Source organism: Hoplias malabaricus, chromosome 9, assembly GCF_029633855.1.
Source record: "Hoplias malabaricus isolate fHopMal1 chromosome 9, fHopMal1.hap1, whole genome shotgun sequence".
Lineage (NCBI taxonomy): Eukaryota > Metazoa > Chordata > Actinopteri > Characiformes > Erythrinidae > Hoplias > Hoplias malabaricus.
The window spans coordinates 36,966,851-37,111,029 of NC_089808.1; the positions used below are offsets into that span (position 1 = coordinate 36,966,851).

Consider the following 144,179-nt stretch of genomic DNA (forward strand, 5'->3'; position numbering starts at 1 on the left):
TGAAGTCCTATATATATTGCATCAAATGTTCTAATAAATCAGAGATTGGAGAAAATTCTTGAATCTGTGTCTTTATTCCTCTGATTTCTCCTTGGGTCCAAGAATCATTTTGAGCATCGATCTTCATGCCTGGTGGTGCTTAGATAATTGCCATAAAAGACAATATTAATATTCAAGTATTTTCAAGGATTTCAAGCACCCTTACGAACCCTGTGGAGAAATGTGCTCTTTTAGTTGTTTTAATTTTTAACAACAAACCACCTGTCATGAAAACAAAAAAAGAATTACAAAGGCTGATTTACAAACTTGCTGCCCCATTCCACCTTAAATACTGTTTGTTTAACCTTTTAATAGTAAACAGTTGTTTCCAGCAGCCACAGAATGTTGATAAACTCTCAATATTAATAACAATCTTCTCCTATTTAAAATAATTTTCAGTTATGGATTATTCTTTTTGATTCCCAAAACTTTTGGCCCTATTTTGACACCATACTTTTTTCAAATTTCAGTGAAAATTAACAATTAAAAATGTGGTGTAGTGATGGACTAGGCTTAACCTCTGTCTGGAAATCCACCCCTATGAGTTCTGGATATTAATCATCTTCTTAATATATAATATAGCTGTATCTGCATTTTTGTAAAAATTAAGTATATAGAGCCATTACTGAATAAAACAATGTAAACGTATTGAATATATATTTTTTCATGGTATTGTTATTTGTTGTTTATAGGTTGTGTTGTTGCTGTCTTCATGCGCATGTTTGGGCTTGGTGTGTAGTGTGTTTGTTGGGGGTCTCACCATCATGCAGAAGCGAGTCTGCTGGCATGTTGTGTTCTGGGATCTTGATACACCCCAAGCCTAAAACTAACCAAGACTATAACTTTTCCTGCCTGTGTCCTGATAAACACTCTCCACTCTCCAAAAAGGGCTCCACTCAGCACACCTCATATTACTGTGCCACTTTTCAAGGATGAACTCTGCTATATTCTGCCTTCATTGTCTGGCCTTGTGGGTGGAAAGGACATCACTGCAGTCATGGACACATGTGCCTTGGTGTCGTTGATGAGACCCAGAGCAAAAGGGAGCTAGAAAAACATGACAGCCTAGTTCATTTCAGTTACCTAAGCTTGCGCAAACATAATGGGATCAAAGACCTGCGGCTGTCCATGCAAACAGACAAGTAACTCTGGCAGAAATCACAAACATTAAATATTGGAGGCCCCACACACATCTCCCAAAAAAATCAGTACAGTGTTCAGTGTTCAGATTTAGATGGAAGTATGAGACCCACAAGAGTGTCTGGGGGGTATCTATGGCTTTATGGTGCTTGCTCCATAAACAACCATTTCCGTCAGCCCAAAATGATTGGTACAGTGACTCACTGGACCAGGCCACATATTGTTAGTTCTCTAGGGCCTAGTTAGCACAGTGTAATTGCATTTAGCTTCATAAACAAGGTGGAACAGATTTTCATTTTAAATGATTAATTAATGATCATACATGCCACTCCAGTTAATCGCAAAGTATTGCATGGTGCTCTGTCACTCCAGAGAAGACAGCATTGCCGCTACATAGCTCATTCCTAGAAAGAACTTGTACCACTCTAGCCAAGAACTGGTACTGAACATGATGCATTTAGGTGCATGTGCTTGAGTTATGGTGCAAATTGTATATAAAAAAAGAAAAACCTGATTAAATTTATTTAGTAAAACTGATGGTTACCTTTCTGTAATTTATATAAATCCAAATACAATTTAAAGCCCCCTTGGCAGTATAAATGCCTACATTTATTTAAGACAACAAGACCCCAGATCACAAAAAACATTTAATACAGTTAAAATAATCAAAATATACATATACAAAAATGACAAAAGAGGGCTCTACTCGTTATTGTCCACTAAGAACTTGGAAGAACTCCTCTAACCAGGAAGATCCTGTAGCATAATAGAGTGGGTTCACAAGTGAGGGAAGGACAACAAGACGTTTTGAATTTCTGTTGTAGTGTAAGCCAGTCCAGCCAGCACTGATAGGACAACAATCACCACTACCACTGACATTGCAGCAGCGTTTGAACGTGGTAAATTAGGACCAACTGCAGGAAATGCTGAGAACACAGGAATTATACTTCAGTAAACCACAGTACAATACAGTAATAACTTCATTTTGAATCTCTTATGATGCATTTTGAAAATAATGTAAAATATTGCACTAAAACATTTGAATTTTTCAGAATATTACCTGTGCCGTTCACTGTATGACCTGTGTTCACTGGAGTGAAAACAGAAAGAGAAAAATGGTTTGGTACTTGGTACTTTGGCTGTTTATGGTATAATGTTTTATACATACAATTATTTTAAATGTCAGAATTAATTTGTTTTGTGTGTTTGATGTAATGTGTACTCCTTTGTAGATCACAAGAATCAATCCCACTCCTGTTTTAATCCTACAGTCTGAAGCAATGAAATATAACTACAACTCGATTTCTAAAAAGCTGTGCAAAAGGTAAATAATTACAACAATCAATGGCATGCAAATAATTTATATTAAATTTTTTGGTATGAAACTGGAATAGTTTGTTTTTTGAAAAATATTTTTGCCTGTTTTGATTTTGATGCCAGCAACATGTGCCAGACAGTTGAGATAGGTTCACCGTTGTGTTGCATCACCTCTTTTTTTAACACTTGCTTGTTAAATTACTTTCGCTGTTCCAAAGCTCGGCTTCTCTATAATAGTGTTTTTTGTTTCATAATGCACCATTGTTTTCAGTGGATGACAAGTTGGGCATACATTAGCTGCCAGACTCTTTTACTAAGGAGCCATGCTGTTGTAACCCATGCAGAATGTGGATTGGCCTTGACTTTCTTTAATAAACCAGGCCTTCCCTGAAAAAGATGTTGTCTGGATGGCAGCAGGGTGCTCCAAATCCTGTATATATGTATAATTCAACATTAACAGTGTTTTCAAAAACGTGTTAGTCACCTATTCCATGTGTTCTAATGCCTAGTAATACCATCACGGATGCTGGCTTTTGAGCCTCCCTCATCTTAAGTCTGGAGGACACATCATCCATGATTTCCAAAAAGAATTTCAAATTTTGTTTCATCAGACCGTAGGACACGTTTCCATCAGTCCATCTTAAATAAGCTTGGACCCAGAGAATATAGCAGAGTTTTTTATTCTCATTTATGTGTTTTTTACCTTGCATTTGAGACTTAATTCCGTTTGTTGATGCAGCAAAAAACTGTTCAGAAGCAGTGATTTTGGATTAGTGTTTCTGAGACTATGCAATCAAATTCCAGTCAATTATACATTTTATATATTTACATATAAAATATAACACCTTTGTTTGAGGGATCAAGCAATAACAAAACAAAACCTTACTGAAGTCAGCTGTACTGAACTTAATTTGCTGTACTACTCATGTTTATTATCTCATTTTACAGGAAGCTAATAAATGAAATGCTACCTTTGGCGATTTTGCAAATGAATTGCGCACGACTGTATCTGCAGTGTTGTTTTCCCCATTTTTTCGTTGTTGCAGAGATAAAAGCACAGTAATTTTCACGATAATCATAGTAATCATCATCATCACGACTGTCTCCAGATTGGTCCCAGTTAGTGTAATCCACCACACTGTTGTCCTTCCACAGCCAGTGTCCTGAATGAGGAAAGAGGAAACTCAATGTTAATTTATTTAAAATCAATGCAGTGTAAAAGTGTGTTTTAATCAAAATTCTATCATAAAGGGAAAAAAAGATCAGGCGTAATAGAAGCTCATTAAACACAAGCAGAGAATCCTTCAAAATTATCACCCTAACACTGCAGAGAAACTTTGCTGGGATCTATTAGTATATTTCATAAAAGGAATATGTTGTATTTACCTCCAAAGGTTTTGTAAAGACCTATCCAGAAACGGCCCTCGATATTCCCAAGGAAACTTATGTAATTCTCTAAGAATGCTGACTCTTTTGTGTCTTGAATGCTGACAAGGCTGGCTCCTGGAAAAGACACAATAAACAAATATAGACACAATAAATAAATAAAGACACAATAAATAAACATTACAGTACTTTACGACACACTCAGTAATCCTGGCAAATCATGGCACAGTACTACACACTACTTTGCGTATTCTTTACATTTGGCATGTAATCTGTTTCTTAATAAAATTGAATGGGATTCTATTCTATTTTGTAGATTTTAAGCTCATGTTGAATGTGAGGTGACTGCAATCAAACAGGGGCCTTTAAAAAACAAAAACTTTGCAAACAAAATCCTTGTCTTTTCATTAATTTGTTCACTTGTTTTTATTATTTATTTCTGAAACTCTTACTCACTCGTTTACTCTCATCTTTTCCTTTGCACTACTCTTTTCCCCCCTATACATTTTTTTCCCTGCTCTTTATTCTTGACCCTGATTCGATGTCGGGGGCAGGGTAATGCATGAGGCATTACCGGGTGTATTTTGTACAGGTCACGTCATTAGGAGTTACAAACTATACACCATATACACTACATGGCCAAATGTTTGTGGACACCGGCCCCATCCAACATTTCTTCGGAAACGAAGGGTATTAAATAAATAAATGAATAAAGGGTATTAAATTATTACATTTTAACACTGTATTTGGACTGGCGCCCCCTCCAGGGTGTATTCCCACCTTGCGCCCAATGATTCCAGGTAGGCTCTGGACCAACCGCGACCCTGAATTGGATAAGCGGTTACAGATAATGAATGAATGAATGAACACTGTATTTTTAACCCTGTATTTTTCTACATTCCCATGATAAAGATGAATGACACACTATTGCTTTATTAGAGTATAGGATTTAACTGGAAACAATAGGAATTATAAACAAAAGGAAAATTCTGCATTTTCAACATTATTTAGACTTTACCTTTTACACTCAGATTTAACAGTAAAATTAAGTCTGAAATAAATAACTGAAAGACAGTAATAAATGTAATTTTTTCTTGATAATTAATTATTTATTTATAAAATGAAGCATGCAGTGCTGGTTCATCAAAATATATGATTACAATATATGGATCAGGTTTATATCCAAACATTGTTTTTTGGTTGTTAGTTATAAACCATTAATAATAACTATATTTATTATTATTATTATTATTATTATTATTATTATTATTATTATTATTATTATTAATTGGAAAAAAAATCACTTTAATATTACTACATATTTAATGATTATATATTGAGAAATCTATCTAATTATTCCACATATAATTTTATGTCTAACACTCCTTCATATTTCTTGTTATTGTTGTTAATAAATAGCTTAAAAATGTACAGGATCAACCTACCATCAGAATCTGGAATATCTGGACCAGTTGCTATAGATTTTGATTTGATTAGATGCATTTTTTTCCGTTTTTTATGCATTTCAGGGTTTTTATGTAATCCATTCTCTCATGTCTCCGTCTCAGCATTACAATTGTCAGTGCTCTGTATATTTATTATTATACCAGAGTTAGTTCCAACCCTGCAATGTGATTGGCTGAGAAACCTTCCAGGAGTGCCAATATTACATGATAATGGCACTCTGAGAAAAGCTCTTCAGGTATCACTCCGCAAAACACATGTAACCTAGCAACAACGCGAGCGCTTTCAAGACAGAGCTATGCCTGGACTTTTTCACCTAGCAGGGAACAGGTTCATTTTCTGTTTGAACACCTTATTTTGAACAGAGTTCTCGCTGCTCTGGTTCACCAGTTCCCGCAGCACGACTTGTGATATTCTAAAATATTTTCTTTTAACATAAATAGAGAGAACTTGGCATCTTTTAGTGCATGGTATCACTACGATTTGAATCCACTGTAAACAATGGTTAAACATAACATTTTATTGACTTGATGCGTTTATCTCTGCCTCTGTCCTGATTTCGATTGGTTTAACATTACACAAGTTAAAGATCCAGAATTCGCGGAAAAGAGCAAAAGGGTATGTGTGACGGAATGGAACTATTTATAATAATAAACGGTGATAACAAACTGTAGTATAATAGCAATAATACACTCAAGGTCCATGCTATATATTGGCGCTGGTGTACTGATTTTCGGCACTAGCACTCCCTCTTGTGTATTATTGCAAAATTATTGTTGCATTTAGTAAATCAGAAACATTTGAATATTTAGCTATATATTTAGCTAAGTTTAAATTTAGCTGAGTTAAACTGTGGCCACATTGTCAAGATAATGACTGATGTGCAGGAATACTGGTAAAAATAGACCAGGTGTTTTTATATATGGTCAAAATGGCCGCTATAGTCTTATTTAGTCTTTTTAGATAAATTTACCCTGAATATATTTTATTCTTTGTAATATTAATTTCATGACAAAGTCAGACTAATATATGCTCTAATATAATAAAAGTCACATCTCTAAAGACATGAGTGATTTAACCCAAAGGAGTGGAAGCACTACTTTTTTATATATTATAATATTATTTTAGTGGTGTTCATTACATAACACTATTACATAATAATAATAATTTAAGGTACAGTATCTAAGCTCATTAAGATTTTGTTCTCACCTCTTCTGCTGCAGAATTTGGATGCTGAGACCCATGAATTTGAAGGAAATACAAATCCATAACAGTGTCCTCTGAAAGGCACCTATGTCATCCTGTATTCACCTTGCTCAGGGCACACTCCTGGATACTGTGTTGGTGGAGTTGGGGCAACGTCTGTAAAGATCACATTAAACAGAGTTCACAACAAGTATTTAAAGAGCATCATACATGTTAAGAGCATGTTACAGAGTTTAAGGGATACATTGTCATTGCTGGAGCAGAAAGAGGAAGGATCTGAAGAGATTAGATTGAAATTAAATATTGTCTCATAATTAACAGCCTCCCCAATTAATCCCCACTTCTATTTTCTAAATCTTACATTTTCTAACTCATAATTGCAACATAATGTAGTGTATGTTGCATATACAGTAATATATGAATATATGTTTTATATATATTTATATATTGTGTTTATAGCGTTGACCTTATTCAAACTCTTATGATTACCGATATTTGACTAATGATAGTAATTAAAGTTTTATAATTGGCTTAAGTAATTAAAACGTTAATAATTAATTTGAGAAATGAATAATGGCCAAGCTAAGTGAGTTCTTCAGGATCTTCAGACTTTTAATGAACAGACTCCACACACTGTGATTTCAAATAATGGAAATATTTATTAAAAAAGAAGAAGAATATTTACTTAACATAGCATAATCTTGAAATCTCATGAATTTAAAGATAAGCTAGGCACTAGGACTTGTGACTAATGTATTGCTAACTGAGGTTTTACTTAGTGTATAAATTTATCAAGCACCAGCATCATTTAATTAAGCACCAGCTTCTGGAGAGTGAATGAATTTTGGCTTGATTACTCTTTTTGCCGTTTTCACAGAGCCGTCGAGTCACGCTGTTTAACTTCTGTGCTTTAGGGGTTGCTTCTTGTCCTCCCCGCGTTGTTGAAGGTAGGCCCGTTGAGAAGGAGATTCCCTCCAGGTTGAGTAAGACACTCTTGGCCTTAGACGGGGCGACATCGATCTGGAGTTCCCCTTTTCGGAGAATTGCAGGCTTGGCTGGTCTTTCCCCTGAGTGGGGTGGCTTCTCAGAATGGTTAGCTCGTCAGTCGAATCTCCAGAAACTGTGCCCTCAGAAGTCGGTTTATAATGCTAATATATCCACTTTCAACTAAGCTAAAGAGGTGATATCTTATTCTGGCCATGAATAAGTTTCATCTGCTTTGATCACTCATGAGATTAAACTTAGATTGGGCGATAAAACGTAAACACAATTAAAAAGAAAAGAAGGTATTCAAATCACTTGACGTATTCGTAAATTTCTTTCACACTAGCTAACTCAAGACGTCTCCTGTGGTGCTTAGTGAGGTCCTTTTAAGGTCTTTGTTTGTTGGCGTGGAGAAGAGAAAACGTCTCCTTGGAGAGGTTGGAACTTAGAGAGATAGCTTAAGATAGAGTGCGTGGGAGCGCGTGAAGTAAGAGCAGAAGTAAGAGTAAGGCAGAAGCTTGAGAGAGGAAGTTTCAGCAGTAAGAGAGTTTCAGTAAGAGAGAGAGAAATGAGTCGGGCACTCTCTTTTCAAAGGTAGCGCGGTCACACCCTATTGGGGGGTGTCCTTCCTTTGATTGGATCCGGGGTCCAATGCTCACGTGACTGGCTTCACGAGAGAGGAAAGGGGGAAGAGAGGAATCAGAGAGATTCAAAAAGAATAAGAGAGAAAATTCGTGTATACCGAAATTACTTATACATGTTTGTGACATATCACGATGAGTGTCCTGGATTATTAATATCAAACATCTACATATAATTTTATTTTGGGTACGTCATGATTACGTCCCACTACAATATCATGTTAGAAGATATTAATTCGTTTTCTTAGTTAGAGACATAACTTTCTTTCATGATTGAAAACAGTAATACACATCACTTCATTGGTTGATAGATGTTCATCTGGAGACACAAAGAGTGACATTCATACATATCGCATACACATATTTATCAGAATTTGATTAATTTTTGTTATTGTTTAGGCGACCTCGGGTGAGACATAGTTTCGCCAATGTCCACTTGGGGTCGCTGTTGGTCCATGCTGTTCATCCTGAGCGGATGGTTACCGGGAGATCAACCCGAGTTCAGTCAGTTTTACCATCTGGGGCTGTCTGTTTAGTAGGCCTGAGATAACGTTTCCATCGTTTAGGCGCCACGGCCATAAAACGGGATTGTAACTCCCCACTTTGTTTGTTCTCCCTTTTGCCTAAAAGCATCATGGCGGGCCTGTTATCTTTCATCCTAAGGAGATGAGGGAGTTGCTGGAAAGTGTCCTGCTCAGTCTTTGATGTAGACTTTAAGTGAATTTCTGTGCGTGGGGGAAGAGTGCAGCGTTTTCACACACACGCAGTTCTGCGGAATGTGGGATTCTGTTGCAAACAAAAATCCTTTTTAGGGTGGAGAGTTTTTATGAAGAACTCTTATTCGGTCTATACTCCACTACATTCCCCCCTTTTTTCAGTTTTATGGTCCGGCAGGGAGCATGGAGCTGAAAAGAACTTTTGCTGTGGAGGAAGGTGAGATCAGCAAGCATATTCAAACACATTTCCAGAGCTGATGTATTCCTATTAGTGTGTGGGTGCATATGGAATGTGTATGTTTGCATGCTGAAGGGATTCTAATTATTTAGGGTTAGGTCTTGTTCAAACGCAACCTCAAGAGCTGATTCTTCGACATGGCCTTCGGCTTCATATCTAAAACTTGGGGGTTCACCTCTCTGGGCTCTTTTATGTCTAACGAATTTGACCATTTTATTAGACCAAGTTTCTAACCTGCTCTGGAGGGCTCGAGTGCGTTTGAAATAGAACCAGGCTATGCCAAAGGTCAGAAGATATCCTAATCCTACCAGGGTAACTAGTAAGGTGTCCGGAGTGGACCATGCATAGGTGACAGGCTGAACTGGCCATAGGGGTTGAGACGACAGCTCTCTAAGAGTGTTATCTATGGGGGTTAGATCAATGACTTGGGTTCCCTCATATTCTAGGCGAGTTAGTGTTTTAGTATCTAGCTCGATGGTGTGTTTGGAGAAGAACTCTGAGATTTCTATGTCGCTCTCATATTGGTCAGGGTTTAGGTGATACTGGGCCAGGTCTCCTACATGTAAGATTGCGTTTACGGGGACGTCTACCCAGAAGGTTTGGCTAGGAAGGAGTACCCTTTCTGAGGTGTCATATTGATCATAGGTTAGTAGGGCCTCTCTAAAGGGGGTGTTAACCAACCAACGATTTCCAACAATTTCAGCTTGAGTACTGGTTACCAAACGTCGGGGTGTGACGACTACCGGGCATTGAGTATTACTCATCATAGGCTTGAGGGCACAGATCCCATTTGCGCTGTCACGAATGAAAGGTTTGCTAGGGCACAAGTAGTGAATGTCTTTAGTGAGCGTGCACATAAGCAAATTGGGTACCAGATATAGGTCAGGGTTATCGTCTTGGTATGCTACAAGGGATGTTGTCTTTACTCGAACGTAGGCAGAATCTTGCCAGAAGCCAACGTTGACAACATCTTTTAAACGGTATATGTTTTCAGGCGCCATTATGGGAAGGTTAATGATGAATGCTAATTCTCGGTCTTGAGGATTAACGTAAATTGGGATAGCGCTACCTAAGGTATAGGCTAGGTGGGCCTGGAGATCAGTAACTACTTCTCGAGTTGCTGTAGATAAAATCTCCTGTACTAAGGATAGAGGCACCAGGTAGGGAGGAATCCTCCCCATGGCTAGGCTATCTACAGAGGAGCTGATTTCTTGTAGCATATCAGACAATAACATATTCACAAGCTGGATGTGGGCAAGGTCAAGTTGTACTACTGAAAGCATAGAGTTAACCGTCTGGAGCGTTTTGTTCAAAGCGACACTGTGAGCGTTGAGCACTACGACGATGCCACGTAGGGTTTGCCCAATTGTTTGCAGGTGCTGCTGCTGTTTGTCTAATTGGGTTTTAATGTTCGGAATTTCAGCTTGCAGTTCCCCTACTTGACGTTTGACAGTGGCTACATTAACGGCATTGACGGCGGACGTTCCGAGACTCAGTAGTGATCCCACAGTTGCAGCTGCCATTAGCAATCCGCCTATGAAGCGTTTAGGTCGTTTGTTAAAACCATTTAGTTCTGATTGCGTTACGGTGAACTTTTGTAGTTGGCGGAGCATATGAGTTACTTCGGCTTCAGCATGGCTGATAGCTTCCTCAGTCCATCTAACTCCATTCCGGCCAGTCTGCAGAGTGGTTATCGGTAGGTTTTTGCTACACGCTTCGGCGGGATTCAACCGTACAAATACTCTCTGGGTATGGAGGCGGCAATTAGTGATTAGCAGTCCCGGCTGGTCTTTCAGTATTATTCCTGAGTCAGGACCCGGTTCAATCACTTCAGGGAGCACGGCGGTTCCTAGGGAGCCGACGATCAGGAGAATGAGCAGCGGGGCCATCCTACCGGAAGAGATGCTCATGGTTAGATTTAGGGTATTTACGGTGAGTCGTTTAGACAAATTGCAAAATTTTTCACGATACCCCCCTTTTGATAAAAGTTTCCTAGGGTAAACTCTCTACAATAATTGACTATGAGGGACTAGGGTCTTGCACCCTGAGTGTCCTCAGTCTGGTTAGAAGCTCGTTGCCTGCTAAAGAGTGAGAGAAGAAGGGAAAAGGGATAGGAGAACTAAGGTGTGAGTAGAAGGTTGTAGTTGTTTGTTAACCAACACCCTTCCTGCCTTTGGTTCTGTCGTTTATGATCTAACACTAGCGTTAGTATCCCCTACAAGTCCCATGGGGGTTGTGTGCGGTCGGATTTGGTTGCGGTGGACCCATTTGAGTTGAGTTTGGCTCGCTCTACCTGACCTGAGCTTTGAGGATGGTAGCTAATGTGAAGGCTGGCTTTTACTCCTAAGAGTTGCCAGAGCTGCTGCATGACCTCAGCTGTGAAATGTGTCCCTCTGTCAGAGTCGACACAGCTGGGTAGGCCAAACCGTGAGAAGACATGGTTCATCAGTAAGTATGCAGTGGTTAGTGCTGTGTCATTCGAGTGAGTGGTCCAACCCAGTCTATCTGGAGGTTTGACCAAGGGAAGGATAATCCCTTCTTTTGCAAGGGGGCTCTATGAAGAGGATTCGAGGGTTGAAATTGGCAACATACCAGACAGCCTTTAATGTAGTCAGCCACATCTTTTACCATGTGGGGCCAATATGCAACTTGCCGGAGCGCATGGTGTGTTGCTTTGACCCCTTTGTGTCCCGCAGATGGGGAGTCATGGGCGTGCATCAGCATCACCCCCCTGTGGCACTGAGGAACCACGAACGTAGGTGAAGTGTGCGAGTCAGTGGCATGAACTAGCAAGCCTTTGATGACTTGGAGGGACGCTCTGGCGCCGTATAGGTCTTTAAGGCCTGGTATGGTGTTAAGATCTTGTGCTGTGATGGGATATGTAGATGGGTCAGAGACATGGCTAAGCATTTTGGAAATGGATGTGTCTCGAGCTTGGAGAGTAACTAAGTCAGTATCCGAAAAAGCAGGGTTAATAGAGACAATGGTAGGTTTAGCATTGTCAGGCGACGCCTTCGTTACAGTTCGAGACAGTGTGACAGCTAGGACTTCGATGTCGGGTGGGTTTGGATAAAGGGAGGGATCAAATGTCCACGATGTGCCTTCGCGGGCCCCTTGTTTGGCTAAGCTGTCTGCTTCATCATTGAATTCTTTGTCATCTCCCGGGACTCGGGAGTGACCCTTCACTTTCTTCCAGTAGATCTGCAGGTCATGTGTGTCTACCATGTGTTCACATGCCGCGAAAAGCTCTTTGTGTTTAACTGGCTTTTTGTTTGACGTGGTGTAGTTGTTGGTTTTCCATAGCCTCAAGTGGCATGTGAAGCTTAGGCGCGCGTAGTTGGAGTCTGTGCAGATCACCAATGTTTTTACGCTTTTCTGGACTGCGGACTGGATTGTGATGAGAATTCCTGCTATTTCAGCATATTGGGAGGACTGGGCACCCATTTTGAAACTTAGGGGTTCGTGAGGCCATCCGTTTATTCCGATAATACCCACCCCTGCCATCAGGGTGTGTTCTCGGCGGAACGAACAACCATCTACATACGCAGTGACAAGGTCCTTGCATGTGTTAGGATCGAAATAGTGGTGGTTAGCCATGGTAGGTAAGAGGGTTTCTGGAGCTTGTGGCACTTGGGAAGGAATGTTTCCTTCGCCTCGCCTGCAGGAAGCAAGGCCTGTGCCTAGGGGGCTCTTGTAGTTTTGCGCGTAACGTACCTCTAAGTCAAAGCTTTGGAGAGCCATTAGCCAGGATGCTACTCGAGCGTTAGTTACTATACCCTCTCGAATTCGTTGGCTGTTTAGGAAAGTGACTGGCTGATGATGAGTTTCAACAATCACCTTCTGACCACCTAGGTAGTTGGAGAAATGTTTGACTGCCCACACTGTTGCTAGTAGTGCTTTTTCGCAGTCACTGTATTTGTTTTCGGCAGCCAGCATAGTTTTACTAGCATAGGCTATGACACGTTTGTCTCTGTCGTGTAATTGATACAGACCGGAGCTGAGACAGTGGTCCGAGAACCCTACTTCTAGGTAGAATTCTTTACTACTGTCAGGATAGGCAAGGCATGGAGCCGTGCACAGTTTAGATTTCAGTGCCTGCATGGCGTGTTCCTGGGTTTCGCCCCAGGTGAATGGAGTATCCTTTTTCAGGAGGTCATAAAGTGGACGAGCTAGGTCCGCATAGTTCTCTATGAATTGTCGTGAGTAGTTGCATACTCCTAAGAAACTGCGGAGTTCCTTAAGATTGGTGGGTGCTGTGAGGTTTGTTACCCCTTGCACTCAACTCACTTGTGGTTCAACACCATCAGTGCTTAAGAGCAGACCGACGTAATTCACTTTTGTTCTGCACCACTGACATTTGGAGAGTGATATTTTCGCACCTGCTGTTGTAAGCTGGTCAAGAACATGATCAATCTCGTCAATGTGTGCCTGTAGGGAGTGGTTACGCATAAGTATGTCGTCCACATATATGAGGGTGCCTCGCTCGCGGGCATCAGGGCATGCTTTGTTTAAGAAAATGTTAAACTCCGCGGGTGAGTTGGCATATCCAAAAGGGCACCGAGTGAATGTGTACTGTCGGTTTGCGAAAGTGAAAGCGAGCTTGTGTTGGTCTTCTGCTTGCACCGGGATGGTCCAGAAGCCAGAGGCTACATCGATGGTGGAAAAGTATTTAGCGTTTCGGACCGAGGGAAGTTCTTGCTCCAATTGTGTCATCGGCCACCGAGACAAGGGAACCTGTTGATTTAGTTTCCGATAGTCGATGGTTAAGCACCATTTACCATTTGGTTTTATGACGGGCCATAGTGGTGCCGAATATGTGCTGTTGCAGGGTCAAATTATGCCCTTTTCCAGCAAGTCATCAATGATTTCTTGTACCGGTTCATAGGATGCCAACGGAATTTTGTATTGGCGGACAAACGTGGGTGGTGCTCTTGGACGAGTGGGAATGCGCACTGAATGAATGTCAGTGAGACCACAGTCCGTTGAATCTTTGGAAAAAGATTTTTGATACTTAAGGAGCACTTCACAGAGTTTCTCACATTCTTCTTTGCTTTGGAGGGCGTCGGCCTCCTTTAGAACTTGTTCGACTTGGATACGGAATTCTGAGTCAGATAGTTCTTTTGAAGTACGTGAATTTGAAGTGTTTGCTCCCGCTTCGGGAGGAGGAGGTGGTTCCTGGGAGGATTCCGGGAATGAATCTAAAGAAAGAACCATGATCGTCATTTGATTGTCGTCAGCGAGATCTATCCTGCAAATGGCGTCTTTACTCATGTCCAGAGCTGAGAAGAGAGCAACAGCTCGTGTCGGATGAGTGTAGAACACCTTTGATTCTGGATGATCAAGAAGCAGGGATTCAGGCATTGGTCCTATGATCGGGATTCGCAACTCGAAGTCATGGAATTTTGTACTGACAAACCAACCCAGAGGAGATGAGTGAGGGATTGTCAAGGGTTGAGTGGTTTCGTTTCGTACGAATAGATAGGTGGATCTTGCTCGTGTTTCCACCAAAGGTGTGGCTTCGAGGGTGAGGCCTAGTTCGAAGAACTGAGGTGACGGTTGGAAAAGTGCATGCGCGTGGCTTAAGGATGACCAAGAAATAATGGGTGAGTACCCTTTTGTTCCACTGGATAGTTAAAGCGCAAATTCCATCAGTGGGTGACATTACTTTCAATGTCGGGTTAAGAGGAAAACGACAAGGACTGCTCACCAAAGGAATATTTGGTTGAGTGAGGCGCAGAGTGTTAAAGAGGGTTTGGCTTATGGCGGATTTGTCAGTCCACAGAGCCAGAACTGCATTGTCCACATGATAGTCCTGCATTGTGAGACCATTCACGATGGGAAGGCCGGGAGCGTCTGTTGTGGACGGCTGTGTGAAAGTGCACAGGAATGTGTTCCGTTGTTCTAACATGGCACTAGGGGGCCAGGGAGAGACTGCTGTCTCTGGTGTGGCCGCCATGGGCTCAGTTTCCTCTTCCTCGAAGTGAGGGATCTGACTTGGTGGATCTCCTATTGATTCAGGGCGGATTTTGAGACGGCAACACTGAGCTTCCCGGTGGTGTGGAGTGCAGATGGGTAAAGGCTCATGCACTTGTGCCCAGATCTTTGACCTTTTGAAGTCAATCAGTGGCTCGAAGCGATTAAGGAGATCTTTGCCGATGAGGAAGGGAATTGTTTCGAGAGGAGACACATGGACTGGATGCACTAAAGTCATTGGTCCGATGGCTAAGTGTATTAGTGCCATAGATTGGATAGTGAGGCCTGCATGTGAATACGGCTGAATTTTAAGAGAACAGTTTTGGAGCTGTATCTCGCGATTTTCACGCCACGCAATGGCTCGAACCTGTTGGAACAGGGCGGAAGACATGAGCGTGACATCTGATGCAGTGTCCAACAGGGCCTCATGTACTAGCCTTCTCTCCACAATGGTGGACAGATAGAATTTGCGTGCAACCCCTTTCTCAGTTAAGTGTCCCATGAATTGTCGGACGGGTGTGTCGCCTTCAATGACCGAAGGGTCATTTGACGTTAAACCTTCTTTACCGTCTAACTGAACAACCAAAACAGCACTGGAGGGTGGTTGCGAGCCACCCCCCTGTATCATTGGGTCTTCAGTATTTGTTTGGGTCACGAGGAGATTGCACGGTGCGCTAGAAGACGGAGCTTCGCTTGTCACTTCTCCTACATAACTCTCTAACATTTCTGGGGTGTTAGAGGATGGCTTTGGGTTAGCCTGCACGGAGGTGATGGAAAGAACATCAGTTTTTTTCTTTTTCTCTTTGCAAATCATTGCAAGCATTCGGCGGATGTCCTCTAATTCCTTAGAGCTGAATTCCTTGCCTTTAAGCTTGTCTTTGGTGTGATTTTCTTTATTTTGATACCAGTATTTCTCTTTCTTTTCTCTATTAGAATCAGAAAGCTGGTTCTGAGCTGTCCGCTCATATCCCTTATGGGGATGTGATGGTTTTCCACGGCCCGCAACGCGGTTTTCTGCAGGGTAATAGTCACGACCATACCCAGCCCTGTCCCGAGGGTTCCAGAAATCTTTGTTGTGATTTCTGTCTGGCCTGCGAGGAGGGTAGCGCTTGTATTGGTGTGGGGGCGGATGAGGTTTCGGGCCCTCACTAGTCCACGGAGTGGAGGAAGGGTTCACGGCGGATCTTGGTGGATCGGCCTGGGTGGCACCTTCTAACTCTAAATGTGGGGAGCTGGAGTCGACATTGAAGACTTGGGGTGTTTCGGACCGCCTGTTGGGAATTTGTTGGGATTTTAGGAAACCTCTGAGTGCTAAATCACACAGCTGCCTGCTAGACAGGGTGCGAGGTCAAGCTGAGACTCCCAACTGATGACTGGTGTAGGGATGGAGGTTTTGGATAAATAGTGATTTGAAATTTAACTCTTCCTCCATTCCGGAGTCATTTCTAGGTCCGAAGTACGCCTGTCTGAGTCGGTTATAATATTGCTGAGGGGATTCCTGGCATTGCTGTTTTATGTTCAAAGCAGCGGCCAGTCCGGTCTGTGACAGGTGATTGGAGAATTCGTCCTCCAAGGCTTGGCACAGCACATCATATCGCGCTTTTACATAGTCTGGCTGACGTTCAATGAAGTTACTGACGTCTCGGTTGGAGGTCAGTTTAATCACATATAGTCTGTCATCTATGGTGATCCCGGGGAACCTTTGGAGGTAGAAGTCAATATCTTTTAGGTAGGAAAAGATATCATTAGAACCGTCAGGTTTGGGATCAAAGCGGGTTATATTACGTGTGATTTTATCTAGGTCCTTGTATGAGGGACCGTGAGAGGGTAAAGGTTGAGGGGACCAGACACTGGGTTGCAGTGCTCTGGGTCTAGCAGGGCGTTGTAAGGGACGGCTGACAGGAGACACAGGGGAAGGTGAAATACCCGTTGATACCAGAGGAGATGCTGCAGCAGCTCTAAAGGTTACGGTCCCTGAGTCTGGTTCCTGATCCTCACTATCTTCCTGCTGGCCTTGTCTTTCTGTAGCGGCACTAGGTGGCACATCAGGTGTGACCTGGGGCAGTGTGTTCCCTTCAGCTATTTCGCTTTGAAGTTGCCTTAACTCTGCCTCTACCTTTGCCTGCTGTCGCTGTGATACCTCAAGCTCACGTTCACTGGCCCTGAGCTGTACTACAGCGAGGAGGGCTATTTGACCTAATGCCTCAGTTCGGGGCTTGCCCTTGAGGATGTCGGTTAAGTGGTTCTCTACCCACTTAGCCACCATGTGGTCACAATGGGCCTGTGAGGCTTTCTGCACCGTCTCTGCGAGTCCAGGCATCACATCATTGGTGATGCTGGTCAGAACAGAGAGCGCCTCATCCCACAAACCTTCTACATATACTTCCGAGGGAAAGGTTCCTTCTGCCATGTTAGCTGTGTTTTAACTGCGAGGTGTAACTTACTTCTATTTAGTTCGGATTAATTCTGTTAATCCCTTTCCTAACTAAATCGATCTAACTTCACCTGTGCCGCGTGCTCTAAGAGTAACTGCTAGTCGGAGTGGTGCTGGAGTTCACTTGTGGATCTCTAAGGGAGGTCTGTTAGTAGTAGAGGGTGGAGTGGAGGTTGCTATACGCAAGTGAGTACAAGAAGAGAGAAAAAATAATTTTTATTAAAAATTTTTTTTTTCAATAATTAAAATTATTAAAAATTTTGAATTAAAGAATTGTCGACAATTTTGGATTAAAGAATTTTAAAATTAAGTAAGATTTATTACTAGATATAATTTCCAAATTAAGGAATTATGAAAGTAAAAGAATTTTCGAATTAAAGAATTATTAAGAATAGTTAAATTAAAAGACTCTCTCTTTTAACTGCGTTTGGGATTTGGTATCGAGTTAGAGTGTCAATCTCTAATTACTGCACACTGTCTGCTGTAGCTGTATCAGCTTACTATGCTTCCAAGCCTTTACTTGTAATTACTCAGATGTGCAGCCACTAGAGCTGTAATACCAGGTCTTATCAGTGTGAACTGGTTGACAATTTCAATTGCGATAGCAAGTTTCTCCACTAGAGGGTACTGAAGGTAAGTCTGAATGGCAACAGCAAGCTTCAGTATTTGAGTTGAACTTAAATTGTAATACCAGACTGGGACACCAGAGGGCGACAAGCAAGTTATAATGCAATAGCAGCAATGGACACCAGTCGGCGCTGGTGGGAATCCCAATAAACACGGCACGAGCAGACACAATATAACACAAATGGGAATTTCCACTGTAGCGGGAAGTTTCAACACTAGAGGGCGTTATCAGATTAAAATCTAAAATGGGATAAAGATTTTAAACGCTCAGATACTTTATCAAAAATAAAAATTTAAATTTAAAAGGGGAACAGAGATTTTACACTAAGGTACTTTAAAAGAATTTCATCTGTAATGACAACTTTTAAACACCAGAGGGCTACTAAACACTTATGTTGTCTCGGCAGACAACCTCCCAACCACTAGAGGGTGTACGGAAATCAAACGTCAAGGGTAGCACCACACTTGACCACAAGGAGGAGCACGGGAGGACACGCTTCAATAGACGCTAGTTATGAAGTATTTTTCCCTGCAATTACGCACTTATACCACAAGAGGGAATTAGTCTTCCTCTGTTTTGGGGGAGTTTTGAATTTCCCTCCTTAGTTTCAGCTCCGCCCCTTCAAAGGGGTTCTTCCTTTCCTGAATTCGCGTTCAGTTTAACAGGAAGAACTGATGAGAGAAGACCTCTCATAACACAAGCCGTATCTTCGGCTGATTCTTTTAATAACCTCCCAATCGCCTAGCGCGCGATCTCGTTATTAACGCTGGTAGCGACCCAGTTTAAAACGAACGGAGGTGTTCGGTTCGGTGGTCTTGCTTCGCCGGAATTTCGCGGCGGGAGGTCGAATCCGACGGCAAAGTCTTACAGCGGAATTTCGCGTCTTGTTTGATGGCGTCTTGTTTGATGGCGTCTTGTTTGATTTCGCGGTCTCGGAAGTTTCCAGGCTGAGTCAGCGTGGAGGTTTTCTTCGTCGGTTGAGTCGCCTCGGCGTACTCGGAGCGTGATGACGCCGGCGGCAGGATCCTCTGGCTCAGTGTCGTGAGTAGGAGGGTTCGACCATATGGACGTTTGGACGAAAGTTTCGCTGGTTACTGCGGATCCAGAACTGAAAATCGATTCAATAAACTTACTTATTCTATGACTTTCTGGTATCTCGGCGGTGTTTTCTTACTCTGGCCACGAATAAGTTCACCGGCTTTGATCAGTCGTGAGATTAAACTTAGATCGGGCGATAAAACATAAACACGGTTAAAAGAAAATAAAATATTCAAATCGCTCGACGCATTATTAAAGCTTCATACTTTCAGCTAATTCAAGACGTCTCTTGTGAGCTTTTGATGAAGTCTCTAAGATTTTTCTTTGTTTCGTCGTCGGCGTGAGGAAGAGAGCGTCTCGCTTTGGAGAGGTTTGGACTGGAAGCGATGTTTTCTGCTGATCTCTTTGTTGTTTCAAAGCTTCTCGGAGTTCCTCTTGAACTTCTCGAATTGTTGAACTCCTCCTTCTCCTTCTTCTGTGTGCTCTGCTTGAATTTTCTGTGTCCAGTTCGTCTTTTTGTGTCGAGAGCTCTGTGTTTTTCAAAGCCAGCGCGGTCACGCCCTAATGGGAGGCGTTCTTTTCTGATTGGACGCGAGTTCAGGCTCACGTGACTGACTTCTTGAGACAGGAAAGGGGGAGAGAGTAGGAGGGGGTTTGAATCAGTGATTCACAGAGACTGAACATAATTTTCGCGTATTGAAATTCCTCATACATTTTAGTAACATATAACAATGAGTATACTGGATTATTAATATCAAACATTTACATAAGATTTCATCTTGGGGTACGTTGTGTTTACATCCCATTTACAATAATATGTTAGAAAAACATTAATCCGTTTTCTCTAGTCAGAGACAGAACTTCTTTTCATGATAGAAACAATCAGCAATATACATCATTTCATTAGAAGGTGGACATTCATCTGAGGGCACAGAAAGTGACATTAATACATTTGTTTATACACATTTAATCATAATTTGACTTCATTCCAGTCATTTGTTTTAGACGACCCCGAGCGAGGCGTAGTTTCGCCAGTGTCCATTTGGGGTCGCTGTTGGTCCATGCTGTTGATCCAGTGCGGATGGATGATTCACGGGGGTTCAACCGAGGTCACTTTTGGTTTAACCATTTGCTGGTCCTGTTTAGTGGGCTCGAGATAAGGACGAGACATTTAGGTGCCATTGTCATAAAAGCGGGCCGTAAAAACTTTCTTCTTTGTTCTAGGTTACTGTTTCTCACAAGAGAGAAGGGGGTGTTGGGCCATGTGTCACTTGAAAGTGTTCTTCTCCAGTCTTTGATGTTAGATCTTATGTGTGTGCGGGCTGCGGTGTTGTTGCACCCCTGTGGTTCGTGGAATGTTGGATTCAGACGAAAGGTCCCCTTCAGACTGGAAAAGTTTTAATTCAAAACTTTTCATTTCTTCATCTTTCATTTTAATTTTTCATCCATTATTCATATTCGGTCCATACTCCACTACAATGAATATATAAACCAGAACGGCCATCTTTCACCACTACAATGTTTTACTTTGACGCCTTCTTTGAATGTCATATTACTATAGAATTTTCTGTAGGAACTTGTATGTCCTGACCATTAAACATCTTAGTAGTTCTGTTCTATTCCTGTAGTCAAGTCAGTGTCAATCCGCTTTAAAGCATTTGAAACCTTGTTGTGTAGTGATCTGGTTCTCTGCCCCTAAATTTACCAAGCCATTGAAGCTTGAGCCAGTGGGGTTGGATCTGTAAGAGTGCTAGCTTAATTAATTTATTTAAATAAGTTAAGGTGGCATGGTGGTGCAGCAGGTAGTGTTGCAGTCACACAGCTCCAGGGGCCTGGAGGTTGTGGGTTTGATTCCCGCTTCGGGTGAATGTCTGTGAGGAGTGTGGTGTGTTCTCCTTGTGTCTGCGTGGGTTTCCTCTGGGTGAATGTCTGTGAGGAGTGTGGTGCGTTCTCCCTGTGTTTTGTGTGGGTTTCCTCTGGGTGACTGTCTGTGAGGAGTTTGATGTGTTCTCCCCGTGTTTTGTGTGGGTTTCCTCCGGGTGCTCCGGTTTCCTCCCACAGTCCAAAAACACACATTGCTAGGTGGATTTGCAACACAAAAGTGTCTGTAGGTGTGAATGTGTGAGTGTGTATGTTGCCCTGTGAAGGACTAGCGCCCCCTCCAGGGTGTATTCCCACCTTGCACCCAGGTACCAGGTAGACACTGGATCCACTGAGACCATAAACTGGATAAGCGCTTACAGATAATGAATGAATGAATGAATGCTGAGGTATACCTAGGGTCTAGTATAAACTCGGTGATGGCATTTTTATTTTGCCTTGCTTTTTGTTATGTAAGTGTAAGTATCACAGTATGGCGTTGTTGATGGAAAATTTGTTCAGAAAAAACTTAGTGTCCATAATTTCACTGTTTTTATAGTGTGTTAAGATTACTTATACTAGTCTGGAAACACAACATGTGCATCTTTCAATATTGGCTGAAATTCAAGGCTGAAATATATTCTCGTTAAAAGTGGCAAAACCTATTGCCAAATTTAAGGAACCTCTTTTTTGTTATTTAATATAGCTATTGCAATTTTTTCCCCCTTTATAACTATGGCATTGCTTTGACAGTGAAATTGTTGTTTAAAAAGTTTTGTTTCCTTGTGTTAGTCTTGTTCTCTGTGTTTATATCATTCCATATTGGTTTTGCTGGTGTGTGACCCTCACCTTACTGTTTTTTAAAGCTATTTAAATGGCATAATGTACTTCCATACCATTACAAATGCTGGCTTTTGAACTGTGTGCTTAAAACAAGCTGGATTTTCACACTCCTTTTTACCGCATAACATTCACAACATTCATGATTTCTTGAATTTCCCATGGGGATCAATAAAGAATCTATCTATCTGATTTCTAAAGTTAATTATAAATTTGGATTCAACGGACCACAGGACACCTTTCCACTTTGGCTTGTTTCATTCAGGCCTAGACAAAATGCCCGGTGGCATTTTGGGACCCTGTTTCTACAGGTGCATCTCAATAAATTTGAATACCATCAAAAAGTTAATTTACTTCAGTAATTCAATTCAAAAGGTGAAACTCATATAGGTTCATTACAAACAGTGTCATCTATTTCAAGCATTTATTTCTTTTAATGTTGATAATTATGGCTTATAACCAATGAAAACCCAAAAGTCATTGTCTCAGAAAATTAGATTAATCAACACAAAACACCTGCAAAGGTTTCCTAAGCCTGATTTGACAGATGTCCAGAAGGCAGTCACTGACATCCTCCTGCTGTATCCAAGCATATTAATGGAAAGTTGAGTGGAAGGGAAAAGTGTGATAGAAGAAGTTGCACAAGCCACAGGGATCAACGCAGCTTTGAAAGTATTGTCTAGAAAAGGCCATTCAAAAATTTAGGGGAGATTCACTAAGAGTGGATTGCTGCTGAAGTCAGTGCTTGAAGAGCCACCACACACAGATGTATCCTGAACATCGGCCACAACTGTGGCATTCCTTGTATCAAGCCACTCCTGACCCAGAGACAACACCAGAAGCATCTCACCTGGGCCAAGAAGCAAAATAACTGGACTGTTGCTCAGTGGTACATTCCATTGGGAAGTCAAGGTCCCAGAGTCTGGAGAAAGAGTGGAGAGGCACATAATCCAAGCTGCTTGAGACTAGGGTGAAATTTACACAATCAGTGATGGTTTGGAGAGCCATGTCGTCTGCCTGTGTTAGTTCACTGTGTTAAATCAAGTCCAATGTCAGTGCAGCCGTCTACCAGGAAATTTTTAGAACACTTCATGCTTCACGCTTTGTCAACATGGCTTGCCAAGATGCTTGCATTTTTTTGATGTTTGAATGCACCGCTACCAGAGTTCTTAGCGATATGTTTAGAGTGCAGTCACTGTCACGGGCCACTGCTGCCTGAGGTGCTGTGCTGTGAAAAAAGTCCATTGAGAAAGAGAATGTTTAACTGGCAGTACCAGCACGAACTGCAGGAGAGTAGATTTTTGTTGGTGATGCAAGAAATGAGGTCATTGTACTCATCAATCCTGTGATCCAGGGCCATTGTTCTTTAGCTTCCATGGAATATGGAACCCTCTAGAGTGCCTGGATGGATCTATGATTTTGTGGAGTCTGTGCCACATGAACCCTATTCACCAGCCTGAAACTACTGGTCCCAAGACTCATTGGACAAGGCCATATATTTCTAGTCCTCTAGGATCCAGTTATCAACCTCAAAAGCACAGAGGAGCCACTGATTCAGGTGTTGTGGTGTTTACAGAGCACTTCTGTGAGGATATGGTTGAATAGAGCAAATATCAATTTTAATTCATCCCAAACATATTCAAGGAGCTCTCTCTCCAGAGAAAACAGATCTACTGTTCCACAGTACAATGTTAGTTAGGATTTATACCACTCTAGCCAATAGGTGGCACTAAGCATGATGAACTCAGTGACATGTGCTGTTGTTCTAGAGAGATATTTACATATATAAATCAACTGAACAAAATGTATTTAAAAGAAAGTCTGATGAACTTTATTTAGTAAGCACTAATGACACAATTACATTTATGTAGCTGTTAATCCAAATACAATTTCAAAACCCCTTGAGAGTTTGAATGTCTAAATGACCCAGCTTATTTTAACACAATCCCTGATTACAAAAAAAGCATTTAATTAATTACATATATAGAAATCAAAATGTACATACACACATTTACAAACAAGTAGGTCTATTCGTTATTTTCCACCAAGGTCTTGGTATCTTTCTCCTCTGATTGCGAGAATCTTGTAGCATAATACAGAGGGTTCACAAGTGAGGGAAGAACAACAGGTCGGTTTGAATTCCTGCGGTAGACATATGCCAGTCCAGCCAGCACTGACAGGACAACAATCACCACTACCACTGACACACCAGCAACGTATGAACGATGCACTTCGTAAGCAACTGCAGGAAAATCAGAGAATGAAATAAGAATATTTCAAGACAATTCTTCAAAAAATGCATTTTATTATAATGCAAAGTAATGCACTCCAACACTTGGATTTGTCAGAGACTGCTTGTTTGTGTGTCAGACTCTCACCTGTGCTGTTCACTGTAAGGGCTGGGTTTATAACTGTGGAGAAAACAGAAGGAGAACAATTAGTATTTTAGTTAACATTGTGTTGTGTAATGTTTAAGACAGGATAAGTTGACTTTAAGACAACAGGAGTGAAGGGTAATACATTGCAATTAGTCAATTATAGACTAAAACTAGATTTGAAAAAAAGGTAAAAATACATTTCAGAACTGTGGTTTTGGTTTTTAATGGCAAATTTGTCTGAATCAACTCATGCATGTTTTCTGTAGATAAAAATCAAATATGATAAATTTTTACATTACTCAAACAGTGCTAACAACAAAGTTGTGGGTCAGTGATAAATCACTTTTGTGGGATATTTTGTGTAAAGTAGGTGGATCTTCTGTCTAGAGCCCAAATTGAGTGAAATCATATTTACTAGTTAACCACCTGGTATATATAAACCTGTCAACAAACACCCAAACACAGCAAAAATAACCAGGAATGTGTTAAAGTACTGATATTGCTGCATGGTGTTTCAGAACCATGTTAAAATAACATTACACATATAGAACACCTACTTGTTTAAGCAAATATAACTCACCATTTGTATAAGAAATTAAACAAATACCTGAAAAACATTTCTGAACTCAACTGTACAGAAATCTGTTATACCACTCATGTTAATGTTCTCCACTTTCTTAAACCAGTCACCTTAAATGAATTTGACTTTACAGGAAGCTAAATCATGGCAAATTACCTTTGGCGGTTTTGCAGATAAAGTTTGCATTTTGGTATCTGCACAAGCTTTCACTCCATTTTTTAGTTTTGGCAGAAATAAAAGCACAGACATTTTCATAAGGATCATGGTAATCATCATCACGGCTGTCTCCAGGTTCGTCCCAGTTAATGTAATCCACAACATTGTTGTCCATCCACAACCAGTGCCTTGTATGATTCAAAAAGAAAACTGACCTTGTTAATTTACTTTAAAGTGGGATTTAATCACGATTGTGTCACAAAAGACATTGTTTTGAAACATGATTTGTTTTCACACTGCACAAAATTAGCAGCCAATGATCAGCCCAACCCTAAAAAATAATTTATTTTGGGATCCATTATTATATTTCATACTTTAAATACTTTTGTATTTACCTCCAAATGTTTTGTAAAGACCTATCCAGAATTTGTCCTCATTATTTCCAAGAAAACTAATGTACTTCTCTATGAATGATGACTCTTCCATGTCTTGAATGCTGGCAAGACTGGCTCCTGGGGAAAAAAAACAATCATTTAAAATAAATGATTATTCTTCCTTTATACAAAACATAAAACATTTAACTATCAGTATCTATGAAAATGTATTATTTAATAGTTGTAAAATATAAGAAATTGCTTTTCCATTGTTCTTGACTTATACTGTGACTTGTACTGTTTTCCATTTTCTATCTCTATAATAGTAAAACTAAACAATAAAACACCCAGATTTTCCACTGATAATGTTTTTCACATATTTACTGTCAAGCAAATTGCTTTGTTTTTACATTTTTACATATTTTCCACAATAAAATAGACATGTTTAAAAATAAATTAAAAAAATAAAGCAGATATTAAAGTGTCCATAGATGTGAATGTGAGAGTGTGTGTCGCCCTGTAAAGGATTAGCTTCACCCCCAGGGTGTGTTCCCTCCTTGTACCCAGTGATTCTGGGTAGGCTCCGGACCCACCGCGACCCTTACAATGACTTTGTATTCCATTTCCAAAACTCTGGGTAACAACTGTTAGTCCTTTTCCACCAACTTGAAATCAGTTTGCTTCCTATTCATGACCTTAATTTAGAACACTTCAGCACATTACCACCAACATAATTTCATTCCCTAAAAGAAACATTTTGCTCCCAACTTGAACCTATGACTAGTAGGTTTTTCAGGGTGAACCGCGATCTTGTCCTAGGGCAAGTTGAGTTAAAGGAACTTCAGAAAGAGTCATGGTACATTGGAGCTGGATGGTGTTATGTACAGTGTGTTGTATTGTCCTCAATGGTAAACAGCCAACAAGATGAATCTTTGTACAGTTTTGTATTTTAATTGAGAAATAAAAACAGGAAAATATCTGTGTGTTAATTGAATCTGTCAATGTGAAAAAGCACATTGTCTACTCCACTGCTCACAAGGACCCTACTCTGAAATGTTTTTTAACAGAAGACTGCCATTACTTCATGTGATTCTATCTGTTTATTCTTGGCCCTGGCACTGAATTCAGCCACAGCAAAACTGGAAGTGAACATTCTGCCTTTTTTATTGTCAATCACGTTCTATAAAGCCAATCAGCAACAGGAGTGTTTAGTTTTTATCATTACCCACTATAGCCACATTGCAGTTCTCCCAAATGAAAGCAGTAACAATTCTACTTTTTATTAGAGTCTAGTGGCTGAAATAAGACTTGCTACCATCAGATGTGATATCACAGTATTATAAATATGGCACAGAATGTAAGGAAATCTGTGTTTTGTAGATCATTTCTTTGTTGTAACAATGCTTGTTGGCAATAAATCTTACACAGTTGGAAAGCCTGTAAAGTTCCCCTTGAAATGGTGCCACATTCATAAGGAACATACATTTGTGGGATGAGCAGTAAAGCTGACTATGTGGACTGTGACCATGAAAAAAAAATAGCTAAATACTGTCATCATTTAATATGGAAATTAACAGGCTTTCCAACTTTATTAGATTTATTGCCAAAAAGCATTGTTACAACAAAGAAATAATCTACAAACACAAATTTCCTTACTACTGTGTCTGATCCACTCATACCAGCACAACACACAATAAAACACCACAACGTCGATGTCAGTGCAGTGCTTTGTGAGATCCACCGTCCACATCATACGTGTTCTGTGGGGTCCTGAACATTGAAGAACAGGGTGACCAGTGGCTAACAAATTGCTCAGACAAAACAGATGGACTACAGTCTGTAATTGTAGAAGTACAGAGTGCTCCTGTGCGGTCAGTGAAGTTGATAAAATAGGCATTGAGTGCAGAAACAAGGAGTTGATGTGTATAATGTTTTTGCTACAGTTTTTAAGATCATTATGATGTTGTTCTCACCTCTTTGGCTACAAATTTTAGCTGCTGAGCCCCATGAATTTGAATCTAAAACAAAGGAATAACAGTGCCCTTTGAAAGGCTGCCATGTCATCATTGGTTTCTCTTCAGTTAGCTCAGGGCACACTCCTGGATACTGAGCTGGTGGAGTTGGAGCAATTTCTGTAAAGTTTACAATGAAAGAATACATTCACATCACTTATTTAACACTTAAAATTGATACAATTATTAACTGTTACAGATTAGAAGGGATACAGTGATAACAGGAAGGGAAAAACCCAACATTTTTACAACAAGCGCACACATGAAATTAATTCAACTTTATCCCATAATTTACAGATTTCTCATTCAATCCTTTCTTCCTGTTTCTGAGTGAAAGACTAAATCATAACTCCAAATTAGCCACTAATCTTTTCTGCATTTCTGGGTTAAAAAGACAATAGATTTTTTTTTGTTTACATCATCCAGAGCTGTTAAACATAACTCACCTGTTGACTTCTTACACAGGCTGTAGAAGGTTTCATTGCATTTGGCAGTTTTCCACCCTCCATCTACATCCACATAGACACAGGGCTGGTCCTTCTTCGGTTCACTATTACTCCACCTCTCCATATTCAACAGCCAGTTATCAATCCACAGGAAATATCCATGTGTCTGTTCAATAACAAACATTGACCAGCATTGCTTTACACCAAAAAGTCAACTGTGAAATATAGCATAATTAATAGCAGCCTTGGTTAATTTTTGAAGGTCAATTAATTCAATGTCACATAGAAATTATGAACACAATCTAAATTCATCTATAAATGTTCAAATACAAAATTTTGTACTTGTAACTAAGCCATGTCAATGTTGTTAACACCCAAAACATTTTCATGCACACACAATATCAATGAAGTGTTTCCATTTCAATTAGACTTTTTGTTCATTTGTCAATGTTCATGAATATTTAAAGGGTTTATTTCACCTGTATCAGCTAGGTTATAAATATAAGCTGCTACAGAGGCCAAATATTTACTTTCATATGGATGACTAGAGAACATGTAAATGACATAAGAGAAAGGTGTTTTCACTCGTAGCTGGTATTAAAAATACCTACATTCCTGGAAGTGGACTTAAGCATATTTTGAATCCGGCTCCAGAATTACGTTTAGACACGACCTTTAGACACAATATGCAAGTGCATTTAACCTCAACTATAAGCCCCACATAGCACCTTTTATTCCCTTCCAGAAGCACTTTCTATGTTGGTATATTTTGAAGGCTACTGGAGCTTTAAATTGAATCAAATTCTCTCGTCAGGTGAGATGAAAATTAATAATAATAAAAAAAATTGTATAGAAAAAAAAATAACAAAGTTAAATTGTTGAAAACCTGTGGGTTGAAGCTGAAAAGAAGAGCAAGTGTACTCTGTTCTGTACTGTACTCTTTTGATTATTAATATAATTTTGTTACATCAGGAGTATGTCATACATTTTATGCTCAGTAATTTTAATTTAGTCCTACCTCCTGACTGTTAAGGCCGATCCACAGGGGTTGTCCAAGTTTATATACCTGCAGCTCAATGTAGTATTGAGCATAGAGGTCTCGAATGCTGGCCAGTTTTGCCTCCTGAGACTCACAGTGTTGTTTCGCTTCTCCCCAGGTCATGTTTGTTTGAACGATCAGGTAAGAAGCATTTCCAATTGTGATGAAGGTTTTGGGCAAATCTGTGGGGGATGGGATGCTTAAATCTGAATCTGAAAATGGAGAAAACACATAAATATTTAAATTTAATAATCCCATGCATTCAAATTTTCCAAATATATATACCAAGAGTGGTTATAGCTTCAGAGCAAAGGACAATGACTTTCTAAAATAATCTAAAATACACATGTCCTTTGGAGTCTATATAATTCCCCATATGTTCATAGGTTTGATGCCTTTATCAATAGTAAAATAAGGAGAAAATGTGTCCAGATTTTTGAATATCAGTGAACAAATTCCTGTTTATTTAAGAGTATGCCTGAGAAGCCAAATTGCTTTTTTGATCTTACTTAGAGGTTGACTGCAAATAAAGCCACTTGTATCATTGCAGTCTTTTTCCACCCATTGTCCAGGCTGTGATCTTTGCTGATTTCCCACAGCAACACATTTCTTATCCTTTTAAACACAGATAGGATCCTTATTCAAGAATACGTAGTTAAAAATCCTTTCACACACACATACAAACAAAGAATAAATCTTACTTAAGATAAAAAAGTATCAGCTAAAATAATGGTGAATATAAGAAACAATATAATCACCATGTATTGTTGACATGTTAAGTGTTCATGCTTATGAAATATACATGATAAACACATGCTTAAAGCCAAATATCTGTGAATGCGTTCAAAAATCAATGAGTGACATACCAAATTATAATAATAGCGTCTTGTTTCATTAAAGTTTGTGAATCTGAGTGGACTGCCATCTGTCCATTTATATATTATGGCTGCCAAATTACTGAAGCCAATCCAAAAATCCTGGGTGTCTTCTATCATATTCAAGGTCAGGAAAGCTAAATCAACAAAGGGAGAGAATAAAACCTGGTAAACGAGTGGTTAACCAGGCAATGCACAGCATACACAGAACACTCAGTTTTATTTTTGCACTAATGCAAAATGTCAAAGGGTACTGGGTGATTATTTGACATTGGGCATTGTCTGGGTTTTTACTTGGGGTAAGGAAACAGTGACAGAGCAGAATATGCCACACTAAGTTTACCAGAATGCAACCTGTATTTTAAAAACGATATACTACTCCCCTTTTTAACACAGTTCACTGGTGTCTCTTTAAAATATCTGTCACACTTTTGTCAAAACACCTCTGTGATCAAACATGATCTCTTTCAGGTATTCTCCTGTATACATGTATATATATATATATATATATATATATATATATATATATATATATATATATATATATATATATATATATATATATATTTAAACATATTAAACAAATATATATATAAGGCCTGTTTCCTTTTCGTGGAGATACCGGCACCCTCCATAACCCGAGGCCGTTAGAGCCAGTGGAAGCAGGTGAGGCTAACAAAGGTGCACATCATGAGGATCCTTGGTCAAAAACCTTATAGGATTTCCTCATGAATGCGCTCATTGGACCATCTGAACCCTCAACAGCTCCAGCATCTGTTTTTTGAGCAACACCTGCCCCTTGATCACCCACAGCACCTGCCCTAAAAGCAGCCCAAGCACCTGCCTCCATGGACATTATTGCAGGACCTCCTGCCTCTGTGGATGTCAACGCAGTGCTCCCTGTTCCCAAGGACATCACCGCAAGGCCCCCTGTTCCTGACGACCTAACTGCAGGGCTTGCTTGCTGCTCCTAGAGTTTAGTGTTTTGTCTCCTGTCCAGTCTCTTTTCCTAACCTTGTCCAACCTTGTCTAAGCTCCAGTCCAGTCACCTGTTGGTTCATTGATATGCTAGTCCCTTGTCTTTTGTATAACAAGAGGGCAGAGCAACAAAGGACACTAGACTGGGAGACTGGGAAAAAGACATGACATAAGCAGAAACAGGTGATGGGATTCAGGACAAGACAAGGGCACATACCAGAGACAAAACACTGGACTGGAAACAAGACAGGACAAGCAGACCGGACTGGGGACGGAACCAGAGCTGAAACAGGAGACGGGACTGGGGACTAGACAGGAGCAAAAACCGGAGACTGAACAGAAGATGAAACACTGGAATGGTGTGGACAGAAGCAGGAAAAGGAGACTGTACTGTGGACTGCACATTGCACAGATATGGGGACTGAACTGGGGACTGGAACAGTGATGGGACAGGACTGGGCATAGGAAAAGGGTACAGACACAAACAGGGACAGAGACTAAGGAGGAAACAGGCAGAGGGATGCAGACTGAAACAGGAACAAAAGAGGAGGAGGGGTCTGTGTCTTTATGCCCCGGGAGTTGCATGTTTTTTTTTTTTGGGGGGGGGGGGTGTTCTGTCACACATTTGCCCTGTTTTGTGTGTTCCTGCTCTGTTTGTGTCTGAGTTCCTTTGTTTTTCATTTGTTCTGTATTTGTTCTGTTCCTGTTTCCTCCCTTGTCTCCGCCCTAGCCCCACCTTGTCATTAGTGATTGCACCTGTGCCTCCTTTGTTGCCCTGCCTTCTAGTTATCTCTTATCTTGTGTAAGTATATATATATATATAGCTCTATTACTAAAATAAAACAAATAAGTAATTATTCATTTGGTCCAAGTTCAAGATAAGAATGGAATAACCTGTATATGTAATTCCAAGATGTAGTTTACATTTCATTGGTTTGTTTGGTAGCTTCAAAAATCAAGGGATTTACACAATAAGAAGTGATGCTGAATACTGAAGAGTGCTTGTGCCACGTTTGTGAAGATTTCCAAATGAGAATCTATTGGTTTATAGCTTAGCTAGTCTTGCTAAGGAGCTACGTGTGTGCTAGCCTGCTCTGTTTTTTTTTTTTAGTCATTATTTGCTCTCTCTCCACTGCTCGTAAATACTGTGGTGTTCGAAGAATGAGCATTGTTACACTCTTTTCATTACGCTGGACACAGAAACTTAGTAATTCTGACCCAGATAGCGCTATGTAATATTGTAAAACGTCACACGCTTGATTATTGTGGGGATCCGATTACATGATTAGTTTTGGTGCAACTGCATCCCTAGGTGGCACTAAAACAGAAAAAAGCCTCTTCAAACATTTATAGTAGCACCTCCTATATGTGCTTTGTTTGGACATGCTCCTTCACAGTAAGGCCTTTCATAAGTCAACCAAATACGTTCCCAGATGGGCTTGATTTGTTGGGTTTACTGCTAAATAAATATATTAAACTCTACCCACTTAGGGTTTTTTTTTGTAGATACTGGCCATTGACAATTACAATTTTGACATAATCGAAATGTCCTTAATTGTCTACTTATAGCCTTGTCCACAGAAGCACCATGTCAAATGTCAGAGCGATTGGCCTTGTGGCTGCTGATATGTTAACTTCTAGCTTTTATGGCACCCTGACATGAATCTTCACGCTAATATTTACATGCTACTCCAGAATCCCTAAGCTAATAACCTTCCAGCAAAAGAGTCCTTGCCTAGCCTTGTTTGTTCAATCTCCTGTATCTCACTGGGTGGTTAATTGAAGAGGAGTAATCAAATTAATAGGATATGACATGTTAGTTTTTGAACAGGAAAGGACTCTGACCTTGTTGAAGTTTATTAGTTATTGATGCCAGATTTCCTCCAAAGTCCTTACAGTAACTTCTGGCCTTAAGCCAGGTTTGCTTGTCCGTTTGTATTCTGTAACACTATAAAAAAAAAAAAAAAACATATAGATATGTTACATGCCACACCCAATTGTTTCAATAAAGAGACATTCTATCAAAAAAAAGGAAAATAACTGTAAAAAGTAACCAACACATTAAAGTGTCCACAAGAACACGCATACCCAACAAAACACTGCGCAGAACATCACAATCCAACATCCTTACAAATAAACCAGCTACAATAACTTTTTTAAGTGATGGCAAAGAAGATCCAGTTTTGCTAATGTTTAAATTGGTAAAGAACTTTAAGATCTAGTGATGGATTTGTAAACCTTTAAAAGATTCTTCACAATCAAATGAGACTAAAATCTGTTTTTAAATTTTGGTTATTAATTAGTTTGTAAACAACAAATTTATTTCATAATCACACAACTATTAATGAATTTTAATGTGTTTACAACCTAATTAATACCAATTTTATTCTAAAGGGTTATGAAACAAACATGGTTCTTTATGGAACTAAAGCATTTTTTTCTATGACATTGGACATTGGTACCAGCTGTAATGGAAAAATGCAGATTGTTGATGTTGTTGGCACCGACATTGGCTGGGTCATTTCCAGGTTCAGGCTATCCCAGTGGCACCATACGTTCAGGTACAAATCTTTGGTATCAAAAAGCTAAATACGCTGTCACAACAGCAACAAATTCATCATGTTATGTCTGTATGGGGGCACGGGACGTTCCAATTATCAAGGCCTTACATCCTTACAATGCTTTCACTTGTGCCAAATACATGAGAAAAATGCATCCAGATCCATTAAAGGTAGAATGCTTACTGCAGGGGAATAAAGGTAAAATGTGTAAGGATGAAGACATCCTACGTCAGTCAATAAAGGGGCGCTTTTTGTGTCCTAGAGATTGTGCTCTTGCAGCTGGCTCCAAAACTTTGAACTACTCAGCTATACATCGTGAATGTCCCACATGGCTTAAGTCCTTCTTAATGTTGTCCCCTAGAGGAATGATTGAAAACCCAGATGATTATGTTGACAATTTGAATGCTCCCTATGAGTGTTACACTTGAAACTTGTCAAAAGATGTAATGTGTGTTGTAGCGAACCGCTTGCGCCCCTGCGCGATAGAGGTGGGACATTTTCCAGGGCATTGTTCCATCATGTGGGTGGTTGATCAAAATCAAAGGGTGTTTCAACTGGGGTCTGATCACACAGCTACATTTCAGAACATGTATAGTCTCTATCCCCCACGCTACACGCTCCTGGTGACTCAACGGAGACCAAGGGCTGACATATTTTGGCGGTGTGGTAACGGAGGTCGTCTTAGATCGACCCTTCCTTCAAACTGGACAGGTACATGTGCTCTGGTTATGTTGGCAGAGCCAACACTTATTTTCCCTGGATCCAAATTGTCTAACCTTCCGACTAAAAAGGTGATTCACAGGGCGAAGAGAGATTTCTTGGGGGACCGTTTGATTTACTTAGATGCAATAGGCATTCCACGTGGCGTCCCCGATGAATTTAAAGCACGGAACCCTATAGCCGCAGGGTTTGAGTCTATTTTCATATGGGTAACGATGAACAAAAATGTGGATTGGATAAATTTCATATGGTATAATCAACAGCGTCTGGCTAATATGACTCGTGACACACTGAAAATTCTGGGGGAACAGTTGCATTACACTTCACAAATGACATCAGAATCAGAATCGAATTGCCCTAGATATGGTTTTGGCTGAAAAGGGAGGTGTATGTCATATGTTTGGTGATCGCTGCTGCACTTACATTCCTAATCACACAGCAGCAAACGGGTCATTCACTGAGGCAATGAAGGAGTTAACAACTTTTACTGAGGAGTTGTATGAATTTTCAGGTATAAATAATGACTGTATGGCTTGGTTTGATTCCTATTTTGGCAAATGGGGAGCATTGGGGCTGAAGCTGGCTGTCGCGGTAATCATTTCTCTATCAGTATTTGCACTAATCGGATGTTGTATTATTCCCTGTGCCAGAAGCCTAATCATCAAAATTATTGAACGAGCTGTTGGTATACAATTCAGTATGGTGAGTGCAGATGTGTACACGGAGCTTGACCCTGCAGCTGAGAAAAATCCACTGGATGAGATGCCTCTTGAAATGCCCCAGCCACTCCATGCCTCATTTGATGAGAAGTAAATTTTAATTTAATTTTCATAAATTTTTCATTTATTCACTTTTCATTCATTGATGCTGATTTCAGGTTGATTTTATACGTTTAAATAATCATTTGATATAATCATTCAACATGTAATCATATCACGTGTAATCATTTAATAGTTTTTTAAGTGCATGAGTTATGATGCCTAGACTGAAAGCTTAGCTAGTCTATGGTTGATGTTATCTTTTGCATTTTCTTTTTGCAATATTTTAAATCATAAAAAGGGAGGAATGTAATGGAAAAATGCAGATTAACACTAATGAGTAATGTTTTGTAATATCTAATCTAATCTAATGACAAAAGATATGGGGTTTTGATTAATCTTGGTTAATTCTTAGTCATATAGTAGGCCTTAGTGCTTGAAGTTGTGGTTACGGTGACCTGTGGAAAATTACAGGTCTGAGCTGTTATGTGTTGTCTGAATGTCTGAAGGACATTCTCACCATTTTTCCACCAATAAGGGAATGTTTGGGTTAAAACTTTGCTGGTGTACGTGACTGGGGCTCTATATGTATGACTTGATTTGTTCAATAAACTCGTGAGATAAGAGAGAATCTTTGACTTATTCCTCTGGTCTCCCCAAAGAATTCTTTGAGAATAGACCTCTCGATTTTCCTTCCTGGTTTCACATAGATTAATTAAAAATTTCCATAACACCAGCTTTATTTTTAAGAGTGAAACAGGTAAATGTGTGGATGTTGTGTGTTAGCATAATTGTTCTGACTGGTCTGTGGCTGCACTGATTTCGCTCTGTAATGTGGCTTAATGTGTTTGTTCATTGCAGCACATGCACACAAAAACCATGACATAGACCTAAATCATATGAGCTTGTGTGACATATGAAGGGAGCAAACATCATCTTTAACCTTTTTCTGAAATCTGACCCAGCCTTCATGACAGCCTCCTTGAGGCGGCTCAGTGGGGGCAGCAGTGGAGTTGACTGGGACAGTACCACTGCGTTTACAGACAATCTTGTTATAATCACCACAGTTCACACTTTGCCAAAGCCCTGGAGGAAATAATGATGTATTACTTGAACAAAATAATTTTCAAACATCTCGAAACGCAGTTAGTTAAAATGATCTGATTTATCATTTATACAATTAAATCCTATTCTCTATATTTCAAATGTTTTACTAATCTAGAATACAAATATCTGAAAGTGAAAGTTATCATTTCCATGTATAATTTTCTTTATGCATAAATGTAAACTATATGTAGCCCAGCAATTGAATTTTGTGAAGAGCCAAATGTAAACAGTTAAATATCTACAGAAATAATTGCTCAGATTTGTACTATTTAGGGCTCTGAGTCTACACAGCACGTGTTGGTGTTTATGTAATAGTAAATATGTGAGTTTAATAAGTTTAACTTCATGTTTATCTAGAATTTTCCACTGTCACAACTGACCTTGATAGAAAGTCATCTTCACACAGTTCTCGTCTTCATTCCCAAAAGCCGGCTGGTTTTTTTTCCATGCCTGGAATACTACTGGAGATCCATCCATCCACCTTAAACAGAAACACATGCTATGTTTATTTCTGTTTTAATCATACTTTAAATATGCTTTTAAATGCGAGAGTTCTGGCAGTAACTTACATTAATGACTTATCCAGATCAATTTTCATGCCAATAAAGACATCACTATAACTATAACTTAAATTTGACTAAAAGATACAAAAATATAAAACAGTAAATGACAAAACACAAAGTAGTTCACTATTTAAACATGCAGATATCAACAAGTCTTATTTTAAAATATTAAAATTCCACCACAAGGTTCACTTTACCTGATGCCAGACAAACAACCTTTCTTCTTCATCATTGATGACCACAAGCTCACCGTGTCTGTGCTTACAGAACCTCCGTCCTTCTTCCATAGAGTCATAACCACTTTTAAAATAATACTGACTCTCCTTGAATATAATCCATCCATCATCTGTTTTATTGTATGCTGCAGGAGGAATAAAAAAAAAACAGAATTATCTTTAAAATTCTTGGAAATCTCATGGAATTGAAGTGATAAACAACCGATTTCAGACTTACTTTGCTCCGTAATCTGCACTTCCTTTGGTGTAACTCCTAGAGGAAAACAAAAATTGTTTTAACATCAAATCCACTAATCAACATTCTCATGAAATTCTCTGTTTACACACAAGTAAAAAGCAATCCTATCCAAAATGATTAACATTCTTACAGGCCTCAAAACATCATGTGGCCTTTATATTAGCTCAAGAACCATGCGTAAAAAGAGCTTCATGAAATGGGTTTCCATGGCCAAGCAGCTGCATCCAAGTGGATACAGTGGGATAAATCATGCTGATTAGGATGTGGGGTTGTATTTCAGGAGTTGGGCTCTGCTCCTTAGTTCCAGTAAAAGGAACTCTTACAGCTTCAGCATACCAAGAGATTTTGGACAATTGATAATTTTGGCAAATAATGAAGCAAGGTCATTCGAGACATGTGTTTGATGTGGAAAGCCTTGAGTAGTCTGCACAGATTACAATCAATCAATCAATCAAATTTTATTTATGTAGAGCTTTTCACAACAGAACGTTGTCACAAAGCAGCTATACAGAGATCCGGGTCCAAGCCTCCTGTGCAAAAGTGACAAGGAAAAACTCCCTCAGCAGACAAAGAAACCTAGGAAGAAACCAAGACTCATAAGGGGAACCCATACTCCTCGGGTCGACACCAGAGACACAACAGACAACAGAACAAAAGTAAAAATGAACTAATGACAGATGAAGGGGTTATAGTAATGTGAATGTAGAATGTTAGTGATATATGAGTCTGAGGAAGGAAGAGGTGGTCAGTGATTCTGTGGGAGGTAAAAGTAGGTGCAGAGTTAATTTGAGATAAAACGGAATCCATGCATGGCCAAGCATGATACTGTAGTTCTGAGCTCCGCCCAATAGAACACTTTTGGGATGAATTAAAGTGAAGACTGTGAGCCAGGCCTTTTCCAACATCAGTATCTGATCTCACAAATGTGCTTCTGGGAGAATTGGACAGAAATTCACGTAAAAACACTCCTAAAGTTTGTGGAGCCTTCCCAGACAAGTTGAAGATGTTATAACAGCAAAGGTTGGGCCAATGACCCTATGGATTGAGAGTGGGATATCACTCATGTTCAAGTATGTGCAAAGGCAGGCAAGCTAAAACTTTTGACAATATATATATATATATATATATATATATATATATATATATATAGAGAGAGAGAGAGAGAGAGAGAGAGAGAGAGAGAGAAGAGGTTGTGAAGTTATAGCACCGCTGCATGGGGGCTCCATACACCAGCAGTGGAGGCTAGAGATGAGGAGAAGGTTCCTGTACTATAATTTTCTGCCATAATGACTTGGGTTTTCATTGGGTATAAGCCATAACCATCAACATTAAAAAATGTATGCTTGAAATTGACCACTCTGTTTGTAATGAATCTATATAATATATGAGTTTCTCTTTTTGAACTGAATTACTGACATTGATTAACTTTTTGATGATGTTCTAATTTATTGAGATGCACCTGTATTTCCAATGGCACATAGATCTGGTATGCAGGCAGGCCAATCAAGTACATGCAATCCAAGTGTGTGAAGCCATGCTATTGTGACTTGGGCAGAATCAGCCCTGGAATTGCCCTACATACATATGGAATTTCTAGGAAAATACACCATCTTAATAGCAAACACAAATAAAAACCTATGCATTATTGGGTCTTTGGTTTGCTATTAGGGACAAAGACTTTCCAAAGTAGGCCAGAGCCCATGTAGCCCTTATTCATCATGGTAGTTTGATGTTTTCCCATTGCGCTTACTAACAATTCTCTAACAAAGTTTATCACCAAGTGACCTATGACCTATCCTTGCTTGCAAAAGCTAATGTGGTGTAGTGTTTTCATGCCTGTAGTTAGTTTGCACTGGTCTGTATAAGTTAAGAACTTATGATGATCTGCTGCATACACCTAAATCCCTAGAAAATGCTTGAATGTGAAATGCAAAACAATAAGTGCCTCTATTGGAAGCAGCGTATAAATTGGGAGGATGGAAGAATCAAAGTGGAAGCAGGATGAACAAAACTAAACAACAGGAATTAAATAATGTATTTAAATAATTAATTAATGTATTGAAATATTAATGCATTCATTCATTTTCTGTAAGTGCTTCTCCAGTTCAGGGTCATTGTGTATCCGGAGCCTACCAAGAATCACTGTGCACAAGGCAGAAACACACCCTGGATGTGTCACCAGTCTTTCACAGTCCTTGTGAAATTATTGGTTAAATAATTTTTGGATTCTGAAAAAAATATTTTTATACCTGAAAGTAATTTCATGAATGTAAATGGAATAAACTAAATGACACTCAGGGTAGTGTATTAACAGTACTAGATAATACTTCTGTGCAATAATTGGGCTATAAAAATAACCTCTATGTGCTTTGTTAATTTCCATAAATCTGAAAAATATATATTATTGATGTTACCTTTTTGAATCTCACAAAACCAGTCAGTTCTGTGATCACATTGTAGATCCTCCCATTCTCTTCCCGAGTAATACCACGAGGACAAATACATTGTAGCACATTTTTCAATGTTTTTGTAGTTGTCTGGTTCGCCATAAAACCAGTTTTCATAGGATGACTTAAAGACAAAATATTACATTTATATTTTAGCATTCCCTATGAGGAATTATTTCATTTAAACCACACTCACAGCTGAGCCATCACTCCATGTGTAACCAACAGTGGGATCCTGGATGCTGTAACCAATCCATGGGTCCAGTGAACTGCAAACATAAATATCTGTATAAAGACTGTATGTCTAGGTCCATTTCCTTAAACACAAACGTAGTTTCTCAGAAAAAATCATCATTACCATGCTGAACGACTGATGAAGGTTTTAAAAATTGTTTTATCTATATTGTTATTAACATCCTATACTTACTGTTTCAAGTTCTCTGTCTCTATATTGATAGGACTGTGGATACTGAGCAAGTCACCTCCCAATTCTCGACAAAAGGCAAGAGCTTCAAACCATGTCTTCTTTTGGAGTGGGGACACTGCAAACAGCTTTAAGAAGCACATTAAATCACAAACTCAAATCAGTGCTGGGAAACTACAGAAAATGAAAAACAACAACAAACACAGCCTAAAACTATTTTATACTTTTAAGGAATTTACAGTTTACATTTACAATTATTTTTTACCCATAGAATAAGAAGGATAAACACCTCATACAGTAACCTGAGACAGGGATTGAACACAGGCTCAAATGTCACCTTAACTGTATGGTAGGTACACCTACTGCTGCACCACCATGGACAAACTCCCTAATAATGTGCTAAAGTTCAAAGAGCAGGTGTTCACAAATACCTAAAATTCATTCAGGCTCATCCTAATTGTTATTATTAGCTTCAATCATATGTATTGTACCTTAAAACACTGATCCCTGTTTATGAGTGGAAACCAGCCCTCACTGCAGTTGGCAGGAGGAGTCGTTGGATGGGCTGGCGTTGGGGTCACTCCCTCTGCTTTCTGCTTACAGATGTATTTCTCTGCATTAATGCAGCTTAACACATCCCATAATCCAGCCAGTACACCTGTGGTCATGGCAACGCAGCCTTGTTTCCCTCCTGTGTTTTAAAAATAGATTTGTACAAACTGTACAAAAAAAAATCTGCGGCATTTAAAATTTACTATGTTCATTCTTACAGCCAATCACTTAAAGCATGTGTTCCATTTCACACAGTGGCACAACTAAAATCTCATGGGTCCTGTACCAAAAACTGTATGCACCCCATTCAGTAGTACCCTGAATAAAATATAATTGAATCAATTATATTATAATTTGATTTTGTAGTATATGTAGTTTGTTCTGATCTCAAATGGTTCATTCCACTCCACTCAGACTATGTGAAGTGTCTCACATTATATCTGTAGATATCACCTGGCATTCCAGCATTGAAGTGTGTGAACAAAACTTTGCTAGTGTTTGTCCACTCAAAGATGTGTTTATTCTTTTGGTTGGACAGTCCGATCCAGAAGTGCTTCTCTGACCGTGCTCCAATCAGACTGACCAGGAATGCATTTTCAATCCTTCAAGGGAAAAAAACTAATCAAATATGATCTGTATTTCTGAAACAGGTTTTCTCAAAAATTGAAAACTGCAGGAACTGCAGTCTGCAGTGAGCAATACAGTATGTGAAGTACTATTTTCAAAAGCAACACTTGTCTTACAAAAGGTAAAAAAATCAGTGTTTTCAATGATGAACATAGTTCTGTTTGCTAAACAGTGACAGAACAGGAGAGGGAGTGTGTATCGTGAAATAACAGCACGGCTGTGCAACAGCACAAACATGAGCAGAAAGTGACTACTGGAGTCCATCTTATCCATGCTGTTATTTCACAATAATCCACAACCTGGAGTGTTCTATTGCTTTTATACAACACTCTGGGTAATAAATAAAGTAAGAATTAAATAGACTGAGCTCTGAAAATTGCACCAAACATGCTTACAAATTGTCAATTACTTCTTTCAAATTATAGACCTTCAACAAGTAGCTTGTTTCTATGTCACAGTGACAAAACCCACTTCACTCACTGCAGGGCATTGATCAAATCTCTTACCACCTCACTACACTATCAATAACCTGCTGACTAAACTACTCCAGATAAACGTCTGTCCAAAAGAGCTTTTAAAGGGAACATAAGACTGTAGCAAACTGTTCTTTCATTTGTTTACACTCAGAAGCTATGTGTCTTTTAAGGTGAAACAGTATGTTTGAGGAGAAAAAATATTGTTGTTTATATGGCTGAATTTTAACTTGTTTGTAAGTTTTTAATCACTGTTTGTATTACCACAGAAACTCATTTGTATCCTCAGTTGTAATATTTTTTTTTGAGAGACAGATCCATCTCCGGCAAAATAATTCAATATTACCTGCCTATGGAGCAGGGATAGAACAATATCCTCATCTTGGTTCATGTTTTTCAAATTTTGGAGGTCTGTTTGTTGTGTAAAAACCAATAGATGCTTTTCTCTGCTGTGAGCAGATAGAAAGAAAGACTAGCATACTGGACAGGGACACTTTTTTCCCTACACATTTACAAATGTGTAGCATTTTAAGCATTCGTAAACACTGGTTTCAAGCACATATGGATTGGAGAGCAGCAGGTGAGTAGGAAACATTTTCAGAATAATATAAAACATGTTTTATGAGTAATATGTGAACGTTATACTTATAATCTAAGTTAGAAACATTTAAATGAAATAGGATCCTACACCTACCCATTAAGCTTGCTGTGACCGTTTATGATCCGATTAGCAACCAGCTACCCTTAACAACTAAGGTTACTCATTGGTTCACCTACTTCATCATTAGCTCTACCCCACGGGTCATCAGGTTGGCACCTCTCCTCATTGGTGTTTTGATGAATTAAGCCCATGACACCTCTGGAAGGCTCAACAGTGAACTCTGACATCCCAGACCTACCCCCACCCCCACTCCATGCTAGGCATCTAAGCATCGTTTTCCTTAGGGATATGGATACTGCCTGCTCTCCTCCACTCTTTTGGAATACTCCCTTCATTCCATATTATAACCATCAACCGCAACAAACTTCATCATCTCAGGTGCACACTAGTACACCCAGTACAAGCCTTGGAGCAGAACACACTTTTGCATGATGCACCATTTCTTTAACCTCAATCAATAATAATAATAATAATAATAATAATAATAATAAGAAGAAGAAGAAGAAGAAGAAGAAGAAGAAGAAGAATTGTAGAAAAAAGAAGTTGACAGAATAATAAAAAAAGACACAAATTTAGTCCATGAATACCTGACCTCACTAAAGATCTTCTGGCTGAATGTTATTAAATCTATGCAGATTTTTCCAGCCCCAAATGGTGCGCTTATATTCCAGCAGTACACACAAGTATCACAAAGGTGTAGCATGTCCTATTCCTAATTTTATTGACAAACATATGCTCTGAAAAACTGTGTGGCCTTTTGGACACAAACCTATGTGTTAAATACACAATTCTGACCTGTCTGTAATGTCGACTAAATAAGATCCACTCTTCTCACACATCTGTTTGGCCTCTTGAAAGGTTTTAGTCTGTGCTCCAGTTTGATAGCAATAGTAGCCATACCTGACCCAACCCTTAAAAAGTCAAGAAACATGAGATATTGATTAGTGAAGCAAATATTGATGACTAACAAAATTCCTTACAACCACAGTTCAAAAGAAAGAAATAGTCCAAATAATAAAATCTGAAGCCAATACTCACAGGTTTGCAGCCTGGGCTCGTAACAGCTGTGTCGTTAGTGGATGGACTTAAATGGGTTTTTTTCTTACAGATGTATCCATACTTGTTCTGACAGACTTGGTCAGCCCACTTTCCCTCCTGAACCAGACACAGGTAAATTTACTGGAGGGAATGTGTCCCTTATTTGCTAGTAATGTGCATTAATTATGCTGTGATTTATTATTTATCTATATTACTGTCTGATCTCAAAATTAAGCAAAACATTAAGAATGAGTATTTCAGTCGTTATATTAATATTAGTTTAGTGGAAATGGATCTGTGTTACAATGTAAGTGATGATTTTGTTACCTCTCCTCTCATTGAAACACAGTCTTCTTTAAGGGTGGCATCGTGGCTCGGCTCATTCACATCCCACAGGACAAATGGGACGCTGGAGTGGTCACTCCAGTCAAAGAGCATCGCAGTCTTGAGGTCATTTAAACCAATCCACACTTCATCTGTCTTCACTGTGTACATTGGAAGAAATAATAAGAAAGGCATATCAGAGAGTTTAAATTATATATTCTTCACAGAACTGATAGTTGGAAAGGAATTCTACAGCTGGGGTCAGTTTTATCCAAACCCCTCGTTCCTTATAGTGTTCTCTTCTGATTCAAACCAAATTCAACAACCTTAACTTATGCTGAATGCATGCCACCCATTGTCAATTTTATCCTACGGAGTTATAGCTGATAGAACACACACAAACTCACAGTATCCGAGTTGTGAGATGACAAAGCTCTGCTCTTCTACACTGAGAATGCTCAGCAGATCTCCACCTTCACGTCGACATGTGTCTTTTGCCTCCAGCCACGTTTTCTTTGTTCGGAAGAGGTGGTAGCAGTGGCCTGAGTAAGGAATCCAGGGAGTGGTGCAAGAACCTGTGTGAACAGCTAGACAGAAGCAGACATAAAACATACAGGATGTCAAAGACCAGCATTATTTAATACTTCAATATTCAAGGAGACGCTGATTACCTGGTGGAACAGTGGGAGTGGAGAGGCCTCTTTGACAGATATATCCATGTCTATCAGAACAAAGAGCAGTGGACCATTCAGAACCATGAAGTTGACTTAACACCCCACAGCTATGGCCTGGTAGAGAAGATGGTTGACCTTTTCTCAGAAAATCACACACAAACATATGAGAAGAAAAGAATTAAATTACAGATTAAAGAGTTTTGATTAATAGTCAATTTAAATAAAAATAAATGATGAATTAAGACAAGAAAACTCACCACTGAGCCATTTCAGATAACGTAAAGGTTGTCCATTGACCCAATGCCATCCACTAGAGGCATCTAAACTGTTCAGTCCTGTCCACAACACTGCCCCTGTTTTCTGTGTCAGCCCTAAATAAATGAATCAACTTAATAACATCATTTATATTTCATTTAATTTGTTTTTTGTATTACATTTACTGTAATTAATCACTGTGTCTAGGAGTCATTAGAGCCTGTACCTGATATGAAAGTCTGTTCATGGGGCTCAGTGACACTCAGCAGATCTCCCCCCTGCTGCTGACAGCTCTTCCTGGCCTGATACCAGTTCAGTGCAGACTCTTCATTCAGCTGGTAATACACATCTGTCAGAGGGTTCTTCACCCAGAAGTTGTCATCTACAATCAGAAAAGAACCAGAAAACTAACAGTCAGATATCAATATAGGGTTAAGTTAAATGTTAATCATTACAATGTATGTATTAATATATCATTATTTTTAAAAATAATTAATTATTATGTTACTGAATAAACCCATAAAAATCTGTTCTAAGGCATTAGTAGCAGAAACCATGTACCTTTTTTACGTATTGGACAGTAACCCCAGAGCTGATCGGGTTCAAATTCCCGTTTAACAGCACACCACAGACGTTTGATGGAGGAGCCATCCGTTGTGCAGTCTGTGTACCATTTCTTTTCATAAAGGAATGGAAATTCACAAGGTTGTCCAAAAGTATTCCTTTAATTGTGTATATCTCTGTGATAACAAAAGGACAAAAGAGTTTTAAACATTGTTTGAACACAATATTGCAGTGTGATTCTCATTTCAGCAGGTATACAGACTATGCATTCATATATGGATTTAAATTCAGAAAAAATATTATTATTATAACCTTAAAACAATAGTAGTTTGTGGCCCCACCACCAGTTCCAGAAAAAAGTACAATATTACAAACATAATTATGGTTTAAACAAATGTTGTGATGCTGCTGTTTATTCTGAGAAACTAAATACCTTCATAGGGCCGAGAGCAAACACTGTCTGTCGTTCCATGAATTGTCCACTTGCCCTTGTCCCCTGGGTTTTTGGACAGTGTCAGTAAAGTAGTGTCTCCCTGAAGGGACAAGTAAAGAGACTCATTCTTCAGGCCAAACAGAGTGTTGTTGTGGCACTCCCACTTCTGAAGATCACTGCTGGAATCACAGATGAACCACTGCAGTTTATTGCCCTCAATCTTGACCCCTGTGCCAAGGCATTTCTTCTGTACAACGTTAAAGATGCGGTTCTCTGAAGTCCAGCGGAACTGCTGTTTGGGGTTCTGAGGGTTGCACAGAGTCAGCTCTTGCAGACTGTCTCCTAGACATCGGTTCTTATGGGCGTTGTAGATCAGAAATGTCCCATCTGTGGAGGAAGTGAAGAATTGTGAATGAACACAACAGCTGTTTACGCTACAACTCGAGTATTTTAAGCATTTACAATACATTGCTGCCATATCCCTGATGAGGAATTCAAACAGAAGAATAAGTGTGACCCTCACACAAAGCAAATCAACCTCAACCTAAAATGATGGATTCTCTGCAGGTAAAACCACTTTTGCAAATTAAATAATTAATAAATGCTTGAGATCAAATGTAGTTTAAATAAAAATGAAACAAACCTGACTGAGCAAAGCAGTCTGACAGTTTCAGTAAAAGCACAATGATGACAGTTATTTTCACCATCTTGTGTGAGCTCAATCCTATGTTGAACTCTGATGTTCAGACTCAGAATGACACTCTGGTCTCTGTGACCTGCGGTTAATAAGAGTGCTCACTGCTGACCACCCAATCCAAAATAACACACCACATGCATTTCTCTGGGAACACAGGCAAGCTGATTTCATCACAAAATTTCCTGTAAGCAAGTGTAAAATAACGTAGAATAGCTACACAACTGGCGGGCTGCAATGATGTCCTCAGCAGTTAGTAGTTTTTTTGTTACAGTGTGCCTATGTGTTTTTTGTGTGTCTGTGAGTATGACAGATGATACCATGTACAGCATTTTAACATTTTAAGCGTTTCAATCAGGTATTGCAAAATATTTAAATACTTAATTATTTATATATACTTATATACAGTCATGGGCAGCACGGTGGTGCAGCAGTCACACAGCTCCACGGATTGGAGGTTGTGGGTTCGATTCTCGCTCCGGGGGACTGTCTGTGAGGAGTTGGTGGTTCTCCCCGTGTCCGCGTGGGTTTCCTCCGGGTGCTCCGGTTTCCTCCCACAGTCCAAAAACACACGTTGGTAGGTGGATTAGTGTCTTAAAAAGTGGTTTGATTCCCGCTCCGCGTGACTGTCTGTAAGGAGTTTGGGGTGTTCTCCCTGTGTCTGCGTGGGTTTCCTCTGGGTGACTGTCTGTGAGGAGTTTGGTGTCTTCTCCCTGTGTCTGCATGGGTTTCCTCCAGGTGACTGTCTGTGAGGAGTTTCTCCCACATGGGTTTCCTCCAGGTGCTCCGTTTTCCTCCCACAGTCCAAAAACACACGTTGGTAGGTGCACTGATGACTCAAAAGTGTCCATAGGCGTAGGTGAGTGTGTGTCGCTCACCTACTCACCGTAGGTGAGTGTGAAGGACTGGTACCCCCTCAAGGGTGTGTTCCCACCTTGTGCCCCTATGATTCCCCACTGCGACCCTGAATTGTATAAGAGACAATGAATTCAGACAATGAATGAATAAATGAATGGTACCTAACAACGAGTCAAGTAGTTTTATTCCAGTTTTTGTTCAAAATGCTTCTGTTTACTATTGTTCAATGGAAAAAAAAGTTATGTTTGATTCAGATATGCGGTAAAAACTGAACAAATTTTACAAAATACTCAATTAACAAAAGTTTACACAGGTCATGAGAAAGAGGACACAATACCTCTCTGAAAATGATTTTATGGATTCTACAGTACATCGTGTTTTTATACTGTGTAAGTCCGTGACAGGGTGGACACAAATTGTGGTTGTCTCACAAAATGATAGCTTGTCATTGTAAAATGACAAGTGATTAAGCTTGACCATCATGTTTTCTGTGTAGTCTATAATCTTTTAAATATGATGAATTGTGAAAAGAATTAAAAATCTAGAGAAATTATTTTGAAAGTTACGAGAGCCTAAAGGCACATTATATTGACACTGACCCGTTTATGTTTTTAATTTTTGCAAGTTCTTTCTTGTCTTACACTTTAACGTGTCAGTAATGAAGCTGAAATAAATTTGTTTAAAAAAATGTAATTTATTTTTCCCAACTGATGCAAACGTGGCAAACTCCAAATAGCAACTAAACTGGTTTGACTTGCTTCATTAGACAAGACCTCTGAGCACAAAACACAGATCAGTTAATGTGCTAGGTGCTAACTGCAGTGTTTTCTTCAATTTGGTTTATGCTTGGCTTTCTCTCACTTGTAGGTGGTGCAGCCTCGGGATCTTTTCGTGTGAAAGACTCGGTTTTTAGCCATGTATCTATGGTGGGTAAAACTCACACAATAAGATAGAAATATTTTATTCCCTCTAGCTAACATTATGAGCTTTGTCAGACTTGTTAGTGTACTATGAAAGACAGCTCCCTTGCAGTACTAATGTGGCCCACTGGGTGGCTGCAGCCCACAGGTTCAAAACTATGGCTCTATGTCATTTAGTGCAGCACTCTACCTAAACTCCTCACTGGCCTGTCCAGTAGAGAAGGTATCAATCCTCCAGCCATCAAAAATAAATAAATAAAATAAATAAATAAAAATATATTCCCACACATGATGTCTGTAAATTTACATCTTCTTTGCATTAAAATGTTTTTGTATTCCTTAACTTATAATCATAGCATAGACAATAAGCATGTGTTTGTTGATAAAGCTAGTCAGTAGGAATCAGCATTGCAATATTTTGCAAGCTGGTGGCACAGATAACTTTAGCGGTAGGCCATGCTGAAAGAAAAAATGCTAAAACCAAATGCGTTTTTTTCTTTGTAATAGGAATTAGCTTACTACTAACCACTGGAGAACACTAGTTTCATAATGAGGAGTTAGAAATGCACATGGAATCAGTCATTTACATTGTGATATGAGCACATCAAGAAAGACCAAAAAACAACCAGAAACAAAAATAAACATAGGGAAATCTGATTATGAAGTTCTAAATACAGTGTACATCTCCAGTATAAAACATTTTTCTCTTGTGTAATGTCATTAGTTAAAGATGGAAAGGCTGATGATTGAGTATGACTTTGTCATAGCACAGGTAATGCTAAAAAAAATGCTAATAGGTACCATTAGGAATGATATGCACTGACTGCAGGTTCATGCAGTTACATGTATGTATATATGTGGAAAAATTGGCACTTCATTTTACATAATTAATTAGACATGTCTTGCTCATAACAGTGGTTTCATGATGCAGCAGTGCTAATTCAGAATGCATTTCTTTTAAAGGGTTTCCTTAGTGTCTTCAATTTTTATAGTTGCGAAAATGTAATTAAAGTCACCTTAAATTTAATCTCTTAACTTAGTTATATGGTATCTGATTTGTGTATCATTTACGTTTAAATGTTTTAGTTATTAACAGCTAAATTATTCTTTCTTTGCTAGAGATGTTACATTTGGGCATTTGGGTTCTTGATTCACTTTGCATTACATTAATTTATTTGACTCTTTTCAGATTTTGTGACCTATGTGCAATTTGGGGTGTAGGAGCAGTGACCATTTCCATTGAGGCAATGATGTGGGGGTGCCAACATCAATATCAATATGATATTGTCTCTAGACAAAAACAACTCACTACCCACCTCAAAACCTACCATAAAAATATAGCTTATTCTTTGGGCACAGAAACACAGACAACAGCAACTCAGCCTTCACATGCACAGATTTGTCATGAACAACCCCAATCTCAGATACATCGCTCTCAAATTACAAAAGTACAGTGCTCAATTTGTCATCTTGAGCTGAATAAAAGTAATTTAAATCAGCATAACAGAAGACGGCACACAAACGTCAAAAAAGACATAACAGCACCACACTTCTTGGCATGTGAATGTGTAGATCACAGCAATGGAATTTTTGCTGTCTTGAAATCATTTAACAGCAACAGTGTGCCAGTTCATGTGCAAAAAAATTGATCACAAGCATCACTTTGGATGTGACTTGGATGCGTGCATTAGGAATACAGAAGTTATGTAAAGAAGCGGTTTTATTTCATTTTATTGTGATCATTTACATTCACTAAACTACTGCACTCCTGTGTCCAGCACAGCCACGCTTTTGAAAGAGGATGGAAATTGGGAGAAACAAGTGATTTGGTGAGGAAAGAAAACACGGCTGTGTCAGGTTACAAAAAGATGCAAATTCTAAAGGCATTCCATTTAGTAAAGAGTAATCTATAGGAAGTTCTTCCAGAAGAAATTTATATCAGTCTATGAGCCAAATCTAACTTACCGGTTTAGAGGTAGAGGTTTGCAGGTTTGAGTGAGTGGTGGTCATGTATGATGCTGTTAATAACACATGGCACTGCCCATGCTCAAAATTCAGACACTTCTGCATTCACAAATGTGTTGGCAAATGGCATTTGTTTCAGACACACAAGGAACTTTTCACTGTTGATACTGAGAAAGGAGGTAGTGAGATGTCTGAAGAGGACGAGGGCGTAATTTCATGCAGATCTGAAGTAAGATTTTATGCACCACAAATTTATGATTTGCAGAGGACTATTAAGTACATATTTTTGAAGAAAAAGCTTACAGCAAACTTGCCTGCAGAATTTTACAGTCTAAACAGCGAAACTGCGAACTGACATCTGGGCAGAAGTAAGAACAGCTTATTGCATGGCTACCTTTATTTTAAAGCTCTAACCAATCACCATTACCAGTTCTCCTGTGTTCACTGTGGTGATCACCTCCCCAAATGTGGAGTATTCAATTTGGCAGGTGAAATCTAGCATAATTTTGCATTTTTCAGCATATTATTACTAATATTATTTTCAACATATATTTATCCAACATAAATATATGAAAACATAAAAATGAATGTCTTAATTCAACAAATTCTAAGCATTCAGTGTCAGAAATAATGCTTAATACATAAATAAATAAATAAATAAATAAATAAATTCAGAAATAATGTGGGTAAATTTTGAAATATTTGGACCAATGTCTTGTTCATATTCTTCATCATTATTATCATCATCATCATCGTCATCATCATCTTTGCCACTTATTCCATTCAGGGTCACGGCTTGTTCAGATTCCCAAACCTCAATATTAAGTTGATTTTATTTAAATGATTTGTGTCATTTTTTTAAATTTTACATTAGTCTGAAAGGAATAGTGTGTTTAAATACTAAACATCGAATGCTTTATTTGGTTAGAATATGAAAACAAGATGTTCTTTTATAAATATTAAGTATTCTTTGCCAATTGTAGTAATAAAATCACATTCATGAGTATGTTTGTGCCTACAATTACAACATTTTAGTTAGTCCTGCCTGTACTTTAATGCATTTATTGTTGTTTCTTGAACAAAGTCAGTGAACTTGAAACTCCACCATTTGACTATGATGGGAGGGTGGACATGTAGGAATTCTAGGACTCTGTCTGCTTGGAATTAATTGCCCAAGGACTTTTTCCGAGGAAGTGCTCTTCAGGTTCAATACAGTGTTGCTTGATATTTAGTGTAACCTTTTTATGCCTACTTACCTGTCTGATCTCAAGTTTCTCTTTTTTGTGTCACATTTGTTTTTGCTGTGTTATGAGATTTATACAAACCGGATTCCAAAATGGGACACTAAACAAATTATGAATAAAAACTGAATGCAATGATGTGGAGATGGAAATATTTTATTCGTAATAGAACATAGATGACAGATCAAAAGTTTAACCTGAGTAAATGTAACATTTTAAAGGAAACATATTTTGATTCAAAATTTTACAGTGTCAACAAATCCCAAAAAAGTTTGGACAAGTAGCAATAAGTGGCTGGAAAAAGGAGATTGAGCATATTACGAACAGCTGGAAGACCAATTAACACTAATTAGGTCGATTGACAACATGATTTGGTATAAAAAGAGCTTCTCAGAGTGTCAGTGTCTCTCTGAAGCCAAGATTGTAAGAGGATCACCAATTCCACCATTGTTGCGCAGAAAGATAGTGCAGCAATACCAGAATGGTGTTACCCAGCATAAAATAGCAAAGACTTTTAAGTTATCATCATCAACCGTGCATAACATCATCAAAAGATTCAGAGAATCTGGAACAATTGCTGTGTGTAAGGGTCAAGGCCGTGAAACTCTACTGGATGCTCGTGATCTCCGGGCCCTTAAACGTCACTGCACCTCAAACAGGAAAGCCACTGTCAAGGAAATAACAGAATGGGCTCAGGAATACTTCCAGAAAGCATTGTCAGTGAACACAATCCACCGTGCCATCCACCGTTGCCAGCTGAAACTCTACAGCGCAAAGAGGAAGCCACTTCTAAGCAAGCTCAACAAGCTCAGATGTTTGCACTGGGCCAGGGGTCTTTTAAAAGTGTGGCAAAATGGAAAACTGTTCTGTGGTCAGATGAGTCACGATTTTAAGTTCTTTATGGAACACTTGGATGCCATGTCATCTGGACCTGAGAGGACAAGGATAACCCAAGTTGTTATCAATGCTTCGTTCAGAAGCCTGCATCACTGATGGTATGGGTTTGCATGAGTGCTTGTGGTATGGGCAGCTTGCATGTCTGGAAAGGCACCATTAATGCAGAGAACTATGTTCAGGTTCTAGAACAACATGCGCTCCCATCTAGATGTCATCTCTTTCATGGAAGACCCTGCATTTTTCAACAAGATAATGCCAGACCACATTCTGCAGCAATCACAACATCATGGCTATATAGGAGAAGGATCTGTCAGGTACTGATATGGCCAGCCTGCAGTCCAGATCTTTCACCTATAGAGAACATTTGGCGCATCATAAAGAGGAAAGTGTGACAAAGAAGGCCCAAGACGATTGAACAGTTAGAAGCCTTTATTAGACATGAATGGGAGAGCATTCCTATTTCTAAACTTGAGAAACTGGTCTCCTCTGTCCCCAGACATCTAAATCTTGTAAGAAGAAGGGGGAATGCCACACAATGGTAAAAAATGGCCTTCTCCCAACTTTTTTTGGGATTTGTTGACACCATGAAATTTTGAAACAACATATTTTTCCCTTAAAATGATACATTCTCTCAGTTTAAACTTTTGATCTGTGATTTGTGTTCTATTCTGAATATAATATTGATGTTGGCACCCCCACATCATTGCATTCAGTTTTTATTCACAATTTGTTTAGTGTCCCAACTTTTTTGGAATCTGGTTTATATATAAGTTTCATAAGCTTAAAAAAATTTTGTACAAAAAAAATCTATTACGCTCTGCTAAAATGGGGGCATTTCCAGTCCTGGAGGTCTAGTGTCTAGCATAGTTATCTAGCTACTGAGTTGAAACAGCTGTGTTTTGAGCAGGGACCTACTTGTGATAGACTTCAGCCCTTCAGAATTGAAATTGTTACCTTGGCTCTAAAGCATATTTATTGTTTCAATATGGCATGCCAGCTGTCAGGCTATGTAAACAGGAGAGACGCTCGTGAGTTTTTAGCAGGAACAGTTTTACTTCAGAGAAGTTAAAGTGCAAAGCATACCGTAAAGGGAGAGCAGTCACAACCAAAAGGGCAATCTAAAGAATTGTGAGGTACAGGCTGAGGTCAAAAACAAAAAGTATCAAATACTAGCAGTCCGGATCCAAAAAACAGAGTCAAGAGAAACGTAAGAAATGGTCATACATGAGTTTGCTTTCATAAACAAGGTTCGCTCAGTAAGTAACAGAAGAATTTGCAATAATTCACAAGTGGCAGATGCAAAAGCCTGGGTTTATATACTGACTGAATGATTATGTCCAGATACAAAACAGCTGTGACTTAAAACTCAGGTGACCCGGAGCACACCAAAGAGTTCCCATTGGTTGATGGAGTCATGTGACCATTCGCTGAATCATGGGAACTGAAGTCCCCAGAGTAATTCACAGACTTAAGTGGCAATGCGGCGTGAAGTGAGGGAGGAAGCGAGGCACCACAGAGACAGGTGTGACACCAGCTTTCAAAATATGGTTGAGCATCTAGCCACTATAGAAGTTTCCTCTCATATATACACATGTAAATGTGTGTTTTATATATATATATATTACCACATTAAATGTAATATGTTCCTAACTCTGCTCCGGCCCAGGCCTTGACGATTACTTGTCCATCATCCTCGATCTTGCCGTCCAATTCAGGGATTCCGCATTTTATGATTGTCATCGGCAGTTCTCTGCACGGGCCACTGCCCACCTACAGAAATGGAACATCGCTTGCTACTGGGGTGCTCTGGATCTAAAACTCTACTGCCGTGTCTTTGCCGTTTGCATCGCTTCTATGTGATGTGTGTGGCAACCCATCCCATCCTGCCGCATCACGTTCGCTTCTCACACAAACTCCCACTTCTGCAACTGCTATTTTCCCCCATTTCATCCACAGCCACCATCGCACCATGTGTTACTACTTCCAGTTCTCGAGATAGTCGTAGACGCCTGTCCTACCTCAACGGCCAAATGATTTGTAACAACTTTAATTTAGGTGGATGTTTCGCACCCTCAGGTAGATTCCTCCACATCTGCACATACTGTGGCCAGGCTCCAGCCCAACACAGCTGTCACCTTAGACCACTTTGATTTGGCAGCAGCTGAATCTTGAATCCTTTCCACTCCCATCAACGTGCCGAATTTCACCAACTGCCTCTCCTGTCATCCCGACTGCACTTCTGCCTGTTTCCTTCTCATCCGTCCAGCCCAAACCTTCTAAGTTCGCCCCACCTCGCTGACACTTTTCTGGGTGTGGTCTATGCTAGTAAAGTGGGCGTTTGGGACTTTGCTGACATACTGGCCAATGAATGATAAGTGGGCGTTTCTGTTGTGGGCGTTCTTGGTTTCACAGAAACATCTTTACTTGGAGTTGTACTCTATTGGGGAGATGCAGATGGCAGGTCATAAGTGATTGACACCTCTGTAAACCAATAGTATGGACTTAAGGTGCATTTTCCCATCACATTCTCCATTTACCACACCAATGAGTAATGATGATAATGATAACCCAATATATTCCATAATCCATCCATCCATCCATTATCCACCGCTTATCCGGGTCCGGGTCGCTGGGGAAGCAGTCGGAGCAAAGAAACCCAGACCTCCCTCTCCCCAGCCACTGACTCTAGCTCCTCCGGGGGTATACCGAGGCGTTCCCAGGCCAGTCGAGACATATAGTCTCTCCAGCGTGTTCTTGGTCTGCCCCGGGGCCTCCTCCCCGTTGGACATGCCCGGAACTCTTCTCGACGTGGAGGAGCAGCGGCTCCACTCCGAGTCTCTCCCGGATGTCTGAGCTCCTAACCCTGTCTCTAAGGGAGAGTCCAGACATCCTGCGGAGAAAACTCATTTCAGCCGCTTGTACCCGTGATCTCGTTCTTTCGGTCACTACCCAAAGCTCGTGACCATAGGTGAGGGTTGGGACGTAGATTGAACGGTAAATCGAGAGCTTTGCTTTTTTTTGCTCAGCTCTCTCTTCACCACAACGGACCGGTACAGAGCCCGCATTACTGCTGACGCTGCACCGATCCGCCTGTCAATCTCACGCTCCATCTTTCCCTCACTCATGAACAAGACCCCGAGGTATTTAAACTCCTCCACTTGAGACAGGATCTTACTTCCAACCTGGAGAGAGCACTCCACCCTTTTCCGGCTGAGTACCATGGACTCGGACTTGGAGGTGCTAATCCTCATCCCTACCGCTTCACACTCGGCTGGAAACCAGTCGGACTTACTGCCAGCCATACGAACCAGACTCCTGCTCTGTTTGTACAGGGACTGGATAGCTCGTAACAAAGAGCCCAGTACCCCATACTCCCTGAGCACCCCCGCATAGACCTTACCGGGGAGGCTGAGGAGTGTGATCCCCCTATAGTTGGAACACACCCTCCGATCCCCCTTTTCACCACCCCAGTCTGCCAGTCCAGAGGCACTGCCCCGATGTCGACGCGATGTTGCAAAGACGTGTCAACCAGGACAGCCCCACAACATTCAGAGACTTGAGGAACCTGGGGTGAACCTCATCCACCCCCGGGGCCCTACCGCCAAGGAGTTTCCCTACCATCTTGGCCACTTCAGCCCCAGTGATAGACGAGCCCCCCCCGGGGTCCCCAAGCTCTGCTTCCTCTGCGGAAGACGTGCTGGTGGGATTGAGAAGATCCTCGAAGTATTCCTTCCACCGTCTAGTGACATCCCCAGTCTAGGTCAACAGTTCCCCACCCCCACCATATACAGTGTTGGTGGAAAACTGCTTTCCCCTCCTGAGTCGCCTGACGGTTTGCCAGAAACTTCTTGGAGCCAACTGAAAGTCGTTTTCCATGTTCTCACCGAGCTCCTCCCACACTCGAGTTTTTGCCTCGGCAACTGCCAAAGCCGCAAGCCGCTTGGCTCCTTGGTACCTGTCGGCTGCCTCCGGAGTCCCCTGAGCCAACCAGGCTTGACAGGACACTTTCTTCAGCTTGACAGCCCCCCTCACCCGGGGTGTCCACCACCGAGTGCGGGGATTGCCACCCCGACAGGCACCGACAACCTTGCAGCCACAGCTCCGTTCAGCCGCCTCAACAATGGAGGTCCGGAACATGGCCCACTCGGACTCAATGTCACCAGCCTCCCCCGGGATGCAGTCGAAGCTCTGCCGGATGTGGGAGTTGAAGATCTTTCTGACAGGTTCCTCTGCCAAACGTTCCCAGCAAACCCTCAGCACACGTTTGGGCCTGCCAGGTCTGTCCAGCATCCTCCCCCGCCATCTGATCCAACTCACCCCAAGGTGGTGATCAGTTGACAGCTCAGCGCCCCTCTTCACCCGAGTGTCCAGAACATATGGCCGCAGGTCAAATGATACGACTATAAAGTTGATCATCAAAATGCGGCCTAGGGTGTCCTGATGCCAGGTGTACTTGTGGACACCCTTATGTTCGAACATGGTGTTCGTAATGGACAAACTGTGACGAGCACAGAAATCCAGTAACTGAACACCACTCGGGTTTAGATCAGCGGGGCCGTTCCTCCCAATCACGCCCCTCCAGGTCTCACTGTCATTACCCACGTGAGCGTTGAAGTCCCCCAGCAGAACAATGGAGTCCCCAGAATGAGTGTTCTCCAGCACTCCCTCTAGGGTCCCCAAGAAGGCATGGTACTCTGAACTGCTGTTCGGTGCATAAGCACAAACAGCAGTCAGAGCCCTTTCCCCAACCCGAAGGCGCAGGGAAATTACCCTCTCGTCCACTGGGGTAAACCCCAACGTACAGGCGCTAAGCCGGGGGGCAATGAGTAAGCCCACACCTGCCTTACGCCTCTCACCCTGGGCAACTCCAGAGTGAAAGAGCATCCAGCCCCTCTCAAGTTTCAGTAACCGAGGATCAGAACGCCAGGGTCCCCGACCCCGACCGCCACCCAATACACAATGCACCAGACCCGGATTACTAGCTCTCCCACAGGTGGTGGGCCCATATTTTCATATTATTCCATAATGATTGTACTAAGTAGTTTTGATTAAATATTACTAATAAGGTTAATAGAGATGTAGAACATATTGTGCTTTTGACCATAAAAGACTTATTACATTGTGTCCTCAGGACATGACCCAGGGCATGACCCAGGAGAAACTGTTGCAGGAGGGAAAGTGCTGAACATTACACTTCTGGGTTTAGATTAGAGAAGTAAGGTCCCTAGATAGATTAGAGAAGTCCAATAAAAATCCTGAAGAACATCCTGAGTAGGAAACTTGACCTAACCATTTGCAAACATTTTGCTGACAAGAGGAAAAACTGAGATAACAGATATATTCATAGCATAAGATGCCAGTTTAGGAGTGTCTGGGTTTGTGCGATGAGACATGATGTAATAACACCCAAGGGTACACATGACACTTGGTGTACGTGCCGAAGGGGCACATGACAGTTGGGTGTATGTGACTGAAGTCCTATATATATTGCATCAAATGTTCCAATAAATCAGAGATTGGAGAAAATTCTTGAATCTGTGTCTTTATTCCTCTGATTTCTCCTTGGGTCCAAGAATCCTTTTGAGCATCGATCTTCATGCCTGGTGGTGCTTAGATAATTGCCATAAAAGACAATATTAATATTCAAGTATTTTCAAGAATTTCAAGCACCCGTACGAACCCTATGGAGAAATGTGCTCTTTTAGTTGTTTTAATTTTAACAACTAACCACCTGTCATGAAAACAAAAAAAGAATTACAAAGGCCGATTTACAAACTTGCTACCCCATTCCACCTTAAATACTGTTTGTTTAACCTTTTAATAGTTAACAGTTGTTTCCAGCAGCCACAGAATGTTGATAAACTCTCAATATTAATAACAATCTTCTCCTATTTAAAATAATTTTCAGTTATGGATTATTCTTTTTGATTCCCAAAACTTTTGGCCCTATTTTGACACCATGCTTTTTTCAAATTTCAGTGAAAACTAACAATTAAAAATGTGTAGTGATGGACTAGGCTTAACCTCTGTCTGGAAATGCACCCCTATGAGTTCTGGATATGAATCATCTTCTGAATATATAATATAGTTGTATCTGCATTTTTGTAAAAATTAAGTATATAGAGCCATTACTGGATAAAACAATGTAAACGTATTGAATATATATTTTTTTCATGGTATTGTTATTTGTTGTTTATAGGTTGTGTTGTTGCTGTCCTCATGCGCATGTTTGGGCTTGGTGTGTAGTGTGTTTGTTGGGGGTCTCACCATCATGCAGAAGCGAGTCTACTGGCATGTTGTGTTCTGGGATCTTGATACACCCCAAGCCTAAAGCTAACCAAGACTATAACTTTTCCTGCCTGTGTCCTGGTAAACACTCTCCACTCTCAAAAAAGGGCTCCACTCAGCACACCTCATATTACTGTGCCACTTTTCAAGGATGAACTCTGCTATATTCTTGTCTGGCCTTGTGGGTGGAAAGGACATCACTGCAGTCATGGACACAGGTGCCTTGGTGTCATTGATGAGACCCAGAGCAAAAGGGAGCTAGAAAAACATGACAGCCTAGTTCATTTCAGTTACCTAAGCTTGCGCAAACATAATGGGATCAAAGACCTGCGGCTGTCCATGCAAACAGACAAGTAACTCTGGCAGAAATCACAAACATTAAATATTGGAGGCCCCACACACATCTCCCACAAAAATCAGTACAGCGTTCAGTGTTCAGATGTAGATGGAAGTATGAGACCCACAAGAGTGTTTGGGGGGAATCAGCCCAAAATGATTGGTACAGTGATTCACTGGACCAGGCCACATATTGTTAGTCCTCTAGGGCCCAGTTAGCACAGTGTAATTGCATTTAGCTTCATAAACACAAGGTGGAACAGATTCTCATTTTAAATGATTAATTAATGATCATACATGCCACTCCAGTTAATCGCAAAGTATTGCCGCTACATAGCTCATTCCTAGAAAGAACTTGTACCACACTAGCCAAGAACTGGTACTGAACATGATGCATTTAGGTGCATGTGCTTGAGTTATGGTGCAAATTGTATATAAAAAAAGAAAAACCTGATTAAATTTATTTAGTAAAGACTGATGGTTACCTTTCTGTAATTTATATAAATCGAAATACAAATTAAAGCCCCCTTGGCAGTATAAATGTCTACATTTATTTAAGACAACAAGACCCCAGATCACAAAAAAACATTTAATACAGTTAAAATAATCAAAATACACATTTACAAAAATGACAAAAGAGGGCTCTACTCGTTATTGTCCACTAAGAACTTGGTATCTTTCTCCTCTAACCGGGAAGATCCTGTAGCATAATAGAGTGGGTTCACAAGTGAAGGAAGGACAACAAGACGTTTTGAATTTCTGTTGTAGATGTAAGCCAGTCCAGCCAGCACTGATAGGACAACAATCACCACTACCACTGACACTGCAGCAGCGTTTGAACGTGGTAAATTAGGACCAACTGCAGGAAATGCTGAGAACACAGGAATTATACTTCAGTAAAACACAGTACAATACAGTAATAACTTCATTTTGAATCTCTTATGATGCATTTTGAAAATAATGTAAAATATTGCACTAAAACATTTGAATGTTTCAGAATATTACCTGTGCCGTTCACTGTATGACCTGTGTTCACTGGATTGAAATCAGAAAGAGAAAAATGGTTTGGTACTTGGTACTTTGGCTGTTTATGGTATAATGTTTTATACATACAATTATTTTAAATGTCAGAATTAATTTGTATTGTGTGTTTGATGTAATGTATACTCCTTTGTAGATCACAAGAATCAATCCCACTCCTGTTTTATTCCTACAGTCTGAAGCAATGAAATATAACTACAACTCGATTTCTAAAAAGCTGTGCAAAAGGTAAATAATTACAACAATCAATGGCATGCAAATTATTTATATTTAATTTTTTTGGTATGAAACTGGAATAGTTTGTTTTTTGAAAAATATTTTTGCCTGTTTTGATTTTGATGCCAGCAACATGTGCCAGACAGTTGAGATAGGTTCACCATTGTGTTGCATCACCTCTTTTTTTAACACTTGCTTGTTAAATTACTTTCGCTGTTCCAAAGCTCGGCTTCTCTATAATAGTGTTTTTTGTTTCATAATGCACCATTGTTTTCAGTGGATGACAAGTTGGGCATACATTAGCTGCCAGACTCTTTTACTAAGGAGCCATGCTGTTGTAACCCATGCAGAATGTAAATTGGCCTTGTCTTTCTTTAATAAACCAGGCCTTCCCTGAAAAAGATGTTGTCTGGATGGCAGCATGGTGCTCTAAATCCTGTATATATGTATAATTCAACGTTAACAGTGTTTTCAAAAACGTGTAAGTCACCTATTCCATGTGTTCTAATGCCTAGTAATACCATCACGGATGCTGGCTTTTGAGCCACCCTCATCTTAAGCGTGGAGGACACATCATCCATGATTTCCAAAAAGAATTTCAAATTTTGTTTCATCAGACCGTAGGACACGTTTCCATCAGTCCATCTTAAAAAAGCTTGGACCCAGAGAAAATGGCAGAGTTTCTTATTCTTGTTTATGTGTTTTTTACTTTGCATTTGAGACTTAATTCTGTTTGTTGATGCAGCAAAAAACTGTTCAGAAGCAGTGATTTTGGGTAGTGTTTCTGAGACTATGCAATCAAATTCCAGTCAATTATACATTTTATATATTTACATATAAAATATAACACCTTTGTTTGAGGAATCAAACAATAACAAAACAAAACCTTACTGAAGTCAGCTGTACTGAACTTAATTTGCTGTACTACTCATGTTTATTATCTCATTTTACAGGAAGCTAATAAATGAAATGATACCTTTGGCGATTTTGCAAATGAATTGCGCACGAGTGTATCTGCAGTGTTGTTTTCCCCATTTTTTAGTTGTTGCAGAGATAAAAGCACAGTAATTTTCACGATAATCATAGTAATCCTCATCATCACGACTGTCTCCAGATTGGTCCCAGTTAGTGTAATCCACCACACTGTTGTCCGTCCACAGCCAGTGTCCTGAATGAGGAAAGAGGAAACTCAATGTTAATTTATTTAAAATCAATGCAGTGTAAAAGTGTGTTTTAATCAAAATTCTATCATAAAGGGAAAAAAAGATCAGGCGTAATAGAAGCTCATTAAACACAAGCAGAGAATCCTTCAAAATTATCACCCTAACACTGCAGAGAAACTTTGCTGGGATCTATTAGTATATTTCATAAAAGGAATATGTTGTATTTACCTCCAAAAGTTTTGTAAAGACCTATCCAGAAACGGCCCTCGATATTCCCAAGGAAACTTATGTAATTCTCTAAGAATGCTGACTCTTTTGTGTCTTGAATGCTGACAAGGCTGGCTCCTGGAAAAGACACAATAAACAAATATAGACACAATAAATAAAGACACAATAAATAAACATTACAGTACTTTACGACACACTCAGTAATCCTGGCAAATCATGGCACAGTACTACACACTACTTTGCGTATTCTTTACATTTGGCATGTAATCTGTTTCTTAATAAAATTGAATGGGATTCTATTCTATTTTGTAGATTTTAAGCTCATGTTGAATGTGAGGTGACTGCAATCAAACAGGGGCCTTTAAAAAAACTTTGCAAACAAAATTCTTGTCTTTTCATTCATTTGTTCACTTGTTTTTATTATTTATTTCTGATACTCTTACTCACTCGTTTACTCTCATCTCTTCCTTTGCACTACTCTTTTCCCCCCTATACATTTTTCCCTGCTCTTTATTCTTGACCCTGATTCGATGTCGAGGGCAGGGTAATGCATGAGGCATTTATATCTAAACATTGTTTTTTGGTTTTAAGTTATAAACAATTAATAATAACTATATTTATTATTTTAATAAAAAAAAAACTATATTATTATTATTATTATTATTTATTGGGGAAAAATCACTTTAATATTACTACATATTTAATGATTATATATTGAGAAATCTATCTAATTATTCCACATATAATTTTATGTCTAACACTCCTTCATATTTCTTGTTATTGTTGTTACTAAATAGATTAAAAATGTACAGGATCAACCTACCATCAGAATCTGGAATATCTGGACCAGTTGCTATAGATTTTGATTTGATTAGATGCATTTTTTCTGGTTTTTATGCATTTCAGGGTTTTTATGTAATTCATTCTCTCATGTCTCCGTCTCAGCATTACAATTGTCAGTGCTCTGTATATTTATTATTATACCAGAGTTAGTTCCAACCCTGCAATGTGATTGGCTGAGAAACCTTCCAGGAGTGCCAATATTACATGATAATGGCACTCTGAGAAAAGCTCTTCAGGTATCACTCCGCAAAACACATGTAACCTAGCAACAACACGAGCGCTTTCAAGACAGAGCTATGCCTGGACTTTTTCACCTAGCAGGGAACAGGTTCATTTTCTGTTTGCACACCTTATTTTGAACAGAGTTCTCGCTGCTCTGGTTCACCAGTTCCGCAGCACGACTTGTGATATTCTAAAATATTTTCTTTTAACATAAATAGAGAGAACTTGGCATCTTTTAGTGCATGGTATCACTACGATTTGAATCCACTGTAAACAATGGTTAAACATAACATTTTATTGACTTGATGCGTTTATCTCTGCCTCTGTCCTGATTTCGATTGGTTTAACATTACACAAGTTAAAGATCCAGAATTCGCGGAAAAGAGCAAAAGGGTATGTGTGACGGAATGGAACTATTTATAATAATAAACGGTGATAACAAACTGTAGTATAATAGCAATAATACACTCAATGTCCATGCTATATATTGGCACTGGTGTACTGATTTTCGGCACTAGCACTCCCTCTTGTGTATTATTGCAAAATTATTGTTGCATTTAGTAAATCAGAAACATTTGAATATTTAGCTATATATTTAGCTAAGTTTAAATTTAGCTGAGTTAAACTGTGGCCACATTGTCAAGATAATGACTGATGTGCAGGAATAGTGGTAAAAATATCTGGCTTGTGGAGACCAGGTGTTTTTATATATGGTCAAAATGGCCGCTATAGTCTTATTTAGTCTTTTTAGATAAATTTACCCTGAATATATTTTATTCTTTGTAATATTAATTTCATAACAAAGTCAGACTACAATATGCTCTAATATAATAAAAGTCACATCTCTAAAGACATGAGTGATTTATCCCAAAGGAGTGGAAGCACTACTTTTTTATATATTATAATATTATTTTAGTGGTGTTCATTACTTAACTCTATTACATAATAATAATAATTTACGGTACAGTATCTAAGCTCATTATGATTTTGTTCTCACCTCTTCTGCTGCAGAATTTGGATGCTGAGACCCATGAATTTGAAGGAAATACAAATCCATAACAGTGTCCTCTGAAAGGCACCCATGTCATCCTGTCTTCACCTTGCTCAGGGCACACTCCTGGATACTGTGTTGGTGGAGTTGGGGCAACGTCTGTAAAGATCACATTAAACAGTTCACAACAAGTATTTAAAGAGCATCATACATGTTAAGAGCATGTTACAGAGTATAAGGGATACATTGTCATTGCTGGAGCAGAAAGAGGAAGGATCTGAAGAGATTAGATTGAGATTAAATATTGTCTCATAATTAACAGCCTCCCCAATTAATCCCCACTTCTATTTTCTAAATCATACATTTTCTAACTCATAATTGCAACATAACTCACCTGTTGATTTCTTACACAGGCTGTAGTAGGTGTTGTTACACTTGGCAGTTTTCCACCTTCCATCCTCATCCACATAAACACAGGGCTGGTCCTTCTTTGGTTCTCCGTAATGCCATTTCTCCATATTTAACTGCCAGTTATCAATCCACAGGAAATATCCATCTGTCTGCATAAATATAAGAAGTCTTTGTTAAAAAAAAAAAACAAAACTTAAGGATAATTAACTGAATCTCACAAGAAAATGATGACAATAATCTAAATATATATAATTATATTAAGCCTAAAACCACCAATTGTTAGCACCAATACAATGTAAATAAAGTGCTTCCATTTCAATTTCACTTTTTAAGTGAATCTGTGTTCATGAATATTTAAGTAGTCATTAGGCCAATAACTGTGGAGTTCATTTTTACAGCAAAACATTATAGAAAGTACGACTCACTCTTTTTTCCAAAATTATAATTAGATGCTACCTCAATACAAACAAATTATCTGTAAAGTGTAGGTCTACCAGAATAAAGCCTTTACTCCATAAAAATAAGCCCCACAGAGCACATTTATTTCCATACAAAGATCACTTTCTATGTTGGTACATTTTTTAAGAATCAAATTCTCTCGTCAGGTGAAATGAAACACATCTTTTGGCAGGTTGAGATTGTTTGGCATTGAAAGAAAATACACTCATATGAAAAAGAATCACTGTACTGTTAGAATATTTTTTTGTTTGTAATTTCTTTTGTAACTTTGATTCTCCTTTACAAAACAAGAAATGTAAAATGAAAACCCTCTGACAAAAAGTTGAACCTGTGTCATGTTTGTATCTTCCGCAGGATAGTGGTCCACATTAAGAGGGTTCAGGGCTACTTTTGAACCTGTGGGATTAGGTGAAGCTGAAGAGGGGAGCACCAAACGGGATACCTGTGAACTCTGAGGATGTGGAAAGATTCTGTTTTGGGGAGTGTTTCTTCAATTACATCAATATTATATTATTAATATATAATAATATATCAATATAATATTATATATATATATATATATATATATATATATAGTCATATCCCTTGCTCTAATCTTTTAAATTGCATTTCATTGTTTTCACTTATGTTTTAACTCTTATTTGAATTGTTTTATGATGTAATTCTATAAGTTTATAACTGTTCTGTTACTTTTATCCTCAGATGAGGGACAACCAGTAATGAAGTAAGAGTAGTATTTGTTTTGTTTTCCCCTCAAGGGACGGACGACCAGTGATTTATAACTTTAAGTTTTACTGCTGTGTTGTTCTGCTATAACGCTTCTATACATTCCCTGTGCTCTATCTGTACAACACTTTGAATTGCCATTGTGTAGGAAAGGTGCTCAATAAATAAACTTTCTTTGCTGAGATGTACACTCACCCCTACATTTTTGTTTTCTACAGGAACTGCACTCTGTTAGTTACTAAGATACTGCTGTAATTTTGCAACATTTAGAAAAATCACAGGTTTAATGCTCTTTCACACATCAGTCCTACCTCCTGACTGTTAAGGCCGATCCACATGGGTTGTCCAAGTTTATTTGCCTGCAGCTCAATGTAGTATTGAGCATAGAGGTCTCGAATGCTGGCCAGTTTTGCCTCCTGAGACTCACAGTGTTGTTTCGCTTCTCCCCAGGTCAGGTTTGTTTGAACAATCAGGTAAGAAGCATTTCCAATTGTGATGAAGGTTTTGGGCAGTTCTGTGGAGTCTGGGCTTTTTACAAATGTATCTAAAAATTTAGACAAAATATATAAGAACATGATTACATTAAAAACAGACATGGAAAAAATGTGGGTATAAGTGTTTAAAGCATCATCAAAGCAAAGGAAGTTGATTTGTAAAAGAATCTCTGTATAATTCTGTTGGCCTTTGTATATATCCATGCTATGGCATAGTTTCAATGTCTTTAGTCATAATAACAATAAAGAAAACACTAGTAGTAGATGTGTCTCTCCTTTTGATTATCAGTGTATGTGTCTGTTTACTGTTTAATTAAAAGTATGTATTTTCAAACTTACCTGGAGGTCGACTGCAAATAAAGCCACTTGTGTCATTGCAGTCTTTCTCCACCCATTTTCCCGGCTTTGATCTTAATCTGCCTCCCATAGCAACACACTTTTTACCCTTTGGAACACAAACACAGGATCCTAATTCAGGATTAATATAATTCAGGATTTCAGGATATTTCATGCTCATGAAATATAAGTGAAACTTAAAGGAGCAATCTGTAAGATATGTACTGTACTTAGTCATAAAATGTCCAGGGTGTGTGATGATAGATTAAGGAAACGGTCAAAGCTAAAACAGTGCTGCCTCTCACAGCATTGCTAAAGCAGTATATTCCCCTTGAGAAGTGCCCAGTCCAGAGCAGCACTCATAGATCCTTCCCTTCGAGGTCCTGCCTGTGTCTCGACCTCTGTCCAATCATCCAAGTGAACATAGTCAATGTTATATTTTACCAGACACAAAAAGCCCCATTGCCCTTCTAAAAAATCTCCATGACCAGAGACAGAGTAAAGTGAGAGGAAATAATGGCCTTATATATGAAAATTGGGGGCAGTTTAGATGCAGCAACATGACAGAACAGAGCTGGCTAATTTTCTCTTGAACAGGAAACAGCAAATCATTTCTGAAAAAAAAATATAGAACTACTGATGCCTATGTATAGATTAAAAGAAGTAAAGGCCATTGGTTTTGTATTTTATATAAAGAAAGTGAGGCATAGCTACATTTGAATGGTGTTAGGACTGTGTTTTTTGTGTTTTTTATGAAGAAGGTGAATAACAACATGATTGAAAAGTGCAAATACCATTGTTTGTTTAAAACAAATTGATGCCGATTAATGTGTGTCTCTCTATGGTGTGTGTGTTTTAAACAAATTAAGGAGTAAGAATTGTGTTTGAAAAGCCTTGCATATTCACCTATTTAAGATGGAACGCATAAATCAAGCTTGGTAGTACCCAGCACAAATAAGCGCTTCATGTAATGTGTTTTAGTGGCATGACGTACACTTGGTGGTGTGTTTTAATGGATAAAATGGGAAAAAATACTTTTTCAAAAATGAGTTTGTTTATAAATCCTAGCACTAGATTTAGCTTTGCATGGCAGTTTAATGTGGAAATGAATATTCGATAAGAAACTAGAGAACAAACAAAAAAACTGACCCATTTAAGGTGGATCTAAATGCTTAAATACGAAAATTGTGAATAATTCCTTGAATAATACAATAGTTTTTGTGATTTAAAAAGATAAAGTGGAATAACAGTTGCTTCCAAAATTTCAAATCTATAGCGCTTGCTTCAGCTCTTAAGGTGCAACAGAGAATTCAAGAACCTGGCAAATAACGGCAATTCATAAACAGACACATGCAAGGTGGAACAAAATGTTTGAATAAGAAAATTGTGGATAAGAAGGTCTGCCTCCTAAACGACATTTATGGTGGAAGGGAAAATTGATAAGTAACACCAGTCTTGTGTAGTCTAAGTATTTCGGGTGAGAGTATTTCATTTGGAGAGTAAAGGCTTGCAAATGCAGGTGGCCACATGTTCAATCTTATGGATCGGTAGTACTAGATGTTTTAGTGAAATGTGTTTAGTGAAATGTGTCTTTTCTGTGTAAATGTGTTGATTATGTCACACTCATCTTAGCTATTAAGGCTGAAGTTCTTAAACTTATCTCTTGCTTGTTTGTTCGGTTTTCCTCAAACTGGCAACCTGTTCGAGCTTCACTTCTGGGGAGGATAGGGAGGAGGCAGACAGCTCTCTCCACTGCTTTGAAACTGTATTATAATTCTGATTTTAAACGCTTGCTGTTAATATTACAGATTGCTCCTTTAAGGCAAAGTCTTGATAAATAATCAAAGTGTGTGACATGCCGACGTATAGTAGTTTCCTGATTCTAAAAAGCTTGTGAGTTTGACTGGACTGCCATCTGTCCATTTAAATCTTCTGTTTGCCAAATTACTGAAGCCAATCCATAAGTCTTGGGTGTCTTCTACCATCTTCAAGGTCAGGAAAGCTAAATCAAAAAAGGGAGAGAATAAAACCTGGTAAATTTTTGGTGCTTAAAGTTTAAATTCTATAATGAATGGAAAAACATGGGTATATTAACATGAATAATATTCAGGATTGAGTAATTGGTGAGTCACTGATTTACAGTAACATTCTTCAGTGGATCACAGAATGTGTGAGTACTGATTCAGAATTGGGAAATAAAATATTTTTAAGATACCTTCAGAGATATCCTGAACAATTTATGTTTTCTACCACAGACTACTGAGTGACAAATGAACCGCAACTAATTTGCCTAGCCTAGCCTTGTTTGTTCAATCCCCTTGATCTCATTCGGTGGATAAATAAAGAGGAATTATCAACGTAATAGGATTTAACATGGTAGTTTTTGAACAGAAAATATCTTTGACCTTGCTGAAGTTGGTGAGTTATCGATACCAGATTTCCTCCAGTTCTCTTACAGTAATCTCTGGCATCATACCAGGTTTTCTGCTCCAGTTGCCTTTTATAACACTGTAAATACATGACCATACAGATGATATGTTACATGAATAGTACAGAAAGCAAAATCAAAGTGTTTCAATGAACCTCAGCAACAACTATTTCACAAAGACAAAGGAAATTCAGAGAAATTTTAGTGCACCAATGGACCAAAAACATAATATAGAGCAAGCCATTTTGGCCTAAAGTGACACCAGTCGTACAAGTCATATCTCATGTTTTTACAAGTAAACACTCCAAGATCTCTGTAATTTGGTTTAGAAACTATAATTTCAGATATCAACTATGACATTTTTAATAGTAAGAATATACATCTACATATACATCAAGATTCTGACTTGTGACATTGCTTGGACAACATATCCTTAATGTAATTTTGACTAGTCATATATCTTCATTGATTTACATGTAATTTCATATACTCATATACATAATTAACTAGAAATAATAGTAAACAGTAATAGTAAAACATATACAGATATCTGCAACATTTTATTAATAAAACATATTATTGCAGTTATCTACAAAGTAATTCAGATTACTAAGTAGTCTAGATCCACATATCCATAACAGAAATCTGACTAGTAAAATGGTTATTCAGGATATCGCTAAATTAATTTTGACTAGTAATAATATGCTTTCAAGATTCATAAGATTCAGTGTAATTTTATAAATCTAAAACAGTTTTGACCCATAACACTAACATAATTGATATCTAACACTAGAAATGTCAGTTTTCACAGTTTTATTCTAGTAAAAATGAAATAATAAATATCTCTAGTACAAATTGCAATAGAACTAGTAATGCATTTGATTATGATATAAACAATGTTATTTAAGATTAGTCATAATATTTTTATAAGTTTCTACAATTTCCAAAAAGGAGATCTAAAACATAGTTTAAAACATATATAATTTATTATTGTTATTAGTCACAATTATAATGTGGAGCTCTCTATAAATTTGACATGACCTGGACTTGTTGACATTAATAATACTCCATTTTTATGAAAGCATTTCTAACTTTACTAGTAAAAAATTATATTGACAAGTACAGATGAGAATGATCTGTAATTCAAAAACTAGTCAAAAAGTTTCTACGTGTAAAATGCATATTTTTACTAGTCAAAATTCAATTACAGATCTATATATTTAATAATATATAAATAAAACCTTGATACTAGTGATAATGCATATGAAAGAGATCCGTTATGAAATTGTCACTTATTCATAAAATAATCATGACTAATCACATTGGAGTTCTGACTTAGTAATAAATTCAATTTGAGGGATCTATATCTCCATTTTTACTAGTCAAGACACATATTCAACACACGCTAATTTACATAGGTAGCATGCCTCTTCTTATCTCATGCATTCCTTACAGCACATTTCAATAAGAGGGTGTCACGTGTGTACAGGGAAGATGATGGAGGCAGACGTACACACAAGGAGTCTTTATTAAACACGAACAGAAATAAACACGATCAGGACAAGAGAAAAAAAAAACAAAACAGAAAACAACCGTGAATGGTGTACATGTGTTTCATCTGTATTTCGATGTATGAAACACTGAGACCAGGGGGCAGGATTACAAAATAGACACAGGTGGAGAGACTGACGAGAAGGCAGAGCTAAGGCGGAGACAAGGGACCAAATCAAGCAGAGAGCCATGTGCTGACACACAAGTTTTATATATTCTTTTATACACGTTTTGTTTGTTTCTGACCTGCTCACTCAATATTATGGTCTGTTTAAGTGGTATCAGGTTCACAGTGTATATAATACGGACATACTGTACGATCTTGTATGGCTTAAAGATAGTACACAGTCTTCCACTTTTACCTTGTTTTGAAATTTGAACCAGTCCGGGGCACAGTCTCCTTGGGGCGGCTCGGTGGGGGCAGCAGTGGAGTTGACCAGGACAGAACCACTTCTTTCACAGATAAACTTCTCATAATCACCACAGTTCACACTTTCCCAAAGCCCTGGGGTAGAAAGTGGTGTGTTATTTTGATGAAAATATTTTAAAACGTCTTAAAATTTAATTACTTAAACTATACTTGTTTACTGCAGCATTACAAAATTACATTACAGGTGCTGGTCATAAAATTAGAATATCATGAAAATATTGATTTATTTCAGTAATTCCATTCAAAAAGTGAAACTTGTGTATTAAACTCATTCATTACACACAGACTGATATATTTCAAGTGTTTATTTCTTTTATTTTGATGATTATAACTGACAACTAATGAAAACCCCAAATTCAGTATTTCAGAAAATTAGAATATTATTTAAGGCCAATACAAAAAAAAAGGATTTTTAGAAACGCTGGCCAACTGAAAAGTATGAACATGAAAAGTATGAGCATGTACAGCACTCAATAGTTAGTTGAAACTCTTTTTGCCTGAAGTACTGCAGCAATGCGGTGTGGCGTGGAGTCGATCAGTCTGTAGCACTGCTCAGGTGTTTTGCATCTATATATTCTCTGTATTTCAACTGTTTTGCAAACCTAGAATAAATATATATAATGCTTAATTTTTTTTCCAGTGTATAATTGTGTTTATGCCTGTAGATGTGTTGGAATTTCAACTGTGTATTTGTAAAGGTTAATTTGTAAATATTTGCATAATTACATAATTAGGTACTCAGTTTAGTCCACACTGACATTCATGACATTTTGACATTTAAGCCATTTTTAAAGTCCTCCTGCTTTTATATAAAAATCAAACAAGCATAAAGAGTGAAGTTTAGATTTAGATTTCCTCACTGGTTTTACTGTGATAAATAATAGTAAAAAAAAACATCATGATTTTGTCATCACTTGTAATTACTGAAATTTCGAGGTTATTTTTGATGAATCCACTGTCACGACTGACCTTGAGACCTAGTCATTTTCACACAATCCTCCTCTTCATTCTCAAAAGCCGGCTGGTTTTGTTCCCATGCCTGGAATACTACTGGAGATCCATCCATCCACCTTAACAAGAAACGTGGTAAGTTTTTGCCATTTCTGTTTTAATCATATCTTAAATATGCTTTTAAATGTGAGAGTTCTGGCAGTAACTTACATTAATGACTTATCCAGATCAATTTTCATGCCAATAAAGACATCACTATAACCGAACCTTGACTAAAAGATACAAAAATATAAAACAGTAAATTAAAAAACCACAAAGTAGTTCACTATTTAAACATGCAAATATCAACAAGTCTTATTTTAAAATATTAAAATGCCACCACAAGGTTCACTTTACCTGATGCCAGACAAACAACCTCTCTTCTTCATCATTGATGACCACAAGATCACCGTGTCTGTGCTTACAGAACCTCCGTCCTTCTTCCACAGAGGTAGGACCATGACCCATATAATACTGACTCTCCTTGAATATAATCCAGCCATCATCTGTTTTATTGTATGCTGCAGTTGAAAGAAGAAAAGAGAATTAACTTTTAAATTCTTCTCTTGTAAACCAAAATTGATAAACAGCCGAGCTGCGAAGACTTACTTTGCTCCGTAATCTGCACATTCTTTGGTGCAACACCTAGAGGGAGACAAAGATACCATAAGATAAGTTAAGATAATCGTTTATTAGTCCCAAAGTGGGAAAATTCACAGTGTTATGCCTGTAGATGTGTTGAAATATTAAACAATATATTAAAATGTTATATAATATGTAATAAATGCATTCTAGATTCTTATACTCAGTTTAAGTAAAGTGTCAATGTAGATGTGAGAGGTTTACTGGGAGCAGTGCTGGCTGTAAAGTCTAACAGCAGCAGGAAGCAAGGACCTGCAATATCGTTCCTTCACACACTTGGGGTGAAGCAGCCAGTCACTGAAGGAACAGCCTAGGGCTGTCAGAGTCTCATGCACAGGGTGAGAGTCATTCTCCAGCATGGAGTCCTACATTCTCCCACCATCTGCACTGGGTCTTGGGGGCTTTCCCAGAACAGAGTAAGTATTCTGTATGACATTTATCAATTATTAGGTTGTCGAAGAACATTTATCAGAATCAAATCGACTAATCAAGGCCTACTGCACAAACACGGACATTTCTGGTCATGGGCGCAAAAAAAGCAAATTGCTTACACTGACTGAACTGAACTGAAGGGTCCTATATATCTTCACTGATCTATGAAGTGATTCTAACATAGCAGAGTTACAAAAATATTCATATTCATGTCCATTGCACTGAAAACCTCAATGTTCCACCCATAATTAATGGAATAAACCCCAAACCTCAGGGCGCCAAGTTAAATTTAAAATACTACATGGATAGTAAAAAATCTGATTGGATAAGCTGTTTGAAGCCATTGTAAAATGCTCTATATATGCACACCTATGACCACCTTACAATATCTGAAAGCCATACTTATGTGCCACAGTTTAAACCGGTTGTCAGAGAATAAAAAAAAAAAAGAAAGAAAAAAAAAACATTTGAAGTAAGTGTTGACATTTTGACACCAACTATACAAGTACTAATTTCACTTTTAATAGAACATTTACAAAGTTTACTAGTAAATTAAATAAATTAAATAATTAATTAAAATTCTTAAATTCTGACAAGGACAAACTGTTTGGTATTCCGTAATTCAATTGTTACTGGCCACAATTAAATTACAGATTGCTATAATTACTAATATAAAGCATTTTTTTTTTACTTGTGGTAATGCATATGACAGAACATGACAGATATTATATTCAACACATGCTATTTTACATAGGTAGCACACCTCTTCTTCCTATCTCACACATTCCTTACAGTAAATTTCAATATGAGAAATACCACCTCAGTTTGTTAACCTTAAAATAGACACAGACAATAAAGCTCAGAGCTCTAAGCCGAGCTTTATAATATATATATACAGAATCTGCTACTTAGTAGAATTCTGGAGTGGCCCATTTTACAGCATTTTTAGAAAATGCCAAATTTTATTTGAAGGAGACAAAAGTTTTCAGAATGTATCAAACTCTTTATTCAACTTTATGAATATAAATATTCATTCATTCATTATCTGTAAGCACTTATCCAATTCAGGGTCGCGGGGGTCCAGAGCCTACCTGGAATCATCGGGCGCAAGGCGGGAATACACCCTGGAGGGGACGCCAGTCCTTCACAGGGTAACACAGATACACACACATTCACTCACACCTACGGACACTTTCGAGTCGCCAATCCACCTGCAACGTGTGTTTTTAGACTGTGGGAGGAAACCGGAGTACCCGGAGGAAACCCATGCGGACACGGGGAGAACACACCAACTCCTCACAGACAGTCACCCGGAGTGGGAATCGAACCCACAACATCCAGGCCCCTGGAGCTGTGTGACTGCGACACTACCTGCTGCGCCACCGTGCCGCTAGGATTAACAATCCAGTTTTATGACGAGCGGCGTCAAGATGGCAAACCTTATCCTATGCAAGATCAACAGATGGCTAACAGGATCGACCTCGCCCTGAACTCCTGTTAACCCATCCGCACAGGACAAACAACATGGACCAACAGCGACCCCAAGTGGACGTTTGCGAAATCACGTTTCGCCCTGCGGCCGTTTAAATACATTAAGGGACTTGATCGAATTTTAATAAATATGTTTATGCAATATGTATGAATGTCACTCTCTTGTCCTCAGATGAACGTCTACCAACTAATGAAGTGATGTGTATTACTGTTTCAATCATGAAGGAAAGTTTCTGTCTCTGATTAGGAAAACGAATTAGTATCTAACCTCTAACATAATATTGTAGTGGGATGTAATCGTAAAATACCCAAGATATATATACATAGATGTTTGATATTAATATTCCAGGACACTCATTGTGCTATACCACAAATATGTATAAGTAATTTTTGTGTATACGTGAATCTTTTCTCTCTCTCTGAAACGTGAAACAAGTCACGTGAGCCTCAGACCCAGGATCCAATCAAAGGGCGTGACTGCGCCACCTTTGAAAAGAGAGTGCCCGGCTCACGTCGCTCTTACTAGTTTCCGCCCTTCACTCTATAGCTTCTGCCCTTCGCTCTCTCGCTTCCTCTTAACTCTTGCTCTCTAGCTTCCGCTCTTCCCAGAGATCTTTCCCCGCTCTCCAGCGACCTTCTCACGTTGCGCTCACTCTTCAAGTGCGACGCTCTTCATTCTTCCTTACGCCGACGAAACGAATCAAAGACTCTAAAAGGACATCTTGTGTTAGTTAGCAGTGTGATACAGAAACTACAACGTAACGTCGAGTAACTCTAAGTTATCTTTTTTCTTTTTATTGTGTTTATGTTTGATCACCCAATCTAAGTTTAATCTCACGACTGATCAAAGCAGGTGAAACTTATTCGTGGCCAGAGTAAGTAACACCGCCGGGATAGAAGAAAATCATAAAATAAGTATAAGCCTATTGACTCGATTTTCAGTTCTGGAGACTGCACGGATCAGCGAAAACTTCTCGTCCAAAGCTTCCATATGGTTGGAACATCCCACTCAGGACAGTGAGCCAGAGGGAATCCTTTCATCTACGTCACCACGCTCTGAGAACGCCCGAGGCGGCTTGACTCGTGGGTGACTAAATCCACGCTGACCCATCCTGAAAACGTCCACGGAAGAACTGCGGGAACTAAGTGGGACTCCTCTCTTTCACAACCTCACAGCGCCTCTGTACCCGTCGAGTGGTTGAGATCGACCGAAAAGTAAGCTAAAATTACGCACTTCCAGAGCTGAAAATTGAATTAAGTCTCTTGATAAATTTATATGTTAATTAAATCTTATCTTTAAATTCGAATTGGCTTCACCTGCATTGATCCCGTGAGATTTTGAGATTATGTTAAGTTATATGTTAAGTAAATATTATTTTTTCCTTTTAATAAAATATTTCCATTATTTGAAATAACAGTGTGTGGAGTCTGTTCATTAAAAGTCTGAAAATCCTGAAGAACTCACGTAGCGATGACAGTATTCATTCTCTAACTACTAACTACTAACTACTAGTTAATGTTTTTGTCATTTAAGTCAATCATAATAATAACAATTATTATCAGTAGTCAAAACGTCAGTAATCAGAAGAGTTTGAATAAGGTCAAACGCTACAAACACAATATATATATATATATATATATATATATATATATATATATATATATATATATATATATATATTACAGTGTATACACAACATACACTACAGCCATATGTTCTGGACATTCGGGTAAAGAGAGGTGCTGAGCTGTCAAGTGATCACCACCTAGTGGTGAGTTGGATCAGATGGCGAGGGAGGGGAGACCTGGCAGGCCTAAACGTGTGTTGAGGGTTTGCTGGGAACTATGGCAGAGGAACCTATCAGAAAGCTTTTCAACTCCCACATCCAGCAGAGCTTTGACTGCATCCCAGGGGAGGCCAGTGACATTGAGTCCGAATGGGCCATGTTCCAGACCTACATCGTTAAGGCAGCTGAACACAGCTGTGGCTGCAAGGTTGTTGGTGCCTGTCATGGTGGCAATCCCCAAACTCAGCGGTGGACACCCTGGGTAAGGAAGGTTGTCAAGCTCAAGAAAGAGTTGGCTCAAGGGACTCCCGAGGCAGCTGAAAGGTACTGAAGAGCCAAGCAGCTTGCGGCTTTGGCTGTCACTGAGGCAAAAACTCGGGTGTGGGAGGAGTTCAGTGAGGACATGGAAAACAACTTTCAGTTGGCTCCGAGACGATTCTGGCAAACCATTAGGCAACTCAGGGGGGGAAAGCAATTTTCCACCAACACTGTATATGGTGGGGGTAGGGAGTTGTTGACCTGGAAAAAAATACTTAGAGGATCTCAATTCCACCAGCACGTCTTCCACAGAGGAAATATATTTTGGGGACCCTGGGGAGGGCTTGTCTATCACTGGGGCTGAGGTGGCTGAGGGTGTGTTCAAACTATAGGGGATCACACTCCTCAGGCTCCCCGATAAGGTCTATGTAGGGGTACTGGAGAAGAGAGTCTGACTGATAGTTGAACCTCGGATCCAGGAGGAACAATGTGGATCCTGCCCCGGTCGTGGAACACAGGATCAGCTCTTTACCCTTGCTAGGATCCTGGAGGGTGCGTGGGAGTTTGCTAAACCAATCTACATGTGATTTGTGGATCTGGAGATGGCATTCGACTGTGACCCTCGGGATATTCTGTGGGGGGTGCTCTGGGAGTATGAGGTACTGGGCTCTTTGCTAAAAGCCATACAGTCCCTGTATAAACAGAGCAGGTGTCTGGTGTGTATGGCTGGCAGTAAGTCCGACTGGTTTCCAGTTAGAGTTGGACTCCATCAGGGCTGCCCATTGTCACCGGTTCGATTCATAATTTTTATGGACAGAATTTCTTGGCATAGCCAAGTGGCGGAAGGTGTCCGGTTTGGTGGTCTCAGGATCCCATGTCTGCTTTTTGCGGATGATGTGGTCTTGTTGGGTTCATCGAGCCGGGACCTCCAGCTGGCTGGACCAGTTTGCAGCCAAGTGTGAAGCGGTAGAGATTTGAATCAGCACCTCCAAATCTGAGTTCATGGTACTCAGTCAGAAAAGGGTGGAGTGCTTCTCTCCAGGTTGGAAGTGAGATCCTGCCTCAAGTGGAGGAGTTCAAATACCTCGGGGTTTACAAGTGAGGGAAACATGGAGCAGGAGATTTACAGGCAGATCGGTGCAGTGTCAGCAGTAATGCGGACTCTGTACCGGTCTGTTGTGGTGAAGGGAGAGCTGAGCAGAAAAGCAAACCTCTCGATTTACCATTCAATCTGTGTCCTAACCCTCACCTATGGTCATGAGCTTTGGGTAGTGACCGAAAGAATGAGATCAGCAGGGTGTCTGGACTGTCCCTTAGAGACAGGGTTAGGCGCTCTGACATCCGGGAGAGACTCGGAGTGGAGCCAGTTGAAGTGGATAATGGATGGATGAATGGATATTATTGTGTCAAGTGTTCATCTACACCTTAATCAACTACAGTCCTCCATCCATCAATTTATATTTATAGAGTTTAACTGACACTTATCCACAACTCACAAAAATCCTGTGTTGTCTACTCTGAGAATCGATCCCAGCTAGGATAAGTAGGTCCACAACACACTTTAACTAAGATAATGCTAGAAATATACACAAGATACTACTAGTACTTCTAGCTGAAACCTAGAAATCTAAACAAAATGCAACAGCATGTCAATGTCTCTTTAAATGGGAACTGAAAATCAGCATCTCTATAGCATATTCATAATCAGCATATTTATACATCATTGGGAGACAGCTGTAGCGTATTGGTCTAAGGTTGAGAGGAAGAAAATGTCCAAGTGGAAGGAGGATGCACAAAGCCAAAGAATAAATTAATTATATATTTTTAGATTAGCTTTGATATAATACTTAGTGTTATAAGTTATATTGGATGAGTGTTTGAATGCTTGTTTTATTCTGGACAAAAATGAACAGTTTGTAAAGTTTTAAATGTAAAATGCAGATGTGGAAAGTAACAAAATTACGTATACCCCAGGAAAGGCACAACACTCACAGCGTTACTGTAATTGAGTAGATTCTTTGTATATTTGTACTTTTTTAAGTGCCTTAGTGAATGGTGGGCTGGAGAGAAATCTAGCAGAAAATCATAAGAAATATGTAGACGGACAAGTCATTCACCGGTGCTGACCCAGCTGAGTCAGAAACCCAGTCGAATTCTGAGTTACTCTGGAAGGAAATGAACCCCTGGCCATATTCAAGTGCAAGGAAGGTGACATCTTTATAAAGCAGAATCATCCTGTATTTGGGCACTAAAAGATGTGTTCCATTTTGAGCCGACATGGGATGCATTTAGTTCCATATTTTTGAGGTCACACTGTTATAGCGATGGTTTGAGACAGAAACACACAGCTCTCTCAGCCAGAGTGAGGGGCGGATACTTCACGCCTCTTACACGCTCATTGGTCATCACCTTTATTTAGCAAATCAGCAGCCAATGCATTCACAGTCCCTCCTACAGTGAGTTGTTTTGGTGTGGTTCTGCTGTGAGCAGCAGGTCAGTGCTGAAAAATTGTGAATTTAAAGCTCTGCATAAAGAACTTATGTTAGCACCATGTCCCAATATTTTTATATACTTTTATTTTTCGATGAAAATTTCAGTCATCCTTTCCAAATCTACCATTTGCATTGGCCTCTTTGACTCCTACATCAAAATATAAATGGGAAATTAAAATCGTGTTCAAACAGCAATATGTATTGTTTTGTGAAATTTATATGCCCGGTGAAGGACTGGCACCCTCTACAGGGTGTGTTCCTGCCTTGTGCCCAGTCAGTGACCCACCACGACCCTGAACATATATATTACCCAAAGTAGTACCCAAGTAGCTCAGCAGTCTTCCAGTTCACAGTCTTCTTCCAGTCTGCTCCCATGAACTGGAAGAATGCTGAGCTACTTGGATACTGCTTTGAGTAATACATCTATATTCCTTCATTCATTGTTGAATGCTGTCTACTATGGGTAATACATTGACTTGGCATTAATACCTCATACATACACACTTCAAAACAACAGACATATTCTTTCAATAAAATGATGTTGAGTATACATAACTTCAGGTATTTTAATATTCATGTCTTATCTTCAGGCCTCTCCATTAGCACTTTATTTAATTTGTAAAATTATTCCATTAATTAAAACCAACTGGTTTGAAATGTATATCCCCTTTTTGCGCTAGGAGAGAAACCACCTCCCCACACAAACACTGTTAAAAAAAGTAACTAAGTAACTTCAACTCTGAGTAAATTTCAAATGCACTAATTTTTACTTTTACTTCAGTACATTTTTACACCGATAATCTTACTTGTACTTAAGTAAAAGTTTATCAGAGTAACAGTACTTTTACTTGAGCAGAATGTTTTAGTACTCTTTCCATCTCTGGTAAAATGCAACTATATGTTACTAAGTATGTATAGAACTAGATAAAATTTCTGTTACCTTTTTGAATCTCACAAAGCCAGTCTGTCCTTTGATCACACTGTAGATCATTCCATTGTTGTAGTGAGGTTCTATATGTGTACAGTTGAATTATAGCACATTTTTCAATGTTGTTTAAGTTGTTTGGTTCCCCCTCCTGCCAGTCTTCAAAAGATGACTAAAGAAACAAGAAATCCAATATGAATTTTATCACTCCACACATCAGCCCTATGAGGAAATATCTCAGAACAGCTGATCAAATTTAAACCACACTCACATCTGAGCCATCACTCCATGTGTAACCAACAGTGGGGTCCTGGATGCTGTAGCCAATCCATGCAGACTCTGAACTACAAAAATAAATATAATAAATCTGTATAAAAATTGTACGTCTAGGTCTCCACTTCTGTAAATTCAAAGCTACCCTGTAGTAGAAAAGACAGTGTATTCTTCATCTAATATTTGACTAAAATACCTATTTATATGTGAATGTTTATATTAGGTGGTACGTGTCATTGTTTTACAGCTCTGGTCACTGTCTGAGGAGTTTGGTGTGTTTTCTCCATGTCTGTTGAGTTTCTTCTGAGTTCACTGATTTCCTTCCACAGTCCAACACCTGCTAGTAGTTAGACTGGTTTTAACTCGTTAAAACATAACTCGTTTTGTTATAGACTACCGCACCATCCAGTTTCATCCAATTTCCACATTATGCCCATTGATTGCTGATAAGCTCCGGACACTGAACAGGAATAAGGGATTACAGAAAATGAATAAATTAATATTTTTAATACACTCATACTTACTATGCACTTTCCAATGACAGCAAATCAGTAGAACTGTGGATACTGAGTAGGTCGCCTCCCAATTCCCGACAGAAGGCAAGGGCTTCAAACCATGTCTTCTTTTGACTTTGCACCACTGAAAATATCTTTAGCAATCACATTAAAACAAACACTAATCAGTGCTGAGACACCAATTGCATGATACATCTTAACAATTATTTTTACCATATATAGTTTATTCAAAGCCCTTTTTGCAGAAAAAAGAGAACATGCCAAATGCCACACATAAACTGAGACAGGGCTGAACCCAGGCCCCCATTACCAGAGCTGTGTTGTAGCGACATCTGCTGCACCCCATGTAGGTTTGGGCAGTATAACAGTAATACCATATACCACTGTATTGAAAAATGTGGATGGTACCTCAAAATGAGAGCAGAATTTCAAAATTGTGACACGTGTGGTGTATCAAATTTTTGTTTTGTGTTTAACTAATTTAAGTGAGGGAGGGGGCACTGTGGGAGGTCACTGACTGGTGATGTTGCACTCTGAAAACAGCCCAGTAGCCCATCGCAGTTGTGCAATTTAGTGCTGAGATTGTATTTACAGAGAGATGAAGGAAGCTGTAAACAAACAAAATATGTAGAAGACACTTTGTGCTCACATGTATAAGGCATTATCCTTTGTGTGATTGCAGTTTGCTGGAAAACCGTCTGCTGTGGTGTGCTAATCCTCAAGTGCCTGTTAGCTTGCCAGGTATGCTTCTAAATAGTTTTCTGTTCCTCCAGCAACATTTGCTGAAATTTACTCGCTTGGAAACATTTTTTTATTGTCAACACATCTGTGTTAATTGTGAGCTGTACTGAGCTGAACTACACATCTGTGAATGTGGTTGAGTGAAGGTTTTTCAGTGCTATGAGGCTCAAACAGCCTGACAGTGCAGCCCGCATCCACACCCACAGTAATACAGCATACCATTTTAATATTTTGTGACAGTATGATACATGTGGATACCACCCATTCCTAACCCCACAAAAAAGCTCCCAAATATTGTGCTTCATTTTAATGTTCCATCAGAAGGTCTTCACAAACATTTTGTCATTTATTGTTTTTCATTCAAGTTTATCATTCTTTGTCATTATTATTAGCATCATAACGTTTTAATTGTACCTTGGCACACTGATCCCTGTTTCTGAGTGGAAACCAGCCCTCGCTGCAATTGGCAGGAGGAGTTGTTGGATGTGCTGGAGTTGGGGTCACTCCCTCTGCTTTCTGCTTACAGATGTATTTCTCTGCATTAGAGCAGTTTAACACATCCCATAATCCAGCAAGAACACCTGTGGTCATGGCAACGCAGCCTTGCTTCCCTCCTGTATTGGCACCCCAATACATTAACACACTGAATATGTTTGACAGGATAAATTGTATTTTTATTTGCTTGTTTATTGTTTTATTTTGAATCAAATATTGAGTTCTACTTCATCTTCTAACATCTACCATTATATATACACATTAAAAACGGAATATGTGACTCAGGTCATGTGAAGTGTCTCACATTATATCTGTAGATTTTACCTGGCATTTCTGCATTGAAGTGTGTGTAGGAAACTTTGCTAGTGTTTGTCCACTCAAAGATGTGTTTATTCTTTTGGTTGGACAGTCCGATCCAGAAGTGCTTCTCTGATCGTGCTCCAATCAGACTGACCAGGAATGCATTTTCAATCCTGAGGGGGAAAAAAAAAAAACATGAACAGACCCAAAGTATGGCCCGCATATTTTCAAACAGATACTGACAGCTGCAGAAACAAACTGAGTAATATGAGATAAACTACTGTGGAAGCAACACATATCAGTAAACGGATTATAATAAAAGGTAAAATTGCACTATGCAAATCGTGACATTTTTGAATCTATATCTAAACATTCCCTTATATATTTCCAATACAACATCATTTATATTTTTTCATATGTGGGAATCTGAAATCTAGTGATTCTCTGCATGTATATATTGTACTTTTTTTACCTATATAATTCACCCTATAGGGAATGAGGAGGTATTTGACAGAGACAGATGCTGCATTCAAGTAACGTAGACTTTATCAGAAAAACTAGTATCCCACCAGAAGGCACCACATGAACACCTTGTGAAGTTGGAAGCTGAATTCAAACACTTAGGCTGTTTCTCAATACAAAGCACATCAAGTTCGAACAGCCGTACTTGGTCGTACAAACTTGGCGAGTACAAACTCCCGAGAACGCTAAGATCATTCTGTAACTGGAACGCTGGCGTACTTGATGAAGTCACCGTCTCCTTGGCGCGAAATAATCAATAGTGCTGAGGTTGATGAAAAAATGCATTCTGGGATATCTGACTCTCTCAAGTCTACAGAAGTCATGCCCCAGTGCATCCTTGATAATACGGGTGGAGCAAAAACACAACTGGGTATTTGAACCTTATTTGGTAAGATGTGAAATTTTAAATGGAACAGTACTGGGTCTGGGCGGCACAGTGGCGCAGCAGGTACATGCAGGAACATGGAGGGTGTGGGTTCGATTCCTGCTCCGGGTGACTGTCTGTGAGGAGTGTGGTGTGTTCTCCCTGTGTCTGTGTGGGTTTCCTCCGGGTGACTGTCTGTGAGGAGTGTGGTGTGTTCTCCCTGTGTCTGTGTGGGTTTCCTCCGGGTGACTGTCTGTGAGGAGTGTGGTGTGTTCTCCCCGTGTCCGCATGGATTTCCTCTGGGTGCTCTGGTTTCCTCCCACAGTCCAAAAACACACATTGCTAGGTGGATTGGTGACTCAAAACTGTGTCCGAAGGTGTGAGTGAATGTGTGAGTGTGTGTGTGTGTTTCCCTGTGAAGGACTGACGCCCCCTCACCGGTTGAAATTGAAATTCTGAGCCCAATACTAATGTCAGAACATAGCCACCAGTCCTTTGCTAATTCCTGTTCAATACAAATCTATCTGCCTGATAAAATGTTTGTGACATACTTTGAGTAAAATGCAAGAAGGATCAAGCAATATGGTTCTTTATTATATTGTGTAAAGACCCAGTTTCAGAATGACTGGCTTCAGTGTCTGTTCCTTTAAATGAGAATGAGTGTCTGTGTACTCCACTCTGACCTGTCTGTAATGTAGACTAGATAAGATCCACTCTTCTCACACATCTGTTTAGCCTCTTGAAAGGTTTTAGTCTGTGCTCCAGTTTGATAGCAATAGTAGCCTGACCCAACCCTTAAAAAGTCAAGAAACACGAGACGCTGATTAGAAAAACTAATATGAAAACATTGAGGTACAAGTTAATGCCTTGCAAGTACAAATGTTTTCAAACATAAAACTAGTCCAAATAATATAATCTGGCTCATTCACATCCCACAGGACAAATGGGATGCTGGAGTGGTCACTCCATTCAAAGAGCATCGCAGTCTTGAGGTCATTTAAACCAATCCACACTTCATCTGTCTTCACTGTGTACGTTGGAAGAAATAATAAGAAAGACATATCAGAGAGTTCAGATCAGATCTTCTTCACAGAACTGATGGTTGGTTACAAATTCTACAGCTAGAGCTCAGTTTGATCCAAACCCCTAGTTTACTATAGTGTTCTCTTCTGATTCAAACCAAATTCAACAACCTGAACTTATGCTGAATGCATGTCACCCATTGTCCATTTTATCCTACAGAGTTATAGCTGATAGAACACACACAAACTCACAGTATCTGAGTTGTGAGATGACAAAGCTCTGCTCTTCTACACTGAGAACGCTCTGCAGATCTCCACCTTCCCGTCGACAGGTGTCTTGCTTCCAGCCACGTTTTCTTTGTTTGGTAGAAGTGGTAGCAGTGGCCTGAGTAAGGAATCCAGGGAGTGGTGCAAGAACCTGTGTGAACAGCTGGACAGAAGCAGACATAAAACATACAGGATGTCAAAGACCAGCATTATTTAATACTTCAATAAGTCTTTATTCAAGGAGACACTGATTATCAGAACCATGAAGCTGACTTAAGACCCCACAGCTATGGCCTGGTAGAGAAGATGGTTGACCTTTTCCCAGGAGGAAAAAAAAAAAAAAAAAAAAAAAAACAAAACACACACACACAAGCATGTGCAATAAATGAATGGATTCTCAGAATAAACAGATAATATGTCCTGATAAAGTCCACAGAAATAAAAATGAATGATGAATTAAGACAAGAAAACTCACCACTGAGCCATTGCAGATAACGTAAAGGTTGTCCATTGACCCAATGCCATCCACTAGAGGCATCCAAACTGTGTAGTCCTGTCCACAACACTGCCCCTGTTGTCTGAGTCAGCCCTAAATAAATTTAAAACTTTATTTGGAAATAGCTTTACACTATTACAGGAGTACAATGATTTAAAAAAAACACCATCGTCATACGAAAATAAGCAAAGTAAAGATTAAAATTCATATGAGAGTCCAGATTTGTGATGAAGACATGTATTTTTTTTTAAAGTTACATTCTACATAAACAAATGTTTATTAAACCTTGCACATTATGTCTTAATACTGTCTTCAAGGCAGCACAAAAATTCTGTTTAATATACTCAGTCCATTTTTTCCAAATCTGATTAATGAGACATTTGCAAATTCAGAAGCAGAAAGCTTTCACATTTTATATATATATATATATATATCATTCATAATCTGTAACCACTTATCCAATTCAGGGTCACGGTGGGTCCAGAGCCTACCTGGAATCATTGGGCGCAAGGAGGGAATACAACCCGGAGGGGGTGCCAGTCCTTCACAGGGCAACACACAGTCACACATTCACTCACACCTATGGACACTTTGGTGTCACCAATCCACATACGTGTGTTTTTGGACTGTGGGAGGAAACCGGAGCACCCGAAGGAAACCCACGCGGACAGTCACCCAGAGCGGGAATCAAACCCACACCCTCCATGTCCCTGGAACTGTGTGACTGCGACACTACCTGCTGCGCCACCATGCCGCCTATTTTATATATATATCATATGTTATTTATATTATATATATCCATCCAGTCGTTCTCAACTGGTGGCTCCAATTTAAAACACCTGCCAGTATTTCTAGCAACTAACAAATATGGGAGTCAAAGTTTAATCCCTGCTAGTCAACAATGTGGATAATATATTACTCAGGTGTAGGAAATCAACATTTAACAATAATCCCCGTTCTAAAAATTGCTGTATGCAAGAATTGCATCCCCAAACAGTGTCATAGTACATTTTTTATATATTATTATATAGTATTTTTCATCCATTCATTCATTCATTCATTATCTGTAACCACATATCCAATTCAGGGTCGCGGTGGGTCCAGAGCCAACAATTTTGAGTCTCCAATCCACCTACCAATGTGTGTTTTTTGGACTGTGGGAGGAAACCAGAGCACCCGGAGGAAACCCACGCGGACACGGGGAGAACACACCAACTCCTCACAGACAGTCACCCGGAGCTGGAATGGAACCCACAACCTCAAGGCCCCTGGAGCTGTGTGACACTACCTGCTGTGCCACCGTGCCGCCCATATAGTATTTTTGAGTACAGTAATATTTTTTGCTAAATAAATAAATAAACCAACTTCATAACTTTATTCACGGTTAATTTAATTATTTTTTTTGTATTACATTTACTGTAAGTAATCACTGTGTCTAGGAGTCATTAGAGCCTGTACCTGATATGAAAGCCTGTTCATGGGGCTCAGTGACGCTCAGCAGATCTCCCCCCTGCTGCTGACAGCTCTTCCTGGCCTGATACCACTTCAGTGCAGACACTTCATTCAGCTGGTAATACACATCTGTCAGAGGGTTCTTCACCCAGAAGTTGAAGTTGTCATCTACAATCAGAAAAGCACCAGAAAACTAACAGTCAGATATCCATATAGGGCTAGGTTAGAAACAAAAACACATTAAAATGTATAAATTAATATATAATGTTTTAAAAATGATTTTTGTTTCATTAAATAAACACATAATCTGTTCTAAGGCATGAACCCAGAGCTGATTGGGTTCATAGACACTTTCAACAGCACACCACAGACGTTTGATGGAGGAGCCATCCGTTGTGCAGTCTGTGTACCATTTCTTTTCATAAAGGAATGGAAATTCACAAGGACGTCCAAAAGCATTTCCTTTAATTGTGTATATCTCTGTGATAACAAAAAGAAAACAGCATATGCCTTTGGATACTATAGTTTTATGGTATTAACACCAATCCTCTTCTCATAAAAACCATTGTTATGGGCATGGATGTTTCTCTCGTATCTCTGTCCTGTCCTGTCCATATGTTCTAGGATCCAGTCCTGGGTTCCTGACTGACTGCATGCCGGATGTCGGAATCTGTGTCCATGGTTTGGCTTCAACCATCAGCTATAAATGAGAGAGTTACGTCATACCCGGCAGGAATGGTTCCTCACTAAATTGTTTACCTTTTGCGCTGTTGTACTCGGTTCGTGTTTTGAATTGTAAATTGTTGAATGTTTTTGTGAGTGTTGCCTGTCTATTGTACCTGTTTGTAAACGTGTACCAGTTGTAGGGAGTGGCTGCCGTTTTGTTTTGGGAACTGGGGTTTGTCTCTGTTTATACACAGCAAGGGAGTAAGGTTAGCACATTGTCTTTGTTTTTGTCGTCTTTCACAGGTTAGTTAGTGTACCTAAAGGTAGTTAGTGTGGGGTTTGTTTGTTGTTTTGGCCTGGGTCACTCCTGAAGTCATTTTTCTGGTCACTAACTGTATCAATCACATCAATACATTTCACAAAAAACTGTCCTAAGTTGTAGTTTTTTTTGCACTCCTCACACTCATTTGTTTTGTTATTTCATTTGTTTTGTGTTGCGGTCTGACCTAGACCAGGTCGTAACATTTTGGGGGCTCGTCCCTTTTCTTTTCTTGTTCTGGCTGGTGGTTTTCTCTTTTGTGGGTGGGCGGACGGTAGTGGTTGGAATGGCTAAATTTGACTTAGTTGCGTTTGCACTCGAGCCTTCCTTAGAAAGTTTTGATTTGTGTCGAAAAGACGACCTGCTTTTGGTGGCTGATTTTTTTTCTATTAATGTTTCTCGTTCTGCTCCAAAATATCACATAAAGCGTGTTTTGGAAATTGAACTCATTGGTAAGGGGATCTTACCAGAAAGGGACACTTCCCTGGGTGTTGCTTCAAGTGCTGTTCTGGGTGCGGAAGCGGCGGAGGTCGCCGACGTCCCAGACGCTCGGCCGTGCATGGATCCCAGCAGTTCCCCGTCTCCTGGATTAGATCCCCGCCTAGCCATCCGGCTGAAGGAGTTGGAGTTGGAAATTAAAATTCAAGAGCGTGAAGCGGAATCTCTTCGTCTGCGAGCGTTACAGATTGACGCCGATCGGGAGATGACCAAGTTAAGTTTGGCGGGCTTCAGGCCTGTCCCCCTCCCTCGGAGCACTGCAATCAGAGCTCACTCTGGTGGTCAGACAGCGATTGCTTCCCCGGTACCCATGCCCCGCTCTTCAGTACACTCTCCAACCCGCTCTACAGTCGTAAGTAACTCAGAACAATTTGATGTTACTCGGCAAATCAGTCTTGTTCCCGTATTTAGGGAGAATGAAGTTGATGCCTATTTCACTATTTTTGAGCGTATTGCCACCACGCTTAATTGGCCCAAAGACCTATGGTCATTGTTGTTACAATGTAAATTAGTGGGGAAAGCCCAAGACGTTTGTTCTACCCTCTCATTAGAACAGAGTTTGGATTATGATGTTGTTAAAACCACTATTCTTAGAGCTTATGAGCTGGTCCCCGAGGCTTATCGACAGAATTTTAGGGAAATTGTTACCTTCTGACACTTGTGTGCTGCTACTCGTTTCCCTGAGGCCATTCCATTACGCACCTTGAAATCACGATCTGTAATTAAAGCATTGATTAAATTTTGTACTACCTTTGGCTTACCAAAATATATTCAGTCTGACCAAGGTACTAACTTCATGTCTAAACTTTTTTCTCAGGTTGTGCAAGAATTAAACATTAAACACGTTGTGTCTAGTGCGTATCACCCTGAGTCCCAAGGTGCTCTTGAGCGTTTTTATCAAACTTTTAAAAATATGCTGAGAACATACTGTTTTGATCATGATAAAGAATGGGATGAAGGTGTCCCCTTGCTCCTGTTTGCTATCCGCGACACAGTACAGGAGTCTACTGGGTTCAGCCCAAATGCCTTGCTTTTTGGACGTTCGGTTCGTGATCCGCTCAAACTGTTATATGAGCAGTGGTTGTCTCCCCCCTCGATATCTAAGAAAGATAATGTGTTAAATTTCGTTTCGAGACTTCGTGAACGCTTAAAATCCGCACGTAGCTTGGCCAGAAAAAATTTGGATACCTCCCAGAAAAACATGAAAACTCGTTTTGATCACCAAGCTGTTAGTCGCTCTTTAAATGTTGGAGATAAGGCTCTCGCTCTGTTACCTGTTGGTTCTTCTCTCCAGACACGATTTTCAGGCCCCTATGAAATAATAGAGAAGTTGTCCCCCACAAACTACGTACTTGCTACTCCAAATCGCCGTCGGAAGACTCGTGTGTGTCATATTAACCGTTTGAAACCATACCATGATCGTTGTGTTAATGTGCCCTCCTCTTCTGCCTCATCTCACGCTCCTACTTTAGAATCTGCTGTAGCCACAGTCTCCATTATGGATTACTCACCTGAAAGCGACAATCTATGTTTGGGCCGAAATAGTTTACCTTGTGCTCGATTACCAAATTCAGAGGCTTTACAACATCTCTCGGAAAAACTTTCATATTTACCTTTGGCCGCTCAGTCAGATATTACACATGTAATCAATATGTTTCCTTCGCTTTTCTCGGACGTTCCGTCTCGCACTTCTGTATTGCAGCACGATATCGATATTTGTGGACACAAACCTATTCGACAGCATCCGTATCGTGTAAACCCATACAAACGTTCTGTTTTGAACAAAGAAACAGATTATTTGCTTGAAAATGGTTTTGCGGTTCCCAGCAGCAGCCCATGGTGCTCCCCTTGCCTTCTGGTACCAAAGCCAGATAATACGTAGAGGTTTTGCACTGACTTTCATAAGGTTAATGCCGTCACCACTCCAGATTCATACCCACTTCCACGAATGGAAGACTTAATAGATCGTATTGGCGTTGCCAAATTCGTTAGTAAACTCGACCTCTTAAAAGGATACTGGCAAGTTCCCCTTACTCCACGTGCCTCAGACATTTCTGCTTTTGCTACCCCTGACAAGTTTTTACAATACACCCACCGTTATGGCTTTCGGTTTACGAAATGCACCCGCAACATTCCAACGACTCATGAACATAGTTTTGGGTGACGTGCCTAATTGTGAATGCTACTTAGATGATGTGGTGCTATATTCTGACACTTGGGGACAACATGTGAAGCTGCTGGAAGTTGTGTTTTTAAGATTACAAGATGCCTCTCTTGTGTTAAACTTGGAGAAATGCGAATTTGGAAAAAGTGTGATCACATACCTTGGAAAGTCTGTTGGAAATGGCACTGTCCGCCCCCTGGATGCGAAAGTTCAAGCCATCAGTTCCTTTCCTACACCACAGACAAAACGGGAACTGAAACGTTTCCTGGGTATGGCTGGTTATTACCGCTGTTTCTGTAAAAACTTTTTAAATGTAGTTTTGCCACTCACCACTCTCCTTAAGAACGCCGTACCCTTTGTTTGGTCTCCTGTGTGTCAGTCTGCATTTGAGTCAGTGAAGACTTTGCTGAGTAATTCTCCTGTTCTCGCTGCACCTGACTTCGATAAACCCTTTAAATTAGAGGTAGACGCAAGTGATGCAGGAGCCGGTGCTGTTCTCATTCAGGAGGATACACATGGTATTGAACACCCGATTTGTTATTTTTCAAAGAAGTTTGTCAAGCACCAATTAACTTACAGTACTATCGAAAAGGAAGCCCTTGCTCTCCTCCTCGCCTTACAGCACTTTGAAGTTTACCTCGGTAGCAGTTCCAAGCCTATCATTGTATACACTGATCATAACCCACTTGTGTTTTTGCAGTGCATGTGTAATGCTAATCAGCGTTTAATGCGCTGGTCTCTAATCTGTCAGGGTTTTAACTTCAACATTATTCACAAAAAGGGTTCTGAAAATATTGTAGCTGATGCCCTATCAAGGTGTTAATTTTTATTTATTGCTTATTATTTTTGTTTGTTGTTTTGTGCATTCGTTGTTAACCAGTTATGTTTCACTCTTGTGGGAGGGGGTGTTATGGGCATGGATGTTTCTCTCGTATCTCTGTCCTGTCCTGTCCATATGTTCTAGGATCCAGTCCTGGGTTCCTGACTGACTGCATGCCGGATGTCGGAATCTGTGTCCATGGTTTGGCTTCAACCATCAGCTATAAATGAGAGAGTTACGTCATACCCGGCAGGAATGGTTCCTCACTAAATTGTTTACCTTTTGCGCTGTTGTACTCGGTTCGTGTTTTGAATTGTAATTTGTTGAATGTTTTTGTGAGTGTTGCCTGTCTATTGTACCTGTTTGTAAACGTGTACCAGTTGTAGGGAGTGGCTGCCGTTTTGTTTTGGGAACTGGGGTTTGTCTCTGTTTATACACAGCAAGGGAGTAAGGTTAGCACATTGTCTTTGTTTTTGTCGTCTTTCACAGGTTAGTTAGTGTACCTAAAGGTAGTTAGTGTGGGGTTTGTTTGTTGTTTTGGCCTGGGTCACTCCTGAAGTCATTTTTCTGGTCACTAACTGTATCAATCACATCAATACATTTCACAAAAAACTGTTGTAGTTGTAGTTTTTTTTGCACTCCTCCGTTATTTCATTTGTTTTGTGTTGCGGTCTGACCTAGACCAGGTCGTAACACCATACAAACCACTTATAGACTCTGAATCAGTGGCGGATGTTGGTCTTTCAAGGAGGGGAAGTTCAATTTCGGACTGCATCATAAAATGTGTCGGTTTATTTATACGTAAATTCTACCCTCCATTCCTTTTTAAGAAAATGATCTGTGACCCTGTCGTACTTGCTGTCGTACTATCAACTTGCAGAAGCTGAGCGTCCGGGCCAGCCGAGACCAGCCCACTGCCCCATAGACCCCCAGAGACGCTGAGCGTCCGATGGGTGAGACAAAGCCCAGCATTTATCCAATGACTTGCCTGGTTTCGGTGCACTTCGCTATTGAACTCTGTGGACACTCAACATCCACACTGTTTAAAGCACTGTGAAACTGCAGGAATGGTTGAGAGTAAACCCATGTCTTTACCAGTGATAAGAAGCTGATTCTGAACAAAAGTTGAGCGCGTAGTAGTAAAAGTAGTGAGCAAAATTAGTGCATATTTATTCAAAGACATGTACACACAACAGTATATATTTGATCACTTATTTTTTTTACATTTTAGGGGAAGCTGAGCTTCCCTTGCAGTCTTAGAGCAATAGCCACTGCTCTGAATATAAAGTCACATTATGACTTTATATGACATTAAATTACAGTTAATGGCTAAACTAATTATAGCAGCAATTAGGGGATGCATAATTAGAGTTCTTATAAAATGTAATATGGTTCTAGAAATAAATACATTGTTTTATTGCAAATATTATAAAAATTATTAGCTATTGCACAGATGTTGTGATGTTGCAGTTTATTCTGAGAAACTAAATACCTTCATAGGGCCAAGAGCAAACACTGCCCATAGTTCCATGGATTGTCCACTTGTCCTTTTCCCCTGGGTTTGTGGACAGTGTCAGTAGAGTAGTGTCCCCCTGAAGGGACAAGTAAAGAGACTCATTCTTCAGGCCAAACAGAGTGTTGTTCTGGCACTCCCACTTCTGAAAATCACGGCTGGAATCACAGGTGAACCACTGCAGTTTATTGCCCTCACTCTTGACCCCTGTGCCGGGGCATTTCTTCTGGGCAACATTAAAGATGCGGTTCTCTGAAGTCCAGCGGAACTGCTGTTTGGGGTTCTGAGGGTTACACAGAGTCAGCTCTCAAAGACTGTCTCCCAGACATCGGTTCTTATGGGCGTTGTAGATCAGAAAAGTGCCATCTGTGGAGGAAATGAAGAATTGTGAATGAACACAGCAGCTGTTTTCCCTACAAGTCAGGCATTTCTTCAGCATCCATAGTGTACTGCTTCCATATCCATGCTGAGGAATTCAAATAAAGAATTTAGTGACGATAGATAGATAGATAGATAGATAGATAGATACTTCATTGATCCCAGAGGGAAATTCAGTAGCCGTTTCATATACAAGAATAAAATATAAAAATACGATAAAGAAAACATAAAATAGAAATTTAAAACATTTGAAATATAACAATGGAACATATGTAAAAATAAGATAATGGTAACAAAAATAGAAATTTGGAACTGGATATAGAATATAGAACAGTGTGTAGAACTAAAATATATACTATAAATAAATAAAATATATATATTCATTTATATATGAATATATAAACCAGAACGACCATCTTTCACCACTACAATGTTTTTATTTATTTATTTATTATTACTTTTTTAAACATTCTTTAACTAAATCTACAGACATCTCTGCAGATCACCTGTGCTAATTAAGTAATGATTGGTATTAAATATAGTTTAAATAAAGTGGCAACAAACCTGACTGAGCAAAGCAGTCTGACAATTTCAGTAAAAGCACAATGATGACAAGTATTTTCACCATCTTGTGTGAGCCCAATCTTATGTTGAACTTTGATGTTCAGTCTCAGAATGGCACTGGTCTTGTGACCTACTCTTAATAGGATTGCTAACTGCTCACCACAGAAGCGAAAATATCCTGTCACATGCATTTCTTTTGGAACAGCGAGGAACTGATTTCATCATAGCACATCCTGTAAGCAACACAAAGACAATTTATAATATCTACACAACTGTTAGGTTGAAATAATTTCCTCAGCATATACAATCCGGATTCCAAAAAAGTTGGGGCAAATGTCAATATTTTATTTGTAATAGAACATAGATGACAGATCAAAAGTTTAATCTGAGTAAATGTAACATTTTAAAGGAAAAATATGTCGATTCAAAATTTCATGGCATCAACAAATCCCAAAAAAGTTGGGACAAGGCCATTTTTTACTACTGTGTGGCATCCCCCCTTCTTCGTACAACACCCAACATACGTCTGGGGACAGAGGAGACCAGTTTCTCAAGTTTAGAAATAGCAATGCTCTCCCATTCATGTCTAATACAGGCCTCTAACTGTTCAATTGTCTTGGGCCTTCTTTGTCACACCTTCCTCTTTATGATGCGTCAATGTTCTCTATAGGTGAAAGATCTGGACTGCAGGCTGGCCATTTCAGTACCCGGATCCTTCTCCTATGTAGCCATAATGTTGTGATTGCTGCAGAATGTGGTCTGGCATTATCTTGTTGAAAAACGCAGGGTGTTCCATGAAAGAGATTACGTCTAGATGGGAGCATATGTTGTTCTAGAACCTGAACATAGTTCTCTGCATTAATGGTGCCTTTCCAGACATGCAAGCTGCCCATGCCACAAGCACTCATGCAACCCCAAACCATCAGTGATGCAGGCTTCTGAACAGAGCGTTGATAACAACTTGGGTTATCCTTGTCCTCTCTGGTCCGGATGACATCGCGTCCAAGTGTTCCATAAAGAACTTAAAATCATGACTCTTCTGACCACAGAACAGTCTTCCATTTTGCCACACTCATTTTTAAAAGACCCCTGGCCCAGTGCAAACGTCTCAGCTTGTGGAGCTTGCTTAGAAATGGCTTCCTCTTTGCACTGTAGAGTTTCAGCTGGCAACGGCGGATGGCACGGTGGATTGTGTTCACTGACAATGCTGTCTGGAAGTATTCCTGAGCCCATTCTGTTATTTTCTTGACAGTGGCATTCCTGTTTGAGGTGCAATGACATGCAAGGGCCCGGAGATCACGAGCATCCAGTAGAGTTTTACAGCCTTGACCCTTACGCACAGCAATTGTTCTAGATTCTCTGAATCTTTTGATGATGTTATGCACGGTTGATGATGATAACTTAAAAGTCTTTGCTATTTTATGCTGGGTAACACCATTCAGGTATTGCTGCACTATCTTTCTGCGCAACAATGGTGGAATTGGTGATCCTCTTACCATCCTGGCTTCAGAGAGACACTGACACTCTGAGAAGCTCTTTTTATACCCAATCATGTTGTCAATTGACCTAATTAGTGTTAATTGGTCTTCCAGCTGTTCGTTATATGCTCAATTTCCTTTTTCCAGCCAATTATTGCTACTTGTCCCTACTTTTTTGGGATTTGTTGACACTGAAATTTTGAATCAACATATTTTTACTTTAAAATGTTAAATTTACTCAAATTAATCTTTTGATCTGTCATCTATGTTCTATTACGAATAAAATATTGACATTTGCCATCTCCACTTCATTGCATTCGGTTTTTATTCACAATTTGTTTAGTGTCCCAACTTTTTTGGAATCCGGTTTGTAGTTTCTCAATAGTACTTTTATTTGTAAGTGACAGTTTATATAGGTGTGCAATTGAGGTCATTGAATTTTACCTGAAAGCCATAGTGAAATTTTAGTTAATGTTCATGCTCTATTGATATTGTAAAATTACAAATGAAATGTTCACCCGTCTGTGGCAGTGAACAAACAAACATATTCTCACATGCACACAGTATGGGTTTGGGGCAGTGAAAAAACACACATGCACACACACACACACACACACACACACTGGGGCACTGCCAGTGTCCAGGAAGCAGTTGCTAAAGGTCTCACCAGCCGTGGATGCTGAGAAAAAGCCAGTAAAGTTTATTCACTCTCTCAACCCTCAATTTTTCTTCCAGCTCAGGAGATCACACTGGTAAATTCTAGCCTGAAAGCATTTAAATTAATCTAAACACTATGACCAAAGATTAGTGGATACACGCTTGTAGAATACTTTTAAAATTATGATTTTAATGAGGAGTTTGTCCCCATTTCCTGCATTAACAGTTATTTCTTCTTCTGGGAAAGCCGTAAACAAAATATTTGAACATTACTGTAAGGATTTGGTGCAACACTGGTGCAGCAGGTAGTGTCGCAGTCACACAGCTCCAGGGATCTGGAGGTTGTGGGTTCGAGTTCCACTCCGGGTGACTGTCTGTGAGGAGTTCTCCCTTTGTCTGCGTGGGTGTCCTCCGGGTGACTGTCTGTGAGGAGTTTGTTGTGTTCTCCCTGTGTCTGCGTGGGTGTCCTCCGGGTGACTGTCTGTGAGGAGTGTGGTGTGTTCTCCCTGTGTCTTCGTGGGTTTCCTCCGGGTGCTCTGGTTTACTCCCACAGTCCAAAAACACATGTTGGTAGGTGTATTGGTGACTCAAAAAAGTGCCCATAGGTGTGAGTGTGTGAGTGAATGTGTGACTGTGTGTGTTGCACTATGAAGGACTAGCGCCCTCTCCAGGGTGTATTCCCGCCTTGCGCCCAATGATTCCAGGTAGGCTCTGGACCCACCGCGACCCTGAACTGGATAAGCGCTTACAGACAATGAATGAATGAATGAATTATTGAACTGAAGCAGGCAAACTACTGGTTGTACACAGGGAAGGGGAAAAGCTATTTTGCATAAACAAACCACTGTTTATTTCAGTGAATGAATGAATGTAAAGATTTAATGACATTCAGGCTCAAGAACATTAGAGAGGTCAGTTACTGATGTTAAATCATTCCTTGTGGATAACAGTTATCACTCCCACTCACACTAAATGTATTAAATGGAGCTTCAACACCTTGACTGCTCCTCATCCCAATGCTGGGGGGCTTTTTAGCCCTCCTGCTGAAACCTGGCAATGGACAATGTGAACGGAGACTTAGTGCTGCTGCTCCAAAGCGTCCAGCAATAGACACACCTAAAAATAGAGGACAATTCATGTGTAAGTGGTGTCTACAAACATTTGAATAGTGTTCCAAGCACATCTCCAAGCACATTGAATACCGCATGGGAATGTAAACATTTAAATTCTGAAGCTTTCTTCACATGGTCCGAATGCAGTGTGATGAAATCACCCTTCTGTTTTTCCAGCAAAGCCACAAGCGCTGGCTGCCAAAGATGACATGAACTCGAAAAAAGTCACTCCTCCTCCGACAGGTAAGGTCACCTGACTGACAGCCCACAGAGCTTTAAACTCCCAACAATTCCATTAACATGCTAATGAGGTTAGATCAAACATGATTAGCTCAGAACGTAATGTCCAGCATGGGCGTCCTAGTAGTCCAGTCCCACTCTTCCAATTACTCATTAACAACACTACTAGCATGAAATAGCACACAGTAGAGCTGTTAATAAAGCAAAGAGGAGAGAAAAGGAGGTTCTGTATCATATAATGAGCTCAGGCAAAATGTAATTTTTACCCTCTCCCCATCTCACACAGTTCAGCAAGTGAAGAAGAAGTCGGTGAGTACATGAGTTTACTGCCCAGATCCTCTTCACTGAATGCAATTCTCTTCATCCACCACAGTCCACAGAGGCCTTGAGACATTGTTCAGTCCTGTTATCTTCAGATCACAATATAACAAGATCTCAGTCTGAAAAAAAGGTTTTTCTGGATAAAGTCTTATTTTGGGGAGATTTTATTGGGTATTTATTTTTATGCAAGATAGCAAGTTTTTTTGTGTGTGTGTGGTTTTTTCCCTTACAAAAAAGTAAACTTCATTAATTCTTGTAAGTATACCTAAGCAAATGTACGAGTTGGATACTCGTTAAGTGTATTAGTTCAAAACTTCCTGGGACTAAATTGACTAAAGTTTTAGTTTATAAAATTACACTTAAGTATATTTTAGGTGTCACACAGCTCCAGGGACCTGGAGGTTGTGCGTTCAAGTCCCGCTCCGGGTGACTGTCTGTGAGGAGTGTGGTGTGTTCTCCCTGTGTCTGCGTGGGTTTCCTCCGGGTGACTGTCTGTGAGGAGTGTGGTGTGTTCTCTCTGTGTCTGCGTGGGTTTCCTCTGGGTGACTGTCTGTGAGGAGTGTGGTGTGTTCTCCCTGTGTCTGCGTGGGTTTCTTCCGGGTGACTGTCTATGAGGAGTTTGTTGTGTTCTCCCTGTGTCTGTGTTGGTTTCCTCCGGGTGACTGTCTGTGAGGAGTGTGGTGTGTTCTCCCTGTGTCTGCGTGGGTTTCCTCCGGGTGACTGTCTGTGAGGAGTGTGGTGTGTTCTCCCTGTGTCTGCGTGGGTTTCTTCCGGGTGACTGTCTATGAGGAGTTTGTTGTGTTCTCCCTGTGTCTGCGTTGGTTTCCTCCGGGTGACTGTCTGTGAGGAGTGTGGTGTGTTCTCCCTGTGTATGTGTGGGTTTCCTCCGGGTGCTCCAGTTTCTTTCCATGGTGCAAAAACACACGTTGGTAGGTGGATTGACGACTCAAGAGTGTTCCTAGGTGTGAGTGTGTGTCGCCCTGTGAAGGACCAGTGCCCCCTCCAGGATGTGTTCCCACCTTGTGCCCAGTGATTCTGGGTAGGCTCCGGACACACTGCAACCTTGAACTGGATAAGGGTTAACAGAAAATGAATAAATAAACAAATAAATATTTTAGGTCTAAGAGTAATAAACTTAACAACTAGTTTATTTCTAAGTTTTACTTTGTAATTTGTAAAAATAAAAACATTTGTAAATTGTGTAAGCTAAATATCTGGCAACCCTGAGTGTAAACACAGCCTTCTGATGTCAAAATATTTTTAGTTACCATAGTAGGTAGGTGATGTACCTTTGCTGTATGTGTTCATTTGGCATTTGGCATCTGCATGAGACATTCAAAATGTTACGACCCGGTCTGGGTCAAGCCACAACACATCAAATGAAACAAAGGAAATATTAACAGACAGAGTTATGTTGACTAAAGGACTCCAACCACTTGGACAGTTTTCAGAAAGTGTATTGTTGCTTATTTAAAATGGTGAACAGGATAGTGACTTCAGGAGTGACCCAAGCCAAAATAACAAACAAAACCCGACACTAATTACTTGATAGACACTGACTAACCTATACAAATAAATAAAAAAACAAAGGCACAGTGCTAACCTTGCTCCTTTGCTACATATAAACAGAGACGAAACCCCAGTTCCCCAAACAAAATGGCAGCCACTCCTTACAGCCAGGACTGGTTTACAAATATATACAATATAACCACAAGCAATCAAGAGTAAAGTGAATAGGCAGAGGTCAAAAATAATAAACTAGCAAGGTCAAACACAAGCAGAGGAAAACACTCAAGTGAGGAAATCTTCCTCCTGAGTGTAAAGTTGGCAGCTTTTATAGTGGAAAGGTGGAGCCCAACCATGGACATAAATTCCAGAATGGAGCAGGCAGGAACCCAGGACTGGATCTAAATTAAAATATGGACTGGGTAGAGACACAACATGCAGGAACATCCATGCCATTAACAAAAAGAACTGACTTAAACCTAAATGAACATCTATAAAGGCTTATTCCAGTGAGGATCAGTTGTTATTACACTTTCCAGGTTAACGGCAGCAGCTTTTATGACCACGGCCACATGTTGGAATAAGCCTTTATAGATGTCTTTGTTGATTTATTTTAGATCAAAGTCATGTAGTCATCAAAAACAATTGATGACTTTATCTTGAGAAATCATTCAGCTTAAGATCACAAGAGACTTAGGTTGAGACTTCTGGATAATAGTAGAGAAAAGCGTAAAATACTCCTGGCCTCTGTGGATTGTACTATTTCCTCACTTTGTTTCCTAGTGATTTTACAATCATTAGCTCCTCTCTCCACACATACTCATTGTAATTAAATCCAAAATCCAAATATTGATCTTTACACTGATGCTTTCAGGGGGAGCAACTGGCAGCGTATGACGTAGTGCCTTCCATGCGCCCCGTGGTGCTGATGGGGCCTTCTCTCAAGGGCTATGAGGTAAATATTTATTTCCTATCTCAGATTTTCTCTGTGTGTCCTAAAGCCAGATATATTCTACACATCATACACAGTCATTTTCTCTGATATTTCTGCTTCACGTTATGAAACTGCCCATATACTGACATCTAGTGGCTGAGATGGTTGAGGGGTTCATCTATTAAAGCTTTTTTAAACATGCCCTATGAATCTCTTTCATTGTGCGTCTGCAAAGAAATGTGTTCTTTATCTCACGTGAGTTGCCCAAAATAATCACTTTCATAAATATTTTGACTACTTTCTGGTGAAAGTTCACGACCTATACACACAGGTCGTGAACTTCCACCAGAAAGTAGTCAAAATACTTATGAAAGTGATTTTACGGAGCTTCACTTCTCAAAGTTTCTGAAGATGTGGACTGAAGTGAAACTGCAACTCTTGTGATTTGAGGATAGCACACTTGGAGGTTGTGAATGCAAGATATACAATGTTTCAGTTCTATTTTGGGGTATAATATAGATGTAAAATACAGACAGTGGCTATAAATCGCAGATGTAGTGTTTCATCCATATCACACAGATGGGCTTTAAGAGCCAATTGTCCAGCCTTGTGTGGGAGACAGTTCATACACAGAATTTAGTGCGCCCTCTAGTGTACAGCTCCCACTTCACAGTCTGCCTTCCTGAGGATTTAACCGTGCTTATGTACGGATTATATGGCGATTAAAGTTTCCCTCGCCCCTCCTCCAGTTCTCTCCCTTTCTTTCATTTTTACAGGTTACAGACATGATGCAGAAGGCTCTTTTTGATTATTTAAAACACAGATTTGAAGGGAGGTAAGCAACAGACCACGAGCATATATCGGTCCATTGGGACAAAAAGGCCGGCACACCACTGACTGTAGACCACTGCTGGTCCACCATCGGCCCACTCAGATTACTGTCCTGTACAGGATATAACTCACTTATAATCTCCTCACTCAGATTTTACATTCACAGAGACTTTTAATCTGGAAAACACACTAATACAAATATTACCAACAACTATGAGAGATATATTAATGAGTATAAGCCTGATATAAAATGATTATCATAAAAATGTTGACAATGTGCTGGATTAAAATTATTTCCTAATCTTATTTATAAAGAATAACAAAAGAATTTAATGAAGGAAAAAATTGTAAATTGGACTGTGAATGGAAAAGGGCTAAAATGTTGTCTAAAAAAGCTTCAATTTGAATTATTCTTACAAATTACATTTAGTATTTATTTTCTGACAGTCTGATTATTTTTACACAGCAATAAACTGATTCCCTCACGGAATATTTAACGTCTGTTTTTCTTGATATTTTTCTGCCAGAATAACGATCACCCGGATGACGGCAGACATCGCTCTCGCTAAGCGGTCGATCCTGAACAACCCCAGTAAACACGCCATAATGGATTGCTCCAACACTCGCTCCAGTCTTGGTAATGCTCATATATTTCATCTCAAACTCAAAAAGGAGTGAACACATCAAAATGATTCTGAGCATTTGTTGATTGGGTGGGTACTCACTAAACTCTGGGGTCAAACTCGCTAATTCTGCATTCGCCCAAATCTGTGACAGAATTAATACAGGAAGTCACTTTGAATAAAAGTTTCTTGTACACTGTCAGAAAATGTATCACTGTTGTGGTACCATTTGCTGGCACTGTGGTGGTCCCTCAATGTTACATTTGAGTGCCTTTAATTAGAGAACACAATAGTACCTTGTTCTATATTAAATGTAGATTTTAAATTTGTGTTGATGTCATACACCCTGTTACATCTCCAGGACTTATGTTATATAGTTATATATCACACAAATCTATAATGAAATCTTACTATTGGAGAAGAGAATGTAATGTACCTTTAAGGAACATAACTAGACTTTAACACCGCTGTTGTACCTTTAAAGGTACATTTACACAGTTTGTACGTTTTGTGACCAGTAATGTACCGCTACCCTACCTTTTGAGTGTATGATGGAATTAGTGTTTTGTTTTTACACAAATAAAACCCTGTATTTATGAATCTGAACCCAACATGGGACAGAATGCACTCCTCTGCATACTCCAGAGGTTCTGTGTTCATAATCAGAGGCAGAATTACTGAGCAGTAGTGTGTAAGTGCAGTTATGGAGAAATAGTTTGTAATGTAATTATGATAGTAAGGTATTATTTTTATTCCACCACTCTCCTCAGACTTTTGTTTCAGATTTTTCTGAATGGGTCTTCCCCCCCATAAATCAGGTGGAAAAACACTGACTCAGAGGAAATCAGAAATTCGTGTTCAGGTCATTTTAGAGAGAACATGAAGGAACTTTCATACATATGGCCCCAGGTGTCCTGTGGTTAGCGTACAGACGTACAGTGGTGTGAAAAAGTGTTTGCCCCCTTCATGATTTGTTTTTTTTTTTTGCATGTTTGTCACTCTTAAATGTTTCAGATCATCAAACAAATTTAAACATTAGGAATTGTGCCCCACTCTTCTTTGTAGGATGGTTGTAATTCAGCCACATTGGAGGGTTTTTGAGCAAGAACCACCTTTTAAGGTCATGCCACAGCATCTCAATAGGATTCAGGTCAGGATTTTGACTAGACCGCTCCAAAGTCCTCACTTTGTTTTTCTTCAGCCGTTCAGTGGTGGATTTGCTGGTGTGTTTTGGATCATTGTCCTGCTGCAGAACCCAAGTTCGTTTCCACTTGAGGTCACGAACAGACAGCCAGACATCCTCCTTCAGGATTTTTTGGTAGACACCAGAATTCATGGTTCCCTTTATCACAGCAGGTCTTCCAGGTCCTGAAGCAGCAAAACAGCCCCAAACCTTCACACTACCACCACCACGTTTTACTGTAGGTATGATGTTCTTTTTCTGAAATGTGGTTTTACTTTGACGCCAGGGACACACACCTTCCAGATAGTTCAACTTTTGTCTCGTCAGTCACAGAGTATATTCACAAAAGTCTAGGGGATCATCAAGATGTTTTCGGGCAAAATTGAGATGAGTCTTATGTTCTTTTCAGTGGTTGCAATGGTTTTTATCTTGGCTCTCTGCCATTCAGGCCATTATTGCCCAGACTGATAGATCACAGCTACTTTCCTTCTCATTTGTTCCTGAATTTCTTTGGCTCTTGGCATGACGTCTAGCTTTTGCGGATCTTTTGGTCTATTTCACTTTGTAAGGCAGGTCCTATTTAAGTGATTCTTTGACTGAGAACAGCTGTGGCAGTAATCAGGCCTGGGTGTGGCTAGAGAAATTGAACTCAGGTGATAAACCACAGTTTTGTTTTAACTCTGGGACAAACACTTTTTCACACAGGGCCATGTAGGTTTGGATTTTTTTTTCTCCCTTAATAATAAAAACCTTCATTTAAAAACTGCATTTTGTGTTTATTTGTGTTGTCTTTGACTAATATTTAAATTTGTTTGATGATCTGAAGCATTTAAAAGAGACAAACATGCAAAAAAATGGGGCTTTTTCACACCACTGTAATTAACACTGTTGTTTATGGAGTCCCACTTACAGGGAAACCTTGTCCTGCCCCAAAACCAACAAACACACACCAGTGAAGTGTCCGTACTGTGCTGTGGTACAAGTGGATGGTCTTTTCCATGTGGGAATACGGAGAATGTGTTGTTAGCTACTGTACACAATGCTGAGAGGATTGATTACTTCTCTCCGCTCTGTTCCACACTTTGTCTCTTTTGCTTCAGATGCTGCGGGTACGTATCACTCCCAGTACCGGTTTCCTCTTGGTTTCAGTATTGAACAACTAGCCGTAATTACATTCCATTAGAGGTAGCACTGTTAGAAGTGCTAGAGTCCTGATAAATACTCACTGTGGGGTGTATAGGATCTGGCTTGCAGTAAAATAGTAAAAAAGTAAATAAAAAAAATAATTCATTAAATTATACAGCAGACCTGTGCCTTTTTGTGTTGATCAAAGGCTAGGATTTTTTTTTTACATTTTCTGATTACTGGAGCTGCAGGGCTCTATGATCAAATTCAGCATATTTCGATCACATCTTAGTGGCCAAATATTTGTGGACACCTGGTCATCCATCATTTATTCTGAAACCAATGGCTGTAATAGTTAATTATTCATTCATACATTCATTCATTGACTGTCTGTAAGCGCTTACCCAGCCTGCTTACACACCCTGGAGGGGGCGCAGGGTGACACACACTCACACACTTACACTTAAGGACACCAATGTGTGTTTTTTGAACTGTGGGAGGACACCGGAGCACCCGGAGGAAACCCACATGGACACAGGGAGAACACACCACACTCCTCACAGACAGTCACCCGGAGGAAACCCACGCAGACACAGGGAGAACACACCACACTCGTCACAGACAGTCACCCGGAGGAAACTCACGCAGACACAGGGAGAACAATCTAGTGACAATCCAGTAGATAAAAGAAAATCAAGCTTCAATTTGATTCAGATCAGAAATCGACACTGAATAAACACTGTGAAAGGATGTGGAACAATTACCCTTTACAGTGAAAAAATAAACAAAATAATAATGAAAGGAAAAATTGTAAATCAAAACTGCTGATGTTCTCTTGCTCCTCAAATAGAATGGACACTGTAATAAATGGAAAGCGATGATGCCTTGAAGGCAGCTTTCATGAATTTAATAAAAAAATAAAAATAAAAGTACTTTTAGTGTCAACATTTTTATAAAAATTTGAGGATATTCCTCATTATTTGCTTCTCTCCAGTCTGTTGGTGCTTGAAACCAGTCTAATGTGTTTATAGAGCCCGGGTGTCAGTAAATAGGTAAAAAAAAAATAAAAAATAAAAATAAAAATAAAAAAAAGTATCTCAGTCCTGACTAGGCTAGGCTTCATCTCTCTGCTCATGGGCAGAAAGGCAGCATTCTGGAGAATTTTTGACAATGAAGAGAACCGCAAATGTTAAAAAGCATGAATAGAGATGAGGATATTGCTCTATTCCTGCTCCATAAATCTGTAATATTGTGTTAATTTGCTGTGGATGGAACTAACTCTTAATTTGAGGGCACACTAACAATATGAAAGTAAACACGAAAGTAGAAAACTAAACAACTCAACTTACATATGAGTTTCTGTGGTAATTCACAATTTTTTTTCCCTCAAACATTTAGGAGCTTCTTAACGTAAACAAACCACAGACAATAGTGTCCCTCAACTGTAGACATTCCTTTAAAATTCAGATAAAATAATGGAATAATTGTTTTACATACTTTACATATAAAATTTTGGAATGGAAAATAGAGAAATAGAGTGGTTTCTGAATTATGTTTTATAATGTGAAAAAACAAACAAACTTTAAGTAGTAATCAGCAGTATGTTACAAATGTGGCAGATAGGCACTGGTTTAAAAATCACGATTATCAAACATTGAGATGAAGTAAGTGCTGATTCTCTAAGGTTCTGGTTTATTGAAGTTTCTCTCCATGTCTCTGCAGCTCAGATTCAAGGCGAGGTTGAGAGGATCTTTGAGCTGGCCCGAAGTCTGCAGCTGGTGGTGCTAGATGCAGACACAATAAACCACCCGCTCCAGCTCAGCAAGACCTCGCTCTCCCCCATCCTCGTCTACATCAAGATCTCATCCCCCAAGGTTTGAGCTCACAGCAGTTCAGTAATACAGCACTATTAGAATGGAATGTAGAATAATTCAATCCCTGTTTAGATCTCTGACCTATAGGAGTGGTAACATGATGTGTGATAAATGCAGAAAACACACTGTTCGTAGAGAACAGCAAAAATGTGATTATTAGCCTAATGAGGATTTGCTTAATAAATAATTCGAGTTTGTGCTCAACAATGAAATACACAATGTTACTGGAGTGTATTCACAGTGCGCCGAGACATTTACAACACCACAAAAGGCAAAACATTAGGGCAGACCCAAGTAATTACAACACATGTCTGACAAATGATTTCCAATATGTATGAGATACTAATCGGAAGTGTGTGCTCAAACCACAGCTGATTTTAGTTTGATTGAGAAAACCTTTGTAAGTGGTAGGTGTCTGTGTGGTTCTGATCTCAGTACTGGGGTCAGGAAAACTGCCAGGGTGCTTCCAGGATAGTCCTCCTCTTCATCTTCCTCATTTAACTGATAGTTAACTATGAAATGTAGATATTATTGATTTTACAGGGGAATTAATCTTAATTAATCTTACAACGTCATTCCTGCTCACACTCACCATGCTTTACTTTTTTGCTCCAGGTTCTCACCAGGTTGATAAAGACCAGGGGAAAATCTCAGACCAAACACCTCAATGTTCAGATGGTGGCTGCAGATAAACTCGCCCAGTGTCCCAATGTAAGATTCTACGTTTTTGAAATTTCTTGAGAAATCAAGTCAAAACCTATATTTGCTTGCATAAAGGTCCACCTGGGTGTCCTCCCTTTTAAAGATGCCCTTGTTTCCTTGCTTGTCCTTTCATTTCAATTATGCTTAAGGCCTTAATCAGGGACTGATTTACCTAATGATCAAGAGACTGGTATTTTTTAATTGCTTCTTGTTGCAAAGATCCTCCTGGGACCTTGGAGACAGACAGTGATATAGATTCTCAGTGCTGCTTTGGTGAAATGAGCAATAAGTACCTTTTACCACCAGAAAGTTGCATCTATGTTTATAACAGTGACTTTATTCTATGAAGTGTAACTCATGAGATCAAGAATCAAATTCCTTTGTAGTTACTGAATAAACCAGTTTTGCAGGGCAGCTACATTTAGTTTAGAAGCTGAGACTTTCAGGCCAGTATGTGTCAGTAGAATGAAAATATTACTTCATAACTGGAAGAAAAATGATGGGATAATAACCACTCTCGCTCACTCATTGCTACTTTATCTTTTAGGAGATATTTGATGTCATCTTAGATGAGAACCAGCTTTCAGATGCCTGTGAGCACATAGCCGAGTACCTGGAGGCTTATTGGAGAGCCACTCATCCGCCAGAAATGGAGCCAGCCAACCCCCTTGTAGAGAAACTAGCAGAAAACACACTCCCCACCTGCCCCACACCTCCTAAGGTACACACAAATATTCATGAGCAGCAACAGTAGAGAGACAGAGTTGGGAATCTCTAGCACAGATGCCACAAATATCACTGTGTAAAAGTCAGAGACCATCATTAATGCATTACATTTTAAATGAGATGGAAAGATGAAAACACATTTAACATAAAATTTCACAGAAGCTACAACCAAATAGTTTCTACATTCTTTCATTTGCCCACACTACTTTTAGCCTCCATTTTTCCCCAAAGACAAGTTAGTTCATTAACCTCTGTCTCAGCTGTAGCTTTTCTGCCCTGGTTTCACAAAAGAAAACTGCAGGAGCATTTTTCAGCACTGTAGTTTTAGAAGCTGATTGCATGTCCTGCATGCATATATATATATATATATATATATATATATATATATAACAGTCTATGTTTTTTTGAGAACATTAGCAGCTTCTTTGTCAGATGAAATGTATTCTCACAGTGGAGTGATGGACACACAAGTGGATAATTGCCAAAGTGGAGCTTTTCTTCTGTCACTTAAAGATACAGACAGTGCTGTTTGTCTGATGTGGAGACATTTAGCACTCAATGGTGCACTAGGATGGGCACCATTTCTATTCACCCACCAATGCGCCTTTTACCGTAAAACTAATTTCTAAAAAAGAAAACAAAACAAGCACAGCCAGTCTGTTGTTACTATTTTGCTGCCCCCTTGTGTCATAGAGATGTGTTGCTCTGTGATGGGAATTGTTTTATGGCTGTAACAAATGTCCCACAATCCAAAAATAAACTGCTTTAATGAAAGAACCTCAGTGGGGGTTGGTGTAGGTGGCAAATGCACCTGCCCCCTTGCCCCCTCCATCCAGATGTCGCCCATGCTCCCTAGTATGTTTGAGCTTCAGATTTAGAGCTGGGCTTTAACGTAACAAAAGTGGAATATTACATATCTAACCAGAAATATCTACTAAATAATAAACTATTTGTACTTAAGGTACTTAAAGGTGGTTTTGACTCAAAGCTAAATAGATGTGGTCTTTGATTTTTTCCCAGTAATATACTCTTAAAAATCTATTTAAAGAACACAATATTTTAACCTTAACATTACAGCTTCCAAATTATTGCTTCACTGACCTTACCTAGTGTTCCTTTAAGTTTGAAGCAGAACACACCCTCACACATTCACATCTATGGAAACTTTTGAGTCACCAATCCACCTACCAATGTGTGTTTTTGGACCGTGGGAGGAAATGGGAGCACCCGGAGGAAACCCACACAGACACAGGGAGAACACACCACACTCCTCACATGCAGTCACCCGGAGCAGGATTCGAACTACAACCTCCAGGTCCCTGGAGCTGTTTGACTGCAACACTATCTTCTGCACCACCGTGCCGCCCCCATTTCAGTAATGCATCCCAAAAAATCATGGGGTCTGAAGTCATGTCCAGGAAAATTGACACCTTAATTAAGGGATTTCCAGCACTTTCAACCTAAAGTCCATCTATTTACATCTGCATTCTTTTATTTTGTCTTGAAAACAATTTTTGGACATTTCTGAACCACTTATTTACAAAGTGCTTAGTGAAATTTTGATTCCAGGCTTGTCGTCATTAAACACTTTATACCTGTTTTCAATACATTTTTAGTTAATTTGCTGATTATAGCTTGTTATGGACAAATTACACCCAGAAGAAAACACAAGTGAAGTAAGACTGTTACTGGAGGTTATAAATGATCTGTGCATGAATAACTCTCACAGATTTGGTCAAAAGAGCACAAAAATGCATTGAAGTCAAATGTGCTAAATGTGTCCATGATTGAATTATGATTAAAAATTCTATATATGATTAAAATGAAAAATTCTATATATGATTAAAATTCTAATGTGTCTAACAAAAGATAACTGCCCTTATTATGCAACACAGTAAGTCCCTTTACCCACCTAATGCAAACAGGCAATGGGCAATGCATATGTGCTTCTTAATGCTGTGAGACTCTCTCCAGCACAAGGAGAGGCGCTGTGTGTGAGGTAAATCTTTCCCATCTTTCCATCTGTTTACATTATTGTTCCACTCTGGAACCAGACAACTGTTGCCCACACCAAAAAAATAAATAAATAAATAAATAAATAAAATGGATTGGGAAGACCCAACACCAGAGACCCAAACCTGAAAACTGGAGATCCTGTCATAGCTTTGCCTTGATACACAATTGTTCCTTGATACTCAGCAGAAATAATATTTAATTCTGTCAGAAGGCACAGAGTACAATCTGCTATTTCAAGCAGCTGAATGGTATTCACAGTCCCGCTCACTGCCCTACAGACCCCTATACCATGACTCATTTGTCGTCCTCCAGCAATTTTACTTCTCATTCTTTGATTGTGAGAGTGCTGGCCTTCTGTGGACATTCTCTCACACTCAAATGCAATGGCAGCACTGGTTAAAATGCTGCTAAGTTTGGATTTAAACTGAAAACTGGTGGACTGTGCATTTATATTAACTCAGATGAGTGTCTGTGTAAATCATCATCAACTATACTGAATTATACTTTTGGACAGGCAGGTATCTACAGTTCTGGGAGTATGCACAATACACTCACCCTACTGCAAAGTATATTAAGTCTAGCGAGTAGTGATTATTACATTTCATGACTAACTTTATGTTTCTAATCCATGATGTCAGGATGAAACAAAAGGCAAGAGGACAGCAGCCACCAAGAGGAAAGGATCTCAGGAAAACCAACGGGAGCTGGAGCCTCAGGTTGAGGACCCTTGGGAGGACGAGGAGGAGGAGGCAAGGGATGAAGAGGCAGAAGAGGAGGAGAGGCTCCTGAGGAGTGAGCCGAAGAGACCACAACACAGCCACCATCATCACCACCACCACCATCATCAGCACCACCACCGGAACAGTGTGACTCGCGCAGAGCACCACAATCACCACCCGGCCCACATACAGCCGGGTGATATAGAGCTGATGCCCAGCAAAGACTTGGCCTACCCTGAGCCTCGGACCCACCACCTGCTGATGGATGAGGAAGAACTGGACCAAAGTGAGGTGTACCACAACAGGACCTCAGCCCACAGAGACCACAACCACCAGCACCACAATCACCACCATCACCATCACCATCACCACCACCATCGCCGGGGGACTACGGACCTCCAGGAAGACCAGGACTATGAGCTGAAGCACAATGAGCGCAACAGGCAGCACAGGCACCAGAGACACATACGATCCCACCACCATGAACAGCCAGTACGCTCCCACCATGAACAGCCAATGCATTCCCACCACAAACAACCAGTACGCTCCCACCACGAACAGCCAATGCATTCCCACCATGAACAACCATTACGCTCCCACCATGAACAGCCAGTACATTCCCACCACGAACAACAAGTGCGTTCCCACCATGAACAGCCAATGCACTCCCACCATGAACAGCCAATGCATTCCCACCACGAACAGCCAGTACGTTCCCACCACAAACAACCGGTACGTTCCCACCACGAACAGCCAATGCATTCCCACCATGAACAGTCAGTGCACTCCCACCATGAACAGCCAGTACGTTCCCACCACGAACAGCCAAAACATTCCCACCATGAACAGCCAATCCGTTCTCACCATGAACAGCACTACACTGTCCCTCACAACCACTACCACTACCAGGGCCGAGATCGAGACAGAAACAGGGATAGAGACAGACGTGGAGGTGCTGCTAACTGGTCGGAAGATATATACATTCACCACTGAACCATGTGGATTTGCACTGTGTCGATGCTGCTAAGTGAAATGTAGGCATAATACCAATGTTTGTACTGTCCAAACGATTCAACACAAGCATGCAAAATAGCAAACGGCATATTCCTGTATGCACAGTAGTTGAAATCAATGTGTACTTAATCTTTTCTGAACAGCACTAGCAGCAACTTATTTCACTACAAGTGGATGGTTGATTTTAATCATTTCCATGGCAAAGTTCTGTTAGTCTGAATATTGTTTTGTTATGCTGAAATTCCTTATGAATTCCTTATGTAGTAATCAGATGCATTATCTTTAGTTGATTTGTTGACTTGAAAACAATTCTTGAAAATTCTACTGGATTCCTGTTCATTTCCAGATGTTTGGGTTTAACTAAACAAATTATTTTGGTCCTAAACCAGTAGGGAATGGCAATTGCTCAAAAATGGATGCTATATTAATTTATAACAATCATACCTCAGATTTACATGAGCTAAGATTTAAACAGTTAAACTTGCCACTGATTTCACAATTTTACCCCATTTCTTTACACAGAAAGATGGTTTTAAGGAAGCTTTGAAAAGACTAAGCACAGAATAAAATTTTTGGCTGACGTTTGAAGAAAATGAGCGGGTTCTTGTGTAGCCACAGAGAGCTGAGGAACAGATTTCAGTTCAGCTTTTTACGACACAGGTTGGAGATTCAGACAGAGATAACTAGGCTAAACAACTGATTACTTTAAATCAAATTTAGAACACATCAATAAATATAAATAGCAAGCTTTCAGCTGTGAATTAGATTCATGTTTGTAGGCTGAAGTAAAATAACGGACTATTTTCATTAAATACCAAACTATATGAAACAAACGACTAAACAAAATGTTAGGATAATAATAAAATATACATGTGTTTTGAAGCCTGTAAATTAAAGACTGCGATTCAAGATCGAAGAAAGTTTCTTCATGTTCAATTTAGGTGGAATATTTGCTTCCTTTCTTACAGCTATTATTGTCTCTTGTAATTTTCTTATGAAAAAAAAAAACTTCCACAGAGTGTTTAATATTAGCATAACGCATAGCTAATAGCTAGCCTGAACTCAAATATGTGAAATAAGCAAAAGTTTAAATCAGCTTGGTCACTTCATATTGACATATATTGGGTATATCTGCATTTAATTTGAATACTGCTGAGATGGCACCTCAATATTTTATGCATGTTTTTAAGTGAAACAAATTAGCTACACAGAGCTAGCTTTAGCCTCTTTGTGATCCACACTGTGCTGTGTTTGATGCTAGAAACAAAAATGCATTGAGTTAGGAATTGTGAATGTTTTATGAGAGCAGTGTTCCTTTATTAGTGTCCACTTATTCATATTTTTGTAAGCAGTGCCTTCAGACAATGTGCTTTCTCTTTCATAACACTACAGTGGTTCTCAAACTTTTTAGACCATGTATGACTCATTAACAAAGTGAAATGAGTCATACCTTAGTGAAAGGGCTGAGCCTAGCCATGCAGTGGAGGAGACCATTTCAGTGAGCATTAAATGCAGATCTCAGCATCCATTTTGTTACAATACAGGATCTTAGTTGTATCTTCTCTTTGGCAAGTGGCAAACAAAACATTTACAAATTCTGTATGGCTCACCTGCTTTTGCAATCCACAAGACATATTTTGGGATTTGGAAACTGGTGTGGTGGTATTTTTTTTCTTTTTTTATTGTGGCAGCACACAGCTTGAGATTTATAAAGTTGATATTTGCCCACACTGTATTTTTAATAAAAAAACATTAATTTTATTTAAACAGTATTTTGCTAGTATGGACCACGCCCGCAGAGGCTGAAACGGGGAGGCAAACTCAGAAGTCTTTTGGGGAAGAGTTCAGGGCGGCTTATGAATGCGTATGAAGCCGGACCCCCTCGTTGGATAAAGTAATATGAGAAAAGGGTGGAGATGGGGTGGAGGTGGGAGCGAGTTTAAAACAGGAGGCTCAGTGGGCTTGATAAAGGCCGAACACGGCTCCGAATATGGGGATCAGCAGGAATGACTCGGCGCGGAGGAGCAAGCTGACGTCGTGAAGCAGTCGAGTCAAGATCCATCTCCGGAACTAAATGAGGCGAGTTTGTCTGTCGCAGAAATGACGTGAATTTGCAGGGTATATATAGGGCTGAGAGGAGGAGTTCGGGCGTGGTCCTACTCCCAAAATTATGTTATTAGCATAACTTCACTTTGCTAGTACGGACCACGCCCGCAGAGGCTGAAACGGGGAGGCAAACTCAGAAGTCTTTTGGGGAAGAGTTCAGGGCAGCTTATGAATGCGTATGAAGCCGGACCCCCAAAAATTTACAGGAATGCTGGTCATTAAGTGCTACAGAATGGATAGGTTCAGGTACTCTGGTCAAGGGTTTGATTGGTGTCCTGATTGTGTTTAGGTGAAATGAAGGGGTTAGTGAGTCTTTGAATGAACTACCTTTAATAAACTGGTGTATGACTGAGTGTCATGTGAGACGGTAGAAAAATAGCATGAGTAAGTTGAATGTCCTTTGTTGATTATGATAACGGAAATTCTAGTGTGACTGGTAATTCGAGTATTCAGATGCCGCAGTGGTAAAGGGGTGATGATTGCGAAAAGTGATATAGAGTCAGAGTTGGTCTTAAGATGGACAAGATCATCGCATTGGCAAAAATCAAATTGATCAACTAATAATAGAATTTTAACGTATCACCAGCTAAATGTCATTTTGATACGGTGTAACAATAACAGTGACATTTATCTAGGCCACCATGCACTGGACAGAGTGTTGCTAAGTCCAATTTCTACTTCAGTATAATTGATGGTGGGTAATAGTGAGGGGTCTGAGGCTGGCAATAATGGTTGGAAAGTGGATTAGTAGCAGCCTTGAAGTCAAGTACTATGGGGGGCAGTGTTAATAAAGCGAGATATTCTTCGTTGGCAGGTGTGCCCTGGTGGTGCCTTTCCAATGGCATAGCGAGAATCAAGAACGAAATGGTGATCTAGAGGGATGACAGATGAGGCCAGTTAAGAAGCCCAAAAAGGTCAGCACCGCAGGAAAGCGAGATAGAAAGAAGGCATTTTGTCACACGGGAAGAGGAAAACTCTGGAAGAGGAAAATCCAAAAAGTGCCGAGGTGCTCAAGCTAGGTGGCAATGTAGAAAGTTGACTACAAGATAACGAAGATGCCTAGAGGGTGTTGAAATAACAGGTGCCCTAGGTGGCATCAAGTGTCGGTCCAAGGTAACCTGGGGAGAGAGCATAAGCTGGAACGGTGCGGCCGCAAAGCGATGGGGTCGGGACGAAGGTCTGTGGCATGAGAGAGGAGGGCTGTAAAGGAAGAGGCAGGATGCAGTGAAACCACGAGGGGAAGGGGATTAGGATGAAGGTCCACATCAGGAGAGAGAGTGTACTGTAAAGGAAGAGGCGGGGTGCGGGACAGATGCAAAGCAGAGGATTAGGACATGGCCTGTAACGGCACCCGGGAAGACGATGAGCTGGAAAGTCAGGGACTCTGAGTAGTGCAGCAGTAAGAAGTGGGGGATGAAGGTCCACCGAAGCACCTGAAAACAGAGCAGGAGTTAGAAGCTGTAGAGTGTGAGCAGCAAGGCAGCACAGAGGAGGGTCTGGTACGATAGTCCACAGCAGCATCTGAAAAGAGAGTATAAACTGGAAGCCAGAGGTTGGGAGAAGCACATCAGCAGAGGAGTCAGGATGAGGGTCTGCAGCAGCACCTAAATAGAAAAATGAGAATTGTAATGTTAGAGGCGGGGTATGGTGTGGCCGCAAATTAAAGAGGTTGGGATGAGCATCCATGAAGTATGCAAGCTGCTGATGTAGAGGCTGGGAGAATGAGACGATCGGATGGGAGCGAATCTAGGGTGAGGAAGCTGTGCAACAAGGAAACTGCATAGAATGCCCAGAACGCCAGGCAGGAGGCAGGCCCGCAACAGCAACCTATAGAGGGGGTGTGAGCTGGAAAGTATGAGGCATAGAGCAGCAGCAGGGGAAGAGGGTGGAAAGAAAATGAATCAGCAATGAGGAAGCCATGCAGTGAGAAGAACGCATCGAGTGCCCAGAGCGCTGGACAGGAGACAGGCCCGCCGCAGCTCCTATAAGAAGAGGTGGGATGATGAAGGGAGGGGAGGGATGATGCATAGAGACAGATGTAGAGAAAGAAAAAAGGGGAGGGGTGGGATGATAAAGGGAGGGGTCGGATGGTGCATAGAGACAGATGTAGAGAAAGAAAAAGGGGAGGGGTGGGATGATAAAGGGAGGGGTGGGATGATGCGTAGAGACAGATGTAGAGAAAGAAAAAGGGGGAGGGGTGGGATGATAAAGGGAGGGGTGGGATGATGCGTAGAGACAGGTGTAGATGAAGAAAAAGGGGGAGGGGTGGGATGATAAAGGGAGGGGTGGGATGATGCGTAGAGAGGATAAGAGAGAACGAAATGAACTCGGAGGGCTGTCTAAATGGGTGCGATGCTGTCAATCAAGGTAGTGTTCAGATGGAAAGAGGAGCCAGTTTGGAATGGAAGCTTAAACATGCTGCCTGCTTTGCTCTTTTTTTTTTTTTTTTTTTCTTCCAACATTTCAGATAGGACCAGTTTGGCAAGCAATGTAGGTAAACTACTGCATGGGAGATGTGCATAAATAATGCAGATTCTCAGCCATTATCCAATTCAGCTCAGATAATTATATTATTATCAAAACAGCCCTCTAAAGGCACCGACCTGTGAGACAGCACAGACTATAAGACATTGAGGCTAATGTCTCCAGCTTAGACACGACCAGAAAGGGTAACGGGAAGATGAAGGATACTCCAGCAGGGGGCGTCGGAGATAGACGGTTGTGATGTCATCGCATTTCTGCGCAGGGGATCCTTACACCGGCAGACGAGTTTCTCTCTCTTTAGCTGAGTGAGCGACGCCATTGTTTCGGAGCACGTTGCTGGAACGCCGAGGTCGTTCTGCCGGAGAGGAGGAAATGGGAGTCTCGAGGCGCTGTAGAGCTCGTAGATGTGGAGCCGCAGCCGTGACGAAGGTAGATTCGCGTTCCCCAAAACACGAGGCAGTCCCTTAGCAGCGTAGCAGAAGATGAAGATAAGGGGAGGCTCGAAGCCTTTCGCCAGCGTCGGCGAGATATGCGGGGGGTCACTCGGGAGGCCGAATGCAGCGGGAGGAGAAGCAGGACAACAGAGCACCGATCCGGAGCGGGTAAGACAGCAGAGCATAGAACAGTTGAAGCGGTTGCAGGCATGACAACGGCCGTACTTTACTTCAGATACAGGCAGTCCCATAGCTGTTTAGCAGGAGTGAGTTTAAAACAGGAGGCTCAGTGGGCTTGATAAAGGCCGAACACGGCTCCGAATATGGGGATCAGCAGGAATGACTCAGCGCGGAGGAGCAAGCTGACGTCGTGAAGCAGTCGAGTCAAGATCCGTCTCCGGAACTAAATGAGGCGAGTTTGTCTGTCACAGAAATGACGTGAATTTGCAGGGAAAATATATGGCTGAGATGAGGAGTTCGGGCGTGGTCCTACTCCCAAAATTATGTTATTAGCATAACTTCACTTATAAAAAAACTGATTTTCACAGGAAAACTTTAGATTTTCACTACTGCAGTAATTGCTTTTTTCAGTGAATGTAGTAAATTTTAATTTTTCATCTGACATACCATCAGTGGTACACTTACCACAGTTTGAGAACCACTGCACTACACTGTATGTGCAAAGGTTTGGAGACACTCCTTATAGATTACAATAATTAATTATTTAGGTGGCACATGCATAGCGTAATATCAATAGAAAAACTTTGACTGTTACTCTGTAGCAGCCACATGAGTTTTAGATCACCAGCCCCAATGCTAATACATTATTAGGTATAAATTCCACCCTCAGGACTGGGCTTTAAAAATGAACATTGTGTTCTTTAGAGTTAAGACATGCCATCCCGTACCTTTAGGAAGGGGTTAATCATCCGACATCAATCTGATCACACTGATGTTTATGTGGCTGAATGCAGTCAAATCCTCACAGAAATGGTTTCACAATCTATATCTTTAAAGCCTTCCCTGAAGCTCCCTGTTAATCCCCTTTATTTTAGAAGAAATGTTGGATGAGCAGGTGTCAAAAAACTATTGGCCATATACTGTTCGCATGGTATTTTAAAGCTGCTCAAAGCCTGATCAGCAAGTTCAAATTTAAACAGCAATTGTAAATGTGGCATAATGCAGAATATCCCTGTGCAGTACAGATATCCCTTTGTTTTTGCTTGGCTTATCATGGCTTGCTCACAGTTTGACAGCGACTTTGTATTGAAATGTATTTCAAAATACTAGGAAAATTACCTGTTCAAATTCTTTGAAACTTCAAAACTTATTTGGAACATTGCACACAAAACACTGGCATTTTTGAATACAGTTGGAATAATTGTTGGACAGTACAGCGTTTGGTATTACATTACATCTACAATACGCACTCAGGATGCTTTTCATTTCTGTCTTTACATTCTTATACTATCTTACCTTGACCTGACACTAAGTGAATATGAGTATTAATGTATCTTTTGAACTATTTATTTAACCCCAGTTGAAGGAGGGTTGCTCTGGTAGAGCAGCTTTTATCTTTGCCCTCACATTCTACTCACATTAATACAGACCCATGTTATTTCTGATAATGTTTAAATGAGGGGGTTATGTCATTCCAAACCAAGCATAGACCATAAAGCTGTTTCGTTTTCTTTCTTGGTATGATGATTTTCTTTGAACATACTTTATTACAATGTACTTTATCATAAACTTTAGAGATGCTCAATAACTAATAGCAACGGAAAGAAAATAGAGAAGGGTCATTCAATGTAAACACTGACCTATCTGGTAATGCCATACTTTACTTTGGGGGAAAAAAAATCAAGCAAAAACTATAAAGCTAAGCTCCATATATTTGAAAATTTGGTCTAATTATGGTCTAAATTGCATTTTAAACACTGGCTTTAACTGTTTACACAAAAGGGAAATGAGGCTTTATTCTTATAGTATAGCATAGCATTTGAAAACATTTAGAGAATAGTTTCAGAAAAAAAGAAAAATCACTTGATGACAAATATATTGGATAAATTAATTATTAATTAATTAAAATGGAAAAATTAAAGCCAATACCTTAAACAGGCATTTATCCTTATTTTCAGCAAAATGTATTTTGAATGTATACACTAACCCACTACAACTAGGTACAACTATGGGTGGCACAGTGGCGCAGCATGTAGTGTCGCAGTCACACAGCCCTGTGAAGGACTAGCGCCCCCTCCAGGGTGTGTTCCTGACTTGGCCCAATGATTCCGCCATCAATTATATTCAGTGTTTAAAATGTAGTTTAGACCCTGATTAAGAAAACTTGCAAAATCATAACTAATAAAAATGGAACACAGCTTGAAAATATCTCGGAATAAGTAGATTGAAAGTTTGGTTTGAATATTTTCCAGTTATATACATTTTACATTTACATTGTACTGTTTTGTTATGAAAGACAGAAAATACAGCAGAACGTCAGTTAATAAGCTTGTTTTTACATTTATCTCATATTAATGACAGTAAAATAAACCCAACCACCTTGGTCTGTTCTACACATCTTAAAGGTTGGTTCTTATCTTCAGTCCCAGAGAGTTAACTATGTACCTATTACACTATGCATTAACTTATCGTAATATTAATAATAAAAATAATATATCCATAGCTTGAATATAATTTCTATGCATTTGTGTATACCTTTGTAGGTTTGCGCTGATAAACAGTTTGAGTTTTCCTGAAAAACTCTGATCTATTATTCAGTCACACTTTGTGGTAATAGGTCTTTTGTCAAACTGGAACAAGTGGTGAACATTCCTACACTTCACTGCCATGTTAGATCATTCTTTGCATGGGATTTTTTATAAAGATTTTGGTAGGATTTAGATCCATCTTGTATTAATTTCCTGTTGGGAAAAACAAAGGGAACAAAATTGATTTTTCCTGAAAGTTTTGGAATGATTCATTTGTGGAACACTAACATTATTATGATCAGATAATAATCATAATATCAGATTTCACAGAGAACCTGCTTGAGAAAAGTAAAATGATTACTTTAAGACATTTGAAAACTGACTATTATAGTGAAAACTATAAGTGGCAGGTTGAAGAATCTGATGTACTGTACAGCCAGTTAGATCTAATCTGAACATGGACTTTTTAATTAGCTGAGATCCGAAGCCCATTCCAAGTGTATCTGGAAATTTTTAAAAATGAAGTTGTCCATACGATCAGTTTTTGAAAACACATTTCTCCACAGAACTCACTGACAAGTGAGCAGCAGTCCACGAGACATGAGTGATGCCCTTGACATTCCAAAATTTCTCACCACTCTTCAGTTCCTTTTTTAAATTTTCCAAAAACATCTGATTCCATTAAAATCCCCATATCCTGTAAAGTCCATAACTTCAGGAAGGCGTGAGTGCAGCACAGTTTAATTCCTGCCATACATCAATGACAATAAAGTGACCATTAGCTTTAAACATGTAACCAATCCCCAAACAGGAGCACAAACAGAAGCCATGTTATTATATTAATACATGTACATTTAATGGACAGAAACTGACATGCCCACATTGATGCATGTTTTCAGATTTTCTAAAAACCCGCATTTCCCCCTATTTAACAACCACACTGAAAAGAGAAGGAACTTGCAAAAGCATTTCACACTGTTAGCCTTCAGGGGCTCTCCTTGAGTTATGTTTAAACCTTTTTAATAAATAAACCTTTTTGTTGACAGGATGAAAAAAACACAATAAAAAAGTATGTAAGGCAACAGGTCTCAACAGACATTTCAATTATGGTCATTCAGTCAATTTTCCTGCTTTGCTCTGAGTTTAGGTTTTGTCTTTGGAGAAAAACTGCTATACAGTGTACTCCATATGTTTATAACAATTCATGTTGACAACAATCAACAACACAGTCATCTCCTAGGGTTTGTTTGTAATAAATACAACTGAACAACATGCCTTCCTTCATTTACTGTTTAGCTTATTGATGTATGACTTACAGGAAGATTCAGAATCCTACAGGTTGTTTGCATGATGACAGACGTGAAAATAAAACCAACAGCTATACCACCACCAAGTTTTGAACATCTTTTAAGAGCACTATGACTGCAGAGAGACCCCAAAGCTACATTTGCTTTTCAAGCTGCAATGGAATAAGTGTTTATATGTTTCCAGTTTCTTTCAGTTTCTTCTGTGCTAAGAATACAGAATGGTGGCCCCCAAATCATTATCAACTAACATGGATTAAAGGTATATATCAAGAACATCAGTTGATTCCTTTTCACCAACTGACATGTTAATCAATGCATTTAGTTCCTGCCTGGAACAACTTGTGTGTTGCTAAAAAGGCAGTCATTCGGTCATTTGGACAACTGCCTTCTCAGCACTATGGCACTATGCAATGACTACCTCATTATGCCACATGGTTTAACTAATTCCCTGTCTTGTTTCCAGTTAAAAGTGGCTTCCAGAGCTTCTTTTGACATTCAAATATATCTAGCTACAAACTATGTGTGAAAGGGCAACGTCCAGAGTTCAAATGAGAAAATTGTTCTTGACATGCAACAACTTCTGGTTGTGTACGTACATCAATGAGCAGTAGAAAGTTGCAAAGTTGCTGAACAAACAAGTAGAAAGTTTTATTTTTTCAAAAGTAGGAAAGTATTAAAGAAAACCTTATCTACCCCCAAAACACAGAGCTTTTTCTAGCTCCCATTTGACAACTGACCTAACGTGCATTTCCCAAAGCATAGCTGGAACTATCAAGGTAACTACATTGGTAACTTGCATAGTCCGAAAAATGGTTAAACGACACAGGTGTTTCTTAAAAGCGTAGTTCCAAGAACATATGCAAACACTATCGTTAAGTTTTAGACCTGTGATTTGAAGTTTCGTTTCTGGTGACATCAGCATCGATGATGACAGACACAGTAGAAATGGGGTAGTTTAATATTTTTTCATATGTTTGCAGATTATGAACACAATAGTGTAAGGTTTACCTATTATTTAATAAAAAGGGATGTTAGTCTTAAACTTTCAATGAACCACAAGTTTAAAAAAGAAATTGTGAACATATGTATATAAATTACACATATTATTATTATTATTATTATTAATGTTTATATTTAATTTAATTTACATAAACATTATAAAAAATATAAGAGTATTAAATATAAAATACCCTAAGAGTCTTTGTTAATTCCTCCATACACCAAACCCAGATTGCTGCTGCTTTCTTCTTTCTGCCTAGTGCCTTTCAAGTGCAGTTGTTAGGTTGATAAAGGTTGATAGTTGCAATAATGACTCAGCCTTATTATTTTTTTTTAGCAAAATATGTTAAAAACTCCTTGTGTTTGTCCAGCCAGTATGGCTATATCATACACTGTAAAGAGAAGTTGGCTTATTACTAATTAAGTTAATGTTCATTTACTTATTTTCTGTAGCCTATTCCTCATTTTCAGAATCACAGTGATGCCCAAGTAGTTTTCTATGGTAAAAAGCCTGTTTGTTGTATATGAGAAGTATTCAAAGAGATAAGAAAACAGTTAAGCGGCATCTTACTGCTTGTTCTGCACTGACCTTCGCAGGCTCTCCCTTCCTTCTCTCATACCTCATTCTGCTAAAATACTGGAAAGCCTTGTACATATTTCATACGTACTGGAATTTATCATGAAAGAGTTGATTTATTTAATTAATTCCATTCAAAAAGTGATTATTGTATATTATACTCACTCATTACACACAGACTGATATATTTCAAGCGTTTATATCTTTTAATTTGATTATTATAATTGACAACTAATGAAAACCCCATGCAAAATTTACTTTCATCAGAGAACATAACTTTGGACCACTCAGCAGCAGTCCAGTCCTTTATGTCTTTTGCCCAGATGAGACGCTTCTGACAATGTCTCTTGTTCAAGAGTGGTTTGACCCACAGAATGCGACGCTGAAACCCATGTATTGCATACGTCTGTGCGGTGGTGGTTCTTGAAGCATTGACTTCAACTGCAGTCCAGTCTTTGTGAATCTCCCCCACATTTTTGAATGAGTTTGGTTTCACAATCCTCTCCAGGGTGCGGTTATCCCTATTGCTTGTACACTTTTTTCTACCACATCTTTTCCTTCCCTTTGCCTCTCTATTAATGTGCTTGGACACAGAGCTCTGTGAACAGCCAGCCTCTTTTGCAATGACATTTGTCGTCTTGCCCTGCTTATGTAAGGTTTCACTGGTAGTCTTTTGGACAACTGTCAAGTCAGCAGTCTTCCCCATGATTGTGTAGTCTACAGAACTAGACTGAGAGACCATTTAAAGGCCTTTGCAGGTGTTTTGAGTTAATTAGCTGATTATAGTGTGGCGCCAGATGTCTTCAGTATTGAAACTTTTCACTATATTCACATTTTCTGAGATACTGAATTTGGGGTTTTCATTAGTTGTCAGTTATAATCATCAAATTAAAAGAAATAAACACTTGAAATATATCAGTTTGTGTGTAATGAATGAGTATAATACACAAGTTTCACTTTTTGAATGTAATTACTGAAATAAATCAACTTTTTCATGATATTCTAATTTTATGACCAGCACCTGTATATGTGCAATCCAAATTGGGCAGATAGCACAAATCAGGTAAAAAACCTAATTTAATCAGTCAGTCTCTGTCTTTAAACAACTGATCACTTGCTGCACAGAAAAGCTGCAGCCTACCAGCCCTTCATGGATAAGTTTGGACACCCCTACACCCCCTGAGAGTTTAGAATAACTCTCAATTTCAGCCAGCTTACCATGGCAGTCATGTTGGGCCAAAAAGGTTTTCTCCTCTAAAGTCTGACTTAGTTTTGCATATGCCTTATTAAAAATCACAATTACTATAAAATATGAATAGCTAAAAATATTCACAGACACAGGTTTCATGTTTAAAAGAGAACAGGTTCCATACTTCATTTAAACAGGTTAAAGTATAATCACATCAACCCGGGTCAGTCTAAAAAGAGATACCAAAAAAGAGTTAATGAAACAGGTTAAGGTATAGACACTTTAACTTGAGTAAGTCAAGGAAGACGTACAAAAAATCATTTGTGAAGCTCTCATTTTTTATATAGTTTTCAGGGACGATATGAATATTACCCCACCTTCTTCACAGTTGGATCCCATTAAAATCAAAAGGTACCTTATTCCCCATGCACAAATAAGGACTTCTGCTTCCAGATTTGCTGATCAGATTTCCAGATCTGCTTCCACTCTTCAGACATTGTTTACTAAACACTATTAGGTTCAAAAGAAAGTTTGTGTGCTTCTTAGAAAAGGTTCTTATCTATACCCAAGGCCATTTTACTCTTTCCCATACTCATTTTTCTTCTCAATAACTATGTTTCTGTTTTTCACATCCTCACCGCTTTTGAAAATCTCTTGACTAAAACCTGACTTCTCCCTGCACTCCCAAATACATGACACCCCTTCATTATTATTTCCAAACCACATGCTTTTTTAGGTTGCTGTACAGACATTATTTGTTATATCATTAACAATGCTTTCATTATTTTCCAGCCAAGCTTTACCAAATAACAACCTCAGGCTTCAGGTCTCAGACCTTGAGCTGGTCCATTCTCACAGTTGCCCCGTGTGCTAATAAAGCAAATTGATAATAACATTTTAAAAACTATCACTGTCTCAAGCCCCTGCCTTTGGATCCAGCAGGTGCTTTGATAATTGATTACTAAATGTCAAATTTATCCTTTGTTTCTTTGAATGCTATGGGGTTATATAATGCAGTTAAAAGAAAAGCTTTATTTTTATTTGCCGAACAATTTAGGGCAGATTTCTGTTTTTTTTACAAGAATCTCATTCCAGTAATTATGATGTCAACTTTTGGCGCTCTCAATGTGGTAACTCTGTGCATATGTCTGTGTATATGGTACTAAAACCTGGAGTAAGTACCTTTTAAAGAGCAGGTTTAGTGGAGAAGTTCTACACCCAGAAACTGATACTGCTGGACACTTTATATGTCAAGTAATTAAATATAATGACTACATACTTGTCAACCCTAATATTTACGGGTACAACAGGTACTTGGATCATGGCCTTTTTTCCAGGATAGAGAATGTTTTTAGGGGATGGTTAATTAAATATCCAAATGCTTTTCTGTTGATAGGAGGATATTTTAATACTGTGTTAGATGGGGAGATTAATAAATGGCCACCTAATTCAGGATAGAGGAACAATTCAAGGCTAAATAAATTTATGGATATGTTTGATCTTATGGACATTTGGAGAGCTAGATTCCTAGAGAGTAGGATGTTTACATGGAGTAATAAATCCTGTTCATGTCAGTCTAGAATAGACTTTTGGCTGGTTTCAGATAATTTAGATAAGGAATTATTAACTGTGGATATTTCACCTACTCCACTGACAGATCATAGAGTTATATCTATCAACATTAAGATACCCTCTGACAATTCTTACACCTCCCGTTTATTATATTGGAAGCTCAACAGTTCATTACTAACTTGTGAAGAGGTTAAAATAAGCATTTAAAAAATATCAGATTTTTTTATACAAAGATAGAAATGAAATGAAAAAAATAAATATGGGTTAAACTGGCAAATTTTCAAAGTTGAAACAGGGAAATACTTAAGGAAATTTGGAAGTATCATAGCTAATGTCAAACTAATTGAAAAGCACAAAGTAATAACTAGAATAACTAATTTATATCGGATGAACTCTGATACTAAATCAGAGGAGAAACTGGAATTGGCCGATTTGCAAAATAAAACTTGCTGTTCTTATTCAAAATAAAGCAGAATGTGCATTTATCGGATCAAGGAAAAGATGTTTAGAAGGATGGTTATCAGATCAAGGAAAATATTGTTATTATTTATTTAATTTAGAAAAAAGTAATTTTAATAATAACTGTGTTAATAAGTTAAAAATTAATGTTATTATTACAGAAGACCACCAGTCAGTTTCTGAGCACTGCAGTCAATTTTACAATAATCTATATAGTTCTAATTACTGCCCAGAAATAGCTGGTGATTTTCTAATTTCCCTTAGGGTTAAAGCCTATAGATGAAAATGAAATTGAATTTTGTGATAAACCTATTCATACTGACAAAGTTATTGATGCAATAAACAGTGTTAAAACCAATAAATCACCAGGTGTAGATGGTCTGGTAGATGGAGTTTTATAAACTCTTTCATAAAGAATTGACGCCATTCCTACTGGAAGTGTTTACAAAAAGTATAGAAAAAGAATGTTTAACACAAGGGCTGATCACCCTACTTCCTAAACCAAATTAAGGTAGACTTTTTAAGGAGAACCTGCAAAGTGTGTTTATTTACAACTGACAATATCCCTGTTGAGGTAGTCTTCTGTTTAAAAAAAAAAACATTAAGAATAACATTTAAAAGGCATCGAGGTACTTCCTTCTGTTTCAGACACCCTGCAATAACGTCCAAATATGGTGGCTCGCCAAGTCACATGACAACGTTCAAAGCAAGGGATACATTTCAGAAACGTTCCCTCTGCACACTCGCTTGCTCAGATACATACTCTCACACACAGATTTTACTGTTTACCCTAAAAATAACATTGATTACTATATTAAATACAGTGTAAAATGTTTGACTGCTGTTTGAATTTGAATGTTGTGCCAAGGTCCTGCATAATTGTTTATATTTATTTACAAATACATAGCAATTCTGTACATTTGTGTTAATGTTATATTTTGTTGTCCTGTCCTGGTGCCTGAAGTCTCTCACATAGTGAGGTAAGTAATTTTTAATTCAACAATGCTATCAGGTATTGGCTGATACCCAATGTTTATGTATCATATCAAATTTGAAAAAGTTGGACTGGTGTATCCCTACTTTAAGCCCCTTGGTCCAGAGCTGTGTGCAGGACTTGTTCACATTTTGCCTGAAGTGCTGCAGTCATACAGTCCTAACCACAAAGTTTTATCTGGCTATAATAAAAAAAAAAACATGTGCTTTGCAAAGCATCCTTAATTTATATATATTAAAACACTATATATTACACATTTTGGCTTTGATGATGAAGACACATAATAATGTTTATAATTAGACCTTCACATAATCTTAAGCCAGAAAGATATTTCAACCAAACTTCATGTTAAAAAAAGTGTCATGCCACAACCCAAGGTTCAACACAATGCTAAAGTAAACAAAGTTTTTTTTTTTTTTTTTTTGATCATGTTGAATATTGTGTTTTTACAGCCCTATGGATGAAGCAGAATGTCGCAAAGGATTCTAAACCCATTGTTAACTTTAAAGCTGTGAAACAGTATTTTACACAACAGAATTATACAATTTCACCAGTAAAAGGAAATAAACGAAAGTGCTCAGTGTTGCCTATTTGGAAGTCAGCACTGGCAACAGATTCCTGGAAAAATGGCAATCAAAACATGGGCTCTGTTTATGAGGAAAGCCCTGCTATTTATTAAAGACCCTGTCAGCTAATTGGTACTGCCGCATATAAGCCTCCTTTTGTCACGGAGAAATGCAAATTAGCTAAAAGAATTAAAAAAAAAAAATTGGGGCAAAAATGACAGTTTTTACCAGTGATTTAACAATTTGAATTTAATAAAATCAATGAGTCAATTAATTGATGAATTATTTAAATATTCTTCTTCTTCTGTCAGCTGCTCCCGTCGCAACCCTCCCTATGTATTGATTAAGTATTTAATTAACTTAAATAAATGCTTTAGTGGCTTTTAAGTTAGAGGTTACAGGCTTTTCCTTTTCATAAAACAAGAGCCTGGTCTTCCATCAGTGTAAATAACTGTTTGGGGCACTAGTATGATGGCAGTCATGTGGACTTCCCTATGACTTTTGGATATTGTGTACCCTTCAATGACATGATAGTGTACACTTCAAATAGGACCTAGGGTTTAGGACCAAACATTTGTCCCAACTCCCTCCTCATAGTCATTACTTTAGCTTTACAATAGAGGCCATGTGTTACCAGGACCATGTCCATTTTGCTGTTTTCTGCACAGTTACCACAAAGTGCAAGAACAAGCCAAATTATGGGTATGTGAATAGTCAAAGCATATCATGGAACTAACTTGTAACTTATTAAGATAATGTTTAATACATTTATGAAAATGCTCCATAAAGGGCTGTATTTAGCACATTGCAACAATGTCCCTTTTTAAATATAAATCCTTCTTTTAAGATCTTTCCTCAGCAGATTTATGAAGATTTAATGACTGGAGCTCTGACACACTTCTGCAGTTTCTTTATTTACTCTGCTTTTGAGCATGACACAGTTCCATATCTTCCTATGTATCATGTCATATCATTGTTCATTTCAAGGTGAACAAGGTCCCACTCACTTTTACTGCATGTTTGTGCAGTTTAGTTGGATGCTTGGGATGTATATTCTCACAATGTGTTTCACAGCTACCCAGAGAAGGATGTTGAGTGCTTTCATTTCCTTTAACTGATTTCTTGCTTAATGTGGGCTTTGTATTTTAGTGTGTGTGTGTGTGTGTGTGTGTGTGCGTGTGTATGACCAAACCAGTAATGCTGGTTTGCAGAATTTCTGAAGACCAACACTATGACAGAGATAAAACACAGCAACATGAACGTTAAAATAAAGTTCCTGTATACTCTTATGGCAGTATGTGGACGTCTTCTCAAACAATTCTACTGAAATAGAACAGAACACTAAGCATCAAGTGAATCCCTCTGGATAAAAGCATCTGCTAAATGCTGTAAATGGAAATAAAAGGTACTATTGTGGAGCCAGAAATGGAAGGGAGAGTTCAGCTACATAAGCATTAAGCAGGGCACATACTGATATTGGATGATAAATGAATGATAATACACACCACTTTAAATCATCCCAACTGTTTTGGATTATGCTCAGAGATCACTTCAGAGAATGCAGGTCTGGGAGAATTTATGCCCCTATTGAATGTCATCCTTAGAAAAATTCTATATTGTAGTAGTTTAATATACAAAATGGGCCCTCCCTACAAAATGGGCCCTTGAAAGAGCCTGATGCTTCATCAGAACTCAGAAGAAGTGCTTAATTTCCAGGCTACTAGCAATTTATAGCATCAGAGGCCTTCATCAGAAGTGTTGAAGGTCCTATATTATTACCGGACCGCCTACCAGGTCGGCCTAGAGGAGGCATTTTCCCTTACTGAGTGACTGACTGACATATTTCACATTCCAGTTTGTGAACTTAGTTTGGTGCATTTCTATTGACATAAAGTGGTTCACGACCAGACAAATTAGTTCCCAGATAGAACCAATGAACAGTAGGTTCTTCAGCTCAAATAGTGGCTGAATAATAGGAAATAAGACAGGAACACGCTCTGCTTGTGTGTGTTTTTGAGGCTGTGATTGACGTGACACCATACGCGTTGGGCAGAGCCTCGGCTCAGCGTTGGTGAGTTCACAAGCTCAGCAGGACAGATCTGAGCTTAGGAACATTTACACAGTATTATATCTCACAGAGAGAGGAGAACTGCTAAATTTATCTTATTTCATGTGTGTGTGTGTTTATGTGTGTATTTGCCTGAAATATTGTAAAGAGAATTGGTGGGGAGACATTTTGTGGTTTTAGTGTGTTTATAAAACTCCACAGTTGCACACAACCTCCTGAAACTTCACATGCTTTAACCTGTTACACTGAATAAATTATTGTAATTCTTAAAATCAACAAAATGTTCTTGGTCTTCTCTGTTCTTTGGTGGTAGATCATTTAGTATTTATTTTTAAATAAAATAAAATGTATTTTAAATAAAATGCTCCTTTTTTAATTTCTGCATTTATTAGTCCTGCCCTCCATATTTTCTGAATCAGAAAATATCACAGAATAAACAGCACACATAAACAAAGACACTGAAACGAAGCACCAAAGCTTCTCCAGACCTTCCCATGACAAAGGTATGTATTTTGGGCTTTCCTGTTTTGAAATGCCAGAAACATCTCTGTGACAATGGCTGTACGGCTAATAGCGGTCCAGCAAATCTAGACTTGTCACCCACTTCCAACTTTTCTTTAACATAAAATTTAACTAAGCTTCCTACTTGACAGCTAATTGTTTTCTAACAACACTAACCTTTATGAAATGGGATTAATTCTGAATGTTGTTAACAGTGGAGTAAAAAAAAAAAAAAAAAAAAAACATATTTTGATTTATAATGTAACAAATGTTCAGAGTTTGTGTTGCCTGGATTGTGATACATCAATAGACAAAATATGGTAGGCTTTTTTTCTATTTCTTTTGAGATTTCTTTTTATTTAATCAGTGGGTTTTTAAAGAGATGATCTCAGCTGAATTCAAAGGGTGCAACATACAGTAATGGAATTTACTCAATATCCAGTATTGAGCCAAAGCCACAAGCCTCCTATCTCAGCAGTTTCTCCACGTTACCCACTACACCAACAGCCATTAACCACAATGTTGCATCACAACTGAGTCTACGTTTCAAAAATAGTATTTTTGACAGAATTTTTTTACAGACATTGATTGTGCAAACTTTATTATTATTTATTATATTTGTGTATTTTATTTATAAATCTGGTATTATAAGCACCTTGAAAGTATAATCTAAATCAGCAATACTCCTGATCACAAAATCATTAATACAAATCAAAGAATCAAAATGTACATATACAACAATTACAATAGGAGGGGTCTATTAGTTATCATTTACTAAGGGCTTGGGATCTTTCTCCTTTGACCATTGGAATCCTGTAGCATAATACAGTGGGTTCACATGTGAGGGAAGAACAAGGCCTATTGAATTTCTCTTGTAGATGTAAGCCAGTCCAGCCAGCACTAACAGGACAACAATCACCACCACCACTGACACTGCAGCAGTGTTGGAAGTTTTAGGAACATCTGCAGGAAAATCAGAGAACACATTATTTATACTTCAGTCAAATACAGGACTATAAGAACAGTGTGTGTTGGAATATTACCTGTGGGTTTCACTGTAGTGGCCGTGTTTATAACTGTAGTGAAAAGAGAAGGCAGAAAAATGCTCGGTTTAGTTTGTTTGACTTGGCTGTATTTGTGTGATGATTTATAAATGCAATTATTTAAAATGTCAGAATTTTGTTTTTAAACTTTGTATAATGTATACTGTTTGGAGATCACGTAAAATAAACTCACACATATTGTCACTGTCCAATGAAGAACGTGTTTCCAATATTGCAACTTTACAGTAGAAGGGAAAAAAATTTAATGGATATCAATTTAAAGATATATAAATTTTGGAGCATTTTTTATTTGTCCATTCGTCATGAAAGTTTCACACTGTGTGAAGGACAGTTGCTGTTTTTAAATGATGAAGTAAACTAAATCCACAAAAATGGACATGTTTTTCATTGGACAGCACTGACGAATAAAGCAATGAAATTCTAGCATTATGTGTTGAAAATTTTTCATTCATTCATACTGTAAATTATTTTACCAGGAATATGTGTAAAAACAGCACAACTTAAGGCCTATTCACAGAGAGTATTATTATTATATATATTTTTTTGCTAGTACAGACCACGCCCATAGAGGTTGAAATGGGGAGGTGAACTCAGAAATCTTTGGGGAGGAGTTCAGGTTGGCTTATGAATGCGTATGAAGCCGGACCCCCTCGTTGGATAAATGAATATGAGAAAAGGGTGGAGATGGGCTGGAGGTGGGAGCAAGTTTTTTTTAAAACAGGAGGCTCGGTGGGTTTGATAATGGCTGAACACTGCTCAGAATATGGGAGATCAGCAGGAATGACCCAGCATGGAGCAGCGAGCTGACATAGTGTAGCAGTCGAATCAAGATTTGTCTCCTGAACTAAATGAAGCGAGTTTGTCTGACGTGGAAATGACGTGAATTTGTGGGGTATATAGGAGGAGTTCGAGCGTGGTTCTACTCCCAAAATTATGTTATAACATAACTTCAATTTGCTAGTATGGACCACGCCCGTAGAGGGAGGTGAACTCAGAAATCTTTGAGGAGTTCAAGTTGGCTTGCCTGGGTGAATGCGTATGAAGCCGGACGCCCATAAATTTACAGGAATGCTGGTCATTAAGTGCTACAGAATGGACAGGTTCAGGTACTCTGGTCAAGGGTTTGATTGGTGTCCTGATTGTGTGTAGGTAAATGAAAGGGGTTAGAGAGTCTATGAATGATCTACTTTTAATAAACTGGTGCATGACTGAGTGTCATGTGTGATGCAAGTGCCTGAGTGCTGGTCCAAGGTAACACATGAGGAGAGAGCATAACTGGAACTTAAGGGCTAGGAGAATCATGGTTGTGAAGATAAGAGGACAGGTTGAAGGGCCACAGCGCCTGGAGGAATCACTGCGAACCGTACCATAGAAGGCATGGTGAGGTGCAGTTGCTAGCAGAGAGATGAAAGATGAAGGTCCTCAGTGGCATGAGCTGGAAAGTTAGAAGCCAAGAGCAACAAGGCTGCATGTGAAAGGGTGAATTGAATATGAGGTGGCGTCAAGTGCCTTAGTAAGAGGTAGAGGGACTGGTCCAAGGCGATGCCTGAGAAGAGAGCAGAAGCTGGAACTTAGCGGCTCAGAGCAGCATGCTTGCGAAGAGGAGAGGTCAGGTTGAAAGCCCACAGCTGCTGGAACAATCAGTACGAACAGTACCATAAGAGGCAGGGTGAGGTGCAGTCGCTAGGAGAAGCTTAGCTACAAGCAGAGAGACAGAAAGTAAGATCCAGCAGGAGAGAGTGCAAGCCATACAGTGGGCGCAGGGCGCTGTTTGTCTGTGAGGGGAAGGCATAGGGATGAGCGTCCACAGCAGTTTCTGAGGAGAGAGTGCAAGCTGTGAAGTTGGAGGCAGGCGATGTGGCCGGAAAGCTATGGGGTTGGGATGAAGGTCCGTGGCATGAGAGAGGAGGGCTGTAAAGAAAGAGGCAGGATGCAGTGAAACTGCAAGGGGAAGGGGATTACGATGAAGTTCCACATTAGTATAGAGGGTGCGCTGTAAAGGAAGAGGCGGGGTGTGGGACAGCCTAAAAGGAGAGAGGATTAGGACATGGCCTGTAACAGCACCCGAGAAGACGATAAGTTGAAAAGTCAGAGACGAGGAGTAGTGCAGCAGCAATAAGTGGGGTGTGAAGGTCCACCGAAGCACCTGAAAACGTGCTTTCAGTGTGAGCAGCAAGGCAGCACAGAGGAGGGTACGGTACAATAGTCCACAGCGGCATCTGAAAAGAGTACAATCTGGAAGCCGGAGGGTGGGAAGAGCACAGCAGCAGAGGAGTCAGAATGAGGGTCTGCAGCAGCACCTGAATAGAAAAGTGAGAACTGTAAAGTTAGAGGCAAGGTATGGCACGGCCACAAATTGAAGGGGTTGGGATGAGTGTCCACGAAGTACACAAGCTGCTGATGTAGTGGGTGGGAGAATGAGACGATAGGATGACAGCGAATCTAGGATGAGGAAGTTGTGCAGCAAGGAGACAGCATAGAGTGCCCAGAGGGCCGGGGAGGAGGCAGGCCTGCAACAGCAACCAGTAGAGGGGGTGCGAGCTGGAAAGTATGATGCATAGAGCAGCAGCTGCTGTGGGGGAAGAGGTGGGATGATGAAGGGAGGGGTGGGATGATGTGTAGAGTACACCTACGTAGAGTAGACGGTGCCGGGTGCCCAGAGCGCTGGACAGGAGACAGGCCTGCTGCAGCACCTATAGAGTGGTGCGGGCTAGGAGGTCTGAGGCATGCAGCTGCGGCTGCAATGGGGGAAGAGGTGGGATGATGAAGGGAGGGGTGGGATGATGCGTAGAGACAGAGGTAGAGGAAGAGAAAGGGAGGGGTGGGATGATGCATAGAGAGATGTAGAGGAAGAGAAAGGGAGGGGTTGGGATGATAAAGGGAGGGATGGGATGATGAAGGGAGGGGTGAGATGATGTGTAGAGAGGCTAAGAACAATCAAAACGAGCAAGGCCATTGTTTCAGAGCATGTTACTGGAACGCTGGAGGCTGTTCTGCCGGAGAGGAGGAAATGGGAGTCTCAAGGCGCTGAAGAGCTCGTAGCTGTGGAGCAGCAGCCATACCGATGGTAGATTCACCTTCCCCAAACATGAGGCAGTCCTGTAGCAGCGTAGCCAGAGATGAAGGTAAGGGGTTGCAGTGGGAGGAGAACAGTCGAAGCAGTTGCAGGCGCGACAACGGCCGTACGTAACTTCAGATACAGGGCAGTCCCATAACAGGAGGCTCGGTGGGTTTAATAATGGCTGAACACGGCTCCGAATACGGGGATCAGTAGGAATGACCCAGCGCGGACGATTGAGCTGACTTAGAGAAGCAGTCGATTCGTCTCCTGAACTAAATGAAGTGAGTTTGTCTTACGTGGAAATGGTGTGAATTTGCTGGGTATATATAGGGCTGAGAGGAGGAGTTTGGGTGTGGTCCTACTCCCAAAATTATGTTATTACATAACTTCAAATATATACATATGCCATTTTTAATGTAGTGGGTCCCCCACACCAAGTCCAACACATTGTTTGTCTCAAATCTGAAATCATGTGAAGGCGCAGAGAGAGGAAAAGGATATTGATTCATTGGTCAATGAAGGATGATGTATCACGGACAAGTAGTTGTCGCCACCATTTTTGCAGCCAACTGTGACCAAGGCTGTACAAGAAAAAGTAAACTCAGAGCATATTCTTTTCACTCATTTTCTTTTACCAGTAAAAAAAAATATGAAAATACTAAAGAGGTTTAAGGGCAGCATGCAGGTAGTGTTGCTGTCCCACAGCTCCAGGGATCAGTCTGTGAGGAGTTTGGTGTGGTCTCCCTGTATCTGCTTGGGTTTCCTCCTGGTGCTCCGGTTTCCTCCCACGGTCCCATAGCACACGTTGGTAGGTGGATTGGTTACTCAAAAGTGTCCATAGGTGTGAGGGAATGTGAGTGTGCGTCACCCTCCGAAAGACTGGCTCCAGACCCGCCACCAACCTGAACTGGATAAGCGGTTACAGACGATGAAGGAGTGAATGAATAAAGATGTTACCACTAGGGAATATTTTAAATCCTTTAAAATCCTTTGTTAATTTCTGCTTCATCCTTGGGGCTGTAAAAGCTAATATATGAAATAATACCATACAAATCTGGAATATTTTCTGGTTTACTTTAGTACTCTACCAAATGTTGAGTTTCATTAAGATGGCAATAAATTGTTATTTAAATATATATTTAAGTAGAACTGTTAAGACTATGTCAGGCTCTGATATTATACACTATAACATGACTTCACCATTGTCTGTATTCGTAGGGTTTTGCTTTAATGCAGAGGTCCAAAAGTATGTAAATGCAGCTCTTTACTCCCGACAAGGAGACCACACCTGATTCCACTTGTTCAATCAGTCTGTCTTCGTCTTTATACAACTGATCACTTGCTGCAACATAACTTTCTCACATTGCTCATACTTCTCCAGTTTTAGTGCTCTCACTGCTGCCCAAGTATGAAAATAATGTATTTTCATCACCGTTTTCATTGTGACTATACTGGCATAATGGCGCACTGGTGACACACATCACTAACAAAGACCGATTGAGTAGGAGTGATAATTGATTCATCATTTTACTTTAAATACTGCAAGTAAATGACACACACATTGAATCTACCAACACAGGGAGTTCAGCAGTTTCCGAAGGTCACTGGAGAAGTTTGAGGCTCTGCTTCTTCTTATTGCTCCTCTAATTAAAAGGGATTTTTTTAACCATCACATTTTAGTAGTCAGATTTTGTGCTACGATAAGCTACTACGAACAAGACAAACTGTTCAGTCACCATTTCCTGCTCATTGTGGCAGGTCTGCAACCACGACAATGGTGCTCTGATTAGTCAGATTTTAATGCATCCGTAAAAAGCTGAAAATGGAACAGGAACTAATTTAAAATCTGATGCAGCTTGCAGTGCATCAGTTTTGGATTCAGTGTGATATGATTAATATTTCTTTAGAAAACAAACATTGAATGTATTTAACAGGTATTTGTAAATAATATTTTTAACGTGGCCAGCACGGTGGTGCAACAGGTAATGTCTCTGTCCCACAGGTCCTAGGGTTGTAATGTTCTGGCAAATGAGAGTTTACAATCAGTCAGAAAGAGGCTTATTGAAAAAAGATATTGTAATCAAGTGTGAGACTTCTCCAATTTCCACTTCAACACAGATTCTGCAAGAAGTTTAAGAACCACTGTGTACTAATAGTAATAATAATGAATAGTGAGGGTCCTCAGAACTGTGTAATAATTCCGGTATATCTCATTTTTGTTAGAGGAATCAAGCAATACCTGAACTTTATCCTATACTTTGCTATACTACTCATGTTTATTACTTCCAGTTCTTTAAATATAATTGTACAGGAACCTAATAAAGGACAAATTACCTTTGGTGATTTTGCAGATGAATTGTGCTGAACTGTATCTGCAGTGGCGTTTCACCCATTTTTTAGTAATTGAATGAATAGACGCACAGTCATTATCACGATAATATGAAAAATAAGAGCTATCATCATAATCATCATCATCTCGACTGTCTTCAGACTGGTCCCAGTTAGTGTAATCCACCACACTGTTGTCCGTCCACAGCCAGTGTCCTGTATGATTCAAAGAGGAAACTCAGCTTGTTAATTTATTTTAAAACACTGCAGTGTAAAAGTGTTTTAATCAAGATTCTATCATAAGGAAAAAAATATACATTTTAGAATTTAGAAATTAGAAGTAGCTCAATGAAAATATTTCAAAAATGACCAAACAATTTTGGGATCCATGAGTATATTTCAAATTAGAAATAGGTTTTATTTACCCCCATAGGTTTTGTAAAGGCCTATCCAGAAACTGCCATAATTATTCCCAAGAACACTTATGTAATATTCTATGAATGATGACTCTTTTGTGTCTTGAATGCTGACAAGGCTGGCTCCTGGAAAATAAACACACAAGCAAATAAAAAAGCTATACAAGGATTATTCTTCCTTTATACAAAACACAAAACTCCTATACTGTCACTTCTTTTTTATACAGTTTTTGTTCTCTAAAATGCTGAATAATATAAATTGTGCATAATATGAATCCATTTTTTCCCAGAAGAAATAATGGAGGGTGTCACATCCTGGCACTTTCTTGTTTTTTTTTCCCCTGCCATGTGGCTCTGTCTGTTTGTTGTTATTCCTATCCCCGCCCTCGTTCCACCCTAGCTCCACCTTTGTTCCGCCTCTTTGTCATTTTCCTTTGTTATCTGTGTCAGGTGTCTCTTGTTAGTTCGTGTATTTAAGCCCTCTTCCCTCACTTCCTGTTATCGGTCATTTGTGTTGTTGTTTTGCTCTGTTCAAGTCAAGTCGTGTCGTTTCGTTCTGTTTCCCAGTTGTTGATGTATTGTATTGTTTTCGTTCTCGTTCTCGCTCATTCTTTGTATTGTTTCCTTCCTTCTCCCTGTAAAGTCATGCCATAGTCATTCATACTCATTTATTATTGTAGTGTCGTTTCGTGCTCTTTCCTATGTTTATAAGTAATGTTATTTCGTGTTTCTCGTCAAGTTCGTGTGTCTGTTTGATCTATATTAAACTATCTGTGTTGTAGCGAGTGTGTCCGCCTCCGTAAGTCCACTCTTCACGTCCCCCTGACAGAGGGTTTATTCTGGTTAGATGGGGAATGGAGTAGACGAGAATTCCATTCTCTTAGACGAGCATGAGGCAACTCTGGATGCTTCCTGTGTCATGCTCAAGGACAACCAAGCTGATTTCTAAGATTAAATCTCCAGGTGGTGATATAACTTTAGACCCAGTAGGAAGGGGTGTCCATAGTCCGCACCATCACTTTTATAATACATCATTAGTGGGCTGCTGACACTTGGCAGTTTATCTTTCGCAGAAGTACATTAATCTATAGGATTTTGCACCACTGTGTTAATGAACTAAGCTAAATTTAAACACCATTCATTTTTCTGGGCCTGCAAAGTAATTCACAAAATGACATTTGGTGATGGCTGTAGCCATAAAATAAATAAATAAATAAAAATGAACAATGCTACACTTACATTGAGAAGCAGCAATTTTTTTCAACCTGCAGTAAAATGCAGTGGCTGATTTGAGTGCTGTGAGCACCAGCTCTTTGCAACATGACCCAGTCACAGTCACACCGCTCTAGGGACCTGGAGGTTGTGGGTTTGATTCCTGCTCCAGATGACTATTTGTGCGGAGTGTGGTGTGTTCTCTCTGTGTATATATGGTTTTCCTCCGGGTGACTGTCTGTGAGGTGTGTGGTGTGTTCTCTCGGTGACTGCCTGTGAGGTGTGTGGTGTGATCTCTCTGAGACTGCCTGTGAGGTGTGTGGTGTGTTCTCCCTGTGTCTGTGTGGGTTTCCTCCCATGCTCCAAAAACACACGTTGGTAGGCTGATTGGCGACTCAGAAGTGTCAGTAGGTGTGAGTGTGTGAATGAACGAATGTGTGTAGGCAGGTGAATGTGGGGAGACGAAGCGTAGATATGGCTTAACGTAGCACGAATTTCGATGTCTATTCGATGCTATTTACACTAATACTAAATTGCTAAAACTACTATTTGCTAATTTTAAAAGCTAGAGGGTCGAGAGAACGAGAGAAAATGGGTCAATGACTGGGCGCGCCGGGAGACTCCTCGCCTATTGGGGTCAGTGGCCATTTCCAGCCGCCGGCTTGGCGGAGGCTCGGGTTCGTTTCTAGAGTCATGGTTCGTTGGTGGAGGCAAAAACTATTCAAATGCTCGGTTCGTATCTTGGAAAGTTTGTTAGTAGAGGCGTTTGTAAGTAGAGGTTCCACAGTAGATGCTTTGTTTTCCTACCTGTAGATGGATATTCAAATTTTTTTTCGTAAAAGCCAGCAGCTAATTAGTTTTAATTGGCTCTGTATAAAAATAATAAAAAAACTATTTAATAAAATTATTTGTAATATATCCTCATGTCAAAAAAAAAAAATATTGAGAAACTCTTTCTGCTGTCAAAGGTCACATTCAGACATCTAGGTTATTAAAGGGAACTACAACTATACAAGAAATGAACATTAATTTTACCAGTCTGTATTCTCAGTTTTTGAGCGTATGTGGGACCTCATAAAACTCACTTTATTATTTGTACTTTAATGCATTTATATTAAACATCCATCCATCCATTATCCACCGCTTATCCGGGTCCGGGTCATGGGGCAAGCAGTCGGAGCAAAGAAACCCAGACCTCCCTCTCCCCAGCCACGGTCTCCAGCTCCTCCGGGGATATACCGAGGCGTTCCCAGGCCAGTCAAGACATGTAGTCTCTCCAGCATGTTCTTGGTCTGCCCCGGGGCCTCCTCCCCGTTGGACATGTCCGGAACACCTCACCAGGAAGGCATCCAGAAGGCATCTGGACCAGATGCCCGAACCACTTCAACTGGCTCCTCTCGATGTGGAGGAGCAGCGGTTCCTCTCTGAGTCTCTCCCGGATGTCCGAGCTCCTGACCCTGTCTCTAAGGGAGAGTCCAGACACCCTGCGGAGAAAACTCATTTCAGCCGCTTGTACCTGCGATCTCGTTCTTTCAGTCACTACCCAAAGCTCATGCCTATAGTTGAGGGTTGGGATGTAGATCGAATTTGCTTTTATGCTCAGCTCTCTCTTCACCACAATGGACCGGTGCTCATCCCTCATCCCTATCGCTTCACACTAGACTGCAAACTGGTCCAGCAAAAGCTGGAGGGCCTAGCTCGATGAAGCCAACAAGACCACATCATCTGCAAAAAGCAGACATGGAATCCTGAGACCACCAAGCCGGACACCTTCTGCCACTTGGCTACGCCAAGAAATTCTGTCCATAAAAATTATGAACAGAACCGGTGGCAACGGGCAGCCCTGATGGAGTCCAACTTACTGCCACCCATACGAAACAGACTCCTGCTCTGTTTATACAGGGACTGGATGGCTCATAGCAAAGAGCCCAGAACCCCATACTCCCAGAGCACCCCACACAGAATATCCCGAGGGACATGGTCGAATGCCTTCTCCAGATCCACAAAACACATGCAGACTGGTTGAGCAAACTCCCACGCACCCTCCAGGATCCTAGCGAGGGTAAAGAGCTGGTCCTGTGTTCCATGACCGGGGCGGAATCTGCATTGTTCCTCCTGGATCCGAGGTTCAACTATCAGTCGGACTCTCTTCTCCAGTACCCCCGCATAGACCTTATCGGGGAGGCTGACGAGTGTGATCCCATTAGAGTTGGAACACACCCTTCGATCCTCCTTTTTAAAAAGGGGAATCACCACCCCAGTCTGCCAGTCCAGAGGCACTGCCCCTGATGTCCACGCGATGTTGCAAAGACGTGTCAGCCAGGACAGCCCCACAACATCCAGAGCCTTGAGGAACCCGGGGCGAACTTCATCCCTGCCCGGGCCCTACCGCCAAGGAGTTTTCCTACCACCTCACCTTTATATTAAACTGTATGCCTTCAAATAATAATTTACAAATACAATAGGCTTTGGCTTAAATCTAACTCTGTACAGAATTTCCTCATTAGCAAAAATCATTCTGCACTTTAAACATGAATTTTACTGAAGGTAGCATCTCACCAATCTGAGTTTCTTCCATGGACAAAGTATATAATCTCTAAGCCCATTTCACATATCATATAAGTTCAGATGAGGTCAAAACAAAACGTTTTGACTATGTTTTTACGGGATGTGCACAACCCTCTCTCAGTAATCTGGATTTCAGTTTTCTCATTCATACATGATGTAGGAAGTACAAACAACATCAAGCTGGTCAGTCAACTAACTGATTTGATTCATTTATTCAGTGTTCATTATCTATAAGGTCAGACCTCCTCTTAACCCTACAAAATAGTGAGTGTTCCCTTTAAAAAAATGATAATGTGTTAAGTAGAAACACTAGTCTTTTACATTATACATTATATGCTATTCTGACATTATTACAGTGGCCTTCACTATACTATTAAAAAAAGTAACAACATTTATGGCATTGTTTCTAATCTCATTATGATGTTTTTCTCACCTCTTCTACCACAGATTTTAGAAGCTGAGGTCCATGATTCTGAATCTAATACAAATGCATAACAGTGCCCTCTGAAAGGTACCCATGTCATCAGTGGCTCCTCATCAATTAGCTCAGGGCACACTCCTGGATGCTGAGCTGGTAGAGTTGGAGCAACTTCTGCAAAGATAACATAAAATAAAAACCCTGCTGTGAACGTTTTGAGTTAAAGAGCATCATATAACTGTTAAAGATTAGAAGAAATGCATCCTCACCCCTGGAGCAGAAAAGCTGGGACACTGAGCAAAAATTTAAATAAAAATAGAGTGCAGTGATGTTCAAATCATTAAACCCTACATTTAATTGAAAATACAACACAGACAACATTCCAAATGTTAAAACTGTTGAATTGTTTCTGAAAACTATTTGCCCATTTTGTATTTGATGGCTGAAAAACATTACCAAAAATGTTGGAATAGGGAACAAATACTGGTAAAGTTGTGTAATGTGACCAAAAAATAAATAAATAAAATAAAACCACAATTAAGTTAACTTGAAATAAGTTAGTGATGTGACTGGGTTTGAAAAGAGCATCTCAGAGAAGCAGAGTCTTTCAGAATAAGGATGGGGAGGGGTTCACCACTCTGTGAAAAATTGCATTGGCAAAGAGTGAAACCATGGAAAGTATAATGCTTCTTAACTTAAAACAGTATAGAACTTGGGTATTACATCTTTCATGGCACATATTATTAAAAGTTTCAGAGAATCAAGAGAATTCTCTAATATTCAAGGGATGAGGCCCAAAAGCAGAATTGGCTTAGTGTAGTCTTCAGGCCCTCAGATAGCAATGGATTAAAAACAGAAATGTTTCTGTAGTGGAAATCACTGGATGGGCTAAGAAACACTTCCCAAAAACACTGTCTGTGAACACAATTCATGACATGTTGCAATCCAGACGATGACTTTTCTGGGAAGGCCTTTTGTATTTCAGTAACACAAGACCAATACACATTCTGCATGGATTACAAAAACAGCAAGGCTTCTTATTCAAGGAAGTGTAGGAGCTAAATTAATCCAGATCTGTCACACACCGAATCACACTATAATGGAGACCCCAAATTGTTGAGCAGCTGAAATCCTATAACAAAAAAGAATCTGCAAATACTTCACTTTGAAAACCACAGTGGCTGATCTCCTTGGTTCACAGAGTGTTTTAAAAGAGGAGGTTATGAAACACAGTGGTAAACCTGCACCAGTGCCAACTTATTTTGGTACGTGTTGCTGACATCAAATTCAAAATGGGCAAATATTTTTAAAAAACTATTAAACTTTCTCAGTTTTAACATTTAAAATTCTGTCCTTGTACTACCAACAAATTAAGTCTAAGGTTTAAGTTATTTGCATATTGCTGCATTTTGATACATCTCTCAGCATTTTTGGAAATAGGGTTCTATGACTAAATCATAACTGAAATTACCTTCAGGGCTCAAAACAGAATTTTAGACTGGTCAGTTATTTAAGTGTGTACAAATGATTTTAACTTTATTCACTGCTGCTAAACATAACTCACCTGTTGATTTCTTACACAGACTGTAGTAGGTTGCATTGCACTTGGCAGTTTTCCAACTTCCTTCTCCATCCACATAAACACAGGGCTGGTCCTTCTTTGGTTCTTCGTAATCCCATTTCGCCATATTTAACTGCCAGTTATCAATCCACCGGAAATATCCATCTGTCTATTAAAAAATAATACTTACAATAACCAAGGTTGCACTTAGGTGTGCCTAATGCCATAGTCTGAAAGATGTAGCTGAATTCGCAGGTGTATGGGAGAGTACAGTCATATGAGTTGACCAGCTCTGACAAAAATCCCAGTCTACAGGAAATTCACCTGAGAATTTTGGATCTTCCAGCAGGACCATGATCCAAATTAAGAGGGTTAAAAGACTACAAAATTGAGCTTTTGAAAAGCTGAAGGGGATCTGGAACTCTGAGGATCTGGAGAGATTCTGTTTTGGGGAGTGTTTCTTCAATTACATCAAGCACGACAGATGTTTTATTGCTTTTAAACTGACAAAGGGATGTGGCACAAAATAATAAATGCTGAGTTGGCAAAAATTGATACATGCTTTTGTTAAATGAAGTGGTTTAAATAAATCCTTACTGTTATTGTAATTTTCATAACTAAAACTCATAAACCACCATAAAATACATTATAGCCACCAGCATGTTAAAGAACATGAGGTCCCTTGCTCTAATTTATTTATGTAATAATTCTATAAGTATGTAACAGTTTTGTTACTGTTATCAGGTGAGGGAAGAGTAGTATTTGCTTTGTTTTCTCCTCAAGGGAGGGAAGACCAGTGATTTATAACTGTTTATGTTTTACTGTTTTGCAATGAGCTGTACACTCCCCCTAGGTTCATATTTTCTGCAGGAAGTCCACTCTGTTAGTTACTAACATACTACTGTAATTTTGCAACATTGGGAAAAGTCACAGGTTTAATGCTCATCAGTCCTACCTCCTGACTGTTAAGGCCAATCCACAAGGGTTGTCCAAGTTTATTTGCCTGCAGCTGAGTGTAGTATTGAGTGTAGATGTCTCGAATGCTGGCCAATTTTGCCTCCTGAGACTCACAGTGTTGTTTCGCTTCTCCCCAGGTCAGGTTTGTTTGAATGATTAGGTAAGAAGCATTTCCAATTTTGATGAAGGTTTTGGGCTGCTCTGTGGAGTCTGGGATGGTTACATCTGGATCTGAAAATGGAGGAGACAAATGTATAAGAAAATGTTAAATGTTATAAAGGCATGCAAAAATACAAAAGAGGTTAAAGCCTCAGAGCAAATGAAGCTGACTTTCAAAAATGATCTAAAATATAGACCTATTTTTTACTCTATAAATCCCCATGTGTTTAAAGTTTTGATGATTTTACTCATCATAAAAACAAGGAAAACCTTTTTATAAGAAATGTGTCCAGATGTTTGATTAACAGTGTAGAGTTACTGTTAATTTAAGAGTGTGCCATAGTAACTAAATTGCTTTTTTGATCTTACCTAGAGGTCGACTGCATATAAAGCCACTTGTATCATTGCAGTCTTTTTTCACCCATATTCCTGGCTCTGATCTTTGCTGACCTCCCACAGCATAACACTCTGTCGTCTTTTAAACATAAACACCAGATCTTAATTCAATATTCATATATTTAATTTAAGAGAAAAAAATCACTTACAATAATGCTGTAAGATAAGGTGCAATGCAGTCATAATATATTCTTGACACGTTAAAGAAACACTAGGTAGTATCTTTACCTTATAATTACAGCTTTAACCCTATTATATTGTTTCACTGACCTGTAATAGGGAGAACAGAGCTTCTTCTACTTGCTACTCCAGTCTCAGCACTACAGAAACTAAACTATGTAACTTTTGGAGACGGGTAGTACAGAGCTATAAAAATAAATTACACTAAGCAACTGCACAGGTCCCAGGAGAAAAAAGACCAACACTTACCTAGTGTTACTTTTAGTGTTTATGTAGAAAATGTTCTAAATGATCAAAGTGGGTGACATACCGACATGTCGTATCTTGATTCTAAAGTGTTTGTGAATATGACCGAACTGCCATCCGTCCATTTATATGATTTACCCCCCAAATTACTGAAGCCAATCCATAAATCTTGGGCGTTGTCCTCTAACATCTTCAAAGTCAGAAATGCTAAATTAAAAAGGAAGAGAATAAAAGCTGTTAAGAAACTCAATGTAATATTTGCCACACTGCACTTGTTTACAAGTGTTTATTTGACTTTGGCCTCTCTTTGACGTCATATTTTGGGTAAAGGAAAAGTTATTCAGATGCTAATGCATTTCTCTACTCTTCTGTCTGAATCTGAGTGAGTTCATACACAAGCTTCAGTAAACGTATTATTTCACTTTAGTTTTGCTTTTTCCTGTGTATGAGACCACTGACACAAGCCTCACATTGTTTTGTCTCTCCTGCTGGACAAACATTTTAACAGTAGTTATTTAACTGCTGTATGTATAATAACTGGTTAATCACTGGTACAAAAGTGACATTTTCTTCAATCTCCATCTGTCTCCAATAGAGAAAAAGCTCTTCAACTTTTTGTTCTGGATTCAAAGAAAATGCAAATGTGGCCGAACTATTCTGTATGTCTATTAATGTTTACATGAAAGTTGTATCATGTAATGTGTTGGTGATATTATTGATTACATTAATTCAAAAATAATTTTATATAAATACATATATAATGTGGTGGCACTGTGGCAAAACTATGTCACACAATCAAATTTATATTGATTATATATAATTGTAAATTTTATAATGCATATTAACACTGATTTCTTATAATAAATAACAGATATAAATGTTAAAAATGTATATCAGAGTTTTTATATTATTTGTGTTTATATGTATTTTTATATTGCTTTATATGTTTAATTATATTTATATTAATCAGAAGGAACACTTGTGGAAAGTCTAATGAGCCTCTGTGCGATGGAGCTGGGCAATGGTCACCTGCTCCTTCCAAAACACAACATTTAAGAGTTAAACCAGTCATTGTGTGTTATTGCTGCCTACTTCTTCGTGTCCTCCTCCCACTTTGTGATAACTCAGAAGTGGTTGTTTAAAACTCCCAGGATTTCTGTCTGTGTGGGATTTTTAAAACTTTGTCACTGCTACTAACACGTCTCGTACAGAAAAACAAATAAGAGCGCTAAGTTACTTCCATGTTTCAAAATAAAGTGGATAGGATATGACATGGTGGTTTTTTAACAGAAATCACTGACCTTGCTGAAGTTTGTGAGTTATTGATGCCAGATTTCCTCCAACAGCCCTACAGAATTTTCTGGCATCATACCAGGTTTTCACCTCCAGGTTTATTCTGTAACACTATAAAAAAAACATATAAATGATATGCTACATGAATTGTGTAGAACACGAAACCAAACTGTTTTATGAAAACAGAGTGCACAAATTAACATCACAGCACCAACAGAACACTGCCCAGACCCAAGTGTGTGTGGAGTGACCTTACTGACTTTTCTATGGCTGTATAGCTCTGCTTCATGTAGCTTAGTCTTGATGCTTAGTTGACAGAGTTGGATGAGGGTGTAATATTTATGCTTCATTTGAATAACATATCAACAACAAAAATGGATAAGAAAATGTCGAAGCCATTTTGGTTAAGAATAAAAAGGGGGAAATTAAATACTTACTTAAAAGCTAGTATAAAACTAATGTTTTATATGTTACTTGCTACGGTAACAAACACTGAAAATATTTACTGTTGAAGTAGCTAATTTCACAAGTTCACATATCATCCAAACCACTCCACAGATGATGTTGTAGCTATCATTCTTCATCTGCACTGTAAAATATGTCTGTAAATTTTACAGTGAAAAACTGTAAATGACAGTAAATGACTGTAAACTCTAAAAAGGTTGAAAACAGTTTCTGTAACAGTGAAATACCATAAATACTTTTATCAGACAAGACACTACACTAGCACTGGAAGGAGCTGAGACTCATTAGGGAGATGCCAGCAAGATGTGC

The 144,179-nt window shown here is 39.5% G+C and overlaps 2 protein-coding genes, 1 long non-coding RNA gene and 2 pseudogenes across 3 annotated transcripts in view; 2 read left to right on the plus strand and 3 right to left on the minus strand.

The window, feature by feature from the left end:
* Positions 1–23,801: 23,801 nt before the first annotated feature.
* On the minus strand, positions 23,802–46,104 carry LOC136707163 (macrophage mannose receptor 1-like; annotated as a pseudogene).
* Positions 46,105–59,240: 13,136 nt separating this feature from the next.
* Positions 59,241–92,585, minus strand: LOC136706760 (macrophage mannose receptor 1-like; annotated as a pseudogene).
* Positions 62,456–64,653, plus strand: LOC136706761 (uncharacterized). The gene is made up of 3 exons (XR_010804143.1): positions 62,456–62,702; positions 63,321–63,491; positions 64,525–64,653. It is a non-coding gene; the product is annotated as an uncharacterized lncRNA (long non-coding RNA).
* A 3,087-nt stretch (positions 92,586–95,672) lies between the features above and the next one.
* On the plus strand, positions 95,673–109,561 carry LOC136706680 (voltage-dependent L-type calcium channel subunit beta-2-like). The gene is made up of 12 exons (XM_066680276.1): positions 95,673–95,796; positions 95,946–96,011; positions 96,295–96,317; positions 98,710–98,790; positions 99,546–99,604; positions 100,128–100,237; positions 102,507–102,515; positions 104,254–104,405; positions 105,021–105,116; positions 105,655–105,828; positions 108,488–109,088; positions 109,377–109,561. Exons 1-12 carry the CDS (start codon positions 95,673–95,675, stop codon positions 109,559–109,561), a joined length of 1,680 nt encoding a protein of 559 aa, XP_066536373.1.
* An 18,357-nt stretch (positions 109,562–127,918) lies between these two features.
* The window catches only part of LOC136706759 (macrophage mannose receptor 1-like), a 29,631-nt gene continuing 13,370 nt past the window's right edge, over positions 127,919–144,179 (minus strand). The window contains exons 21-30 of the mRNA XM_066680378.1: positions 143,414–143,516; positions 142,177–142,319; positions 141,660–141,765; positions 141,130–141,362; positions 140,178–140,343; positions 138,629–138,787; positions 134,425–134,541; positions 134,006–134,215; positions 128,590–128,622; positions 127,919–128,509 (exon numbers count right to left, since the gene is read on the minus strand). Of these exons, the coding sequence (XP_066536475.1) occupies positions 128,307–128,509; positions 128,590–128,622; positions 134,006–134,215; positions 134,425–134,541; positions 138,629–138,787; positions 140,178–140,343; positions 141,130–141,362; positions 141,660–141,765; positions 142,177–142,319; positions 143,414–143,516 (1,473 nt within the window). The 3' untranslated portion in view covers positions 127,919–128,306. The remainder of the gene's footprint in view (positions 128,510–128,589; positions 128,623–134,005; positions 134,216–134,424; positions 134,542–138,628; positions 138,788–140,177; positions 140,344–141,129; positions 141,363–141,659; positions 141,766–142,176; positions 142,320–143,413; positions 143,517–144,179) is intronic.

What these genes read in the sequence shown, in the direction of transcription:
- LOC136706680 (XM_066680276.1), top strand. Translation starts at nt 95,673, where the DNA reads ATGCTGGGGGGCTTTTTAGCCCTCCTGCTGAAACCTGGCAATGGACAA. An exon ending in AGTCACTCCTCCTCCGACAG is followed by an intron (nt 96,012 to 96,294) that starts GTAAGGTCACCT and finishes CATCTCACACAG; the next exon opens with TTCAGCAAGTGAAGAAGAAG. An exon ending in AACTCGCCCAGTGTCCCAAT is followed by an intron (nt 105,117 to 105,654) that starts GTAAGATTCTAC and finishes TTTATCTTTTAG; the next exon opens with GAGATATTTGATGTCATCTT.